This window comes from Rhineura floridana, chromosome 9, assembly GCF_030035675.1.
Source record: "Rhineura floridana isolate rRhiFlo1 chromosome 9, rRhiFlo1.hap2, whole genome shotgun sequence".
Classification (NCBI taxonomy): Eukaryota; Metazoa; Chordata; class Lepidosauria; order Squamata; family Rhineuridae; genus Rhineura; species Rhineura floridana.
In genome coordinates, this window is record NC_084488.1 from 93,341,381 (window position 1) to 93,463,276 (window position 121,896).

General features: G+C 41.5%; 3 protein-coding genes and 1 pseudogene across 6 annotated transcripts; 2 read left to right on the forward strand and 2 right to left on the reverse strand.

Moving 5' to 3' along the window:
• The first annotated feature begins 17,111 nt into the window (after window positions 1-17,111).
• LOC133363676 (CCAAT/enhancer-binding protein alpha-like) lies at window positions 17,112-25,759 on the forward strand (annotated as a pseudogene).
• Window positions 25,760-48,346: 22,587 nt separating this feature from the next.
• GIMD1 (GIMAP family P-loop NTPase domain containing 1) lies at window positions 48,347-81,277 on the forward strand. 4 transcript variants are annotated; one of them, XM_061584527.1, is made up of 4 exons: window positions 75,407-75,471; window positions 76,511-76,727; window positions 77,619-78,023; window positions 79,467-81,277. In XM_061584527.1, exons 3-4 carry the CDS (start codon window positions 77,631-77,633, stop codon window positions 79,725-79,727), a joined length of 654 nt encoding a protein of 217 aa, XP_061440511.1. In that variant the 5' UTR covers window positions 75,407-75,471; window positions 76,511-76,727; window positions 77,619-77,630; the 3' UTR covers window positions 79,728-81,277. The 4 variants fall into 4 exon arrangements, with proteins under 4 accessions (XP_061440512.1, XP_061440509.1, XP_061440511.1 ...); XM_061584526.1 differs by having other exon boundaries at window positions 77,610-78,023; window positions 79,467-81,275; XM_061584528.1 differs by lacking the exons at window positions 75,407-75,471; window positions 76,511-76,727 and adding an exon at window positions 48,347-48,432 and having other exon boundaries at window positions 77,610-78,023.
• Window positions 81,278-83,338: 2,061 nt separating this feature from the next.
• Window positions 83,339-114,736, reverse strand: AIMP1 (aminoacyl tRNA synthetase complex interacting multifunctional protein 1). Its single transcript, XM_061585469.1, is given in 8 exon segments — window positions 83,339-83,590; window positions 93,261-93,429; window positions 96,868-96,929; window positions 96,932-97,078; window positions 104,779-104,937; window positions 106,947-107,060; window positions 111,606-111,739; window positions 114,713-114,736. Coding segments are annotated over 7 exon segments (933 nt in total). The 5' UTR covers window positions 111,721-111,739; window positions 114,713-114,736; the 3' UTR covers window positions 83,339-83,423.
• Window positions 97,868-102,369, reverse strand: LOC133364570 (uncharacterized). Its single transcript, XM_061585462.1, has 2 exons — window positions 100,607-102,369; window positions 97,868-99,847 (listed from the first exon to the last, which is right to left on the reverse strand). Exons 1-2 carry the CDS (start codon window positions 102,171-102,173, stop codon window positions 97,869-97,871), a joined length of 3,546 nt encoding a protein of 1,181 aa, XP_061441446.1. The 5' UTR covers window positions 102,174-102,369; the 3' UTR covers window position 97,868.
• Window positions 114,737-121,896: the final 7,160 nt, after the last annotated feature.

Genomic DNA, 121,896 nt, shown 5'->3' on the forward strand with positions numbered 1-121,896 from the left:
TCCATCTTCCTGTCCTTACAGTTCCAGATATCCTCCATTTAAATTCACATGGTCACAAAAAAGGAAATTTTCCCTTTGCTCTCCAGGTGCCTGGAGCAGCTTCGGTTATTCCTAACAGATTTGTTACTTTGGTTATTCTATAAAATCAAAATATCAATTTTCCAATAGCATATCAGAAAGAGAATTAGAAGCTTAGGTGTTTGCTTGGTGTGGGGAGATTCCCCCCACTATCACCAATGGAGGATTCCCCCCTATGTAAATATTATCTAGCTTCAGAAGAAGGATTTTCATCTGAACTGCAGCCGGGGAGGAAATGGTTACATTTTCCCTCCAAACCTGCTCAAATCCCATTAATTATCACACACACACCACAGTTGATTTAATTTCCAATTTTAAAAATCAGCAGCATTAGATGCAAAGATGAACCATAGTATGTGGTAGGAGAACCAGTGTGGTGCAGTGGTTAAGGTGTTGGACTACAACCTGGGAGACCAGGGTTCAAATCCCCACACAACCATGAAGCTCACTGGGTGACCTTGGGCCAGTCACTGCCTCTCAGCCCCAGAGGGAGGCAATGGTAAACCCCCTCTGAATACCGCTTACCATGAAAACCCTATTCGTAGGGTTGCCATAAGTCGGAATCGACTTGAAGGCAGTACGTACAGTATGTGGTCTAAAGTTACAAGGCCATCACCTTGCTAAAGATAAGAAGTTCTGGTCAGTGCCTGGATGCAAGACTTCCTGGGAAACACATGTATACTGCTTTGGGTTTCTTGGTGGAAGAAAATAAGAAAAAGCTCAATCTTGTGTAGATTGGACGTCAGTCTTGTCCCTAAGCAGCTGTTGCCAGTCAGGGGACAAAAGAAAAAGCAAACAACAATTTATCAAGGAGTGAAAGAATCAGAATCTCCTGAGAAAAGTCCCATACTTAAATAAGGAAGCATCTTCACTGTAGGGAAAGAATTTTTACTTTCTGAAACAAAATGAAGATTAAAACACAGCCATCCTTTGAAAGTCACACTGTTCTGAATTTTGCAATGCAGTTTTCCAACCAACCAGTGTTTACAAAAAGGCATATATTAAGGGAAAGTGTGCATAAAAATGAATGTATTAGTGAAAATAACATAAAATGCATTATATTAGGAGAAATTGCTTACGAAAATGTTTATTATGGGAAATTCACACTAAAATGTTTTTCATGAATTTAGAAAAAATTGAACATTTCCGCAGAAATGTGGAGAGCTGTATTTCCGATTGGAAAAATTAGAAACAGACAGAACCAAATCAACACATCTTTCCATCCCTAGCTACAGCCCTCTCCATACCTGGGAGTAAGCCTCATTGATCAAAGTAGGAGTTATGGAAAGGGTAAACATGCAAAGGTTTGGGCTGCAGACTACTTAGTCCAGAAAAGACTAAAATCTCATCTCTGTCTTTCCAAAGTAGGCTATCAAAGGAACTGGGGAAGTTCCTCTAGAACAGGAGTCCTTAAGCATATTGGAAATATAAGAAACTACAATGGGAACCACAAAATACCCATTTCACAGAAGAAACAGTGGCAATGTTCTACCACTCCTCCAAAAATCACAGACACAAAAAAACTCCAGACAAAACACCTACACATGGCCCAAAATAAATCAAACATGGTTTAAGAAAAGCAGGCAACACTCCCCAGACAGGCAACCCCCCCAACTAAACACCCACCCCCAAAACACCAAATTTATTTATTTATTTTTAAAAAATTGGATGGATACAGAAATGAAGACCCCAGTTCTACAACTTTAATGAATATGTTTGCAAAACAATTGAGATTTGATGTAGAGCAGTAGTTTCCAAACGTTTTCCCCCCATGGACCAATTAAACGTTGCTGAGGGTCTTGGTAGACTACTTAATGGTTTTTTTTGGCCTGTTACACCAATTGTAATGTATTGTATGATTTTAATTGTTTTTTCTTTTATTTCTTATATTGTATTTGAATATATTGAATTCCATACAATTCAAATGAAATCAATAAGAATATGAATGTGATGGATGTTCTGTCTCCCTTCTTCAACCACAAATGCACAGACATGTCACAGACAACCTGAATGAACCTAATGGACCACTGGTGGTCTGTGGACCATAGTTTGGAAACCCCCTGATGTGGAGAAATGGAAAGGTAGGAGTGCTTTTCATTCCAGGTAACAGACAAAACATACATCTCTAGTAGGACTACTTAGCTCAGTCCTAACTATGTCAACTCAGAAGGAAGTCCTAATGAATTCAATGGGGTTTACTCCAAGGTAAGTAGAGTTATGGACTGTAGCCTTATTTTATGACTTCTTTCTTCTCACAAAATGGAGTTTGGTAATTTTGGAAGGGCAGATATATCAGATATTATTCATCAGTTATTACCAATCACAGCTAATGATAGGATCATCCACATCTTAACATTATTTGGTCATGTTTTAAATGATATTAAATAAGTGATATGAAATGATATTATATAAGTGAGTAGAATTATATTGACCAATAAGCCATCTCATTGATAATACTACATTGGAAAATCCCATCATTTCCCATGCAGGCAAGTACTCAGCTTTTCCGAAGATCTGTTTACTCTGAATAATCCATTAATGGAGCATTCATTGTCTCCACAACACTCTAAATCTAGTAAAAGGAATATGGGGTAATTCAAAGCATACTGAAAATGCAAGCTTGAGCATTAAAATGTTTCATTAGGATGTATGGTCAATGCACTTGGGTAACAAATCTTCATTATGATAAACAACAACCAGCTACTTTTAATTTAGACATGTCTAGGTGCCAAGAATACTTGGAGGGGGGAACCATTTCCGAGACGTATACTACCTCCCAGAAAGAAGTAAGATGACACTGGTAATTGATCCTGCAGTTATGTGGATTTTTTTTACAGTTTTACCATTCCATTATCCTCTGTTTGTTTATATCCTTGCCACATTTTAACTAAAGCCTCTGCGGTGTGGGAAAGCTATATGTTTGTTAATGGTGGCTGGATGACGATTGCAGGGATACCAGATGTCTCTCATTTTTAAGAACGCCCTTTACATTGTCCTTTACTTTAGAATTACACAGGAAAAAATGCACCTCCTCTTTCATAAATCCTCTGTATACATCAGGGATAGGAAACTCAGACCCAGGGGCCAAATGTGGCCCTCCAGCCCTTTCTGTCTTGCTGGAACTTATCCTTGAACTCTGATTATGCTCTTTTTGTAAGTCACTTTGAGTCTCTTTTGTGAAAAAAGCAACTAACAAATGCATTAAATACTACTGCTGCTGCCACTACTACTCATGCTTGCTTGTCTGCATGGGGCAGAGATAGTCGTATGAGAGGGTGTAGAAACTAGCCTACTGTACAAAGGTAAAATTCACATTTGTTGCTCTGTCCACTTTTGCCTCTGTCCCTGCCCACTAATGGCATGTGGCCACAGAAGGTTGCCCAAAAGGAGAAGTGGCCCTCAGACTGAAAAAGAATTCCCTCCCCCACAGCAAACATGATCAGAAAGTTGCATTCCATTCACAGCATCCTCTGTGTGCAAGAGATCTGAGGACAGCCCTCTTCAGTGCCACTTGGGACAACAAAATGCTCACATCAGTGCCGGGTTTCTTGGGCCACCAAAGAGGCCATTTTCTGTTTCTCATCTCCCTTGCCAATTTTATTTATACTAGCCACATCATTCCTATAAACATGCAGTACAAAGTTTATACAAAGCTATATTATGTCAAAATTTGAGCTGCTGGATCGTTTGTGCAGATTGCTTGCAAACAAAATCAAATAGGTTTCCTTAAAACCATAGTGTTAAAATAAAGTTGGCTTCTAAACCCGCATTTAACCACTGCAATGAGTGGCCTGATTTTCAGGCATTTTAAGTGCGCAGAAAACCCTACAAAAAAGCTGGGGATCTTTTCCAAAGAACCTTTAAGCCAAAATGATTGCGGTTAAAAAATGGAAATAATCCTCAAGGGGTGGGGGGAATGCTTTTGTGTTCCAGGGGGAATGGGTTTCAATATAAATGTGTCCAGCCGCCTTACACTTGGCTTATGTGTAACATCTCTTGTATGGATTTTTCACCAAGACGATGAAAGGACAGCTAAGAATACCCATGCTAAATATGTGTGTGATTAAATTGTCTTAATGAAAAATGATGGGAGGGGGGTTAAAGGCAGAATGTTGGCATAATTTCTACTTGCAGAGATGTCAACCCCTTATGATAATGCTGCCCAAAGCTCATTTCAGGAAAATGATGTTGGCAGTTTGCTGAAGTGGATCAAAATTAATGCCCTAATGAGTGGCTTATGCTAGCAAAAGAAGTGTTTTAGGAGGGATGAGACAGCTTTTGAGCCAGTGCAAGGCCATGGCCAACATCATCATCTCAGAAGCTGAGCTACAACAGTGTCCGACCAACAGTACTCCGTGGGTCAATGCTACCATGCTAGCAAAAGCTACTGGGTTTGGTCCAGAGTTGAGCACATTTGAGATGGGAGAGAAAGTAATTCTAATTGCATTTCAATGTCAACAAACCTAATTCACACTTCCTGAATGAATATGCATGCAAACCAAAACACAGCTATCCTTTGGAATTCGTACTTCTCTGAATTTTGTCAGGCACTTCTCCAATTCAAAAAACTGAGAACAAAAATGGATGTATTAGGGGAAAGTGCACACAAAATTGCACATATTGGTGAAAATAACACACAACAATGTATTGTATTAGGAGAAATAGTTTGCAAAAATGCATATGTTGGGCAGAACTGTCCAAAAATGCTTATGTTAGGAGAAATGTGCACAAAAAATGCATACAGATTTTTGTGTGGATTTTTACCAAGTAAATAAATCATAAACTAGTGCAGAAACGGGACGAACTAAACTTAATGGAATAATAGGAAACTGAGAGAAACCAAAATTAATAGATTTGTTCATCCTTAAGCACATGTAACAGGGCTGGCAGAAGCTGACTCCTTTGCCCCTTCATTGCCAATATGCAATATGAAACTGTGAAGTAAAAAGGAAAACCAAACCAGACAACACCAGGATTTAAGTTTCCCTTCCATGAACTTGAGCTGAGTTCACGTTCATGGAATGGGGCTTTCCCAGCTCTTGAACCTCTCCTGTTCCCGTGCCGCTCCAAATCTGCTCCAGGAGATTGAGAGATCCTTAAGATTGAGGTGGAATATGGGGAAGAGGATGGGAAATGGAGAGGGCTTTGGCAGAAACCACCCTCTCTTATATGAATGGAAGAGCAACTTATTAGGATCCAAACCTCTGTCTTCATAGCCACATTTTAGATCTGAGGATCCTAACCATGAAATCTCTGGATATTATGGCACCCCCAAACCTTTTTACTCTTTTTTTTTTAAAGTCCTTTCCCTTTCTTTTACCTTGAGCAGTGCTGGACTGGGTGGAAAACAAAGTGCAGGCCTCCAGCCACCACACAGCCCTGTGTGAGTCCAGAGAGATCTTTTTCAGTAAAGAAAAGCAGAAGGGTGAGCTAGAGACCTGTGCCCGGCCTTGCAGCTGCCTGCTAAAACGTTTTCTGTTAAGAAAAAAAGAAAGAGCCTGCTACTGGTTGGCAAACCCGGAAGTGTGGGGGGGAAGTGCCTACTTGTTTTTTGGTATGCTGGTGCCTGGTATTTGTATGTTTATTTCTGTGTGTGTGTGGTCACGTGTTGCCTGTTTTGGGGAGGTATATATGTAGTTTTTCTCTTGTGTGGGAGTGTGTTCCCTATTTTGAGCATGCATGTAAGGCTTTTTGGGGTTGTGTTTACCTATTATATGTGGCATTGGGTTAGATTTTGTCTGTGGATTTTTGTGGTGAATGGGTATTTTTTAGGATCTATGGGATGCATGTTGCCTCTGCAGGATTTAGAATTGTACAGGCATACCCCGCTTAACGTTGCTTCACTTAATGTTGCCTCGCTATAACGTACATGCTCCATACGTCCCCATACCCCGCTTAACGTTCGCTTGCTTCGCAATAACGTACATTTTATTGGCATGACGCCGCTGCCATCTAGTCATCTGGTGACTGCGTGCAGTACAAGTGAAGACAATTGCTTCACTTAAAGTAGATTTTCACTTAAAGTATACTCTCCAGTCCCATTGCGAACGTTAAAGCGGGGTATGCCTGTATAGAGGCAGATTCCCTCTGTTGTGTTAAACAATGTGTTTATTCACTAACAGGCAAAAGCCTTGCTGTTTAAGAACATACCTATAGCCCACAGATATTTCTATCAAACTTTAAAAAGCAGGGAGATTGGACAACTATAGTGAATGCACCAGGGGAGCAGGAGACCTGACCTCCTCTCTGAGATATTGTACTGCCCTACAAATTTGTCAAAATACAAATACAATTTGCGTTGGTCTTTCACTTGCTGTGTAGCTTGGAAGAATTTGGTAACATGTGCCTCTGAGCATATGGTGAGTGGTGGCAACACCTGCCATCTCCAAAGATAGAGAATTATATTTTTGTATGCTTGTTGGTGTTCTTCTTACTTTGCTTCTTTCCTGTGTTACTAATGTTTCTACAAAGAATCTAAACTAGAAAATTTTATTTCTCTCATTATTCATCCTAGAAATCTGTGTCAAATTTATTTTTATTAATTTCAAAGCCTTTTTATTGGTCAGTGTGATATGATGGTGAAGACAGCCTTTTGTGTATCAAATTGGAGGTTCTATTTCTATTTTGGGTGCATTAACAGTGGAATCTGGAACTGCAGTTTGATCTAAAATCAGACTGATCACAATAAGTTGCTACTTCAGCAATGACTCTTAGCTGTTGGAAAAAAGAGGATGCATGTTTTCAGCCTGCTATGTTTAAACCACTTCATTTAAGGCAAGGTGGGCATGGTCAATTAAAAACATAGAGCACACCTAGAATTTTGCTAGAACATATTTCAATTCCCACTGTTTTATCTTGTACAAACTGAGACACTCCTAATGTCCACTGGAGACTATACTGCAGAAGTCAGTGCCATTATTCCACAATTATGTTTGGAGTTTTTTTAGTGTAAATTTTGCAAAGTGTTGCTGTACTTCACATATTCACAGAAATAAAAACAAAAGAAATTGATTTCCTATAGGAAACTTCATTAAAATTGCAAAGTAAATCAGACATATTTAAAGTGATCATCTGAACTATATCAACTGTCTTAATAATGTTGCTTGCTCCCTGCTAAAACAAGATCAGCACAGCACGTCTTCTTTCTATTATTTGGGCTGATTGCAGGTGTTGTCACCACTCACCATATGCTCAGAGGCACATGTTACCAAATTCTTCCAAGCTACACAGCAAGTGGATTGGACTGTGAAAGACCAACCCAAATTGTGTTTGCATTTTGACAAATTTGTAGGGCAGTACAATATCTCAGAAAGGAGGTCAGGTCTCCTGCTCCTCTGGTGTATTCACTATAGCTGCCCAATTTCCCTGCTTTTTAAAGTTTGATAGAAATATCTGTGGGCTACAGGTACATTCCTAAACCGCAAGGTTTTTTTACCTGTTACTGAATTTCCCTGCTTTTTAATCTGGGAGGTAAGAAAAGGGATCCTGTCCAAGTTTGCTGAGAATGGATTGATCATTTGCATGCTTATTGAGTTCAGTGGGATTTACTCCCCTGCAATCATGCTTAGGATAGGTGAAACTGACCACAGGGGATGGGGAGGGCAGAAGGAGGAGGAGGGAGTGGAGGAAATGCAGAGGGGAGGACTGGAATGGGAGCAGGCAGGACGGGGAGGGGAGGAGAAGGACAGGTTTGATCATTTGCATGTTGATTGAATTCAGTGCGATTTACTCCCCTGCAATCATGCTTAGGATAGGTAAAACTGACCAGGGGGGAGGAAGGGAGGGCTGGAGTGGGCAGGGAAGGAGGAAGAAGGAAGAGGGGAAGAGGAAGGGAGAGGGGAGGGGAAGGGGGGGAAAGCAGGTCTGATCATTTGCATGCTTATTGAGTTCAATGGGATTTACTCCTATGCAATCAGGATAAGAAAAACTGGCCATGGGGGAAGAGGAGGGGGAAGGGAAAGGAGTGTATTGGAGGGAGGCAAAGGATCATTTGCATGCTTATAGAGTTCAATGGTATTTACCTCTGTGCAATCATGCTTAAAATAGGTAAAACTGACCATGGGGATGAGGACGGGGAGGGGGAGGAGGAAGGGGAGGGGGAGGAGGGTATTGGAAGGGGATGGGGATGGGGAGGGAGCAGCAAAGGAAGGGGGAGGGAAGGGGGAAGAGGGAGGGGATAGGAAGGAGGAGAAGGGAGGGTGGGTTTGATCATTTGCATACTTTTCGTGTTCAATGGGATTTATTTCTGTGCCATCATGTTTGAAAATGGAAATGGACTGACTTCAAGTCGATCCCGACTTATGTTGACCCTATGAATAGAGTCTTCATGGTAAATGTAGTCAGATGTGGTTTTACCATTGCCTTCCTCTGAGGCTGAGAGGCAGTGACTGGCCCAAGGTCACCCAGTGAGCTTCAGGGCTGTGTGGGGATTCAAACCCTGGTCTCCCAGGTCGTAGTCCAACACTGACCTGGAGGAGGGGCAGGGAGGGGAGGGGGAGGAGATTGGGTGGGTGGGCACTGGGCAGAAGGGAAGCCCCTTTCCTTTCCAAAAGGAAAACATTGTGAACAGTATCATTGCTTTTCAGTGTTTCCCCCACCTTTTTATTCTACAGCAGGCACATGTAGCCTCCCACCCAATTTAAACCAAAGCTGTCCCTGGCCACATGCACACCAGGCCTTTATTTCACTTTGGACAGTCATGGCTTCTCTCAAAGAATCCTGGGAAGTGTAGTTAGTGAAGGGTACTGAGAGTTGCTAGGAGACGCCCTGTTCCCCTCACAGACCTTCAATCAGAGTGGCTGACTGTTAAACTAGTCTGGCCACTGGAGCTCTCTCAGTAGAACAGGAATCTCCTCCCAGTACCCTTCACAAACTACACTTTCCAGGATTCTGAGGGAAGCCATGACTATCTAAAGTGAAATCAAAGTCTGGTGTGGGTGTGGCCCCCTGATTAGGCAAGCCCAGCATCTGTGAGTCTGGATTTTAGAACTCTGACAGTTGGTTCTTAATGAGCATGCCCCACGTTACCAGCCAAAATTTCTCAAATTAATTAAAAATCAGGCAGGCATTTTTAAACTTTTAAACTGCAGAAGATGACGGTCAGAGTATGGGGCAAGGTCAGTAACAGGATTAAAGGTACTCTGAACATGGCTGATTTTTAATGAATTTCAGCAGATTATGAGAACTCAGAGAAAAAGGTCCAAAAGGGCTCTGGGGTTTTTTCTCTCTTTTTAGACTTTGAACTCTCGATTCTCTCTGACTATTTTGTGTATCAACATTTCTGAGTTCAGGACTATACGTTTTGTAAGGTTTTGTTTTGAAATGAGCTTATGGGAAACATCAGAATGGCATGGGGTATTTTCAATTTAACATTGCGGAATATGAAAAATCCACGCTGGCTATAGTATACAGCCACTCTCATGGCTGTATAATTAAGCTAAAATTATGGTACTCGAAGGCCTAGCTCTATGCTCCATTAGCTATAATGTAACTTCCTATCAGGTGATATCACCCCTTTTTATTGGTCAGTCCTAACTAGTTTCCTGCAGTTAGTTTTTCCCTCCAAAATCTGCCTCAGTTTCATCCATCAACGAAGCTAGCATCAGGCTTAGTAGCTCCAGAAGACAACACTCCTTTTTTACCTCTCTCTCTCTTTCTGTTTCAGAAGCCATCAAATTTCTCCACCATCACCACCATCCTCAGTTCACTATCCCCAGAGACTGCAATCCTTCTTGGAGTTTCTGTATACTATTTGTTTATTTGGTTTAATAAAATAGTTCCTGATTAAAGAAAGAGATTGAGTTGATTGTCTGACAAAGCGTGTTTCAGAACCACGGGCTGAAAACAATAAAAACAATGAGTGTTTTATAGCTCCCTCTGAAGTCTTGGAAGCAAGAGAAGTGGCATTTAAGGCCCCTGCTAAAAAATCCACTCAACTTCTTTTGCAAGTTTCTAGCCTGCTTGTCTCACAAAGGAGCTGAAGCTCACTCTTAGTAATCAAGAGACTGCACTGGGCTGTACATTACACCAGAAGCAGCCTGGAAACTCATACACAGAGTTCTCCAACCCTCCAGGTGGCTCAGAACAAGCCAAACGGGAGACAGAACAAAGCACACAAGTATTCCAGCCACACTGAAGGCAGTAGCTCACCAGCTATTCACAAAGACTGACTGCTCAAGGCAAGCCGTCAGACCACCTTGTACTCAGCTCTACACTCAGGCTCTGGATGCGAAACACAGATGGGCCTACAAGGAGCCAGAACTGTTGCTTCCCCACACTGAGTGAGTACCACAATGCCACCTGCTGGACTCCACACATAATTGCAGTCCTGCTGCCCATATTAGAAACTGCAGCCATTTTAGAAAGGTTCTGCAGACTGCTTAAAGTGCGGTTTCCACAATGCCACTTCCCAGCAGAGTGAACTACAATGAAGACAGTCAGGACTGAGGTGAAAGCACTATATCCCAATCAAACAAAAGAACAGTAAAACTAACTTCTAAGATGATGGCGTCTTTAGAAGCTCAAGAGGCTGAACTCTCCATGAAGTGCAGCAGAACCTGGGAAAACGTAGGGTATGACCTGGAAGTATCCAGAACAGCTGCTATCCTGGAAGACATGTGGAAAGTCAGCACAGACCTGGTGAAGCATTGCTGTCCTGGCTTGGCCTGATGGCAAACTACTACAGCATCCTAGACAGACGGAACTGTCTGAGTGATAAAAGGTAACAGAAACAAGTAAACAGAGAGTGACATCAATTAATTGATGAGGTCCAGAAGGATCTGGAGCAGCGCATCCTACCTGCAAGGGAACCAGAAATGCAAGATAGGTCAACACCTGCATCATCCGATGACACAGTCAAAAAGAGTGAGCCTTGGAAAGAACCAAACCCTAAGGTCCTTCCTTCATCAAGGGCTTCCACACCATCAAGCTCCGAAGCGTCTTCCAAGTTTACCTGTAGGTCTGGAAAGTTGGCCATAACTGCCCTAACCCTTGCCACAGCAGAGAAAGATGGTGAAGTGCAGCAAAAGAGCTTGCAAAGTTTGCCAGGAGAGAGGCCATGCTATGTGTAGCAGACGCTCAGGAGAAAGCAAAGATGGAACTGGCTGTGCTTGAAGAAGGAAAAGCAGCCACCCGGGCCATCACATGAGCCAAGGCCCTAAAAACAGCAACGAAAGGGGAAGAGTCAGATTAACTCCCTGAGGAGCTGGAAGAGCTGGACAGTGCTCAGCACCTGTCAGGATACACATAAGACCACATAGCTTTACTGTTTGAGTCCATAAGGTGTGAGCCTCAATACACATAAGCTTCCTATTGGGCCTGTACAGCAGAGGCACACATTGGGAGCAATCCACTGGGCAAGAGAGAACTGGAGTCCAGGAGCCATTCACAGCCATGCTGCCTCAAGATAAATGACATCCGACTTTCCTCAATGAGGATCATCTGCTGACTGTTCCACTAGAGAGGCCCAATTTCCATGCATTCACAGGTAACCCCTCCAGAAACTTACACTGCCCACACGAAGGCCATTGGAAGCTATGGGACAGCCCAGGGCATGCCTGGCTTGGCCTGACGCAAAACCACTACCAACTTGGCTGCCCAGCTGTCTAGATGGGGCCTGTTATCCGAAGGGCTTACAAAGTTTAGCAACAGAGCAGAAGACTTCAGGCCCTGGAAAGACATTTTCCTAACCACCACCCAACCTCTGGAACTGTCATGACAGCCTGGCTGGGACCTGATTCTGTAGCCCAAGTGTGGCGTATCCGGGCAGCACGAATTAACTAGCCCAAGGAAGCACTGTGCTGGGTGTGGGGCAGACTGAAGACATGCCATGGTGCACCTGCAGAGATTGAAAGTGCACTTATGGCAAAACTGGAAAGCTTCCCCAAGGTAGTCAGTAAAGACTACTTCAGGCTGTGGGACCTAGCGGATCTCCTGGAGGAGCTTGCAGTTGCCAAGGCAGACCCACATCTCCCAGGACTCTCATGCCTTGACCACTATTTGTTCCAAAAGCCCATCATAATGAAGCTGCTGCACCCAATACAAGAGAAATGGAACTCTGCACTTACCAACTACAGGGAAAGATACCAAGGCATCTACCCTTACTTTTCCTTCCTTGTCAACTTTGTCCGAAGAGTTGCCAAACAGATGAACAACCCCACTGTGCCCACTCCATACTGAGTGTCAATGACCCTAGTCACAGAAAGACATCTATCCATGACACCAGACCTAGAGCAGTTGCAACTGTCCTCAAAACAGAGGTTGCAGATCTTACGTCTACACCCAAGAAAGTGGAAGACCTGGACCATGTCTGCCACTACACAAGAAGCCCCATCCTCTTAAGAGGCGCTGAGGCTTCAGAGAGAAGCCACTTGAAGAATGCAGGACCACAAGATTTGCTTCAGGCACTGCACCTCCACTGAGCACTCTGCTAAGGACTGTAAGGTCAGCATGAAGTGCACTGAGTGCAGCAGTGACAAACATGTTACTGCACTGCGTCCTGGCTCCAGCAAAGCAATCCAGTCCTCATCTGTTCCCCGTCACAAATCATGGCAGGGAGGAAACTAGCAAGAAGACTGAGCTTGATGTCTCCACAGTCCAGTACAACAAGGTGTGTGGTCCAGGGCACAAAAGAAGGTCTTGCCACAAAATATGCCTAGCCAGAGTGTTCCCTGGAGGGATCCAGAAAGAGCTGTAAATGTATGTTATGTTAGATGATCAGAGCAATCAGTCATTGGCAAGACCTGAATTCTTTGAATTGCTCAACCTCCATGGGAATGAGACCCCATACATCCTGGAGACGTGTACAGGTGTCACACAGATGATGGAGAAGGGCCATTGGCTTTCTGATTGAACACATACAAGGTGAGGTGCAGCACTCCTTACCTCTACTGCTAGAATGTGATACTCTACTGAATAGGCATGAGCAAATCCCCACATCAGACGTTGCCTTCAGCTAGCCACATCTCAAGCTGATCGCCAGCCACATCCCACCTCTAGATCCAGATGCCCAGATTCTGCTCCTGCTGGGGACAGACATCTCAGAAGTACACCTATCCCGTGAACAATTCACTGGAGCTTATGGCACCCCCTATGCCCAAATACTGGACCTCAGGTGGGTCATTCTGAGCAATGTCTGTAAAGACCATCTTCACAGGCAAGGCCACGTGAGTGTATTCACTACAAGTGTTCTAGAGAATGGACACCCTTCATTCTTAGAGCCTTGCACAGAACACCTTACCGTGAAGGAATATCCCTGAGAGGGCCTCTCCAATCTCCAAGAAAGAGAGACATCGCTTTAGGAGCCGCAGTGTTCCAGACAATCAAAGATGACAACAAGCCTGCCCTGTCTATAGAAGACAAGCAGTTCCTGAAAATAATGGACAAAGAATTCACTCAGAATGAGTTCAACAGCTGGGTTGCACCACTCCCATTCCACACACCCAGACACTGTCTGCCCAACAACCATGAGCAGTCCCTTTCATGGCTTATTACATTGTGCCATATCCTGGACAGAAAATCTGAAATGAAAGCCCTCTTTGTGGACTTCATGAACAACATATTGAAGAACAAGCATACAGAGCTTGCACCACTGCTAAGAGAAGGTGAAGAGTACTGATACCTCTCATCCTTCAGTGTGTACTACCCACAGAAGCTAGACCTCCTCACTGGACCGGATCTGTCCAACAGCTTGTTCGGCATTCTTATCTGCTTCAGGAAAGAAGTCATTGCAATCACCGCAGGTGTCCAACAGATGTTCTACTCCATCATCAGAGAGGATCACTGCAACTACTTGTGGTTTCTGTGGGACAGTGATGAGCATCACAGAAAAAAAAGTGATTGAGTACCACATGAGATTCCATGTCTTCGGAAATGGATCATCTCCTGAGATAGCCAACTATGGATTAGACCACATTTGTGCAACTAGGGGCTCATCTACACAGTGACTTACTGTGAGTTTGGTGCTATTCACATCTCTTTAATTTGCATGGCTCATATGACGTTACTGGCAAACAGAAGTTTCCCCCTGTAAATCTGTACTAACCCAATCCGCTGATAATATGAAAAGTTTAGAACAATACAGCTCCACTCTGCTCCACACATCTTTGAAAACGGTTTGCTAAGATGGTTTTTAGTGGGCAAGTGAATCATCACTTTTAGCTGTTCCCCTTTCTCTGCCCAATAACTCTCCCATGAATTCCATTTTGTTTCGGGTGGTTTATCTAGCAACTTCCAACTGCTCTGTCCTCCCCTCCTTCACAGTTTGGCACAGGCCTCCCTTCTTTACTCCCTTTCTCCCCAAGTAAACTTCCTTCACTCCTTGTAACAAGCGATGGGAATTCCCATTGGATTTTATCATTCTTTCTCACATTCTCTATCTTTGCAGAGAGAATTTTAAAGTAACCTCTCCGTGCCTGGTTTCCTAAGTGGATTTTTTAAAAGTTGCCTCAAAAATATCAGTATTAATATGAATATTTTAAAGAAAATATCAATATTGGTACAGGCGGGCCCCGCTTATATGGCAGGTTCCGTTCCGGACCCCCGCCATAAAGCAGAAATCGCCGTAAAGTGGAACCCCATTGAGTATAATGGGGCACGTCGTGTGAAAATGCCGCAAAATTGGCAAAATCGGCTTTAAAATGGGGAATGAAAGCCGCCTCATTAGCGGAATGCCGGGAAGCGAAGCACCGGGAAGCGGGGCCCTACTGTATTGATATTTTGAGGAAAATGTTGATATTGCTATTTTCTCAAAATATTGATATTTTCTTTTAAATATCAATATATTTGTTTTTCCAGTGGGGAAAAATTAACTCAGAAAAAGCAAGAGGCAGCAGAGAAAGGGGGGCAGATGACACCACTTCTTTTCAACCGCCAAACTTCAGGAAGCGGTGGGAGCAAGAAGGAGTGCAAATACTACGCAGGTCAAAAATATTTGCACATGCCCAGTAACTGAGCAACCAGAGGGAATAAAAATGTAAAATTAGAGGGCGGGGCCATGAGGAAACAGCAACACTAATCTTTCCCAGAGGAACGCCTACTTGTGTGAATGGAAAACAATGGATTTGAAGCTACCTGAGCATGAAGTGTGGACCTTGCAAATCTATTATGGATGAATCTAATCTAAGTGTAACTTACTCAGATACAACCCCTGGTTTACACCAATTCATGAAGATTCTTTGGTTTTTTCTCCTTATAATTAAGTGATATATACATCTGTACAAATATAATAAACACCTTTACTCAACAGTAAGTCCCCCTGAATTTAGTGCAAGCAATCTAGCAAGTATGCTTTATATTGTAGGATAAAACTGTCCCCGCATCCCCCCACAAAAAACCCAAAAAACTCATGATCCCAGGTAATGTTATGATATCCTAATGTACATATTATTGGACCCAAGTTGCCCATCCTGTCTTGGCATTTCCTGACATCTGAGTGCTTCATCATTCTACCTTACCCTGCTATTAATGCAGGATATTTTCTTTTGTTTGGCTTTGAAGTCATAATATGTGTGGATGTTATCTTACTTTATTATTCCTTTGGCAGCAGTCCTTGATCTTTTGCCTCTTCTCACTCATGAGTGCTTTCAGCAATAGATGCTTGGCTGGAACCACTGGATGGAAGTCTGAAGTGCTGACTTTATGAACACTAGAGCCCAAAGGGCGGAAATAAAGTTGTAAGCTGTGCTGGAAGAGGTAACAGACGATATCTTAATCTTTCACTAGAGGCAGATTATAAACCCGTTATGCTGCAACTGTAGAAATGGAGCTATGACATCATGCCTAAGACTTCAGTTTGATCACTGTATGCTCTCAGCATGTCACTCACTCTTTGAACAAAACTGATTGACAATGCCATTGAAATCAACAGATGGATGCCAGTTGACACGCTGTCTTTGTCAAGTACTATTTATTCACCAAAAGACAACCCTCATGTTATATTTACTATAATTCTGTGTCTAAGAAGAACCTTGATTTTTATACATTTTGTATTTTTTGGAATCAAAAGGACTTTCTGAATTCTTTCCTGTTCAAGTATGAGTAATAAACATTCTTCAGATCAAATCCACTACGTTTGTGAGCAGTCCAATTTTTAACTGAAGACAGAACATGGCACCATGATTAATTAGTTAATTCTTCATCCAGTGATGAATAATCCAGAATGCACTCTCTTTTATTAGTCACATCAGCTGCTCAAATACAGACATTCCTGGATTAAATGGATTATCTAGAATGATTTCAGTCTGGTTTACAAACCAGTTTTGGGGCTGAAACTACCTTGGTCACCTTGATGGAGGCTTTCATTGGGAAAGGGACGGGGGAAGTACAGCGCTCCCTGGACCTTTCTGCTACTTTCAAAACTATTGACCTATTCTTCTGAACCAGTTGTCATGGATGAGAACTGGAGGCACCATATTCTGGTGGCTAATTTAAGAAGTGCCCTGCTGGATCAGACCGAGAGCCCATCTGGTTGAGCATCGTGTTTTCAGTGGCCAACCAGATGCCCATAGGAAGCCTGCAAGTAGAATCTAAGTGCAACAACATTCTCTCCACCTACAATTCTCAGCAACTGGACATACTCCCTCAGACATGGGCAATAGATACATTCCTATCTGAGAGACTGGTTACAGAAGGTGCTACTAGAGGATTACTGATCAATTCCATATTTGTGTGGAATTCATTCTGTCCTCCACGCTATGGACAGAAAACTGATATTAAACTGTACTTCCCCAATTGGTTTAACCAGGATGCAAGTCCCAAGGAAGGAAAGAGGTGAAGGGGTAGAAGAAGATGAAATGCATGCTTTGGTCTCTCTGTTTTAGTTGCTAATCTATAGTTCAGCAAGCCAGGAATTGATTGTCTGAATTGGGCCAATGTGTCCTTTTGAAGATCTGTTTATGGATTATATAGATATACCGGTTCCACATTTAAGATGCCATTCTTAGAAATAGTGTGTGTGTGGGGGGGAGAGGAATTGATATCACAAGGCAAAAACTTCCTACCCTCACATACAGGTACATTGCTCATACACCAATGGCATGTCCGCACCTGCTCGCACGCCCAGCAGCGGCGCCTACAGCTACCTGGCCTTGGTGTTGGACCTTCCAGACATCTGCAAGCACAAGAACTCCATCTACCTGAGTGCCTACATCAACCAGACGCCTTCAATGACAAGTTCCTGGCCGACCTCTTCCAGCACAGCAAGCAGCAGGAGTGTGCAGCCAAGGCCAGCGGCAGTGTCGAGGCGGGGATGCCAGGTGGCAGGTTTCCGCAGGGCGACGGATTGCTCTACGGCTATGCTGTATGGCTACGCGGATAAGCTGGACTCCACCGCGGCCCACGAGCACCTAAGCTGGGGGCCTCCTTCCTGCCCGGCCTGCGCCCATTGCTCATCAAGCAGGAACCCCATGAGGATGATGAGGTGGCAGCATTGGCCGCCCTCTACCCACTGCCCCTGGGGGGCCCCAACTGCAGCCACCTCCAGTACCAGGTGGTACACTGTGCCCAGATGACGGTGCACCTGCAGCCCAGTGGGCGGCCCATGCTGCCACCCACACCGGCCCCAGCCCGCATGCCGTCGTTGCCCATCACCACCTCCACCAGCAGCACCACCACCAGCTCCACACCAGGGCTGCGCCGTTGTTGGGCAAGAGCAAGAAGGCTCTGGAATTTGTATTGTTTGTATGGTATTTTATGTTTTATTGTATATTTTATTGTATATTTTGTACATTACTGATATTTTATATGAATTGCCATCTACCTTAGTGTTTATTCATAAAAACAAGCTTTAAGTTGTTTTTATGATGATATAAGCAGTTTGTTATTGTTGTTTTGTTTTTTATAATGATATAAGCAGTTCCCAGGTCCCTTCTTTGTTGCAAGATTCTGGGGGTGAGCTGTGTTTGGGTCCTGAGTGAGAGCCAGGATGGATATATGGAGTCCTGGGTGAGAGCCAGGAGCACAAGAGGGTGTGTATGTTAGAAGCAGAAGGGACTGATATGGAGTTTATTTAATAGTAATCTGTTTTGGTGCAACACTTGTATATGTAATATTGAGTATTTTTGTAACATTTCTTGTTTAAGCTTCTTTTGTATTACTTTATATTTTGTATTATAGGATGATAGTATGATGTCTGTATATTTTTGTCATTTCTATGGTTGTAAACTACCTTGAGTGCAGTGATGTAGAAAAGTGGTATACAGATTAAAAATGAAATGAAATGTCACCAAAAATGACTACAGCAAATATGTAGCCATGTCGAAACTGTTATGAGCCTTTTTGTTCACATAACCATTCGCATAGCTCTGTGTTATTCAGCTCAGTTACAAGATTCTCAAACTGTGTTCAAGTTCTTGTGCATTTTTTTCTTGGTAGAAAATCCTTAATGGTTGCAAATCTATTCAGATGTACCTAGGAGTAGTAAGCCCCATTGAACAAGAGTTATTTCTGAGTAAGTATGCATAGGATGGAGCTGTTAAATGTTCTTAAATTAATATGTGACAACAGTAAGATCACTGTTGCTTCAACTTAATAGGTAGGTGCCTCTCGTTCCTCGCTATGTTGCCAGTCTTTTCTAGAGCTTCCTTGATGGCAAACATGAAGCCATTTGCATCAATGCCTGTCTCATGTTAATTTTCACATTTCTCAATTTTAAATTGAAAATGCCCCGCCATGCCGATCTGATGCTTCCCATAAGCTCATTTCAAAACAAAACCTTACAAAACGTATAGTCCTGAACTTAAAAAGGCTTGCTTAACAACCCTCTAAATTCTCATGGCAACACAAAAAAAAAGTCAGAGAGAATCAAGAGTTCAAAGTGTAAAAAGAAAGAGGAAAAAACAGCCCCCTTTTGGACTTTTTTCTGTCAGAGTTCTCATAATTTGTTGAAATTAATTAACAACCAGATATGTTCACAGAGTACCTGTAATCCTGTTACTAATCTTGCCCCATACTCTGACCTTCATCTTCTGCAGTTTAAAAGTTTAAAAAATGCCTGGCTGATTTTTAATTAATTTAATTAAATTTCCATTGAACTCAATGATAACTTTGGGCATGCGCAGTAAGAACCAACTGTCAGTGTTCTAAAAGCCAGACTCACAGCTGCTGGACTTGATTAATCAGGGGGCCACACCCACACTAGACTTTGATTTCACTTGACACAGTCATGTCTTCCCCCAAAGAATCCTAGGAAGTGTAGTTTATGAAGGGTGCTGAGAGGAGACTCCTATTCCCCTGACAGAGCTCCAGTGGCCAGATAGTTAACAGTCAGCCACTCTGATTGAAGCTCTGTGAGGTAACACGGTGTCTCCTAGCAACTCTTAGCACCCTTCACTAACTACACTTCCCAGGATTCTTTAGGAAAAGCCATAACTGTCTAAAGTGGAAAAAAGGTCTGGTGTGGATGTAGCCAGGAACAGATTTGATTTAAATTTGGGTGGGAGGCTATATGTGCCTCCCTTCCCATCCCCCTCCAATCCCCTTCTTCCACCTCCTCCTCCTCCTCCCCCATGGTCAGTTTTATCTATCCTAAGCATGATTCCACGAGAGTAAATCCTATTGAACTCTACAAGCATGCAAATGATCAAGTCTGCCCTCCCCTCTTCCTGCCTCCCATCACCTCCCTTTTGTCCCTTCCCTTCCCCTTCTATCACATCTCCCCTCCAATCCTGCTCCCCTTCTAACCCCCTCCTTCCCCCACTTCCTCCTTCTGCTCCCCTCTCCCCCCTTCCTCCTTCCTCTACTCTCCCCTCCTCCCCTCCCCCATGATCAGTTTTACCTATCCTAGCCATGATTGCACAGGAGTAAATCCCACTGAACTCAATAAGCATGCAAATTATCAATCCATTCTCAGCAAACTTGCACACGATCCCATTTCTTACCTCCCAGATTAAAAAGTAGAGAAATTCACTAATAGGCAAAAAAACCTTGCAGTTTAAGAGCTTTTTTTAGTGTTGCGAAGTGTTGCTGTACTTCACATATTCACAGAAACAAAAGCAAAAGAATATGATTTACTATAGGAAACTTCACTAAAATTGCAAAGTAAATCAAACATATTTAAAGTGACTATCTGAACTATATGAACTGTTTTAATATTGTTGCTTCCTCCCTGCTAAACAAGATCAGCACAGCACGTGTCTTGTTTCTGTTATTTGGGCTGATTGCAGGTGTGGCCACCACTCACCATATGCTCAGAGGCACATGTTACCAAATTCTTCCAAGCTACACAGGAAGTGGATTGGACTGTGAAAGACCAACCCAAATTGTGTTTGCATTTTTACCAATTTGTAGGGCAGTACAATATCTCAGAGAGGAGGTCAGGTCTCCTGCTCCCCTGGTGCATTCACTATAGCTGCCCAATTTTCCTGATTTTTAAATTTGATAGAAATATCTGTGGGCTATAGGTATGTTCTTAAACCGCAAGGTTTTTTCCTATTAGTGAATCATTTTGTTTTTGCTTTTTTCCCATTCTCTGAGCTTATCCTAGTTAACCGCATGCAGATCTTCTTTTTGTTTGCATTATGCTTATCAGTATGATATTTGATACAAATCCCCTGTCATTTGGTGCAATTTGTTCCACTCACTGAGAACACCTTTTTTTAAAGTACCAGCAGAATATTAACCATGTAATAATGCTGTGAAAATCCCTCTCTGCTATCTGAACTCCAGCCTAAACAGTCAAGTAATGTCAAATGTCTCCAGTATAGAAATGTGACATCACTGAGTCCAACTTAATGCAGGATGTAACTACAGCAACACTAGCAAGTGGTCATCCATCCTTTGCTTAAATATATTTATGTATAAATACATGCTAAGTCAACCCATTAGCATGAAGATCTTCATTGGTGCAATGGGACTTCCTCTCCTCTCTCTCTCTCTCTCTCTCTCTCTCTCTCTCACACACACACACACACACACACACACTCTCCATATCTATTCTTGGGGCTCCCCCAACCCTCTGGAAGAGATTTGGAGGGGCATGCAGGGAAAGCAGAGGAAGACATTCTGTTGTTCAGGCAGAAGTCCTTGCACTAATGGGGCAACTTCAGATATACCACCAATACAATCCATAATTCGCTAGCAACTATCCTTCCATATGAAATAGTCGAGCAGCTTTATGTTCTCTAGAAAAATGCTACTTTTTTCACTTTCCAGGATGGGTTGGCAGTTGTAATTTACATATAATGGTTTGAATAAATATAAAAATATCAAAGGAAATTAGTTGGTATTGCTGTCCAAGTCAGGCTCCACACTGAAGGTGTTGATGCCTTAACAGTGTGTGTGTGTGTGATTTTTTAAGCATGCCTATTGTAATATGTAATTTGGCTAGTGTCAATTGCCGAGTGGAGTTATTTCCCATTAGTATGGAAAATAATTCTGTAATCCAACTAAATCATATAACTGGCACTTGAATATGTTACTAATGCAACATGGACCTCAACTACACAGAAACTGTTTCCAGCAGCTACTTGTTGCCAAGGTTCTTTGTCTTCTCACTTAAAGTAGATAGCCTAATCTCAAAGCCCTTGCAAATCAAGTTTCTTGAAAATAATTATGTAACAGCAATAACCCGTTCTAGCTCAAACAATTTTCATAATTATTCAACAAGCTTATAAAATATTGTGCCAGCTTTTTCTTAATCAAATTGTCAGAAGAGTTATATCTCATGCAAATTATTTGCATTGTATCACTTACTGCACTGTGGAAGGTACAATGTTGCTTGCAGGCTTATAAAGTAGAGTAGTCTTATTTCAGAATGGAATGGAATGGAAGACAATTTTGTTTGGTCTGAATTTTTAAGCAAACTGACTATGAGGAAGAGGTTGCATTGCTGCCATTGGCCTCCATAGCCACTCCATCCATAGTCCCACTTTCAGCCCAACCAGACATAAACATGGACAGGCAAGAAGTCCAGGTCACTGCTTAAATCTAGCAGTGATCCAGACATGGAGTTGAAAACTGCAGGGGCACCAGATGGTGAGCCAGGTTAGGTTCAGGGCTCAGAGCTGACTGCTGAAGATAGGGAGACCATTGTACCCGAGGCTGTGGTACAGGAGCCCCCAGAAGAACTTCCCATGCCTGCAGGGCCAGTAGGGCTAGAGCTCAGACCCTCACTGAACCTTCACCCGAGGAACCAGATGCCACTCACAAGGCCAGCCCATATTGCAAGGAGCTCACCAGGAGTAGGGTTGACAGGTTCAAAGCCTGAGACTGATCCTGTATCTTTAAAAGGTAAAGGTGTCCCCCCACTTATAGTGCAAGTCGTTTCCGACTCTTAGGGTGACGTCTTGCGACGTTTACTAGGCAGACCATATATATGGGGTGGGATTGCCAGTTCCTTCCCCGTTCTTTACCCCCCAGCATATGCCAGGTACTCATTTTACCGACGACGGATGGATGGAAGGCAGAGTGGACCTCGACCCCTTTTACCGGAGATTCGACTTCCTCCTTCTGTTGAAATCGAACTCCGGCCGTGAGTAGAGCTTTGGTTGCGTTACTGCCGCTTACCACACTGCACCACGGAGGATCTTAGGAGATCTTTAGGAGAAGAGAAAGTCAGCCAAGTGATTGTAATGGGAAAAACCACAAGGTGGAATTCTCCCTTCTCCCTGCACAACTTTTAAAGATACCCAGGCCCAGTCTCCAAGAGGTCTTCTGTATCTTTAAAAGCTGTGCAGGGGGAAGGGAGAATTCTACCTTGTGGCTTTTCCCATTACAATGTTGCAACTTGGCTGACTTTCTCTTCTCCTAAAGATCAGGATCAGTCTCAGGCCTTGAACCTGGCAACCCCAGGGGCGTCACTACCGGGGTGCAGAGGGTGCGGCCCGCACCCGGGTGTCACCATGAGGGGGGTGACACCCAGAGCCGCCCCACCCCATGCCGTTGCCTGGCAAGGCTGCTCCAACTCCTCCTCGGAAGCGGGCGGGCGAGACCGGGAGCAGTGTCGGCGGGGCGAGGTAGGGGCGCCGGCATTCCCAGGCCTTCTCCAGCTAGGTGCCCCTCCAGCGCACACCCTCCCAGGGGCATGGACGGGGTGGCTGGCCTCGAGTTTACACGCATGCGCGTGCGCACACAAGCCAAGCCACCTCGTCCATGCCCCTGGGAGGACGAGCACCGGAGGTTCACACACACCCCGCACTCCCGCTAGTGATGCTGCTGGGCAACCCTAACCAGGAGGGAGGCTATGGAATGGAGTGACCTTATTCAGGCCAGAGGTTGGCCTTTTAAGGGAGCAGTGACCATAGTGCTATTAAATTAAACATACATGTAAATGGCCAATTGCCAAGAAAAGCCAACACGGTCACATTTGACTTCAAAAGAGGAAACTTCACAAAACTGAGGGGATTGGTAAAAAGAAAGCTGAAAAACAAAGTCCAGAGGGTCACATCACTCGAAAATGCTTGGAAGTTGTTTAAAAACACTATATTAGAAGCTCAACTGGAGTGTATACCGCAGATCAGAAAAAGTACAGCCAGGGCCAAGAAGATGCCAGCATGGTTAGCGAGCAAAGTCAAGGAAGCTCTTAGAGGCAAAAAGTCTTCCTTCAGAAAATGGAAGTCTTGTCCGAATGAAGAAAATAAAAAAGAACACAAACTCTGGCAAAAGAAATGCAAGAAGACAATAAGGGATGCTAAAAAAGAATTTGAGGAGCACATTGCTAAGAACGTAAAAACCAACAACAAAAAATTCTATAAATACATTCAAAGCAGGAGACCATCTAGGGAGGCGATTGAACCCTTGGATGATAAGGGAGTCAAAGGTGTACTAAAGAACGATAAGGAGATTGCAGAGAAGCTAAATGAATTCTTTGCATCTGTCTTCACAGTGGAAGATATAGGGCAGATCCCTGAACCTGAACTAACATTTGCAGGAAGGGATTCTGAGGAACTGAGACTTTCAAACGAGAGAGGAAGTTCTAGGCTTAATGGACAATATAAAAACTGACAAATCACCAGGCCCGGATGGCATCCACCCGAGAGTTCTCAAAGAACTCAAATGTGAAATTGCTGATCTGCTAACTAAAATATGTAACTTGTCCCTCGGGTCCTCCTCCGTGCCTGAGGACTGGAAAGTGGCAAATGTAACGCCAATCTTCAAAATGGGATCCAGAGGGGATCCTGGAAATTACAGGCCAGTTAGCTTAACTTCTGTCCCTGGAAAACTGGTAGAAAGTATGATTAAAGCTAGATTAACTAAGCACATAGAACAACAAGCCTTGCTGAAGCAGAGCCAGCATGGCTTCTGCAAGGGAAAGTCCTGTCTCAGTAACCTATTAGAATTCTTTGAGAGTGTCAACAAGCATATAGATAGAGGTGATCCAGTGGACATAGTGTACTTAGACTTTCAAAAAGCGTTTGACAAGGTACCTCACCAAAGACTTCTGAGGAAGCTTAGCAGTCATGGAATAAGAGGAGAGGTCCTCTTGTGGATAAGGAATTGGTTAAGAAGCAGAAAGCAGAGAGTAGGAATAAATGGACAGTTCTCCCAATGGAGGGCTGTAGAAAGTGGAGTCCCTCAAGGATCGGTATTGGGACCTGTACTTTTCAACTTGTTCATTAATGACCTAGAATTAGGAGTGAGCAGTGAAGTGGCCAAGTTTGCTGACGACACTAAATTGTTCAGGGTTGTTAAAACAAAAAGGGATTGCGAAGAGCTCCAAAAAGACCTCTCCAAACTGAGTGAATGGGTGGAAAAATGGCAAATGCAATTCAATATAAACAAGTGTAAAATTATGCATATTGGAGCAAAAAATCTGAATTTCACATATATGCTCATGCGGTCTGAACTGGCAGTGACCGACCAGGAGAGAGACCTCGGGGTTGTAGTGGACAGCACGATGAAAATGTCGACCCAGTGTGCAGCAGCTGTGAAAAAGGCAAATTCCATGCTAGCGATAATTAGGAAAGGTATTGAAAATAAAACAGCCGATATCATAATGCTGTTGTATAAATCTATGGTGTGGCCACATTTGGAATACTGTGTACAGTTCTGGTCGCCTCATCTCAAAAAGGATATTATAGAGTTGGAAAAGGTTCAGAAGAGGGCAACCAGAATGATCAAGGGGATGGAGCGACTCCCTTATGAGGAAAGGTTGCAGCATTTGGGGCTTTTTAGTTTAGAGAAAAGACGGGTCAGAGGAGACATGATAGAAGTGTATAAAATTATGCATGGCATTGAGAAAGTGGATAGAGAAAAGTTCTTCTCCCTCTCTCATAATACTAGAACTCGTGGACATTCAAAGAAGCTGAATGTTGGAAGATTCAGGACAGACAAAAGGAAGTACTTCTTTACTCAGCGCATAGTTGAACTATGGAATTTGCTCCCACAAGATACAGTAATGGCCACCAGCTTGGATGGCTTTAAAAGAAGATTAGACCAATTCATGAAGGACAGGGCTATCAATGGCTACTAGCTGTGATGGCTGTGCTCTGCCACCCTAGTCAGAGGCAGCATGCTTCTGAAAACCAGTTGCCGGAAGCCTCAGGAGGGGAGAGTGTTCTTGCACTCGGGTCCTGCTTGCAGGCTTCCCCCAGGCATCTGGTTGGCCACTGTGAGAACAGGATGCTGGACTAGATGGGCCACTGGCCTGATCCAGCAGGCTCTTCTTATGATCTTATGTTCTTATGTTCTTAAGGTTCTCTACAAGGGAGGCGAACCTGGAGGAGGTAGTCTGGAGACAGAGGCTTAAAAGACTTCCGTCTGCTCTCAACCTTTGTTGGAGTAAGATGCTCACTATCCATAGTCAGGCAAACAAAAGCACTAAAAACACTTTAAAACATCATAAAAACAGATTTTAAAATACATTAAAACAAAACATCTTGAAAAACATTTTTTAAAAGCTTTCAAAACAACTTTTTTTAAAAAAAGGTTAAAAACATATTAAAAAGCAATTCCAACACAGAAGAAGACTGGGACAAGGTCACAACTTAAAAGGCTTGTTTTGAGTGACTATTTGAGCTCACCTCTGATGCACAGGAAAACTATCACCAGATCTGCTACCAGTGTTATTTAATAGTTAAGCCAAGGGTGATTTGAAGTTTGCTTAGTTGAAATAAGAAATAATGTATTTACCCTTACAGGCTGCTGATAATGGATAAATATTTTAAACGCAAAACTCTTCCTGAACACTGGCTTGCTCAGCCTCTGTCAGCAATGGTTCAGATTCAAATGCTGACAGTGCAAGCTCAGCCATCCCACTGATACTTGCCAACATGGACTTATTGGGAATAAAACTATTAAAAATGCTCATATTTCATCGATCTAATGCTTTGGAACTGTATGTTTTTAGAATAATTTTTAAAGCTTATGAAGCAATATCCTGTAATCAGATTATTGGTGTTCTTACATTCTCATATAGTGAATAACTTAGTAAGTACTATGAATATTTCAGCAAATTCCACATAGGGGCTTTAAGTACATTTTTGCTTGGATGTCTCAAGTAAAGGTTATAAAACAGGCAAACTTGCAGTTAAAATGCATGAAACGGACGTCTGCCAAAGACCTAAGGTCCAAACTCCACGTAACAAAAAATCGATGGGTACCATGCCAAGTAAATCTGGACTTGTGGCTCGCCATTCCAAGAGGATTGGGAACCACCATATAGAAGACATATTTGATGGTTATGATTATTGCTTCTCCTCAAGCTATTCCTTCATTTGCTATAACATTTAGCTTCTCTTTCCCTGTTTCTAGGGGTGAGAGGGTGGGGGAAGAACTAGATGTTCCAAAGCAACTTGTTTCCATTGTTCAGACAGAGATCAGAATGTGGACAGGTCTGCATTCCCTTTCTGATCTCTGACGCTGCCCTTTTTCTGTCCTACACCAGGTTTCATACCACTTTCTCCTATTTCCTTCTCCCTGCTTTGATCCCCTTGCTGCCTCCCCTCCCTGTTTCTTAGCAACTGGCTGATCAGTGTCCCATCCAGGTCTGGCAATGAGAACAAACATTTCATGTATCTATTGGATGAGCTATCCCTGCTCGTCCTTTTATGGAGATGTCCAACATATCTTAAAGCAATTTGTCCATATCAAGCACAGGGTGTGTGTGTGTGTTTTGGCCAAATTTCCATTTGTGAATTCATCCTGTTTTAATTAAACAATGCAAACAAACACAACATCACTCAGGGCTTGAAATATGTTGTGGTACTGACATGTCTATCTGTACAACAGCCAAATGGATTAACATGAAAGAGTATTTAGAAAAGCTGTTCCTAACTGTGCCTGCACAAGAAGCTGAAATGATAATCTAAGTAGCCATTACTTACCAATGACACTTGATTTGTGTCCCACCTACACTTTTTTCTACCTGAAACAAACTTTCAATTTTGTGGTACAAAACATTCCACATCAATAAGGTGCATAGAATCATGGAGTTGGAAAGGGCCTATAAGGCCATCGAGTCCAACTCCCTGTTCAATACAGGAATCCAAATTAAAGCATACCCGACAGGTGACTGTCCAGCTGCCCCTTGAATGCCTCCAGTGTTGGAGAGCCCACCACCTCCCTAGTAATTGGTTCCATTGTCATACTGCTCTAACATGTTCAGTTGAAGTCTGGCTTCCTGTAACTTGAGCCCATTATTCCATGTCATGCTTTCTGGAGTGATTGAGGAGAGATCCTGGCCCTCCTCTGTGTGGCAACCTTTCAAGTACTTGAAGAGTGCTATCATATCTCCCCTCAGTCTTCTGAAGGCTAGAATTCCCTGTGGAATTCCCTCCCCTTAAATATTAGATAGGCACCATCTCTGTTATCTTTTTGGTGCCTATTGAAGACCTTCCTCTTTCAACAAGCCTTTTAAGTTGAGACCTTGTCCCGGTCTGCCTCTGTGTTGGAATTGCTTTTTAATGTGTTTTTAACCTTTTTTTAAAGTTTTGAAAGTTTTTAAAAAAAAATGTTTTTAAAGATGTTTTGTTTTAATGTATTTTAAAGTCTGTTTTTATGATGTTTTAAAGGGTTTTTGGTGCTTTTGTTTGCCGTCCTGGACTCCTGCTGGGAGGAAGGGCAGGACATAAATCAAATAATAAATAAACAAACATGCCCAGTTCTTCCAGTCTCTCCTCATAGGGCTTTGTTTCCAGTCCCCCGATCATCCTCGTTGCCCTCTGAATCCATTCCAGTTTGTCTGCATCCTTCCCAAAGTGCAGCATCCAGAGCGGGATGCTATACTCAAGATGAGGCCTAACCAGTGCTGAATAGAGGGGAACCAATACTTCACGCGATTTGGAAACCATACTTCTGTTAATGCAGCCTAAAATAGCATTTGCCTTTTTTTGCAGCAGCATCACGCTGTTGGCTCATGTTCATCTTGTGATCAACAACAATCCCAAGATCCTTCTCGAATGTAGTATTGCTGAACTAAGTATCTCCCATCTTATAACTGTGCATTTGGTTTCTTTTTCCTAGGTGTGGTACTTTGCACTTATCTCTGTTGAATTTCATTCTGTTGTTTTCAGCCCAATGCTCCAGCCTATCAAGATCATTTTGAATTTTGTTTCTGTCTTCCAAGGTATTAGATACTCCTCCCAATCTTGTATCATCTGCAAACTTGAATAAACCATAGGTTCCGTATTATCACATAACCAGTGCACATCTAAGAACATAAGAAGAGCTTGCTGGATCTAGTCCATCATTTTGTTATCACAGTGGCCAATCGGATACCTGTGGGAAGCCTGCAAGCAGGATCTGAATGGAAAGCAAGGACCATGGCTGAGTGGTAGAGGATCTGCTTTACATGCAGAAGGTCCCAGGTTTAGTCCTTAGCATCTCCAGGCCGGGCTGAGAAACAACGCTGCCTGAAACGCTGTCAGTCTGTATGGACAGTACTGAACTCAATGAACCAATGGTCTGACCCAGTATAAGGCAGCTTCCTCTGTTGCTAATGTGCAGCTCAGAATACATTTATCCTGAGGATGTTCTATTGTCCACCTGACCAAAATGCTGAGGGAGATCTTAAGATGAAAAATAAAATCAAGGATGCATCCAAACTAGGATATATTGTAGTAATGGGTGACTTCAGCTACCCTGACTTAGACTATAGCTCTATACAGCTTGGGACCAGGATACTTGAAAGATCGTCTTACCTCTTATATACCCAGCAGATCACTACGCTCTGCAGGTGGGGGGTTCCTGCAGATACCGTCTTATCAAGAGGTCCATTCCGTGCAACATAGGGAATGGACCTTTAGTGTAGTGGCACCTACCCTTTGGAATTCCCTCCCCTTAAATATTAGACAGGTGCCATCTCTGTTATCTTTTCGGCACCTACTGAAGACCTTCCTCTTTCAACAAGCCATTTAAGCAGAGACCATATCCTAGTCTGTGTCAGTGCTGGAATTGCTTTTTAATGTTTTTAAACCTTTTTTTAAAAGATGCTTTTAAAGCTTTTTTAAACAATGTTTTTAAAGATGGTTTAATATGTTTTTAAGGATGTTTTTGTTTTAATATATTTTAAAGTCTGTTTTTATGATGTTTTGGGGTATTTTTTGGTGCTTTTGTTTGCTGCCCTGTGCTCCTCCTAGGAGGAAGGGTGGGATATAAATTTAATAAATAAATAAATAATAAACTGGCTACATACGTGTTCCAGTCAGGAGAAAGAGGTAAAATCTCTAGATACCCTAAATGACTGTAACCTAGAACAGTTGCTCATTGAACCAATCAGAGGGGCAACAACCTTAATCTTAGCTGGCTTCAGGATCTGGTGCAAGGTGTGTTATTGAACCAAATGGGAGCAGAGACCATAGTGCTAATTAATTAAATAAACATACATGTAAATGGCCAATTGGCAAGAAAATCCAACAAGGTCACATTTGACTTCAAAAGAGGCAACTTCCTCAAAATGAAGGGATCCCCCTGATTATGCTTCTTGCCCTTTTCTGAACCTTTTCCAGCTCTACAATATCCTTTTTGAGGTGAGGTGATCAGAACTACACAGTATTCCAAATGCAGCCACACCATAGATTTATATAACACCATTATGATATCATTAGTTTTATTTTCAATATCCTTCCTAATGATCCAGCATGAATCATGTACCTTTTTCACAACTGCCACATACTGGGTCAACATCTTGCCATCCAGCTATCTACTATGATGACCTCAAGGTCTTGTTCATGGTCAACCACCAGTTCAGTACACTCTACAATACATATGCACTGAGCTGAGGGTCTGGGAGGAGGATGAACTTATGAAAGAACAAATTCTATGTGGTGCAACTTTGATTAAATGGCATCAAATAAGCAGTGAGGATCCAGGAAATTGCAGGCTTGAGATTTTATGATATCTGGCCCTCTCCTAAAACCACAAAAAATCGGCAACTGAACACAGTCTTTTATCTTTTCATTAGAATATGACCCTGGGGTATTATAGACAACTGTTCATGTCATAGGTACTGCTGCATTTGGAACATCTCTTGAGAAAAGGTAAAAACAAAAATACATTTTGAAAACAATCATAAAATGCCTTCCTGTAGCCCACATCAGCAGAGGAGAAAACTCATAAGCAGTTCACAGAATTGAGAGCAGAGGGGAGCATCTGGCAAAGAAAAATGCATTTTGGCATCCAGAATCTTTGATTCTTATTTCAAAGAGCAATTGAAACCATACTCCAATGGACTCATCTACTCACTGATCCAATGTAAGAAAATCACTGTAAATAAACAGGGACCATTTTCTCTTCCTTCTTCTCCATCTTAGTTAGGCCTCTGCCAGAGCAGATGGTCTGGAGTCAAACAAAAGCAGCTCACTCTGTGCTTGAGCAACTGCTCACACTGAAGGGCTCACCAGAGTCACTATCTTTATAGAACCAGGGGGAATCCTATTGGATCCTTGTGTCACCTGATCCCTGCTAGATGGATAGCTGCACTACCATCCTCTGGCCACCTCCAGTGATTGTGGCAGCACAGCAAAGAGCAAAGGCCACAGCAAAGGCCAGTAGCTCTTTCCTGGTTTCTGCTATTAGTTGAGGGAGATATTTAGCTCAGCCCTAACAAAAAATAAAAAAAGAAATAAAAGAGCAGTACTCTCACCTCACAATAGAACTGACCCTGTAAAAGACTGCTGCTGGAACTTCATATCACTTGGGAATGTGAAAAGAACAAAATAATATTTTAAATATCTACAGAAACACTGGAGAATTGCTTATTTCCTTGTGCTTTTTCCACTGGTTATCCAAGCACATGTAGCAAGCATGATCGGCCATATATATAATATATGCAGTATGTGATTTGTACCCACCAGCAGTGCTACCTGATCTTCATTCAGTTTAAATATGGGCCTGCATAGGGATTAATTGCTGTGAAATCATATGGAAAATGAACTAGATGCATTATCAAAAACATTCTCCAGATAAGGAGCAAAATGAAACAGCTGCAAATCTTGGCATTCATTACACAATTCACATCAATATTCAATGAGACCTGAGCGGATAAAGCAAGCTATATTAGAAATAAAAATATGTGCTTTAAATAAAAGGAAAGTTTGTTTTGATTTCAGTCAAGACTATTCAAGGATTCGGTTCATCATTGATTGGCTCTGATAGTGGTTTCCCATTCTCTAGATTTTTTGCTGCCCAACTAATATTTTTGGATTTATTACTGTTATCCATTCCTCATTATAAAGTAAAGAACAAGCTGGAATTAAATAGGGATTTTTCCCTTGATATGTTTCAGGAAATCATTAAGTTCCACCTTCTGCCAAACTTATAGCTCTGCATAATTAATGTATTGAAGGATTCTTAGAGTTGATCAGACTAACACAAGTTGACATTCACCCCTAAAAATACCTCTGGTGTTGAGTAAAGGAATTAAATGTGGACCATCACTACTGAAAACAAACTGGATGTGCTTTGTAGCCTTTGTTCTTTCTTCTTTATGGCCAGAACTACATATAGATAGTTGTAGCATGTCTTTGAAACTCAGTCACTTCTTATAAGGAAAATAGACACCTGCGGAATCAGAGCCAAAGCCCATCTAGTCCAGCATCCTGTTATCACAGTGGCCAGACAGATACCTATGGGAAGCCCAGGACTTGAGGGCAATAGTCCTCCCCTGCTGTTGTTCCCGAGCAAGTGGTATTCAGAGGTTTGCTGGCAGACCCATGAGAGAATTAGTCTTTGGAAAAGGTCCTGTTATTAGGAATGACTGGGGAGATCACATGTTCAGTCAAGATCCATCCAAGGATATAAACATATTCTCAGGAGAAGATAGGTCATTATATTATGTGCTGTTACAATAGCAAACTGTGTATGTAGTGCCAATATTGAATCATATATTATATCTATATTGACCACTGAAGAAGACCCACTCAAGGTAGAAACTCATTTGGTCTACTATCTAAGTATTTGTATGTTACATTTGGTTTGTCACAACATTGTTGGCTATATCAGTTGATATTTTGATATATTCCATATACTTGTCAATAACACAGAGCTTTTAATACATTTTATTTATTGGTATATTCCCTGTAGTGTCATATATATATTATTTATATTTTAAAGTTGGAAAATTTATTTTATTAACTTTAATATCGGTATATTTTAGACCCAGATACACAGACCCAATTTTGTATTGCTATTGCATGGTGCCTTTGATCCAGGAGATAGTATTAGCCTATCTTGACTAGTAACTATTGATAGCCTTATCATTCATAAATTTGTCTAATCCCCTTTTAACACCATCTAAGTGCATGGCCATCACCACAACTGATATTAAGATAGGCAAAATTATGTGTCATGTCGAATGAATAGTTCACATGATTAATTTTTCTAATTTAAACAGTTTAAATAGCAGCCATGGGGTGGGGGGGCTGATTAAGAGTGGGACCACCATGATACAATCCTCCACAGCACAAACTTGTTGAAAATTCGACCTATCCAGCCCCTGAAGTAGCTGTTTGTGGGGCGAGGAAAGCTGTCATCGTGTACTGTAGAGTCCTGGAACAGTCTGCCTACTTTATTTATTTACTGTTTTACATGCAAAAAATGGCTAATAAGTGGTTTACAAGTATAAAAACAATAATAAAACATCCATACATAAATACACAGTAAAACAATTCCATCAAAACATTTTTTAAATTTCCTAATTAAAGTATACAATAAAACACTAAAATATATTGGAACTGGGCCCCAAAACCCAGGGCCAGCCCTACCACACAGCAAGGTGTGCTTCCAGCAGCACCATGATGACAGGTAAAGGCAAGAATTGCTGTCTGGATGGTGCACCTTGAAAAGGTGTTTGATCCTAGCAGGGAGCAAAATGTCTTGGGCTGCCAGTGTCACACCGAAAGAAGATTCACACAATATGCTCTTAGGTATACAAGGCACTGGTCATATCCACATGTAAAGCACATTTATGCCACTGTAACAGTCATGGCTTCCTCCAGAGAATCTTGGGAACGGTAGTTTAACTCTCACAGAGCTACAATTTCTAACATACTACAGTTCCCAGGATTCTTTTGGGAAAGCCATGTCCTTTAAATTCATGGTGTGATTGTATCCACTGAATAACTTTAAAAGCCACAGCATTGTTCTATATCTTTCCTGCTTTCATTATGAAGAATCATTTGCCTGCACCAGCTCCATATGGCAACTGTAAGCTGTGATAAAATCCCAGCACAATAATGGAATCTGTTGCAGCCCGTCAAATTTGTCTACACATTAAAATCAATACTGGCATCTCTAAGTAGCTTTGAAAACATGAGTAATTCATTGAGAATATGAATGTGATATTTTTGCTGGGGAATTGTTGGATATCACAATTATTCAATATTATTATTGGGAACAAGCCTACAACATGTTTCTTTGGTTTATATATTCATTGTTTCACACCATGGCCTTCTCAATTACCACCAAGAAAATGTTGAAGCCAGAATACTGTTACTGAACAAAATATTATAGGTATATAGATATACTGCTGCTGTCTTTCAATCTCTGCATGCTGTCAAACTGGCTAAAACATGGTTACAAGAGAAATTGTTAGCTTCCAGTCATGCAGTGGCTGCTTCAGAAGTGCAGGGTCTCTTCATGATAATCATACCAAGTCGCCTCACAGCAACACCCTCTTTTCTATTTTGCCTTGTCTCCTTGCTCTCCACGTCGCTTCTGGGTCCACACTTTACTACAACAGGTGGCCCTAGGAGCCAATCAGCATGAAAGGGAGGCTGTGTGTGTTGGCTACTGTGAAGTCTTCTCTGTGGCTTACTTACCTCCCTTCACTCTGATTGGCTCCAATATGCATGAAAGGACAAAGAACCTTTTCAGTGGCTAATACATTCCACTTTCATGCTGATCGTTTTGTATATATGGATCTGGTTGGGACCCTGCTCCCAAAAAAGTAAAAGGTCCCTGCGACGCCAGATGACTATACTCCTGTTAGCTTCTACAGCCTAGAGAACCCTTCTTATACCACACTGTAGAAGAGAGGTGTTTAAAATTGATAGACCTTCCCATCCCTAGTTGAACATACTGTATAATGGGTGAGACAATCTTTTAGATATCCTAGTGCCAAGCTGTACAAGGCTTTGCACATTTGTACCGACACCTTGAACTTAGCCCAGTAGATAACCGGCAGCAGGTGCTTTTCTCAGCAGTAGCGTAACACGGTGATGATTCCGCCCCAGTGAAAAGTTGAGCTGCTGCATTTTGCACTAGCTGCAGCTTTCCGGGCAACTTCCCGGGCAACCCCACATATTGCTGTCCCACCCACAGTGAGATTATTCTCCAGTCGCATGCCTTTCCTGTTCCCTTTTATTACATAGGGTTAGGGAAATTGCTAAATGTGGCTAGGAATGACCTTTGGCTAGAAGGGCCCAAAAAGAAACATGTTTCCGTTTCTGAGCTTTTGTGCCAACAGGAATATTGTCTGGATAAAAATCTTATTAAAGGTGCCCTTGTGGAAGGCATAGGTGTCTTTCAGTTGTGAATTTCATCACAAGTTTTAATAACACCCACTAGAGAATGCAGATTCCACTGCCTTAAACAAAACTGATTGACCGATTGTTCGTGACTTAGTAAACATTTAGAAACTCACTCTACCACATTTTGCTTTTCTTTTTTTTTTTAATCTAGGCTTCTTTTGCTTTATATCCTCATGAATGCATGCCCTCTTTTAAGTCGGGAGAGACAGGGAGAGGGAGACAGATTGTTATATTTCCTGCAAGTCACGTTTTCATTTCTCCCACTCTCATGAGGGAATTTTTACCTCAGAAACACCAAATAGAAAACATGTGGTCAGGGCTAATGGTACTGCTGCTTGGGACCATCAGGTCCAAAGACTCTGTGTAAAAGCTTTGCTAATTTAAAGTGAAATAAAACCAGCTGGCATAAAGAATGTGAGGTATAAACTCTCAATGCATGTTGTGTTCTGTTTCACTTATATTTTTAATAGATCAAGTTGTGTGAGAAAACAATTATTGATAAAACTGAGTTTTCTTTTTCCTCATATAAACAAAACCCTCAGACTTTATCTAGTTTCCATGTTCTATCCAACATTAACCTTACTCAGTCCTCATATAAACAAAACCCTCAGACTTTATGTAGTTTTCATGTTCTATCCAACATTAGCTTTACTCAGAGCATATTCCCCAAAATTAATGGATCTCATTTAGTCAAGTCCATTAATTTCAATGGGTTGTATTCAACATCAGTCATACTCAGAATAGACTATTGCAATTAATGGGCATGACTAACTTCAGTGGGTCTCCTTTGAGTTGAACTTAGTTGGCTACAACCCAATGGGTCTACTTTGGGCAGGGCTAACATTGCATACAGCTCATACAGTTTAATGCAGAACTACTTATCAGGGGATGGCCAATATTTACTGTTTGGAGGCGCAGTAAACATCATGATCATCATCATGTTATGTTATTGTTATTTCTATATGAACTCAGTGCTCAAATGGCCCTACTTGCATGTATCTATATAAAGAATTATTAAGAATTCTAGCCCAGGCCAGCTGAAAGACTGACTTCCACTCCATTGCAAGAGAGAAGTAAGGGCATTAAGATCAACAAATGGAACCCTGTTAGTCTTGCCATGGCCTAATGATTATTGGTTTGGGGTGATGCAGTGGTGTGGCACCAGTGTTATGTAATGCACTCCCTAGTGAAATACAAGAAGTCCCATCTATATTGTCATTCTTCTGGCTTTTGAAGATACACCTGTTTACATAGGCTTTCACTTGAAGTGCATTGGATACCATGCCAGGAGTACAGTTAGCCTCAGATGAATGATCACATGAAATGAGTCTTATTGTGATACAGAAGAGATATGAACATGAACAAATGCTGCACTCTTCTTCCTAGGGCATGCATGGAGTGTCCATTCTTTTGAGGTCGAGGTGGGTGGCAGGCAAAAGAAAGTAGTACTCCATGCAGCACATAGTTAAACTATGGAATTCGCTCCCACAGGAGGCAGTGATGGCTACCAACTTGCATGGCTTTAAAAGAAGATCAGACAAATTCATGGATGACAATGGCTACTAGCTATGATGGCTGTGCTCTGGCTCTATGGTCAGAGGCAGCATGCTTCTGAGTACCAGTTGCTGTAAACCACAGGAGAGGAGAGTGCGCTTGCACTCAGGTCCTGCTTCTAGCCTTCCCATAAGCATCCAGTTGGCCAATGTGAGAACAGGATGCTGGACTAGATGGGCCACTGGCCAGATCCAGCAGGCTCTTCTTATGTCTTCATGTGTCTGGCAACAGGAGACAGGATTTCCCGTTGTGATACCTCATCTTGGGAATATCTGTGCTAGGCTCTGTACCAGTCAATCAGACTGCCTCATTAATTTATAGGAAATAACTAAAAGTGTTCCTTTCCTCCTACCCCTTTCAGCTTTGCATGGAGTTTTGCATGTGCGGCTGCATTTCTGGATTTGTTGGCTGCGTTTATCTGTTAATATTGCACTGATGGTTTCTTGTTATCATGAGTCGTGTTAACACATGTGTCTGTTGGGAATCTGAGTGTGTGAACCTGCCACCCACATGACCCATTCAACATATCTCCTTGAGAGGAGGGGGATCTTTTGCTAGGGATAAACTAGGCACTTTGTCTTGAAATATGCCTAAATAGTATTTATATAAACAAAGAAATGCAGGTCCAAACCAGGCTAAAGCAAAACTTTCTTTTATTGAACGAAAAGAAGAGATACAAATGTACTGGGTGCTTGCCAGCATTTATCATTAATATCTAACTCAAGTCCTGCACTGCATTCCTTGAGAGTGTAGTTACACATGCTGGAGCTCATATTGCCATCTTGGATCTCAAACCCTGCTCTTAAATACACTTTCTCTCTTACAAATCAACATGAAAAGGAGGGGTCTGGGTGTGAGGTGATCTCATGTTGTGTGTGCATTTCTTGCTGACACTGAGAAAAACTAGTTCTGTTTTCTAATGCTGCCTTTGAACAATAGGACTGTTCTGCTGGGCAGTAAGGAAATCTGCCAAGGAAGAAGATAACATTTAATTCAGGGTCTGCATGTTCCTCTGAAAGTGCCAAAAGATGGGTTTGCTGGTTGTCCTCATTTCACAGTACTCTAAGAAGGCACAACAAAACAGAAAACAGTGGATGTGGGATGGGAAATATAGCCCAGAATACTCCAGGGCTTTGTCATCCTATCACCAGAATACTCCAGGGCTTTGTCACAAAAATTGTCTAATTTTTCCAGGCTTAAGTTCAGTTCTCCACATTTCTGCATCAATCTCCTATTTTTTTTAAGTCCTCATGAAAATTCATCAGTATTTCTCCTAATATCCACATGTATAGAATTTTCCATAATATACACATAGTTACAAAACAATTTCTCCTGTTATAATGCATTTTGAATGCTATTTTCACTGATATATGCATTTTATGCACACTTGCCCCAGTATATGCTTTTTTGTACATATTACTTGATTGAATAACTGCATTGCAAAATTCAGAGACTCTTGAATCTCGAAGGATTGCTGTGTTTTAAATGTAAACTGAATCAAATGTCTTCCCTATCCCTAAATACCAGATCAGCCCCCTGAACTGGGGATTAGCCAGCTCTTCTTGTGACTGAAGAGACAGGATATCTAATTCTAGACAGAGAAACAAACAAATGTTTGGATTTGGGTACACAAGATAGACTACGATGCCTTAGGAAATATGTTATGTGAAGATTGTTTTCCATGAGTCCAACTGAGATCAGCTCAGTTAATGCAAAAGAAATGGATACTACCCCATGTTATGTATTTCGCCAACCCCTTTTTGGAGTCTCAATGGATATTAAGGAAAGCAAAATTTGCTGTTCCTAGTGAAATTCCTGTTTGTCAAAAATGATGAATACTGGCACTTCTCTGGCTGCATATCAAGCTGTTTCTCGCTTTTAAAAGCTGGTCATTATTTTCATAACACCTCTTTACTCGCCAGCTCCCCCCTCCTGATACACACCTCAGTTCCTATTAAAGCTACAAGAGCTGATGGATGTTGTCAGAAAAACTTCAGATTTTATATCCTTCAGGCCAGAGGGGATTTGCTTGTATATAAAAAATGTCACACCAGATATGAACTGGAGGAGGTGCTGGTCCAATACTAACAGCGGACACCCGTTACTGTCTGAAAACAAAAATATCTTCAGATTCATAAGTTTCACAGGGCATAAGTGGTTACCACAAGACAAAAGTAAAGTTGTCATCTCTTATTAATGGACTGGTATGTCAACTTAGAATTCACAATATTGTGATAATCCACAGGATTCTATAGTAAAGACTTTAAAAAATGCTAAGAAGCCCCCATACAGTTGAAGATATTAGACAATTAGAGAACATTCCCTTTGAAAATTTTTCTGCAAGTATGTGCTGTGTGGAAGCTAATGCTTAGAACAGGGGTTTCCAAACTGGTCCATGGACCACCCCTTGGTCCACAGGTTTCATTCAGGTGGGCCACAGTGTGTCTGTGAAGAACATTAACAATTTGAATTCAAGTTGTAATACAATAAAATACAATGAAAGAAATAAAAGGAGCAATAAAAATATAATTAAAAACATACAGCAGGAGACTTTAAGGGTCAGAATGAACTCTCGCCGCAGGATGACATACAGAAAGTCTGTTAGTGCAGTGAACTCTGGCTCTGACAATGAATATATGTGCCCAGGGGGAACTCGGGCCCCCGGGAGCAAGTCTGTGGCACAGTCGTAGGGCCTATGGGGTGCCAACTGGTCAACCTCCCTCTTGTCAAAGATATCCTGATAATCTTGGTACTTTGCAGGCAAGGAAGCCTCCTTGGGTGAGGGAAGGGTGGACACTGCCACTGATGCCGCAGTAGGCTGGCAGTGCTGTTTGCAATAGTCTGACTGAAACATCACAGTTGCACAGTTGGCTATCATAGTCTCGAAGGCCCTCTGACAGTCCCCCCACCGTCCCGCCACTCACTTCCATCTCAGTCATGGGGTCATTGGGTGGAGGTGGTGGTGGTTGAATCAAACTGTCCTGCCCGAACTCAAAGAACTCAGACTCAGACACGGCTGTGTGGTTTTTTTTTTCTTTTATTGTAGTAAGAGACAGTTTCACTTCAGTGCACATCATGAATCTACCTATGGCTTACTCAGAACTCAGCATCTCTCTAGGACTAACTAGGCACTACTTCGTGGCATTAAGACGTTGACTCAGAAACTACTCACCCCTTCACTCAGCTTAAATAATGCTGGGCAGGCACCCTGCTTGTGTGTGTCAACTGTCACTATTGGGCTCATGGGCACAAGCGAAGGCTCTGCCTCAACTGTTTCTGTTTAATCTCCTGCTGCATTTGCCTCCTGGCGTGAGGTGAAGGCGGAGCCTCTGTCACCATCCCTTCTCCCCCCCCCAAGGGAGAGGAGCTGTCCGCTGGCAACTTGGGTGCAGGGAAAGGGAAGCATCAGGCTGGGAAACAGTCAGCTTGTCAGGTTGAGTCTCGACAGGGGTATCTGGAGCTGCTGGGGTTGAACTGCTCAAGTCCAGAGCTGGGTGCCTTCTGGGTCCCACTCCCCACTCAGCCTTTCACTGGCTCTAACATCTCACTCTAAGTCCTCCTCCTCCACTGCGTTCTTGTCTGTCCACCCCCTGCCAGCAGGGCTCACGACACAGAGAGGTGAGAGAGGAAAGGAAATCCCTCTCTCCAACTTCCTGTTGCTGTATCTGCTGAAATTAGGGGTGGATGGGATGAAAATATGACCAGAATACTCTAGGCTCTCTAGGCTCATTTACAAAGAACACACATACAAGATGTCGCTATACAAGTATGAGCATTTGTGCACACTGACACTTGCTGAAAGTTACAGGTGAATAACTGTATGAAAGATACATTTGATGCACTAAAGGGGATTTATGGCTGCCAACTCTGAATGATTCTCCATTCAGATTCTGAAGAATTATGAAATGAGATACAATTCTGGAGATCTCATCAGTTCATAATTTGTATTGTTTGGAAAACTTATTTATTTGTAAAAAGTGGTTATGGTTTTGACAAGTTGGGTTTGCATTTTATAATCTTATATTCTATATACATATATGTGCTATGTCCATGTTCTTATAATGTTCATTTTTTATATTTATTTTCATTTGGGTTATTTTGTAACTTAAATTTGGGGACCCTCTCCTTTGCTTTTGTTAATTGTATGAATGTTCAACTCAGCTATTTGTGTACACAGGTAAACTGATTGTACGTGCATTGAATATACTGTGTTAACACATGTTATGTTTTCCCTGATTGGAAGGAGAATAGGAGAAAAACATAAAGAAGAATATCACCTTCCAGTACATTCTCTCACGCTCCTGCATGAGATCTGTTGACTGCTTTGGGAGCTGCCAGAGCACTGGTCAAGTCAGTATTGCCCAGAGCAACCTTGGATTCCAAAGAGACTTGTACCTCATAAGGAGACCTATAGGCAAATGAGAATGGTTGCACATCTGGCAACGCTGGTTTAACCGTTGAAGATTATTGGCAGTGATGTTGATTTCTAACAGGATGCTACTCCTCAGAGAATGCTATGATGTTGCTATGGCAACTAGTTGTTAAGGATGAATGTGATGGGGAAGCCAGTCAGACAAAGTGAGGAGACTTTTCAACTGCAGTGGGGGCCTTCAAGAGGAAACAAAGGTGGCTCCTCTCTCTATAAAAGAAGACACCTGCATTTCATTCTCTCAAAAATTTCATTGAAGGACAGCTCCCATGTCAAAGCCAAGAGCCTTCATAGGCTCCATCACCTTCCCCTCTGAGTGCAAGGTGAAATGTCTTTGGTCTCCCATGGCTCCTGTGAACTCTTAGCAGTATGTACATTCCTATCGAAAGCCAACCAAAACAAATAAACCCACACCTCCTAAACACAAGCCACTCCCCTGCTGTGCACACAAATTGTCTCCTGGAGTCAGAATGAGTCATACATGACAGATGTTAGTCACATCGCTCAAGGCACTATTGAAAGGTGCTCATGTGCTGCAGTGAAGAAGACCCGAGGGACCATAGATAGGATAGAACAGAATACAGCACAAACTGAAGAATGGAATTGGTTTGGATTTGCAAATAATACAGTTAACTATGGTTTTCAATTGCACTTTCTTGTTGGCAAAATCTAATTGCTATTTCGTATGAGTTCTCCACCCCCACCCTCCGAATGCTGTCTTGCGGGATGCTTTCTCTCAGAGTACCACATGAGCAAGGTTAACCCAAGGTTAAAGCCCTCAAATCCCGAAGATTCATCTGCAGATAATTTTTATTCAAGTGTGATTTTATGACCCAATATAAAACCTCCCTTTTAAGTGTCAGATTCTAACTGCATTGTATAAAGGCCACATCAGTTTTATAACACACATCTTGAGATGTTCTTAAAATGGAGATTGAAATTATTGGTGGACTGGAACTGAAGAACTGAACTCCAATCTCTTTTATAAGTCTTTCTGGATAATCTCTGGATAATTGTACTTTCTCTTGCTGTAGTCCTTTGAGACAAACAGAAAACCTTGTTAAAATCTGTCAAAACAGGAAAAAATGTGTTGTAATTAAGAAAACAACTCTATAGTCAATTCCTTTCCTACACATGCTCTGATCATATACAGTTGCTACTGATAGACAAAAGGCAATATCTGTCCCAGAAGAGATGCCAAAGACATTGTTTTACCTTATGAAGTCATTGTCCATAAATACTAAAACCTTAATTGACTTTGATTTGATCTTATAGTTTTGGCTGCTTTTTCCTTCTATCAAGGAAATTTATTTTTATTTATTTAAAACATTTCTATCCCACCCTTCTACCCTGTAATAGGGCACTCAGGGCAGCTTACAAAAATAAAATCAAACACGCACATAATAAAATTGTAAACAATAAAATCACAAACATTAAAATACATAAAATACAATTAAAATACATAAAATATTATATACACACACACACATATACATATACATATACATATATATAGGGAGTGGTACTAAAGGGGACTACAAGGGTAAAATTGAATGTAGAAGGCATAAAATCAGAATAGAGAATATGGAGAATAGAGAGGGCTGCATGTAGAAAGTAGTCTATTGTACAAAAGTAAAGGTTACATCCCATGTACTCATCCATCCCCCTGATGGTTAGCCAGAATGGAATATGGTCCTCGGGCTGAAAAAGATTCCCCATCCTTGGCTTAAAATTTATCAAAACGCATACGCAGAGTTGTATCCAACTTTAGTCATACTCAGAGCAGACCCACTGAAATTAATGTACATGTCTAACTTAAGTTCATTAAGTTCAGTGGGTCTACTCTGACTAGAACTTAGTTGGACACAACCCCCAGACTAGTAAATCTTAAACAGACATAATTTATTGCATTCTGGATAATGGTAATGAAAAAAACACTTAATAATGCCTTCAGTTTATTTCATTTATTTATTTATTTATAAGTGTATTTGTATGATGTTTTAAAACATCAAAGTGGTTTACAAGTTATAAACAAAACTAAACTAAAAAATGTACAGTAAAAACTTTAAACATACAATAAAAACAAAGGTCAACTATTGTGAAAGGACATCTTAATTGCCTGCATAAGCCTGGAGGAACAGTAAGGTTTTCGGCAGGCGTTTAAAAGTTAAAACAGAAGGCTCTTGCTGAATCTCTGTTGACAGAGCATTCCAGAGAACTGGGCTGATGACACTAAAGGCTCAATTTCATGTCAATGTTAAATGAGCCTCGCCAACTCAGGGGACAACCAAAGCTGTTCCTGCAGATTATCTCAGTGCTTGAGCTGCAATAGGAGGGTTCAGGCAATCCCTAAGATACCCTGGACCTAAGTTGTTCAGGGCTTTGTAAATTAATACCTGGCTCAGTAATGGATGGGCAGCCAGTGCAGATGTTTTAAGAATGGTATCACATGTTGTAGGCATTGTGCCTCCATCAGCAGTTTGGCTGCTGGATTTTGTACCAGCTGAAGCTTCTGAACCAGGACCAAGGGCAGCCCCACATAAAGAGCATTGCTATAATCCAGCCTTGAGGTTTATTAAAACAATTCTTCTAAGAAACTAAGTTTGGCAGTGATTTGGTATTCTGACCTGAATTCCACTCTGTTGACCTGTGTTCTCTACATTTAGGGCTGCATACACACCATACGAGAGCCAGTGCAGTGTAGTGGTTAAGGTGCTGGACTACAACCTGGTAGACCAGGGTTCGAATCCTCACACAGACATGAAGCTCACTGGGTGACCTTGGGCCAGTCACTGCGTCTCAGCCTCAGAGGAAGGCAATGGTAAACGCCCTCTGAATACCGCTTACCATGAAAACCCTATTCATAAGTCAGGATCGACTTGAAGGCAGTCCATTTCCATTTCAATGAAGATTTGAAAGGAACCATAAAACAAATTCTGATTTGTTTTACACATATGCACATTGCTGAGTGACTTAATTTGTGAACTGCTTCATACAAGTATATACTGTTTACTTGATTACAACACTTGTAACTCACAATGGAAGTGTGAAGCATTGATTTGAATGGAAGCCATAGGGACACAGAAAGCTGCCATATCTGAGTCAGACTGTTGATCCATCCAGCTCAGTATTGTCTACACTGGCTGACAGCAGCTCTCCAGGGTTTTCAGGCAGGGCTTCTCCCAGCCCTACCTAGAGATGTCAGGGATTGAACTGGGACTCTGTGGCATGCAAAGCAAATGCTCTACCATGAACCTCTGGCCCTTCTCCAAAACACTGAGTTTTAAATGTCCATCTATGGTGTCTAAGCTGTGGCAGTTCATTTACACAGTCAAGTGAACAACTGGTGCTGCAACCATTAAGTTTGTGTATGCAAGTAAGAAATCAGAAGTTGTTTTATGTCTGCTTTTTCTTCTGTTGTTTTAAATCGCATTGTTTTAATCATTTGATTTGTTTTTGCTGTAATTTTAATGCTTTCCAAGTTCCACCAGCCCCCTGTCTAATGGCACCAGGGTACAGTGACAACTGATGTTTTGGAGCAATCCACATATCTGAAGCCTCTGCTAGTCAGTGTTGTACAGCTGAGTTGTACTGAGTGTGCTGTAAGGTTTTACAGTGAAGCAGAAGTAACATGGAAATCTAGACTGGCTTTTTGAAAGTTGCCTTGTAGTTTGAGTCAGGGTTTATTCTAATGTGCAGCTAGACATATTTTGTGCAGTGTCAAAAAAAATGTGTGCTTTGTGAAATAGGCTTTTTGTTCAGTTGGCTTATAGGACTTAATAAGTTGCTAGGTAATTTCAAAAAAAGAAATAGAAAGGGAAAAATGAAATAATAATAATAATAATAAATTTTATTTTTCAGTCGCCTATCTGTCCGGGTTAGGGACACTCTAGGCGACATACAACAAAATAAAACAGTGCATATATATATCAACAACAATCAAATTAAGCTAAAAACCATCCTTCAGTTCATATAGCGTAGAATTAATCTATCCCAATCTTGTATGCCTGCCTGAATAGCCAGGTCTTCAAGGCTCAGCGAAAGCTTGACAAGGAGGGAGCATGTCGGAGATCAAGAGGGAGAGAGTTCCAGAGGGTGGGGGCCACAATTGAGAATGCCCTCTCTCTGGTCCGCACTAGCCTAGCTGTTTTCACCGGTGGGACCGAGAGAAGGTCTTGTGAGGCTGATCTCGTCAGGCAGCACAATTGGTGACTCTGGAGGCATTCCTTCAGATATACTGGGCCGAAACTGTAAGAAAATGAAGATGATGCTACCATTTTAAATTTCATTGTTTTTATGGTTTAATTTTTTTATTGTAATTCTAATTATTGGTAAATTGGCGTGGAAACTTGTTGACAGTTGAGATATCAATCCGTAAAACAGAATAAGTAAATCTTATCTTAGGGTAAATATGTTTGATTTTCCAAAGCCTAAGATGGACTCACTTCTTATAAAAATATTGAACTTCCCATACTGGCTTGTTAAAAGTTATCACATTTATTCATTCTTTCATACATACAAACATTTGTGTCTCACTTTTCCATTTAAAAAATCTAAGTGGCTAAAAACACAAAAATCAAATAAAAATATAAAAATCTACAACTTAAAAAAGCCTTCCCACCGTGGTGCTCTCCAGATGCTTTGGACTACAACTCTAGTCTAAAATATCTGTAGCACCAGACTGGAGAAGACCAACTTAAAACAACAATTGATCAATAGGAAACTCTTTAACAGCAGCAAGTAATATTTCAAGTCCATGCTGAGTATTATCCAATCCAAAAGGATGCCCAAACATCAAGATATTAATCACCAGTGAGGACAACTAGCCACACATTTTGGGCAGAGAGTTCTGCAGTATTGATGGCATCTCTTAAAAGGCCCTATTCTGTTTGTCCAGCTGTCAGAACAGTCACGTGGAATGGTCACATCCACACCATGGGCAGTATTCAATGCTAGTTCTACTCAGAGTGGACCCACTGAAGTTAATAGACATGACTAATTTTAATCAATCTACTCTGAGTAGGACATAGTTGAATACAACCCCATACATTTAAGCACTCTTTTATTACTTTAACAGTCATAGCTTCCCCCAAAGAATCCTGGCAACTGTAGTTTGTTAGGATGCTGAGAATTATAGCTCTGCGAGGGGTATACTACAATTCCCAGGATTCTTTCAGGGAATTTGTTACTGTTAAAGTGGTACTGAAATGTATGGTGTGGATGTGACCAGGACCTCTGAGAAAGATCTTAAAGTGCAGGTTGTGTGTCACAGGGGAACAGATGGAGTCTGCCCTGTGCCGTGGAGCCTTGCACATAACCATATCATTTCTGTTCTGTTAGGATCTTTTTGCAGTATAGACATTATTATTATCAGTATTAAAAAAGCTTCTACAGTTAAGAACAAGAGAACATGCTTCACTGTTGAGGCTGAAATGGCTACATTTAACTGAGTTATTGTGGTTTTCCTTGCCTAGAGGTTATGGGGAAACTAGCAGCAACGGGTAGCTAGGTGAAAAAGCAGGAAGTCAGGAGTAGCAGAAAACTGGATTCTGCATTGCAGTGGGTAGTTAGTTGATCTGCTAATCATGGGAGCTGATGTATATCATAACCCTTTTATGACTCTAAAGAGGGCTTTGAGGTGTTATGGGCTGTCCCCATGAATTTAATGTATTTAATGTTGACTTCCCCTCTAATGCATGTATTACTATGTATAAATCTTAATGTAAAGAATATTATATATTCAAGTATATGGACCTACAGTACACATCTCTGATTAAAAGTTCTTCTTTCCATGCTGCTTCCTCTCTCCTTTCAGAAGATCTGGGAAGTCAGCTAGCTCATGTGCTGTTCTATAAACAAGTTGATAAGACAGTCTAGGAACTATGCCACCAAAAGCTGGCAGTAGCTGCCTTATATGGAAACTCCAGATATGTAACACCTGCTTATAAGTAACTAATATACCAACTAGTAAATTAGTTATCAGCTGCCATCTGAGATGGAGCTTAAGAGATGGAAGTCATGCAGCTGTTAAGCAAGGTCATAGCCTTGAAATACTCCTATAAAAGGAGGAAACTTTAGATAGCAAGCTACCAGTGCTTCATAGCCTGGCGGCGGCGACGGCAGCAGCAACGACGGCGTCTACCTCCCACATGTATGAGATCATTTCATTTCTTATTGGATAAGAAATAAAAATGTATTGCTATGCAGATGTATTACTATAGAGATGTACCCATATGGATGTCATATATCTATACCCATTGTAACATACTTTGATTTGATTCTGACTCAAGGGCTAAAACCACTGTATGCGTTACTAGTAAAGATGTTTAATGTTTAAAGAATAATTATAAGAATCATAAAGATAATCTGCTGTAACTCCCATTAATTTTCCTGATATCTCCCAAGCCCCAACAACTCTTAGGTGGGATCTCTGAGCATTAGCCTGCCTATTCAGATGACTGCTCTTGGCGAAAGGTGAATGCAACATCTGACATATAAGAACTTTGAATAGCCATGGACGAAGGGGAGAACATAAGAGCCCTCGATCCTGTGTACTTACAAAAAAGATACCATCTTACCAGTTTCAGAGGCTCTGAAACTCATGTTGTGTGAGCACCTGGAGTCCAGGACTTGAGCTAATAATAGCATTCAAATACCCCTAAAAATATATGTATGTGTGTATGTTTGTGTGATTGAGATACTTTTTAATTAGTTGTAAAATGGACATCTTTGTTTCTATCTTTCTAAATCTTGGAAAGTGTGGTATCATCAAAGGATAATACTGAGCTTGACAACTACAAGATGGAAAGCAATAGCATTTATGAGTAGTGTAAAAACCCCTGGATAGCCCTTTGAAATCAATGAAAATGAAAGTAAATTGGAATAATGAAAGTGGGCAAAAAATCATGAAAAAGAATGCTACTCCAGTGAACCAACAAGGACATGAATTGCAGATTTAAGAATGAAAAAGGGGGAAAATTCATTATACATTCAATACTGTTCCAACAAATCAATGACGACACAAATAATTAGAATGAAAACAGACAAATGAGTCCAACAAAACTCTGCCTCCACACCCCTATTTGTAACAATGGTGGGTAAGCTTCCTTCAATGAGAAGCACTCAGATAATTTTGCTACTGTATGTCTCATCTGCCCAGGCATAGTCCTAAACTGTAGGGAAATGCTCTTGGTGGGTCTTCTAGTGAAATGCCTGGGACTATCTTGATTAAAGCATTCTGATACGGATTTAAAAAATGAATTGTGAGGTCTTTGAACCAGTGGGTCACATTCACTTTGGGAGGCAGGGAATCAGCTGGTAATAGTTAGTAGTCAAAATCTCTGCCTCCAGCTGGCTCACTGCCTGCCACACGCCTGTGCAGTAACAAAAGACAGACAAGGCTTAAGACACACAAAGCTCAGCTCAGAAGTATGTTGGCAAGACTGGAGATGAAACAAAGGCTTTTTTGAGGTAAGTGTAAATTACACAGGTATTTTCCATGTGTTTCCATCCAGGTTCTCATTCCATAAATAAGCAATTCCAGGAGATTATTATTTAAGTGATACTGTGTTATCTTGGAGTTGTTTTTTCCCTTTAATTTCTAGGCAAAAGATTAAGGCACAGTTAGTTTCCTAAGAACTGCTCTGCTAGCCAAAGTCTCATGCCTGCTCCAGGGATCTCTGAGTGGCACTCAGTTCCTCCAGCTTTGAAAAACAAATCAAGCAACTTTCTTTCCAGTTTTGAGAAATTGATTGAACCACATTTGTATGACCAGTTTCAGATAAAGAGCTACAAAATGTTTATTTTTGCATTAAATCCTCTTAATAATAATAATAATAATAATAATAATAATAATAAAATTCAATTTATATCCTGTTCTTCCTCCCAGGAGTCCAGGGTGGCAATATTATTGGTAATTGTCTTAGCTTCCCAAGAGCAGAACTATCTCTTGAAAGTTAATTAAAATAACCCATGCAGAATCCAAACTGATAGATCAGAGCAGGACAGCAGACGATCTCAGCATTTTTTGCAGTTTGATGAAACTCTGCTATACAGCTCAGATCTAAGGTCCTGCAAGCTGGTCTAGTAGATCAGAATTTTCATATATACTTCCATAACAGAATAGCAAAGATAACATCTTCTTGTCAGTGTTGGAAGCATGGCACCATGAAGCATTTTGCATTGAGCATACATTTAGGAGCATGAACTGAGAGAAGGCTCATATGAAAAATAGCAAAATAGTTTTCTTGGCTTTGTTTTTGTATTGTTGGAGAATGTCAAGACCATGGCAAGAAGCCAAAAGGCAAATCTGGACAGAAACTGGGTCTGCTACTTCAGTACTTCCTATTCCTTCCATGCACGTACATGGGGCAATTTAGCTTGCATTACTAACTGGCCAATTCATACAGCTGACACTGTGGTTTAGAACTTGCAGTCCAAATTCTCTGGTAAACTTCAGCAAATCTTGGAGGAAAGTATGTTCCCCATTCTTCTAGACCACTGTTCTTCAATCTTGGGTCCCTAGATGTTGGACTACAACTTCCATCAGCCTAGTAGTCCATCAGTATGTGGGGATCCAAGGTTGAAGTGTTCTAGACAGGTGCTACAAGCTTGCTCTTCCCTTCAGTCCAATGCTCCAGCAGATCAGTGTTCAGAACATTGATCAAACTTTCTCCAAGCAGCATTAGCTGCAGTTGCATTGCATTGAGAAGAGTGCAGAGGAACTCCAAAACTCTCCAAAAACAAGAGAGGGTGTCTAGAAATAGTAGATGTCCCTTGTCCTTTTAGAAAATAAGACTGGGTATTCAAAACTCTCTTATTTTTTGCAAGGACAAGGGACATCTACTATCTGTAAATACCCTCTCTCATTTTTCCTGATCATCCCTTCAGTTTCTGTCCTCAACAGTAGTGTAGTGGCAAATTCAAAAGTGCAAGGTCCCTTCAAAAAAGTCACAGCCATGCACTCTTCTAAGATTATATAATCTTCTAAGATTATAGAATAATCTAGCCAGGTTTATATACTGCCTTCTGTTTCTCTGTCACTGTCACCATTTGACTATGCTTTCTCACTGTCATAGATATTGTTTGAATTGCTGAATTTGGGACATATTCACATCAGACATTTACTCCACTATTATTCAACTTTAAACAGTTATTGCCAGAGTTCTCTGACAAGAGGGACTGATGGTTAAACCACTCTGAAAATTGTAGTTCTGTGAGGGGAATAGGGTTCTTCTAGCACCCTTCACAAACTACACTTCTCAGGATTTTGGGGGGGAAGCCACAACTGTTTAAAGTAGAATAATAGTGGAATAAATGTCTGGTGTGAATGTGGCCTCAGTGTCTACACACTGATCTGCTGATGCTGCCCAACTGCTTGATGATGTAGATGGGATGCTATCATCAGGATTCACTGTCTCTTCTGCAATTACAGAATTCTCACTCTCCATAACTTGCCTTGGCTTTTTGAAGTAGGAACTAATAAAAGCTTCCTTGCAAAAGGCAGTCACTGGGGCCTGCATAACTGACTCAGAAAGTCCTACAGCAATAAAGAAAAACACAAACGTCTTTAAAACTGCTGGGTTCATAGGTTTTGCTCCCTTCCACTCTTTCTCTCTTTTGCTGCTAGGTCAAGACAAAGCCTGTTTTTCTTAAACAAAGGAATTCACACTGCCTAAGCCTGCCAGACACTCATTTCACATAGAAATTTGTAACCTTTTGAACTTTGTCACCTTCTAGAAAGCAGGAAGGGATTTTCCCACCCCCTTCTCCTCTCCCTGTGTCACCCACTCCTCCTTCCGCACACATACCTAGAATGTTAGGGAAAGGGAGGTTTTAACCCATTTAGGGTGGGTTTTTTTCTTCATCATCATCTTGTAAGGTAAAGAACTTCATTTGATGAGTTTCCCTTCTTGGTTGCCATATTAAGACTCATTTGTGCAGAGCTTATGAGTTTTAGGGAAACTTAAGCATAGAACTTCCTGATCCTAACTTCTGGTGTTCACTGCACCACACACATATTCTTAGTCATATTCCTTTGCATTTCACCTTACCACGCATGACACATATATATACAAGATCATTAAAAGCTGAAACACCACCTCTCTCATGCACACACACTTTCTCTCCCTCCCTCCTTGGATATATTTTCCCCTCTTTCCCTCCTCCTCACCTTCTCCTGACTTTGGCCTGGAACAAAACTACACATCTTCTCCCTCCCCACTTTTTTTTTTTTTTTTTTTGCTGCTGGGTTGAGAATGAGATCCTTGTTAACACCTTCTCTCACAACAGACATCCCTAGGCAGAGCTTGGAAAAGTTACTTTTTTGAACTACAGCTCCCATCACCCCGATCCAGTGGCCATGCTGGCTGGGGCTGATGGGAGTTGTAGTTCAAAAAAGTAACTTTTCCAAGCTCTGTCCCTAGGAATCAATCAGCATGAAAGGAGACTTTGTGAGCTGCTGAGAAGAGTCTTCCCAGTGGCTGATTCATCTCCTTTCATTCTGATTGGCTCCAACCAGCAGGAAAAGACAAGGAAGCATGTTAGAAGATTTTTCTCCATGGCCAACACCCTCCCCTTTCATGTTGATTGGCTCATGGGATGCTGGGACCTGGATCTCAAATAAAGAAGGGGTCTAAGATCCTGCAAGCTCCAGATGTCTACACCCCGGTCCTCAATTATCTGCGTGGGATTTAAGCTAGTACCAAGATAAGCTGGAGATGAGAACTAGGAGTTGCACCAAAAGATCAGAGTCAAGGGAGAAAGACAAGTCAGGACTGAAGAGCAAATCAGAACTGGTGGACGAACTAGGAAGCAGGAGAAAACCAGGACAACCAAGAATCCAGGAACACAATAGAACTCAAGAAGACCTAGTTGTTCAAGGAAAGCTCAGTTGGAAGTGGAAGCTCTTTTATACTCCGCCCCATCCAGAAGGATGCCATGGCCAGCAGGGTCGGCTCCAGGTTTCTGGGGGCCAATGGGCAAAGGCTATCAGAGGGCCACTTGCCCTCTTGCTCTCCTCCTCAAACCACACTCCTCCTCCCTCTTGGCCTCACCTTTTAAAGTAAAACAAAACCTGAACAGAAAGACTGGGGTAACAGAGGAATCAGACAGGAGACACAGAGAGAAAGGGAATGCCAAACCTGCCTGTAAATGCATTGGGGGCATTCCTGCCATGGCTCCAGAGACCCCGCTACTGCCACCAAGTCCCTGCTGTTTGCCCTGCAGCAGAGCACGCCATGCAAGGAAGCCTCCTCTTCCTCCTCTGCTGCTCCATGATCCAGCCTGGCTCAGAGTTGCTACCACTACTCATTCCTTCTGCCCGTCTGCTGGGGGGCATTTAAGGAGTTAATATCACAGAGATTAGGAGGCAACTAGCCTAGATAATCTCCTTAACACTGGTACTGAGTGAGACAGTGGTCAAGTTGAGGAGATTCTCCAGGCTGAGCCTTTCATTTCTATGATATTGTTGAGCGCCTCCCCAATCTCTGAGAGATGAGATCTCAGGGGTCCCTGCCCTCATCCAGAGTTTGGTTTCCTTTGGGAAGAAGGTCAGTGGAGACTGAGGTGTCTTTATGAAATATGGTATGTTTATTTACGCACATTCCAACCTGAGTTTAAGATGGAGGGATTCAAGACATCAGCAGTCCAATATCCAGCTTTTCCATCTGGGTTGCAGGAGGCATCCTAAAGCCATGGTGCAGAGGGATAGCCTCTCTGCCTGCCTCCAGCTCCAGCCATTCTCTAGACACAACTAAAACTACAAGCCTCTCCTGGGCTCCAGGAAGGGGGGGGAATGCTCTCCAGAAGAGTTTCAATGACAAAAGGGTCTTCCTGGCCCATTCACCAGTTGCTGGGCAACCGATAATCCCATTATCCTACCTGGCCACTCTATCTGTTTAACACAGGAGAGACTCATCTGACCACCAGAGCGAGTTTCTTTCCCCCCAGGCACAAGTCTCCAAATCAGAGGCTGGAAGGGGACCCACAGGGACAATCCATTCCAACCCCCCCCAAACTCATAACAATATTAACTCATCAATTTTCCCTCCACCCTTGTGAATCAGATAAAAACAGAAATTAGCTGGGGAAAAACCACTTCCTGTCCACTGGAATAGGATAGGGTCAGCAACAAGCAGCAGATCTATTCTGCTGGGCCAGTGAGGGGCCCTCTGCATTTTTGGACTGTCGGCCAGTGCCCCACCTGGGCCACTGCTGGAGTTGGACCCGATGGCCAGCCTGGTGCATGGAGTCAATTCAGCACCTAAAGCTACTTCGCGATTAAGGTAGATGCTGTAACCTGCAGCTCAGCAGTTCACCACATGGGGCATCTGCACACAGATCCCAGAACTATATATTTGAGTCCCAGCAGCTCTTGACTCCTGGCTTGAAAATAAGAGGCAGTATAATGACATGGAGCTATATTAGGATCACAGGACCTTTGCCCTTCATACATTTTCAAATTATTCTGATTAATTAAATAAATTGGTGTGTAACCTACAGCAGGATACATGGATCAAATGGACAGGAGGGCTGAATTCTCTGCCTAGCCTATACCCAGGAGCCACTATGGCAACTGTTCAGACATGTCCCCAATAAGTTCCACCTGAATTAAATACCACTCTATCCATTTCACCCTGACTAGTCACTAAAATGGAAAAAAACAGAAACTGTTTTGGCAACTTTGGCAAGTATCTGCTCTTATACATAAGCATCAATAAAGGGCAAAGATTTATAGAGTTGGCCATCTAGACCTTAGTAATTCTCATGTTGGAATGTCCCTGTGTTATCACTGCCCTTTGCTAGAAAGCACCTCCTGCATATACCAACTCATCAGGAGGACTCTTCCTTGTGATGTATAGTGACACACCCTTTGGTATTCCCTCTATTTCCTTATCAGATCTTTTTGGTTCCTATTGAAGACCTACCTTTTTCAACAAGCCTTTGTAAGGTGGAGATGTTCATTCCAGCATGTACCTGCATTGGATCTGAAATTGTTTTTATATATGAAATTGTTTTAATTGTTTTTATACAGTAGGGCCCCACTCATACGGCAGGTTACGTTCCAGACCCCCGCTGAAAAGCGAAAAACACTGAAAAGCGGAACTCATTGAACAGAATGGTGTGCGACGCCTGAAAACTGCTGTAAAAGTGGAACAAGCGCCGTATGAGTGGGGCTTTAGTCTAATTGCGCCTCACTGAGACCGCCGCATTAGCGAAGCGCTGTAAATCGAAGTGCTGTAAAGTGGGGCCCTACTGTATATGATACTGTCTTTATTGTTGATGTTTTTATTGTTAAATCACTTTCAGAGAAAGTGATTCATAAATGAAAGGAAATAAATAAACAGCTGGTTTGTTTGTTTTAATTGTAGGAATTGGAGAGGGGGGAGAAAGGTGAGAAAAAAAGAACAAGCGAGAGAATAAAAAATACACTTACAATTAATCTGCATGCAAATGGCCCAGATAAGTGCATTGATGGACTTGGTGACATACCTCCTAATGTTACCCAGAAAAAGAAGAATGGGACCACTAGGGATAATGAGCAGATAAGGTTTTTGGGTTTTTTTTAAACACAAATACATAAAGTACATATTTCAAAAAAGCATAAAATAATCATGCAATACAATTGAAAGGATAAGAAAGTCAGCTTTGTGTACTTTTCATAAAAAGGCTGTCTGTTGCTTACTCACTTAAATTAATTAATTGCAGGAGCTCCTCACTTGACCTGTGTCAGGAAAGCTTTATCAAGTGTCAGTTGGGAAGCAAACTTTCAACAATCAGTAGAAGATGGGACAATACGGTTTCATTTCTACGTTAGCCAGGGCTCTTAGTGCACTGGCACCAGTAATGTGAAACACTGTTCCTACTGAAATCAGAACTACTAGGATCCTAGAATGTCATTGCTTGCAAAAAACGTTTTTTTCTGCTTTGCCAAGCATTTTTAGAGAATTAATTGGATTTCGTGTTGATAATTTGTTCTATATTTTACAGTTTTATCATTTAATGATGTTTTAGTGATTTGATTGTACACCACCACATTTTTAATGAGTTGGTGGTTTATAATTATTCTTATAAATCTGTAAAAAAAAAAAAGAACCCTCAGCTTCCCATTGATGTGGCTTCCCAACAATTCAGGTCTGCAAGAATCCTAATAAGGAGTTCCTCCATTTAGCTGAAATGTTGCTTCCTTGAAGAAGCAAGCTACCATGGCACTTAACACTTTGAAACATACAGGTTCATGTGTACCAGTGAGTATGTCCCTTGAGAGGCCCAGTCCCACCATTAGCCAGAAAGAGATAGTCGTCTTAGACAACTGATTTTGAGTGCTCTTTAATAAATTAATAATTTTAATTCATTTTCATTGTATTTTTACTCCCAGGGAAAAGAACTTGAGGATTTTCTACCTCAGGTGCCAAAATAACTTAACTGGCCTTAGCAACTATACACTGTCTTTGACTTGTGGGGGGGGCATGCTATTCTGCCTTAGGGAACAAAATGTCTCAGGCCACGAGGACTTCCTTGTGGCTGTCAGGGATTTTTTTTTAAGAAACCTTTTAATATTAGAAGGTGCTTCCAGACTGTCATTATTTTTGAGTGGGATTCAATCACATATTAGCAAATTCAGGTTGCTCAATTAAAGTTATTTGGGAGGTCTTGTGCAACAAATCCTCTTTGGGATAACATTTGCTTGACACAATGTCATCTAACCTCTTTGCATACAAATCAGAATAAACGCTCACTAAAGAGTCAATGTAAACTAGCACCCCTACAAACAAGAGAACATCCAATTAACAAGTCTGGAAGCCCCCACAGGATGTCGCTGATAGCACAATCCTATGTGTGCTTACTTTTACTTGTGTTTTAGAGTTGAAGCCTCAGTCCCCGAGAAGTAATTCATCTTAGCCAGTGCTGTGAAGTTTCAGGGTTTTTATTCTCTTGTAGAATCTTTCCTTTACTGTGCTGTCATCTCTGCCAAGGGTGATGTCTGAACTGGCTCACTCCACTGCAGAAAGTGGTCCATGGAATTTTGGATGGCATTGAAGGAACCTACTGTAAAGCATCAATTGAGGAAAAACTGTTATCCCACTCATCCTCATCAAGTAAAACATTAAATGAGGAAAACTGTCATTTCTAGTGAGTTCTATCCAGAAAATTACCAAAATCAGTCTGTCTCACTATTTCCATGACTGATGCCAAGACTAGATTGGCTGATGATTTATAAAACCTGTCTATAACATTTACTTGGTTTGGATTTCTTATGTCAGAAGCAGGTCAAAAATGTTAGCTTAAAAAAAGAAAAGCATTGGCTCAGAATTTCAATAAGATGAAGAAGCTGATGATTCTTTTCCAATGAAATTATCATCTGAAAGACAAAAAGGTGCCTTAAGTACTCAACACCTGCATTCATATCTGCTTATAGCTTTGCCATAGGTATAATCTTTATTACATGCTTTTGACTCCAATCTGATAGTGTCGGCTTAAGTTTTTTTTGGGGGGGATCATAGGGCAAGACAGCCTCCATGGGCCTCCCTCCCTTAGTGAGTCTATCTCCTCATTGCAGCAGGTTCAGGGGGCTCAGTGTCAGTGGGCTCCATGCCTAGGTGTGGGCCTTCAGCAGATGCCTAATCGTGTTGACCCCTGACACCATCCCTCTGTCTTGATGTGTTTGCAGAAGTAATTTTAGGATACACACACATATCATTTATCTTCTGTTATACAAAATAAAAACTTCAAAATATTGAGAAACAAGATTCCATGACCTTGGGAAAAGAAGGAATGTTACACACTGTTTCACATTTAGTGAAAGAGAAATAAAGTGGTCAACCGAAGCAAAAGAGGTCCACATAGTCGTCTTAGCTTTGGTAGCAAATGAGAATCATGCTCATCCAGCTTTTGGAAGTTGATCTAGCTTTGGACATCAAAAGATGTTTTTACAAATTCAATCCCATGTGGTAAAAATATTTGAAAATGCCATTGCATGGTGAAAACTGTTATTATCCTCACCTGAGTACTGCATATATAAAGTTTGGAATGATGATAAATGCCTTCTTCGTCTAAGTGATTTGAACAACTTATTTCTTCGCAAAACTGAATGGTAAGATCAGTTTCAGGCTTAGGTTACAGGAAGCCAGATTTTGTCTCAACATTAGGAAAAATTTCCTAACGGCTAGAGGTGGTGGGCTCTCCAACAATGGAGGCATTCAAGAGGCAGCTGGACAGCCGTCTGTCAGATATGCTTTAAGTTGGATTCCTGCATTAGCAGGGGGTTGGACTCGATGACCTTATAGGGCCCTCCGAACTCTACTATTCTATGACTCTATGACTATCCAGTACTGGCTGTACCATGTAACACATTAGGACTGTCCAAACTTCAGGTTCTGAAATGGAGTAAAAGAAATATCTTAAGATTTGACTCATTACCCCATGTGTTATTTTTATTTGTTTTGATTTCATAGTCCAAGAAGATAAGATAAATCACGATCTATTTTTATCTCTAGCCTAACGGCATTCCTTGAGCTCCATGGCTGAGCAGTGGTTAGATCCTGGCCAATAATACCTTGTCAACTGCACCATCATACTTTGGAATCAGCATTCAGCCAAGCAGCACAAAGTTTGCACAGCCCTGAATTGTAAGCTTGCCCATAGTTATATGTAGTTAAATCTAGGAATAAAACATGTTCTGCCTTCAGGGAAATGGCTATCTCAGCGAATAACTTGATGCTCAATTTATCAGCCTACCCAAACACAGAAGACTAGATTGAACATACTGGGATTTAGACATATGTTTGCAAGGAGTTTTGAACTCCAAGATTTGCAGTTGGACCAATCCACCCACTCCAATTTACATGCATTGTGCAACATTTTTACATTCCAGTTATAACAATTTCAGACCTTCCAAACAATTACATTGCCAAAGAAATCCACATTGGTTTGTAAAGTAATTTCCATATTGTATCCTTTTTTTTACATTGCATGTGCAATGCCTTGGAACTGTATAATGTATAGGGAAAACTTCCTTATACAGGGGTCATTAGAAAGTTTTAAATGTTGAAATATTTTTTACGTATCTGGGTCAAACATTATGTCCTAAATCTCCAGTGAGTATCAGAATATAAGGAACAAGAATTTATAGCAGATATTAGTGTTTACTCTTTGGTTGAATGTTCATAACAATATATCAGAATTGTTTTGTACGACAATTCAGTATGCACTCAGAAGGTAATGCTAGAGCTATAACACCCTTTGTAAAAAAAACCCATGAAATATATTTTGAAAATGGTCCGGAAGCTTCAATTAGTGCAGAATGTGGCTGCCCAATTGTTGATGGGTTCAAAGTGAACAGATCATATCACACCAATCCTGTTCCAGTTACCCCGGCTGTCTGTATGCTTCTGAGGCCAATACAAAGCACTGGTTTTTACCTATAAAGCTCTTTATGGCTCAGGACCCCAATGTCTTTTGGAATGTCTCTTCTGATATGAATCTACCCTTAGACCTTCTTCTGAGGCCCTTCTCCAGGTCCCCCCAATAAGGGAGGCTCAGAGGGTGGTGACAAGCAAAAGGGCCTTTTCAGCTATGGCGCCCCATCTGTGGAATATACTCCCTAGTGAGGTCCACCTGACACCTTCCTTGACATCTTTTCGGTGCCAGGTAAAGGCTTATCTTTTCCCCCAAGTATTTGATTGTCTGAGATGATGTCTTATTAGTATGCTGGCAAAGCATCCTGTGGCTGTATGGGGGCATTGTTGTTTTGTTGTTTTACTGTTTTGTCTTTATAGTATGATATATTTGTTTTTGTTTTTATTGGGGTTGTAAGTAACTTGGAGATCTTTGGGTAACAAGTGACTAATAAATCTAACAATAATAATAATAGTCTTTCAGTAGCAAAGAATGCTTATTCCACAGAGTGTAAGGCCAGTGGTCTCACACATAGGAAGCTGCCTTCCTATGGTCCATCTAGCTCAGTCGTGCCTATGTGACTGGCAGCAGCTCTGCAGGGTTTCAGACAGGTGTCTCTGCAAGCAGATCTTCCAAGCCCTATGTGGAGTTGCCAGGGGTTGAACTTGAGACCGACTGCATGCAAAGCAGCTGCTCTACAACTTGGCCATGGGCCTTTCCTGGTCAAATAGAACCTCATACCAGGGACAAAGGAAGCTGCCTTATGTCTTGTCAGGCCACTGGTCCATCTAACTCTGGAAGCTGCTGTGGAAGATAGGAGTCTTTCCCTTAGCCTCTCTGAAAATGCCAGGAATTGGACCTCCGTCGCAAAGCCGTGGCCTTCTCTGATTGTCTTTGACAGCACAAAATCTTATGAGTGAAGGTTAGACAGAATGACTGGGTAGAAAAAATCCACTATAGGTGTTTAAGTGGAATTCTTCCTTGAAGACAGAGATGGTTGATTTGGAGTCAGGCCAAAGGTGCTAATATAGCTTGATACCATTGTCTAGGCCACAGTTGTTCAACCTTGGGGCTGCAGATGCTGTTAGACTACAACTCCCATCATCCCCAGTCAGCTTATCCAATTCTCAAGGATTATGGGAATTGAGGTACAAAGTGGCACTCTTGGCTGGTAAACTTTGTGGTCAGCAAAGACCCTCCATTTGCAGGAGGGCTAGTTAACAGGAAGGAAAGGAAGACCAGCTCTTGTGCAGTGTTTGTACAATTGCCTACCATATTTGTGAACCAAGATGATGACTCAAATCCAGTATATTACTAACTGTATCACAAAGAATAATGTTTACAACGTATCTTGAACAAATCACATGGAATATGCATTGATTTCAATCGATCCTACTTGTACATAATGGCTGGGATCCAAGGTGCTATTTGAGTGGATCAAAGGCTTGGGTGTGCCCAGAAGAAAGTTTGATTTCTCTTCACCACAATCTCTTTAAATAGCAAATCACCATGCTATGCTACAGACTTTTTTTGGGAAACTCTCCTTGGTTTGAAAAGCAATTTACCATGTAGCATAGGAAAATACTCATACTTTGAGAAACACATGGGTCCAGCAAACTAGTTGTGCAGTTCTTTTGGATCCAGGCCAGTGTTTTTAGGATATTAGATTTCTGTTCCCTTCCTCCTAGAAAGCTTTGAACCACATAGTTTTCTATTGTATAGCAGAACTGAAACTGTGGTTTCAAAAGGGATGAATGCATAGTCTACATTCTGTTTCCAATATAGGATGCTATCAGAGTTTCCCATAATTTTAGGAAACGAAGGGGTAAGCATCTGCAAGTGGTATACATCAATTGATGTCACGATGTCCCATTGAGAGTGTGAAAAGCACAAGAACACATCTTAAATTGTTTATTGTGGCATTATCTCTGGCTAAATCAGAGTGTCTGTACACAATGAAGTTCTAAGGAGCTGGAATGCCTGGGAACCAAGAATAAAAAAAATGAGGATATGGGCGGCAACATGGCTTATCTAGAAGATGTATCTCAGAGTCAAAAGGGTACTGATCCTCTGGATGTGTTCCTTTTACCAATAACACATTAAATACAACCATCACTGCAATTTAATACTATAGATAAGTAGGGAAACACTTTCCAGACATTAACTGGGTATTACTATATTAACAAAAAATGAGATTACCACTGATATCTGAGGAATTTAGGGATTGATAGTACATTAAATTAAAACATGAACAGGATCCTTAACCTCCTTGAGCTGTTTTCAAAATGCCCAGCCTTACACATGTGGGTTGTTGCTATTTTTTTATATATAATACATTGTCAGGATTGGCTGGCATAGCAGCTCCCAACTCATGCTGTCAGCCTGATGGTCAGATGCAGAGGTGAGTCAAGCAGACCAGAAGAGGCTGGGTGGGGTGGTCCCACAGAAGAAAGCGAGATCCTTGACTAGCCAGAGGATAGAGGCATGGCAGGCAGTACATTTTGATGGGGTTCCAGCAACAGACCCAGCAAGGACAGAGAAGGAGTAATAGAAAACTAAGATAATATCGAGCTGGGCTATGGGCACAGCATGGGAGGAAGGAAAAGGCAGCACTTCTGGGGCTTGCCACCCCAGTGGTGAGTCAAGGGGGGGAAAGGTTAAGCGAGAGGCTACTTACATACCTGATTATAGAGGCATTAATGGGGAGGCTGTTGGAAGTGTTGGGATGAAGCTCAGTTTGGGTGGCTTTGCATGGGGATAAAATAGATAGAGAGGGGATGCTGCAAGCTTCCTTAGACTGTCTTTCTGACCTAACCTGTGCTGACCTTCCTTCAGGTGTAAACAGATATTCTTAGGGTTGCTGATCTCATTTCCTCCTACTCCTCCATCTGACCTTGGGAGAGGAGGCATCTTTCATTTGTGTCCCTCTCCAGCAGCAGAAAGCATGGCTTTTTGCAGCTCCAGCTTACTTAGCTAGAACTAGGAACTCTTTTCTTATGTATTTCCTGTAAACTAAGAGAGCCAGTGTGGTATAGTGGTTAAGGTGTTGGACTACGACCTGGGAGACCGGGTTCAAATCCCCACACAGACATGAAGCTCCCTGGGTGACCTTGGGCCAGTCACTGCCTCTCAGCCTCAGAGGAAGGCAATGGTAAAACCACCTCTGAATACCATTTACCATGAAAACCCTATTCAAAGGGTCACCACAAGTTGGAATCGACTTGAAGGCAGTCCATTTCCATTTCAAGCTCTTATTGTCTAAACCTAGAGTCACCGAGTATGATAACGTCCAGGGGAAAGGTGTGCTACTGCAGGTAAGAATAATACACACACAGCTCAGCTACTGCGGTGTTTTGCTGCTCTGCTAACAGAGGTAAGATTACTTAAACAGATCTCACAAGGATTCTGAGGATAAGAAGAGCTGTAAACTCAATTATGTGAAGAGCTCACCAGGAGTTTTCTGAAGGCAAGAGAACCCATGGGGCTCTGAAGACCCTTGGGATTCATAGTGGGAGGGTGGGAGCTCTCACACATGTATTATAGAGCACCTGTATTATATTATATTAGAACTATAGAGATGATAGATTAGTACATCTCTATCATTAGAAGCCCAAGTGACGTCTGTGGCTAGGAGTGCCTTTTACCAATTTTGTCTGGCACGCCAACTACAGCAATATCTGAATCGGGATAATGTAGCCACTGTAGCCTGTTCATTGCTAACTTTGAGACTGGATTACCACAATGCACTGTATTTGGGGCTACCCTTGTGCCTGATCCAGAAACTCCAGCTTAGTGCAGAACGCAGCAGCTAGACTGTTGATCGAAACAGATGGCCCTACAGCATGTGACACCTTTGCTAAAACATCTGCACTGGCTGCCCATATTCTACCAAGCCAGGTTCAAGGCTCTTGTGTTGATTAACAAAGCCCTGAATAACTTGGATCTAGGATACCTTAAGGAACACTTGAGTCCTTATATCCCAGCTTGATTGCTGACATTATCTGGAGGAGCACTGCTAGATGTCCCCATGTTACAGAAGCCCAACCAGAGTTCACTAGATGTTGGCCATTTAGTGTTGCTGGTCCCGTACTGTGGAATACTCTTCCAGCAGAGGTTTAGGAGGCATCCTCACTTTTGATTATCGGGTATCTCATGGAAGACCTTTTTATGCCAACAGGCCTATGCAGTTATTCAAAGCATTCTTAATTGGCCAGTCATTTTAATGATTATTTTGACTGTTTTAAATGGTGTTTTATGTTTGATTGTATACATTGTATTTAATGTATTGTTGTATTTATTTACCTTGTATCTTTTAATCAGCCACGTTATCCCAGTCTGCGTCTGTGCTGGAATTGCTTTCTAAGGTGTTTTTTAATTTTTTTTTTAAGATTTTTAAAGATATTTTGTTTTAATATGTTTTAAAGTCTTTTGTTTTTAAAATGCTTTAAAGTGCTTTTAATATTTTTGTTTGCCACTCTGGGCTCCTTCCGGGAGGAAGGGTGGGATATAAATTTAATTTAAAAATAAAATAATAAATATTGTGCACCGCCTGATATTTTATGATATGATGGTACATAAAAACTTACAAATAAACTGAAACAAAGAAATACAATGGAAGTAATAGCAGTGGAGGACAACAATCAAGAGGGTGACTCCACTTACTTAAGTATCAAAATAATCAAATCAGAAGTTCTGCGGAACAGGTTAAGAAATTTGGCAGGTTAGTCCTGTGCCAAAACCTGTCCTGCAGTTCCTCAGACGTTGTCTTCCACTGCAAAAGAAGCTTCCATTTTTCTCCCTTTCTCAGGATGCTTTAGAATGTCTTTAAATTTTCATGTGTGCAGGGTTGAGCTTACCTTATTGTTTTGAGATGGCCATGAGTGGTGCATGCATGTGTTTCTTTGCATTAAACATTTCTCAAGTGCTCTGCAGCCTACCTGGCTGCCTGCACTTCTCGATCTAGAAAAATGACCTCATGACATTTAAAGTAGGGGTGAGGAACCTGCAGTCTGTGGGCCAATCTTGGTTCGCCAGGTCATCAAATTTGGCCCATGAGGCTATTAAAAAAACCCAGCTGACATCACTCTGATGGGGCACTCAGTTTGGCTGCCCACACCAGTTCTCCTGCTGGGAATAGTCACACATAGCCAAAGCAGCAGGATTTAACCGCCACTCATAATTATTTATTTATTATATTTATTTATTAAACTTATATACCGCCCGACTAGCAATAGCTCTCTGGGCGGTGAATCCTGCTGGGAATAGGCATGCACAGCCAAAATGCAGTACTGGACTGTTTTAAAGGCCTTTTGCAAACAGCCCTGCACTGTCCTTTGAAGTCCTGCCAGTCTGAACATTGCCTGATGTCAGGTGATAGACAGATGTTCAGCCCTGGCAATCTGCCGTCCAGAGATGGGGTCTGACCCACCAGCTAGAAAAAGTTCCCCACTCCTTGTTTAAGGGAAGTCCTTTAAATAAAAAAAAAAATCTTCCTGCGCTGATATTTTTAAAAGTAAAAAAGATTTCACTTAAAAACAACAACAAACAGCTGTCAGGCATGCAGTAGGCAGCCTCCCTCATCTTTCCATGCTCACAGGAAAGCCTAGCTGAGGATGTCATTGGTTTTTCAGGAAATGCAGGCACCAAGGAAGCTGCAGAGTGCAGACCACCAGAGAGATGATTTGTTGAATGCAAGAAAAGAGCACTCACAAACACCTCAAAAAAGTTCACCTCAAAATAAGATAAGTGTAAGGACTTCCGGTTGGCTGCCTAAGGCGGAGGACATGTGCTTCTTCGCTCTCTCCCTGATCAAACATTAGCAACATTAGCAACATCAACAACATCAACAACAGACCCCCTCGGTGGCAATTTAATTTACCTCTTCATTTTATCTTATCCTACTTTCCCGTGAGGAGGGATGACTGTGAGTTCTTTTCTGTAACGGCTGGATATACTACCTCATTGGCCTTTCTGAAGCATTGGATGGAGAGTGCTCATTGATATGAGCTATTAACTGTAAGTCTGAAGCCTCTCTCCCCTCTCCAGGTGGCATTTAATTACTATCAATAACAGTAATTATTAAGACTGCTTACCTGTACAACAGAGATCAACTAAGGCACAAATAGTCCTGACAAGAAAGGCCAGGAAAGTGCTGGGAGTACTGCCGCTGTTTATGAGCTTGCCTCGTAAGGGAAGATAAGTGTAAGAAAAATCCTACACCCCACCCATGAGAATTTCACTGGCATTTTCTCTTCCTGTCAGTAATTTTGAAATGCAATTTCTTTTATTATTAGTTAACAGAGAATGGAAGGGGGGGGAAGAGATGAGAAATTTTGGGTACAGCACTCAGATTCACTACTTTGAGTAAACAGGCTCTGCTTTCCGGATTGTTTACCTAATTTTCCTCAATTGTTCAACCTGATAAAAAGCCTTCCCAACATTTTGTTGTCAGTTTTCTTGCACAGCCCTCTGCCCCCAATAATCAGTTGCATCTTAAGACATGTTGTTGTTATGTGCCTTCAAGTCAATTACGATTTATGGCGACCCTATGAATCAGTGACCTCCAAGAGCATCTGTCATGAACCACCCTGTTCTGATCTTGTAAGTTCAGGTCATAAGAACATAAGAACATAAGAACATAAGAACATAAGAACATAAGAACATAAGAACATAAGAACATAAGAACATAAGAACATAAGAAGAGCCTGCTGGATCAGGCCAGTGGCCCATCTAGTCCAGCATCCTGTTCTCACAGTGGCCAACCAGGTGCCTGGGGGAAGCCCGCAAGCAGGACCTGAGTGCAAGAACACTCTCCCCTCCTGAGGCTTCCAGCAACTGGTTTTCAGAAGCATGCTGCCTCTGACTAGGGTGGCAGAGCACAGCCATCACAGCTAGTAGCCATTGATAGCCCTGTTCTCCATGAATTTGTCTAATCTTCTTTTAAAGCCATCCAAGCTGGTGGCCATTACTGCATCTTGTGGGAGCAAATTCCATAGTTTAACTATGCGCTGAGTAAAGAAGTACTTCCTTTTGTCTGTCCTGAATCTTCCAACATTCAGCTTCTTTGAATGTCCACGAGTTCTAGTATTATGAGAGAGGGAGAAGAACTTTTCTCTATCCACTTTCTCAATGCCATGCATAATTTTATACACTTCTAATCAGGTCTGTGGCTTCCTTTACGGAATCAATCCATCTCTTGTTTGGCCTTCCTCTTTTTCTACTCCCTTCTGTTTTTCCCAACATTATTGTCTTTTCTAGTGAATCATGTCTTCTCATGATGTGTCTGAAGTATGATAGCCTCAGTTTCATCATTTTGGCTTCTAGTGACAGTTCTGGTTTAATTTGTTCTAACACCCAATTATTTGTCTTTTTCACAGTCCATGGTATGCGCAAAGCTCTCCTCCAACACCACATTTCAAATGAGTTTATTTTTTTCTTATCCGCTTTTTTCACTGTCCAACTTTCACATCCATACATAGAGATCGGGAATACCATGGTCTGAATGATCCTGACTTTGGTGTTCAGTGATGCATCTTTGCATTTGAGGACCTTTTCTAGGTCTCTCATACGTGCCCTCCCCAGTCCTAGCTTTCTTCTGATTTCTTGACTATTGTCTCCATTTTGGTTAATGACTGTGCCGAGGTATTGATAATCCTTGACAAGTTCAATGTCCTCGTTGTCAACTTTAAAGTTACATAAATCTTCTGTTGTCATTACTTTAGTCTTTTTGACATTCAGCTGTAGTCCTGCTTTTGTGCTTTCCTCTTTAACTTTCATCAGCATTCATTTCAAATCAGTACTGGTTTCTGCTAGTAGTATGCCTTCAAAGGAAGGAAGCCTGAGATAATCCTAAAGAGTTAAGCCCCAGCTGATAGTTGAGCCATCAGCCTCAAGTAACACATCATTGGCTGGCAGCAGTAGCTGGGAGGAACCAGCCACACATATAAAGTCAGAGCATCCTAGCGAGGGGGCCTGCTCCACGAGCCAGAGGGAGCCCCAGCTGACGAAGCGTCAAGGCCCCAGCTGACAAAGCGTCAAGGCCCCAGCTGACAAAGCGTCAAGGCCCCAGCTGACAAAGCGTCAAGGCCCCAGCTGACAAAGCGTCAAGGCGAGTTAAGCAGCAGAGCGAGTTCGGCAGCAGGGCAAGGAGGCCAGGGCCCCCCACTCTGCCCGTCCGTTCCGTAACCTCAACTAAACCGCAGTCTCCAACCCATTGACGTAATAAACCTTAAACAAAACTATGCAGGTAAGAAGCCAGCAGGGGTGTGGGGGCTTTCCAGTGTTTTGCACCGCCTGCAGCATGTACGACTATCTGCCTGTTGGACAGAAGTCATGGGTGTGCTCTTGGTGCAATGAGCTCCTGGCTCTCCGGGAACGACTTCATTTCCTTGAGGCCAAGGTGGCGGACCTGGAAAAGCTGAGAGAGGCAGAGAGGGGTGTGGAGGAGGCCTTCAGGGATGTTATAGCTGTGTCCCACTCCAACGATGATAGCTCTGATGCTATCATGGAGAACGATGGTCTCGGGGAAGGAGAGCATCCAGCTGAGGAAGAGGGAAACGATCCCTTAGAAGGGACCCATTCCTTGGGGGATGAGCAGCTATCCTCTCGTGCCGAGGATATATCTCCAGGGGGTGGAGGGATCCTTGTAGTGGGTGATTCGATCATTAGGAACATAGACAGTGGGGTGTGTGATGGGCGTGTAGACCGCAAGGTGTTTTGCCTGCCTGCTGCGAAGGTTGCGGATATCGCCCGTCATTTAGATAGTTTGGTAGACAGGGCTGGGGAAGAGTCAGTGGTCGTGGTGCACGTTGGCACCAACGACATGGGGAAATGCAGCCGTGAGGTCCTGGAAGCAAAATTTAGGTTGCTAGGTAGGATGCTGAAAGCCAGGACCTCCAAGGTGGCTTTCTCTGAAATGCTACCGGTTCCATGCGCAGGACCAGCCAGACAGGGCCAGCTTTGCAGTCTCAATGCGTGGATGAGACTATGGTGTCGGGTGGAAGGGTTTGGATTTGTTAGGCACTGGGGAACATTTTGGGACAAGCCGGGCCTGTACAAAAGGGACGGGCTCCACTTGAACCAAAATGGAACCAGACTGCTGGCACTTAAAATTAAAAAGGTAGCAGAGCAGCTTTTAAACTGACTGAGGGGGGATACCCGACAGGAGCTGAGGAAGGTCCGGTTCGGAATAAACCTCCCCCCTGGGATAAAAAACAAAGAAATGATGAAATTTTAAAAGGGGTTGGCCTAGAAGTAGGCATTGTGAGAGCAGGGGCACAGGATATAAATTCAGAAGAGCAAAATTACCACAGGCCAAACCACAAGTGCAAAAGTCACTTGAAGAGAGACACTGCTTACAAGTGCCTGTACGCTAATGCTAGGAGCCCCCGAACCAAGATGGGAGAACTGGAGTGCTTGGTCTTAGAGGAGAGCATTGATATAGTGAGCATAACGGAGTCCTGGTGGAATGGAGAAAACCAGTGGGATACGGTTATCCCTGGATATAAACTATATCGGAAGGACAGGGAAGGACGTATTGGTGGCGGAGTCACTCTATACGTGAAAGAAGGCATTGAATCCAGCAAGCTCGAAACCCCAAAAGAGACAAACTCCTCCACAGAATCGTTGTGGGTGGTGATACCATGCCCCAGGAGGGACTTAATACTGGGAACGATCTATCGTCCCCCTGATCAAAATGCTCAGGGAGACCTTGAGATGAGATGTGAAATTGAGGAAGCATCCAAACTAGGAAATGTGGTACTAATGGGTGACTTCAACTACCCGGACGTAGACTGGCCGCATATGTGTTCCAGTCATGACAAAGAAGCAAAGTTTCTAGATATTCTATTTTTTTTAACATTAATTTTTGTATTCAAATTTTCAAAAACAAAACAAAAGAAAAAGAACAAATTAATAACTAATACAATAAAAACTATTGACTTCCGATTTATCATAGATCAGCTATAGGTCTATAATATATAACAAACCTGTCTCTTAATAGATTATAAAATCACCTTCCTCCAGTGGTTATCTTAATTAGTATCAAATCTCATTAACATATCATTTTATTCTTTCCACAAAAAGTCAAAGAGAAGTTTCCAATCTTTGAGATATATATCCATCAATTTTTCTCCAAATAGACATGTCAATTGATCCCTCTCTTCAAGTCTACTAAGTCCAATAATTTTAATAGCTCTTATTACATTATCAGTGTTGATTCCATCTTCCATCTTTGCACACCCAATAATCTTGCTGTCATAGTCATATAATAAGAGTCTGATAGGAATTTCCTTCATCATAAATATTTCCTTGCCATCAATTCTGAATGTATTACTGAAATGTTGTTGTAAAGTTGTATCTCTGTTCCTCTTTTTTACAGAATGTACTAGCACATCTCTTGAGAGTTTTTCCATTGTCACATATCTGGAATTAATTCTGTAAACTTTCTCTATTTCAAGTTCCATCAAATCCTTCCAATCCAGGAATTTTTTCGAACCGTTGATATCTTTATCTCTAATCTCTTCACCAATTCCTTCAGGGACAGCGCTGAGTTCCAAACAGTAATATTTGTCTCTTGGATCCATCACAGCCATAATATCCAAATCTTTTTCCAAGTCCATATTTGATAAATCTATTCCAATCTCCAGGGCTTGAACCTTCCCTTTAATTTTTCTTTCATCTTCTTTTATTTGTCCAGTTATATCTTTGGTCTCATCTACCTCCTTTCTCATAGAATCCTGAATTTCTTTCAGCTCCTGTCTCATTTTACTAAATTCAATTTTCATTTCTTGTCTGTTCTGTTCCAGTTCTTGTTTCGTTAGCTTAATCTCATTCATTATTTTCTGAAACATATCTAGAGAGAGAACCCCTTCCAGGGTCTCAGCCACCTTCTTGATTGACATTCTTAAAACCAAAAGAACAAAATCTCTTCAATTTCCAATATAGCCACTATTCCCAAGCAAAGAACAGTTTATTTCTTTTTCCAGTCACAAAGGGGTTAATCTTCCAAGCCTGTTGACATCACCCTGTAGACAGCACAAACTGCCTTATCTCTTATGTGTCCAAAAGTGCAAAACAAATTTAGTTCACAGCATCCAAATAATTAGTGGCATAAAGAATAAGCAGATTCGTCAAAAAAAAAAGTAGACCAGAAAAAATAGTCCCAGACATATAATACTCAAATATCATATAAATCAAAATTTTCTCTTCAGATTAGATGCCCCTCATCCATTTGTAACTTTATAATGCTCAATTCCATGCCAGCTTTTTGCAATAAAAACAAAGATAGTCTATTTCGATTTTCTTCCTCCTTAACTCCGTGTATAAAAGAGAAAGTTATAACTCACCCAGGGTTTCTTTGTTGCTGAGTCTTTAACAAATCTCTTTTGCTGTAACAATAACAAAGTGATAAGAATAGACAGAAGAATGCTTGCCTGTTAAAATCCGTTTTTCTTTGAAGAAAAAAAAAGTCTCGCTTAGTCAGTTTGAGCTGATATTTAGATATTCTAAATGACTATTCCCTAGACCAGTTGGTCATGGAACCGACCAGAGGGACGGCAACCCTAGACTTAATCCTCAGTGGGGACCAGGACCTGGTGCAAGATGTAAGTGTTGTTGAACCGATTTGGAGCAGTGACCACAGTGCTATTAAATTAAACATACATGTAAATGGCCAATTGCCAAGAAAAGCCAACACGGTCACATTTGACTTCAAAAGAGGAAACTTCACAAAAATGAGGGGATTGGTAAAAAGAAAGCTGAAAAATAAAGTCCAGAGGGTCACATCACTCGAAAATGCTTGGAAGTTGTTTAAAAACACTATATTAGAAGCTCAACCGGAGTGCATATCGCAGATCAGAAAAGGTACCGCCAGGGCCAAGAAGATGCCAGCATGGTTAACGAGCAAAGTCAAGGAAGCTCTTAGAGGCAAAAAGTCTTCCTTCAGAAAATGGAAGTCTTGTCCGAATGAAGAAAATAAAAAAGAACACAAACTCTGGCAAAAGAAATGCAAGAAGACAATAAGGGATGCTAAAAAAGAATTTGAGGAGCACATTGCTAAGAACGTAAAAACCAACAACAAAAAATTCTATAAATACATTCAAAGCAGGAGACCATCTAGGGAGGCGATTGGACCCTTGGATGATAAGGGAGTCAAAGGTGTACTAAAGAACGATAAGGAGATTGCAGAGAAGCTAAATGAATTCTTTGCATCTGTCTTCACAGTGGAAGATATAGGGCAGATCCCTGAACCTGAACTAACATTTGCAGGAAGGGATTCTGAGGAACTGAGACAAATAGTGGTAACGAGAGAGGAAGTTCTAGGCTTAATGGACAATATAAAAACTGACAAATCACCGGGCCCGGATGGCATCCACCCGAGAGTTCTCAAAGAACTCAAATGTGAAATTGCTGATCTGCTAACTAAAATATGTAACTTGTCCCTCGGGTCCTCCTCCGTACCTGAGGACTGGAAAGTGGCAAATGTAACGCCAATATTCAAAAAGGGATCCAGAGGGGATCCCGGAAATTACAGGCCAGTTAGCTTAACTTCTGTCCCTGGAAAACTGGTAGAAAGTATGATTAAAGCTAGATTAACTAAGCACATAGAAGAACAAGCCTTGCTGAAGCAGAGCCAGCATGGCTTCTGCAAGGGAAAGTCCTGTCTCAGTAACCTATTAGAATTCTTTGAGAGTGTCAACAAGCATATAGATAGAGGTGATCCAGTGGACATAGTGTACTTAGACTTTCAAAAAGCTTTTGACAAGGTACCTCACCAAAGACTTCTGAGGAAGCTTAGCAGTCATGGAATAAGAGGAGAGGTCCTCTTGTGGATAAGGAATTGGTTAAGAAGCAGAAAGCAGAGAGTAGGAATAAATGGACAGTTCTCCCAATGGAGGGCTGTAGAAAGTGGAGTCCCTCAAGGATCGGTATTGGGACCTGTACTTTTCAACTTGTTCATTAATGACCTAGAATTAGGAGTGAGCAGTGTAGTGGCCAAGTTTGCTGATGACACTAAATTGTTCGGGTTGTTAAAACAAAAAGAGATTGCGAAGAGCTCCAAAAAGGCCTCTCCAAACTGAGTGAATGGGCGGAAAAATGGCAAATGCAATTCAATATAAACAAGTGTAAAATTATGCATATTGGAGCAAAAAACCTTAATTTCACATATACGCTCATGGGGTCTGAACTGGCGATGACCGACCAGGAGAGAGACCTCGGGGTTGTAGTGGACAGCACGATGAATATGTCGACCCAGTGTGCGGCAGCTGTGAAAAAGGCAAATTCCATGCTAGCGATAATTAGGAAAGGTATTGAAAATAAAACAACTGATATCATAATGCCGTTGTACAAATCAATGGTGCGGCCGCATTTGGAATACTGTGTACAGTTCTGGTCGCCTCATCTCAAAAAGGATATTATAGAGTTGGAAAAGGTTCAGAAGAGGGCAACCAGAATGATCAAGGGGATGGAGCGACTCCGTTACGAGGAAAGGTTGCAGCATTTGGGGCTTTTTAGTTTAGAGAAAAGATGGGTCAGAGAAGACATGATAGAAGTGTATAAAATTATGCATGGCATTGAGAAAGTGGATAGAGAAAAGTTCTTCTCCCTCTCTCATAATACTAGAACTCGTGGACATTCAAAGAAGCTGAATGTTGGAAGATTCAGGGCAGACAAAAGGAAGTACTTCTTTACTCAGCGCATAGTTAAACTATGGAATTTGCTCCCACAAGATGCAGTAATGGCCACCAGCTTGGATGCCTTTAAAAGAAGATTAGACAAATTCATGGAGGACAGGGCTATCAATGGCTACTAGCCATGATGGCTGTGCTGTGCCACCCTAGTCAGAGGCAGCATGCTTCTGAAAACCAGTTGCCGGAAGCCTCAGGAGGGGAGAGTGTTCTTGCACTCAGGTCCTGCTTGCAGGCTTCCCCCAGGCACCTGGTTGGCCACTGTGAGAACAGGATGCTGGACTAGATGGGCCACTGGCCTGATCCAGCAGGCTCTTCTTATTTTCTTATCTTATGTTCTTATGGTATCATCTGCATATCTTATTGATATTTCTCCCTCCAATTTTCACACCTCCTTCATCTTCAGTCCAATCTCACTTTCCGTATGATATGTTCTGCGTGTAGATTAAACAAATAGGGTGATAAAATACCCCTGTCTCACACCCTTTTCTCCAGATTCTGTCCTTACAGTAGCCTCTTGTCCAGAGTATAGGTTGCGCATCAGGACAATCAGATGCCGCGGCACCCCCATTTCTTTTAAAGCATTCCATAGGTTTTCATGATCTACACAGTCAAAGGCTTTCCTGTAATCTATAAAGCACAGGGTGATTTTCTTCTGAAATTCCCTGCTCCGTTCCATTATCTAACGTATGTTTGCGATATGCTCTCTGGTGCCTCTTCCCTTTCTAAATCTAGCTTGGACGTCTGGCATTTCTCACTACATATAGGGTAAGAGCCTTTGTTGTAGAATCTTGAGCATTACTTTGCATGTATGGGATATTAAGGCAATAGTTTGATAATTACTGCATTCTCTGGGATCCCCTTTCTTTGGAATTGGGATGTATATGGAATGCTTCCAGTCTGTGGGCCATTGTTTGGTTTTCCATATTTCTTCACAAATTTTTGTCAAAATTTAGACAGACTCAGTGTAGCTTGTAGCAACTCTATTGGTATACCATCTGTTTCTGGTGATTTGTTTCTTCCAAGTATTTTAAGAGCAGCTTTCACCTCACATTCTAAAATTTCTGGTTCTTCATCATACTGTTCCTCCGTGAATGAATTTCTCATCCTTGCATCTCTTTTACAGAGTTCTTCATTGTATTGCTTCCATCTTCCTTTTATTTCATCTTGGTCAGTCAGTGTGTTTCCCTGTTGATTATTCAACATCCCTACTCATGGTTTGAATTTCCCTTTCATTTATCTAATCTTTTGGAATAGGGCTCTTGTTCTACCCTTTTTGTTGTCCTCTTCTAATTCTATACAATAACTATTGTAATAGTTCTTTGTCCCTACGTACTAGTCACTGTATTGTTGCATTTAGGGTTCTGACTGTGTTTCTATCTCCTTTTGCTTTTGCTTTCCTTCTCTCTTTAACCATTTGAAGAGTTTCTTCAGTCATCTATTGAGGTCTTTCTCTCTTTTTAACTAAAGGTATTGTCTTTTTGCATTCTTCCCTGATAATGTCTCTGACTTCAGTCCATAGTTCTTCTGGCTCTCTGTCAACTAAGTTTAAAGCCTCAAATATGTTCCTTATTTGATCTTTATATTCTTCTGAGATGTTATTTAAATTGTATTTTGTCATTATGATTGCTTTGTTGTTCTTCTTTAGCTTTACTCTGATTTTCGATATGACCAGTTCATGATTGCACCGCAGTCTGCTCCTGGTTTTGTTTTTGCAGAAAGTATGGAACTTCTCCATCTTCTGTTGCCAATTATACAATCAATTTGATTCCTATATTGACCATTTGGTGATGTCCACATGTACAGTCATCTTTTTGGTTGCTCAAAAAATGTATTTGCAAGAAACAAATTATTGGCTTCACAGAATTCAAGAAGTCTTTCTCCTGCTTCATTTCTATCTATGAGATCATATGAGATCATATGTTTCTATGAGATGTTAAGGCATACTGTAACTCAATCATCCATAACTTATTATGAGTTGAAGAAATTTTCAGCTAGTTGCATTGGTACCTGTGAAACAGGCATATGCTGCCACCTTGGGGATGACTCTAGTTGAAAGAATCTTGAGCATGGTCACATAAATCAATTCCATGTTTTGCTGGTCATATCCCCACAGGAAGAAACGTTTCTTAAATCCTTCTACTGATGTGGTCACAAGATCCTCCAGCTGTCTCCAAGCATCATTTACATTGTGATCCTCATTGTGGAAAAGTGCCATTGTTGTGAGCTGGAGAAGTAAAGTTTAAGGTGTAATTCCATCATGCCTACGTTAACTGAATATTACCTGGCGTAGCAAGCCAGTAAAATGGAATGGGCCAAGGGTCTATGCAGTGGAGGCTGATCCATTAGGGCAAAGGGGGCACCGCCCCACCAACCTCAGTCTGCCCTGAGCCCGTCTCCACGTGCCTGCCTTCCTACTTACAACCAGTCCAAGGGGTAATCCTCAATGTGCGCTTTCTCCTCCTTAGTCTTAGCATTACTCTTGTAGAACTGAGCAGGGAGGAGAATGGGGGTCTGCCTGTCATTGGCTCTGGCTCCACTTACTCTCCCTGCCTTCCACACCACCAGTCCCAATGGGCACTACTGGGTCTATGTCAGCCTTCCCCAACCTGGTGCCCACTAGATGTTTTGGACTACAACTGCCATAATCTCTAACCATTGGCTATACAGCCTAAAGCTGATGTGAGTTGTAGTCCAAAGCATCTGGAGGGCACCAGGTTGGGGAAGGCTAGTCCATGCTGTGTTCTGTAAGAAAGATAACCAAATAATATGTGTCCAAAGATTTATGGGACATTCTCAGATACACAAGCAGAGCCTAACTTTTTATCTCTGTAGTAAGCTGTTCTTGAGGATTCCAGACCAAGTTCTTGCCATGAGCTCAGCTCAGCAGAGCGGTCCTGGAGTGAATCATAAGAAGAAGAAGGTACAGAATGGGATCCGGGGGAGGGTCCTAGTGGGTTGCAACCAGGGAATGCTGAGACAGTAGGATTCAGTACTTTTGACAGTGGCAGTGCCTCCCTTTAGCTCCAGTTACAACAGAAGTAATGCCATCTGGTCAGGAGCCTGTACACTTCTCCTCTCCTCCACCCACCCTCTTCTCTGAAGGCACTGCCCCTGTGCACACTTCCTCTAGAGGATCTCAATGAAGTGCCTCCACCCCCATCACCCCAGACACACAGACAGCTGCAACAGCAGGCTCAGCTGGCCCCCACTTTCCCACCTAGGAAGAGGGCTCCCATATGCATGCATTCCCATTCTGTGACTACCTTCCTTATGCAAGGAGAAAACCCCCACCTGAACCTGCTTAAGGGTTGTAAGGGGGTGTGTCTAATTGCTGCGACAACCTCTTAGCTTTGAGTAGTAATGCTTGATGATGCTGTGTAGAGATACAGAATCCTGTGTGACCTGTAAGCTGATCCATCAGGTATTCTAGACTGGTTTTTCGTTAAACATACTGGAGAAAAATACACCAGTGAGTCTGATTCCAATGGGCTTGCCCAGCACAGTTCTCTAGGAGGCCAACACTCTCTGTGACCAATATATTTATATCATGTACTTGTTATAATTAGCATGCAGAACATCCTAATTTTACAGAGATTGCTCAATTACAAATGCAACAAAAATTCAGAGATTAATATTAACTGGTAATCATTAATACACTATCAATGGCTGGGCTGTCTGGATGGAAGGCTTGACCAGTGCAAGTACCACAGCATGGAAGGGAAGGGGTGCACACCACTGTGGGATCCCTGAAAGTGAGGGAGAAGGGAGCCGGTTGCAACAATATCCCCAAGCACAGTGTTTTGTTTCTCTATATAGGAATTCATGGCAGCCATTCAGTTATCCCTGCCTATATATGGGGGTACACTTAGGGACCTAATTGGGGTAGGTGTTTCCTATCCGTGATGATTCCAGCAATCAAGCCAGCCCCTTCCTGGATTCCCTTTCTTGGTCAAAGAAGAGCCTGAAAGAATGTTAGAAAAGGAGGACAGGATCTTGGCAATTTACTTTGTTATATGTAGAAAAAGAACAAACAGGGGCCTGCAAAAACATGTTGCAGTGTGTAATGTTCATGTTCAGAGGTCCAGCAAGTCAGCCTTGGCCTTTTCCAGGATACCCCATTCCTCTCCTCCTTGGTTTTCTGTTGTTGTTTTACCATTGTTTGGTTTTTTTCCCCCTTTGTATTTCTGAAAATCTTGGTGTTACCACAAATCTGCTGCTGTGGCTACATAAGGATCCACCCTTGGTGACCAAGTTTATTAGATACCACCACTGCATGTTTGTTAAACTTAAAAATGGCCAAAGGGCAGAAAGAAAAAAGGGAAAGGGGAACAATAGAAGTTTGAAAGAAACTAAGAGTCTTAATGCAAAGCAGGAGCCATTCCAAACAATGAGGCATTGATGATAATCTTCATATGGGCTTCAGGTGAAAGCAAACTGAAAATTGCAATCCCACTGAACAGGTTCAAGGAAGCAGAGAGCTAAGGCAGATTATTGGGGCATTCTTATCAGCTATAAATGAGAATCGCTCTGTAACCGATTAACCTGAGTAAAGAGTCCGTGTCAGTCTCCCTGTGGTACATTAGCAGTATCTGCTTCAAAGTACAAGCCGGAACCCATCAAAGGCAAGGTTCTGAAAGACAGAAACTGAACCGAGGAAGGCCTTTACAGCACCGTACGGTAAGCAAAAACTGGAGCACCATCTTAGGCTCAGAATGCTGTTTGATGCAAGTTCTTATCATGGTAGAAATATTTAATGCTATATGTAAATTTTAATATGCAAGACTCAGCAACCATGGATGGTGGCAGCAGTCTCGGCTCACCAACAGCTCATACTATACAATATGCAGAATGATAGCAGAAGAAGGCTATTGTCTGTGTGTCCTGCTTGTTGGTTTCCCAGAGGCATCAAGTTGGCCACTGTGGGAAAGATAACACTGTACTAAATACTAGTGCACATACTTTTTAAAAAAACTGATCTGTTTCTAAGTTGTCCTGTGCTTTTTCTGCTTTGATCTGTTATTTGGATTCCAAGCCACTCTATAAAAAACAAATCTTTGTGTTCCCCATTTATTATAACGGAGGGATCTAAAAACAGATATACCTTTTCCCTCTTTTGGCCAAAGTGAATGAAGTTCACAGAAGAGGAGCTTGCTGAATCAGGTCAATAGCTCATCTAGTCCAGCATCCTGTTCTCACAGTAGCCAACCTATAAGCAGCCCAACAGCAGGACCTGAACACAACAGGACTCTTCCTACGTGCGATTCCCAGCAACTGGCATACTCCCAACCTGGTTTTGCCTGGCTGCCCAAGCTACACCTAGCCTGTACTTAAAGTAGTTATTTCAGTATGGTTTTATGTTGGGAAGGGCTGTAACTCGGTGAAAGAGTATCTGCCTTGCATGCAGAAGGTCCTGGGTTCAATCCCAGGTATCTCTGGTAGGACTGGAAATGTTCTCTGCTTGAAATCCTGGACAGTCACTGCCAGCATAGACAAATTCTGAGGGAGCTTCCTATGTTCCAATTTTTATCAAACATGATTACCATATTTCATTTTTTCAAGGGATTGCAGGATGAAAGCACAATGTCTGATGACAGCAAGATGACCCTCAATCTTCTCTTGCTTGGAAAGACACAGAATGGCAAAAGCGCTATGGGAAACACCCTCCTAGGCAGCACAGACTTTGCCAGCTGCCTTTCCCCATGCTCTGTGACCACATCCTGCAGTCTAGGCCGCAGCTGTCTCATTTCGGGCTTTGCACGTCGGCAAGGTGGTGAGCTCAATGTGCAGCTCTGTGTGCTGGACACTCCTGGATACCCTCACAGCAGCCTGAGCAGAGAGCAGGTACTGCAAGAGGTGAAAAGTGCTTTAGTCCAGCATTTTGGAGAAAAAGGCCTGCACTTGGCATTTTTGGTCCTGAGAGCTGATGTCCCATTGTGTGAGGAGGAAGAGGACCCCACAATCCAGCTACTCCAGGTAAACTTCTTGTCAGCTAGCATATCTGGCAACATGGCATATGAAGTGGTAGGAGTTAGGAGTTAGTTGAACATTGCACTCCAGTGCAATTCTAAGGTCTCTACCTTCAGAAAACATGAGGCTCAAAGTATTACCAAACCTTGCATGTCAAAATGCTGGAAAAGAACTTAAAATAGCAAAATCATGTGTTAAACAAGGTGGGATTGACTGCTCTCTTGTGCACACTGCTGTTTTGCTGATTCCCTGGGGGATGGAATTATAACTCAGTGACAAGCATGCACTTTCTGAGACCTGCTCCACCATCAAACAGTTCTTGCCCTCCATTTTTCTTAATCTTTTGCTGAAATCTGTTTCTCTGTAATTTGCACCCACTGGCTCTTCCCCTGCCCTTTGGAGCAAGGCTAGGCCACACTCGCTTTGCAGCCACACTTCAAAAGCTCTTTAGGTGAAGTCCTCCCTCCCTATTAGGGCCCACAGATCATCTTTATATCCAGTGGCAAAGCCCCATCAGTCACCAGAGAGCCAGCTGTCACCTGCTACACAGTTCATTTGAAGTTGCACATCAAAAATCATGGGTAAAATTCATACCACCAGGACATAGCTATTTAAAGGACCCTACTTGCTGTGCTTCAGTCCTGCCGCCATGTTTCTCCAAGTGAAACCAAATTAATGCCACAACAAAGAAATGACTTAAAACAGGGCTAGGAAACCTTTGTTGTTGTTGATGATGATGGTGCAGAGGGTGAAGGGAAAGTTCCATTGCACAAGCAGACGTCTGTTATGCAAGAGGAAGGACAGAGTTGGATACAACCCTAGTAAGTCTCAAAAGCAGATCAAGTTGTAATCCCTTGGACTTTTATGATTGGGTTATGGAAGCTAACTTTCAGGAAATCTCCAGGGACTGATAATTCTAACATGACATACGGTCCTAAAGCTGAAATGATTATGGCATTTGTTGAGAAGTGCACATTGCAACCTCCAATTTAACCACAAGATGGCAAATTCACTGCCACTTCTCAGCATATCCTGTTCTTTATTATGTCCAAAGGAGAACACAGATGCCGCTGTAACTAGTGAATTCCACAAACTTAATTACGTCCAAAGGAGAACACAGATGCTGTTATAACTAGTGACTTTCCACAAATTTAAATATGCACCATACTTATTTACCTTACCCTTGACCAAGGTGCTCAGGAAAGTGTATATGGTTTGCCCGTCCCAACATTTAATGTATTCCGACAACTGACAACCCACCATAAAATTCATCTTTTATCCAGACAAAAATGGGTTGACTTCACACTAATGAAAGACTGCTCATACGACAGGGCTTCAGGTTAGGAAAAGGAAGCACCATTGCAGATCCGAACCAATGTTTTGCTCATTTTTTGTAATTGATGAAATAGTATCTAAAAGAAACATAGTAAGGTTCTCTCTCTGTTTTAGGAACTCTTGGGTCCAAACTGGAAGAGTTATACTGTCATCTTATTTACTCATGCCGACCAGATTGAAGAGGCGGGATTCACTACAGAACAGTATTTGCATACTGCCTCGGACACGCTACTTAAACTCATGCAATCAGTACAGCAAAAGTACATTTTTGTAGACAATCATGCAACGTCACTAAAACAGGAAAACCTAAACATTTTAAGGAAAATTTTGGCATTTCTGAGGCAAAACAGTTACCAGACCCTTCTATTAAAATAAATGATGCGAATGTAAACAACTTATTTACTTTCAGCTTCTGACAGATGTTTGCTGCCTACTGTTGCACTTTCCCTTTTGTGTCTTGTCTTTCAGCTTTAAAAGTCTTTGGGCAGAGATTTACGTATTTTTATAGTGAGAAAACATCTAGTACAAATCTAAACACAACAAAAATAACCTGTATTAAGTCTTGAGTATTATTTTAAGTACTATAATGTACATTCTGCAATTAGTGCCATTAGAAATAGTGAATCAATGTCTCAGCTCACACATATTATACTATAAATTTAAAGCAAACTATGCTTTAATGTGAACAAGCACCATGCTCATACACACTACTCAAAAAATCCCATGCTGCTCCGCTTCTGCTGTGCTACCATCAAAACAAGCCAGATTGTGGCTTGACATACCATCTGCACCTTGGCTCATGGTTTTCCCCCCAAACAAACCAAAAGCAGCATTCCCAGAACAAACCATAGGAAATAAACCACAACCCCGTCCAGATGAAAGTTTTGAGCAGCGCACATCAGCATGCTGCTCAACCATTAAACCATAGCTTGCTTTAAACTATGGTTCAATATGTTAAATCAGGCCAATATCTTGATTTTTAGATTAAAAATATAGTTTGCAATGAATGAGACACACAAAAGAGAGGAACTAGTTAGCATGTCATCTAAAGGTCTTGCTTCTACTGCGTACCAGTTTCTCTTAACTCCGTTTCTAGACAGTCTGTTCACAGGGAAAGACCAGAGAGAAGATGCCTGCTAGACAATCTGGTCATCATTTGCTAACCTGTCAGCATTCACCTAAAATTGCATTATAAAGTAATTAGTAATGGTAGATAACCTCAGTGTGATGCCATCTAATCCAAATATATTACTGAACTCATTAAGGCTTCAGAAGGAGGAGGTACAATGTAAAGAAAGGTAGCTATACCTAAACAATCATACAATTGAATGCTTAAATCCTTTACATTCAAAGGAACTTTGGAGCACTTAATCTCTCTAAAGTTTGCCCAGCAACTTTAATACCAGACTACTTAGCTTATAACTAAGTTCTATGGAAAAAATGGGCCTTATTTCCACAACGTATGTCCAGGATCAAATCAAAGTCTCCTGCACTCAACCCTAGATCTTTGTCTCTTCCACCTCACTCATTGGCTGAACACTTCCAATCAATGCTGTACTTCTCTGAATCACAAAATTGATTCAACAAGGGGTAGTCATTGGCTTGGACATGTTAAACCATAGTTGAAAATAAACAATTGGTTAATGTGCATCGGAGGTTTTCTCTTACTCTGCTCCTGACTATGCTGCAGGGAAAACAAGCCGGAGTCCAGCTTGTTGACATGCGAACCCAGGGTTGCAGTTTGTTGCAGGGGAGAGACAAATCTCTGCTGCACATTAAACCAATATGTTTATTTTAAACTATGGTTTAATGTTACATGCAGCTCCAACCACTACGGCCATATTAGCTAAATGGACCAGGTTTTGCTTTTTCTCACATACATACCCTAACCTACTTTCTCCCAGACCATTTGTAATTAACCAAAGTTAGCCAGCCCTACTCTTGTTCAGTTAAATGGCAATGCAAAATTCTGTAATTTCCACATGTGTTCTTGTAACCTTGGCTTGGTAGATTTCCTCTCATCCAGTTATAGTTTATTAGGTATAAGAATGCTACATGAAGTCTCTTGTTCATAAACATATTTTATACTACTTCTGAGGAAACAGAACTGTTATCTTCAATAACATGTCCTTTAATTTTTGTCTGCTTTTTTAAAATTTGTTTTCAAAATGTTTTAAATTGTTTTTAACAGTTTTATTGATAATTTTGATGTCTTTTGCACATGGCTTAGGGGTTTTCTTTACAATCAAGTAGTATATAAATTTTAATTAAAAACCATGAAAGAATGCCAGAGACTTTTTAAATTTAGTTTTTGGTATGGGAAAAGCCACACATAACTATTTAAAATACATTTAAGAGGATACTTTCTTCCCTAAACTGCTTTCATTTTTGTATATTTAACATCTTTGTATATTCCTTTTTAAAGTTGCAAATTACACCATACAGAAATCTGTATTTATATTTAAAAGATAAACAAATTTGAAAGCATTACACTAGGTTTTTACAGCACATGGTATTTTATATACAAATCAAATTTTATTATTAATGTTTTGTTATGGTTTTAAATTGCTTATTGAACCCTGCCCTGAGATTGCTTGTGATAAAGGACAGGCTACAAATGTTTTTGAAATTAAATATGTAATGTGTGGCTTAAAATTTCATTACACCGTTAATAAAAAAAACCAAACTTTTATATTTGCAGGTATGGTGCCACAATCAAATTAGGAACAGCAATACTCTTATTACAGGTACTATTCTAATCTCCATCTTAGCCTAGTTCTCAAATTCAAAAGTATGCAGGATCTTATAGGCCTCAAACACAATGTACAAAGTTATGCATGGCATGGAGAAAATGGATAGAGAAATATTTTTCCACTCTCACAACACTAGAACATCCAATAAAGCTGAATATTGGAAGATTTAGGAAAAACTTAAGAAAGTACTTCTTCACACAGCGCATAGATAAAACTATGGAATTTGCTCCCACAAGAGACAGTGATGGCCACAGCTTGGATGGCTTTTAAACAGGGTAAGACAAATTCATGGATGATAAGGCTATCAGTGGCTGCTAAACCTGATGGCTATGTTCAACTTTAGCATGTGTTTTTAAATTGTTTTAAATGTTTAAATTGTGTTTTAAATTGTTTTTAAAAGATGTGTTTTAAATTTGTATATGTGTTTTTAGGTACTGTAAATTGCCCAGAGAGCTTCAGCTATGGGGCAGTATATAAATACAATAAATAAATAAACTTTCACTGTCAAGAGACGTATGCTTCTGAATACTAATTGCCAGAAACCAGAGATGGGGAAGAGTGCTTTTGCACTCAAGTCCTGCTTGCAGGCTTCCCATAAGCATCTGTCTGGCCACTGTGAGAACAGGGCTATTAGACTCTTCTTACGTTCTGATGGGATGTATCCAAGTGTACTCAAGAGTAGACCAGATGAAATCAATGTCTATTTTCAGTGGGTCTACTCTGAGGACTAACACTGGATGCAACAGTATTTCTTATTTCTAGTGGTCCCCTCTTTTTCCATTCCTTTGCCAAACAATTCAACTCAACTGGTAATTTGAGTTTAGAAGTGACTGACAACTACAATTGTAGTAGTATTCCAACCTGATGTAATGTGAGGAAATTCTAGTATGCTGTAGTAATCAGGAGTGGGCCACATTTGCTGAGGGCCACATTTCCTCAGCAAGTAGCTGATCCAACCATCTACACACCCCATCCATCCACACACTCCATTTATCTGTTACTTCTCCCCGCCTGCCCACCAAATCATTAATCATCCCAGGTCCTCTGCCTTAATTAATCTATCCCCCCCAACACACACAAAATGAGTATCTTTTTGTCCTTTTAAAAGCAAACACTCTACATAAAATGCTAATATTCAGATTCAAGAAAGCAGGAAACAATAAAAGATTTTGAAACTGTTAGCCATGAAAATTAAAGTTTGGCGAGAGATGTTAACAAAAATGAGTGAACATGTTTTTGGGTGAGGCAATTATTTGTTTTTAATTGTGTTCACATGGTTTCTTTCATTAAAAAGGAAAGCATCTGCACAACTGATAGTTTATTTGATCCCACTGTTGGCCATGGTAGGAGCCCTGCAGGTGCCTTTCCCTTTCACTTCAAAGGGCACTCCTTTGTATGTGGCAATGCACTGGCCGTTTGTATAAAGATCAGGCTGGATCTGCTCCCACATTTTCTTCTTGGGGTTAAGTTCTCGTTCAGGATCACCTATTTTAAAAAAACCAAACAGACATGAGAAGTGGGAGGGAGAATCTTCTTTCAAAATGCACTGAAGTGGCAGGAGCTGTTAAAAAAGCAACACATTAAATAACATTTTGGGTCAAGTTTTTTTTCTGATCCATGTAGGATACTGTGCCCAGAAATAAAAGAATTAAACTGTAACAGATACATCTAGCTGAAGGAAGAATGGACATCTCTGAACACCATTTTTTAAAGTTAACCTTAAGGTTAGCAATTATGTTTGCACCATTACTAATAACCACAGTTAACACTTGCCATGGTTTGCTTCTAACCAAAATCTGAAAACAGTTTTAAAACCATGAATTCTGGTTAGAAACAAACCCTAGTTAGTAGTAACACTTAACTAGCCAGGGTTTACATTGGAAGATTAGATATGAACCAGTTTCTGACAGTAAGTGGGATGGCAAAGACAAACAAAACATTTTAACTCTGCTTTTAAAAGAAAAGATCACCATCCACTTATGTTCAAATCAGGCAAACACACATGGATTACAAATTCTGTGGCTTCTGCTGTGAAACACAGAGGGCTAGGGGAAGTTAGCCTAATGCTCTTTTCCTACTACTTATCAAAACTGCTGTGAACGGTTAAGGGAGCCACAATAGTGGAATAATACAAAGCCCATGAGTATGATTACCAAAAGCATTTAAGTGAGCAAGGTGTTCTGCTTCCCATCACAAACATGACAAGGCATGCCGAGCAGAAGGGATACTTTATTCCTTTCTCCCTTAGTACAAAATCCATACAGCAATTAGTGTCTACATTAATACACTCACTATGTGCATGCTTGCTTAAATACTCCTTGGTTTCATAAAGCTCATGTATTGTAATATTAGGTATACAATATTAGGACTAATGCCAAGTGACATTAAAATATTCTTTATGTTACATTTACAGTCCATTTGAAAAACAATTGCAAGGAACAACTAAATAATCATTGCTATTGCTTCAAGATTATGGGATGGTTCTAGAGTTCAACCTGCCCTAAGCTAGCCTTCCCCAACCTGGTGCCCTTCAGACAACTCTCATCAGCACCAGCCTGTGTGGCCAATAGCAACGGATGGTGCAAGTTGCAATCCAAAACATCTGGAATTTGCCAGGTTGGGGAAGGGTTTGCCCATATGCTGGCGGAAGGAGGCAACTTGTGACAATCCCTTCTTTACAGCAATCCTCAGTGCCATTTCCACACAGTTTAGGTGAGCTGAGAGACCCTCCAAAAGAGTGTGATAGATTATGCTGGGGGCGGCAGGGGGAGGGAGAAATAGTTAAACAGTTCATGGAAGGTGAAGCCTGGATCTAACCCTCTAGGTTTTGAATAGCGTGTGCATCTGAACAATGTAAATACAAATAATGTTATTTATTCCTCCTTGTAAGAACAAGTAGGTTTTAGTTCATAACTCTAGTAATTTAATGCAGAAAGAACACAGATTTAAATTATCTAGCCACAATGGCCTGGGATATCTTATCTTTTGTACAATTCCTTCTTGTATGTATGCATGCATGTCCCACCCTTCCTCCCAGCAGGAGCCCAGCACGGCAAGTACAATGAACTGTAATAACAGAGTGTCAGCCATAATCCTTTTCACGAACAGCCTTTCTACCAACTAGGAGCCTCATTTATCATCATACAGGCTGGACATACTTTGTATTTCGACTGCTCATGAGTTTTGATGTAGTGTGTCAAAACCCGAGCACCTATGAAATCTACATATGAGAAAACACCCCAGGATCTTCAGTAGGCAGCAAAAGTAACTCACACAATTTACTGATGACTTCTCTGTTCTCAAATAGGAACTGGAGCATTCTCCATAGCAGTGGATTTCATCTTGAGCATTGTCATGTACTCGCTAGCCTCTACATTAACCAACCCCAAACAAAAGCTGAGCAGAAAATATCAATGACAGTGTAAATCCTGCCAGGAACATGCCTTAACCCAACAGTCCATTTACTCTGAATCTTGACCTTCATCTGTAAATCAGAAAAGCTATGTTAGGCAAGTCCAAAGGCTTAGGGCTTTGGGATTTTCTGCATTTTCCTTTTTTCCCCATTCACAAAGCTTTGAAACTCCCCCTCTTCTATTTTCAAATATAGTTTGTCACATGGCATTGCATGGGAGAGGGATGCTGTGCAAGAAACATAAGCCTAAAACTCCATGGGGAGTACAGATCAAGTTGCTCAGCTCTTTGGATCCCTACCCATGACTTTTTTTTATTAACACTTTCCCTTCCTCCCAGAAATCCCTGCTTTTATTTTATAGATCTCAAATTGAAGGAGAAATTATTATATATTAAATGCAACAGGATCAAAAACAGGCAACTCTCCATTTGTGATATTTTTGGGTGCTTGGAAACATCCAAACGTCTGTCTTACCATCATTTATTGACAACTGTATGCATATCAATTATAATCCTTTGGTGTGATGGGGGCTAAGATGACAGAGATGGTTTGCTTTCATTCAAACTCTGACAAGTAACTATTAATAGGCTAAGAAAAATGGTTGCTGTACTTGCCCACCCATTATTATAAGTGAACAACAACCAAACAATGTCAATGATTTCATCTTGAGCATACCAGATGTTTACAGGTGCAACTGTCTCCTAAATCTACTCCTGCTGTTCAGTGTTAGCCATAAATGTATAAATAGAACATCAGGTTTCCAAGTCAGAGAAGCTGAATAAAGAAATGGCCACAACATTTCCTCAAGAAACTTGATGGAGTCTGATGCAACACAATTATACTACCAGATGGCTAGGGATCAACTTTCTACTTCAGCAAGAGCAACGTAATTAATTATGATTAACCCTCTGTGCCTCCCTATGAAATAGTTCGGCTTGAGATAAAGAGAACCTTCAGTATATCAGCTGTAGACAAGGAGTACTATATAGAGCAACCATTTACCCTTTATAGAAGCAATAAGGCACCTAGAGTAGGGTGGCTAACCAGTGGTCCTATATATATTGTTTGGCTCCAAAACCCATCAGCCCCAGCCAGCATGGCCAATGGACTGGGATTATGGAAACTATAATTGAACAACATCTGGAGGGCTACAGGGTAGCCATCTCATACCTGGAGGATAGTTAAGATGATTAGCCCCTACAGTAAAAAGTCATTGACGGTTGCAGCTTTTGAAATAAGCTGGATACTTAAAAAGAGGAATATGAGCAAAGCAAGGATTATTATCACCGCAAAGGTGAAGGCAATCCTCTTAAAATGCAAACATTATAAAAGCAAATTTAGTTTTCAAAAATAAATTAAAATCTGGCTTTTATTACACAAACACCTTCTGGATCTTATTAAAACTTGCTTTGGAATACCCAGGCAAGCTCCCCTGGGATCTGTGGTGGGCTTGTATTAGATTAGCACAGGCACCACTTTTAAACATTACCAGAGCACTATGATGTGCGTTCCACAGTAACCTCCCCTTTGCATCCTTTCCTTGCGAGAGAAACAACCATTGTGAAGGACATCTAAAAATAAAATGGGAGAGAACTTGTGATTCTTACTCTTTGGGGACAGCAGTTATATTTAACTAAAATGTAGATTTAAAAAGCTGATGGACAAGCATCACTGGTTAGCCCATGCACTGAAAACATACTAGAATTCAGCATAGAACAGGCAATGAATGCTTGTGAGAAAGGACCAAAAGGGACTCCCCCCCCAGAATGTGGGAAACTCGAGACCCAGAGAACCCCATTTCACCACTGTTAAGTTACATTAAGGCACAAACTTCCAATGGAAGGAGTCTAAACCAGGGATGGGGAACCTGCAGCACTCAAGATGAGATGTGAACTCCCGTCAGTGCCAGCAAGTAAGGTCAATGTTCAGGAATGATGGAAGATGCAGTCCACGCGTTCCCCATCCCTGGTCTACACTGAATATCCAGGTATTAAATGTAGCTATAATAAGTTCTTTGTGTACTATAAAATATGAATTTACTCTGCTGAATACACTGTCCTGTTTACATTAAAGGAAGACTAAAAGGCTTATCCTTAAATGTACATTTCCAGGGTCTAGGTGGGTCTAGTCGATCAGGACTGTGGACGTCTCGAGGACTCATGACTGCCTCCAAGAGGCATCCACACATTTATCTCTTGGGGCAAATAATTTTGAAGGACAATGAACTCGCAAACTTGTTTCAGAGATTATGGTGCACAACTCCCCCTCTCTCTATAAATGTAAGCAAATTGCTTCATTAATATTGACAAGTATGTCAGGGCAAATGTCATGCCAGAACACCCTCTAAGCTGCTGCATGGCACAGCTGAGCGCTAGACTAAAGTCCTTCTGCTGCTCTAGTAAAAGCAAGTTGTCCTTCCCTCTCGGGGACCCACATGAAGAGTGGTTGGGAACGTTCCAACATCACTGGGAATTAACTACAAGGCTTCACAGGGATCACATTTACGTTTTAGCAGTGTGAGCCACTAATGGCTAAACCAAGCAGGTCGTGGTTTTAGGAAGAATTTTATAGCATGCACTGTGTCCTTACTCAAACTTTTCCAGATGCAGTGGGCTCTTATGTAAATAAAAGTATGTTCTAACTGCCAGTGAAGAATCACAGAAAAACCAATCGTTAAAAAGAACAAGTGATCTAATATGCAGTTCAATACATAGTATCAACATTTTCTGAAACCACAATTCCTTGTTTTGGATGACAGAGTTGCTCCTGCCGCAATGTCCCCTTTCCCAGACATCTAAGACCAATTGCTATGTTGGAAAAAAACAAGAGAGAAAGAGAAGAAGGCAAAGATAACTTCAGGCACCTGTTCCAGCTGGGCTGGTTTTGCTTTACTTTAAGTATCTGGCTTTTAATGGATCCCTTGCATTTTATTCATGTTGTGGGCTGCTCTAAGGAACTTAAGGCAAAAAGCAGGATACCAATCTACTAAATAAATGGATGAAGAAATAAAGTTGGACATTATCTTTACCTGGATTGGTTCAATAAAAAAACCAACAGACAGTCCTCTCAGTGCTACATCATTCATCTTGTCTCCTTCAGCTTTTCATGAATTAGTGTCAATTCCCTAGAGAGACCTTCCTGACATTTATATAATTCTGCAACTTCTGGAGAACTAAATACAAAATAAACCTTGATTGTGATGTCGAATGAGCTTCTTGTACTATTAACTAGTGTACAATATATTCTCAGATAATATACTGCCTTTATTTCACAGCTACCAGATCTGTGAGCCATTCCTTCCCTTTGGTGCTTTAGGGAGCACTGACTTATTCTGAAGCCAAGATATATAGTCTCAGAAGACCCAACTTATTTAAAATGGGATATAAATCCTTCATTTGGAACCATTAAAACTCCTGAGTTATCTCTGATTTCCTATCAGAAAGGAAGCAGTAGTAAAGTTCATGACGCCTCCTCTCACAAAACACTAGTTAATTCCTCAGTGTAACCTTTGTATGTAAAACAGATGGGCGGGGGAAGAGTTGTCTCTCTCACTCATAATCCATTTACATCAATGGGGAAACGATTTTTTTTTTACTCTCTCTCCTTTGCTTGAGGCGGCATATAAATCAATAAGATGCAACAATAAAATCCAATAAAAAAATGAAACTACAATCCATCACACAAAAACCACAATAAAAACATACCCAGTTACAACATGGACTATATATTCCCAAAAGAAAGCTCATGAACAACCAAGCAGGAGCTTCAAACTCCTTCCTTAAAGGGTGGTAGTGTTGTCTGCTTTTTAAAAAGAACAAAAGCACATTAAAATAAAGCCAGCGTAACAATGTTTTTACAATACTTGTGGGCACTGCTGATTTTTTAGCTGGTACATTTTGGGGGGGGGGAGGGATGTGATGACAATTGAACTTTCCTAAAACTTGGTTTCCTAATAGAAATATCAAAACGGAAACAGATGAGCAGCAAGCTTTTAAAAGAATCACCTGTGAGCATTTAGGTATGGGTGAGAGGAAAAAATGAATGTAGAAGTAATAAATGTTAGGTAACCCTCAAGGATACAAACTGTGGTGCTCTCAGAGACTATCAATGAAGTGCTGTTATGGTTTATACTAGTGGTTCCCAAACCTTTTTCGCCACAGAACACTTGAAAATTCCCGAGGATCTTGACAGACAATTCAATGATTTTCCTTCCTGTTAACAATTGCATTGTGCTGGGCTAGGTGCTATATTATTAACTGAGTTTTCACACATAACCTGCAGACTACCTGAGTGACGCTTGTGGTCCATCGGCCACAGTTTGGGAAGCCCTGTTTTATGCTGCTATGGTTTATGTTACAGTTTAATGTGTAGGTCAAAGTAGATAAATATTTACACTGAAGCTTTAAAAGTATGTATTTATAGATAATTTTCCTGTTTTGTTTTGGGGTTCTTTAGAAATGACAGATAAGGACAATTAATTTGTCCAGAACTAGTTAGAAAATAAAGGCAGATGACAGTTCTCTCTTTGAAAAAAAGAAGTATCATCTTGGAAAGTTTAAGAAAGGAACAAAATGCAAACGGACAGTTCCACAATCTAATGTGGTTAACAGATATGAACACTCAACTTTTAAAAGGAAATCTTAACAGCTTAAATTGCGAGGGTGAAGGCCCAAGAAAGTATAGTATGATGGATCATAATGTAATTTCCTCACATAAATCTAAATGAACGTATGCAAACCAAAAAGGTGTCTGTAGAACTTTAGAATTTAACTTCTGGGAACAAAAATATTTGTTTGGTTGAAGTTTAGGCATAATAGGCTCTGGGGAAAAGAAACATTAACTGCAGCTTTGCTTGCCCCAGACATCTTTATTTTCATGCCACTGATGTGATTTGGTATAATCTATCATTCTTTTTAACCATGATAGTTAACTGGGCAGTGTGCACACTCTGCAATTATACATAAGCAACATTTTAGTGGGGTTGTTAACCATTCTAGTAGCCTCTATAGCCCTTGCTAATAAATATTTATTACATTCCTGAACCTGCAATGTTAAGCAGTTTGACAACATTTAATGGTATATGTTCTCAACATTTCAATAAATGTCATGGAAAATGAATCCACAGAATCCCTACATTTAGAGGCAGTGCACCTCTAATTGTCCTCTAATGTGGACAAACAGTGGACTCTTAAATCCATTAAACCAATTATTCCTGGGAGGTCCCAGAGGCATGTGGCTGGCCACTGCAGGGATATAGAATGTTGGAGAAGATATGCTTTTAGCCGATACGGCAAAGCAATTTCAACTTCCACTGAAAAGTTGATTTGTTTATTTACTGTGCTGCTTGTTGGGTAATAGAGAGAAAGTGTGGTGTAGTGATTAAGGTGTTGGACTACGACCTGGGAGACCAGGGTTCGAATCCCCACCCAGCCATGAAACTCACTGGGTGATCTTGGGCCAGTCACTGCCTCTCAGCCTCAGAGGGCCATGGTAAACCTCTTCTGAATAACGCTTACCATGAAAACCCTATTCATAGGGTCGCCATAAGTTGGAATCGACTTGAAGGCAGTCCATTTTATTTTGTTGTTGGGTAACGGCTGTTTTGTTGATTCTGTGCTCAGGATATTAAGCCTATTATATTCTATTGCCAGATCAATGCAAAGAAGCTAATTTGATTGCCTTGTTCACTCTCTTTACTTCACATCTCTATGGCAAAAAATAAAAATGTTGTCTTTCCTAGAAAAAGAGTACCTTCTAGAAGAGTGGTCCCCAAACTTTTCCCTCCTCAGACTACTTGAAAACTGCTGAGGTCTTGGCAGACCATGTAATGATTTTTCTGCCAGTTGTGGCAACTGTAATGTGTAACTGTGTTAGGTGCTGTATGATTTTTAATTCTATTTTCACAGATATGCCATGGACCACCCAAATGAAGATTGGAGACAACTGGTAGTCCACAGACCACAGTTTGAGAACCCCATTCTAGAATATAAAATAGCTACACAATTTTTGTTTCTGTTTGTAAAAATGTAACAGATTGCTCTATGTGGAGCTTTCCTCAAGGTTGGTCCAGAAGCTGCAGATAGTGCAGAATGCTTGCGGCAAGCCTGCTGAGGGGGGTGCCCTATCAACCATGCATGACACCTAGGCTGAAAGAACTTCACTGGCTGTCAGTATTGTATTGGGTTTGCTATTGGCATATAAAGCCCTGCGTAAAATGGCACCTAGTTACTCCTGAGGACTCCGTACTTGTATCCCCTTGGCCAGGATAGACACTTAGAAATGTCATATGCTCTGGAGGTTCATCTTATGCCTTTAGTGTGGTGGCACCTGCCCTTTGGAACGCACTTCCAATAAACATCAGGCAGAAACCAATGGCATTAGCATCTGTTCACCCAGGTTTTTCTTTGGGGAGGGGTGGGAGTGATCCCGCTATGTTGATGCAATAATCCGATCTACTGATTTGCAATGTATTTTGTACATGTTTCATAAATGCAATTTTATTGCTGATTTTATGTTGTTCACCACCATGGTATTTTTCCCCTTTCATGATGGCAGCATAGACTATTTTGCAAATAAATATCCAAGCTGCGAGTTCCCAATCAATTTAACCAAATTAAAAACAGAATTTAACATTGTGCAAGTGGACTTCTCCTCCCACTTACAGCCCTCAGCACACAACACGCCCCAAATCTGCTCCAGATAGTCCCCAACACCTTGGAGCAGAGTTTGAATGGGCATAGGTGCCGCGGAGGGGGAGAAGGAACGTGAAACTCTGCTGGGTGAGCAGAAGTCTGTTCTTGTTCATGCACAGACCACATGGGATACAACTGAGAGTTTTTCAGTAAAAAGACCAAGTCTACAACTAATGGTACAGTAAGTGATGTTGAAAGTTACGAGAAATCAAAACATGTTAGCACTAGGTTGTATCCAATCATGCTCTTGCACAAGTGGAACATATGTCTGCCACAGTAACAGAACTTCCCCTTCCTCTCTGTGCCCCCCCAATCTGGTCTTTAAGGTTGGGGGATCCCCTGGAGCAGATTAGGAGGGGCACAGGGGGAGGAGAGCAAAGGAAGGTCCAGTCACATGATATGAATACAACCCTCTATTTTTAATTTTAGTTACAATTTTGTCTGAACTAAGACAGAGGATTTCATTTTTTTCCCTATGCACCAGCTTTTTCCCCCTGTGATATCTCAGTAAAAGCATATCACTGGTACTCTGTGCCTTTTCACTGATAGCCCATAGCTGATGCTGCCCTTTCATGCTTTCTTCATATGAAAGTTTATACTTCACCAAAGCACTAACTTCCAAGCATCACCCAGGGAAAGTATGTCAAGTGTTTCCAAGCCTGGCAGTACCTATTTCTTTCCATTATAGGAGCTTTATCCTTTTAAAAAGGAATCAATGCTTATTTTGTGCAAATCCACCTATTTGTCAGACACCGTTTGCCAAGTTCTGCAGTCTCTGCAGGTTGGTAGTGACATACTCCTCCTCTTGGCAGGTCCCACCATTTTCACACACAGTCCACAAATACATCTCAATGTCCCTTCATGCTGGTAGGTGCAAAGAAAAGGCAGATACTTGCACTGGACTATACCAAGACTACAATGAAGAACTATTTGTTTTCCTCTCTATATTTTAACTACTGGATAATTTCATTCCTGTACATGTTTTTGCTCATATATTGTTATATTTCCTTGCAAATTTCTTCTTGCCGATGTCCACGATGCTTTTGCTTACCAGAAAAACCTTCAAATGTGATTCTGTCTCCAGGAACAACCCCACTGGGAGGAATTAGAATCTCCACCTTCTCTGGTGTGCTAGCACACATCAGCATGGCTTGAGATACCACCCCTCTCATTTTGACTGGCTTCAGGTTACAGAGAAATATTGCCATCCGGTTTTGCATCTGTACATGGGCATATAAGTTTAAAAAAGTAGAATTTAGTTAGGTTTTTATAAATTTCATTCACGATGAGGAAGCAAGAAAACCGGAATGCATGCAGCACATACAGGAAAAACGACAACACATTCACAAAAACACCAAGTATGCTGATACCAATATGTTAGCAACAATTAACATTCTTTCAATGCTAATTCAATAGTAAAAGCCAGGAAACAGCCAATTAAGGCTAACTGTCTTCTAATATAGAGACACAACAAGGGTGCAATAAAGACATTAATATTGTGTCCTGATGTGCAGGTATAATGGCTGAAACAATGTTTTACTGGCTTTCTATTCTTTGTGTTCCTGGGTTCCTATTTTTAAGGAATTTTCATAAAAACATCCTTCTAAACTAGTCAGAGAAAGTATAACAAGTATGCCCAGGTGGTTTACCATTCAGAATGTAATTATGTTATGTACACTTACTGATTCCAAATGCCAAAGACAGGATGAAGTTCTTGGAGCATATTAAATTAAAATGGTTGCACATAATGTGCATTGCAACTCATTCATTTAAAACTACAAATGCTTCTTTGCCCCACCTGCACTAGGGAAGAATATCATGAACAAACAGAACAATGAGACTCTATTAGGGAACATTGCATCTAACAACTTAGTCCAAGGAAATGAATTATTCTTTTTTGAGAAAGAGGAATTAAAATCAAAACATCTTTAACAAAATCAGATTTCTTAACAGATATTCTCAAATCTGCCAGGTATAAAAAACAACACTACTGTTTCCACACACATAAGCTAAGCAAGTAGAAGAAAAATATACTAATTAATGTTTAGGTTTGAAACCTATTTCTAACTACCTGAAGTACAGAGTTATGAAACAATCGCCTCAAAAACTGTTGGAAGCAAACAGCTTCAGTTATTTCAATAAACTTAGATAAATTTAAGGTGGCCCCATCTGGATCCAGCTGAAGTACTAAAGGGGTATTTCTCCTCTTTTGGAACACCAGGAACTGTCAGAACGAGACAGAATGCTAAGCAGATCCTCCTCCTTCCCTGAATATTATCTTGGATAACTTTTGCTTAAAATTCAGGATCTGACTTATTTCAATATGTTCAGCCAGAAAAAATGTTTTCCTTAAGTGGGTGTCCTTCAAGCTGCCTGGCTGTGGAGGTTCCACTATATTTAATGTAACAGGCGAAACAATGCTAGATGCTTCAAACCATATTAGGATACAGAAGAAACCTACCAAAAGAGCCTCTCATATTTTTATGCAATTGCTGGCATAATAAGGCTGCCAAAACACAAAGACACAGGACTATTTAAAAAGTGTCCTTTTTATTTCCCAGGTCAGAGAAAAAATGAACAGAAGGCCCTAATATGTACCCCTGTAGTATAGCGCCTTAAACACAAGAGAGTGGACCCAAAGAACCATGGGACTAATGATGCCTGTCCAGGGGAATTCTATGCTTGTGTTCATTGAGAGCAATCCTCTCTTGTGGCAAACTTTTTTTGAAGCTTAGGCGAGTGTTTCAAAAGTGCGTGACCTCTGGGGGATGGAGAAGGAGGACAACGGCACTAAAAGGAGGAAAAGAGCAGTAATTCAACACCCCAAGTCTTTGGGCATGCCTAATGTAGCTACCGGGTTCCCAGCTAATGAAAATTAAAGAGGATAGGGTTTGACCTAGCTTGTAAAACATCATGCTCTACTGAATTCTGCTCTCATTAAGGCTCAAGTGACAGTGTGCAACAATGTTGACTTTCGTCAAGATATATCTGCATCCTTCACATTGGACAAAGGACAGAACAGATGCATGGGTGAACGTTAAGTATTTAATAAAAGTAAGTTAAGAACCAATAGAAGTTTACTTCCACAACATTTTTTGATCCACAAGTATTAGAATAATTAGAAATTATGTGTTTGCTCAAAATTACTTAGAGCATTAGGTAAGCTTTGTTACCAAATAGCAGAATTAGGATATCATTTTGTATTTCAAACATAGGAAGCTGCCTTTTACCAAGTTCATACCTAGCTCAGTACTGTCCTAACCAGGGGTGAGGAACCTGTTTGGCTCCACAGGCCAGATTCTTATCAGGATTGGCATCGCAGGCCAAATATCACAGGTGGATGGGGCTGCCCACCTATCAATCACACAATGTTACAATGGTGTCATCAGCAAGGTGCCGCTAAACAGGAAACTTTTCACCATCATTTTAGCAGGGGATTCCAAGCAGGTTCGCATGGAATCCCCTGCTTTAAACAATGCAAAAAACACATATTTTAGCAGAAGATTCTGATGCACACACCTTCCTGATTCAGGGAGGGGATTGCCTGGTATCCCCTAGAATGATGGAAAGAACATCTGTTTTAGCAGGAGGTTGCAATGCAAACCCCCTCCCGAATCAGGAAATGGTTTGCATGGAATTCTGCTCAGTTTGACTGTGCTCCCCATTTCCCTAGCAGGAACAGGGACTTGCAGCCAACGTAAGATTTAACACCAGACTTGCACGCATCAGATGACATCATCAGTAATATCAGCTAATGGGTGGGTAGGCATGGTTTGGGGAAAATGGCCCCACAAGCCAAGTTGGACCACCTGGCAGGCTAAGACTGTCCCACAGGCTGGAGATTCTCCACCTCTGGCCTACATTGACTGGCAGTGGCTCTTCAGTGTTTCAGACCAGGAATCTTTGCCATTCCTGCCTGGAGATGCCAGGGATTGAACTTGGAACCTTCTGCACGCAACACACATGCTCTACCACCACAGTATAGCCCTTCCATCCTGCTAGCAGCCTCTCCAATTACCAAGAGAAAAACCCACACATACTTTTATCCTTAAGTGACAAACATGGCTTTGCTTTACATAGGGAAGAAAGCAGTTAACAGGAACATATCAACTGCTTGATGTGACAGCTAAAGTGGCTAATGAGGAAGAGATATCCTACCCTACCACCGCCATAACATTTAATGCATTGCAACGAGGACTGTAGGGCAAGCTCCACTGATAAATGCTTAGAGCAGGGGTGGGAAAACTGTAGCCCTCCAGATGTTGAGCTCACACTCCCCCAGCCACAGCCAGCATGGACAATGGACAGGAGCGTTAGGAATTGCAGTTTAGCAACATATGGAGGGTCACCCTGGCCTAGAAAATGCAGACTAAGGAGTCATTACTGGCTATTCCAGGTGCACTGCATACAGGAAGAGGACCAGCAAAGTTCCTTGGGTGATGGAGTCACATTGTAGTCCTGGAGGAAGCTAGATTTGTTTTGGCATGTCTCTAATTTGTTTCTTAAATAACAAGCTCCTAATAAGGAGATTATTTCAATATCTATCTGCTACATACCTATTAAGTATCAGAAGTAAATGCTGAATTATTATAAAAATGAATTTAAAATGTTAAAAATAAACCTTATTTAGCAAAAAAAAAATGAAATTCTATCTGTACCTCTTCTAAAGGAACATGCTTCACTAGCCCACTGACAACAGTTCTAGGATTTGTTTCTCCACATCAACCTCCTCAATGTACAGAGCATCGGCATCTGGGTGTTTCTTCGCTGCTGTGATGCAACCAATTCGAAGATCAAGCCGGGAAATATCTAAAGGCTTTGAGTCATCATTCACAGGTGACTGCTGCTTTTTCTCCTTCTTTTCTCCTACTGAACCAAATCAGAAGCCATTTAATGACACAGGCATGCAATTCAAGCAGTTGTACCATTGGTCTCACCTGAAAGGTGATTTTCATAGGAGTGGGCCATCACTGTGGGAAATAGTTCCACCTATCGTGTGAAGGCAAGAATGTTTTTGAAGTCAAGACTAGGGACGTCATGCCCCTCCCACTCTCCAGTTCATTCGTAGCGAGTCTAAAAAGAGATATCTAAAAATACAAGAACAAGGCCAACAGCCCGCCAGAAAATAACATAATAGTTACATGCATAACAACATGACTCTAACATAACTACATAACATAACAGACTAAAAGTCTTGACTTCACTCTTACATTTAAATATAATAGCGTAACAATAACATGTAACCCACTGATAAAATCTCTAGTCATCCTCCAACTGGAGGGTCGTGATGGCCCACTCCTATGAAAATCACCTTTCAGGTGAGACCAATGGTACATTTTCCATAGGAGGTGGGCCATCACTGTGGGATGTACCAAAGCAACCCATATAGGGAGGGACTACCCACATGTTAATCCTCATTAAGAACCTGTTGCAACACTCGTCTGCCAAAAGATGCGTCAGCAGAAGCATAGCGATCAATTTTATAATGCCTTATAAACGAGTGTGGGGTAGACCAGACTGCGGCCCTACAAATCTCGGCAACAGGAGCATTAGTGGCAAAAGCAGCCAAAGTGGCAGCTGACCTGGTAGAATGAGCCGTTATACTAGCTGGAACTGACAGCTTCAGAGACTCATATGCTAAAGTAACACATGCCCTTAACTAACGGGATAAAGTAGGATTGGAAACTTTATGCCCCATAGACCTTGGATGAAAGGATACAAACAGAGACTCCGTTCGTCGAATCTCTTGGGTCCTAGACAGGTAGGTCTTGAGAGCCCTCCGGACATCTAACGAATGCCAAGCCTTTTCAAGAGGATGGGTAGGATTCGGGCAAAAGGAAGGCAAAACAATGTCCTGGTTGCAATGAAAAACTGAATCGACCTTGGGACGAAAGGAAGGGTCAGTCTCCAGCACAACAGAGTCCTTATGGAAGACGCAGAGGTGTCGGGCAGAAGACAGTGCGCCCAACTCCGAAACGCGTCTGGCAGATGTGATTGCGATCAGAAACAGGACCTTGAAGGACAGTATACGTAGGGGCACAGTCCTGATGGGTTCAAATGGAGGGCATTGCAAAGCCTGCAGAACTTTGGGCAAACTCCATGAGGGGAACCGATGGACAACAGCCGGAGAGCGTAGGGCGACTCCCCTCAAAAAACGTTTGATGAACGGATGTGAGGAAATATGATCTCCAGGAGAGGACACTGAGAGAATGGATGACAGAGTAGACGCATGTCGACGTAGAGTGTTGGGTCGAAGTCCCATCATAAAGCCACTATGGAGAAATTGGAGCACCTGGTGCACACTGGCCTGGGATGGATCGTGGTGGTGGGACTGACACCACTTGGAGAAAGCCACCCAGGTATGTTGATAAATGCGAGTGGTAGATGGTCTTCTCGAGGCCAAAATAATATCAATCACAGCGTCAGGCAGTCCAGCTGACCTCAAATGTCCCCGTTCAAACGCCACGCTGTTAGCTTGAGCCAAGTAGGGTCCTGGTGCAGTACTGGACCCTGGGATAGGAGGTCTGGCGTTACTGGAAGTGTTCAAGGATCCATCATTGACATTGCCAGAAGATCTGAAAACCACGGTCGGCGTGGCCAAAATGGTGCTATCAGAACCAGCTGTGCCCTTTCGGTTCGCGCCTTCCTCAAGGTTTTGGCTAACAATGGTATGGGAGGAAAGGCGTACAATAGACCGTCTGGCCATGGTGTTGTCAGAGCATCCACTGCTTCTGCTGTTGAGTCCAGGTATCGGGCAAAGTACCTTGGAAGCTGGCAATTGTGACTGGAAGCAAACAGGTCGACTGAGAGGGTGCCGAACCGACACTGGAGACGATGGAAAATAGCTGGATGAAGTTTCCATTCTCCCGGAAAGACCTGTTGTCTGCTGAGCCAGTCTGCTGTTACATTCCAAATCCCTCTGAGGTGCTCTGCTTTCAGGGATTGTAGATGTTGTTCTGCCCAGACAAAGATGAGGGAGGCTAAGTCTTGCAGAGGACGAGACCTGGTGCCCCCCTGTCTGTTCAAATGTGATTTTACACACGTGTTGTCTGTTCGAATGAGCACATGATGCAAAGGGAACAGAGACTGAAAATGACATAGAGCCAAGCGGACAGCCTTTAGTTCCAGCCAGTTGATGCTTTGAGATTGCTCTGCGTTGGGCCAAACCCCCTGAACGTACTGGGAGTTGCAGTGGACTCCCCAACCTGTGAGGCTGGCGTCTGTGGTCACGACGGTTCTGCGGGGTTCTCTGAACGACGTGCCCTTGGAGAGGTGTTGAACCTTGGTCCACCAGCGGAAGGAGAGGCGCAGAGCAGGGCTCAAACGAACTTTGCGATGGTTGGAGCTGGCAATGTCTTTTTGAAAAGGCAACAGAGTCCACTGAAGGGGCCGAGTGTGGGCTCGAGCCCAGGGCACAATGTGGATTGTGGAGATAAACATCCCGAGCGCTCTGGCGAGAAGCATGACGTCTGCGGATGTTTGTTGCATCAGGGACCTTGCGATGCTTGTGATGGCAGTGATGCGATCTGGAGCCAGGAAGACCATTGCCTGCAGGGTGTCCAACATTGCCCCAAGATGTAGTAGGTGTTGGGTTGGTTGGAGATGGCTTTTGTCGAAGTTGACAAGCCAGCCGTAGGTCTGCAAAACATTGAGGGTGATCATTAAATGATGATGAGCCAGCTCTTCAGACTTGGACCGTATTAGCAGATCATCCAAATATGGGTAGATATGAACCCCTTGGGTCCGAAGGTAAGCCACTAGGATGAGTAGCACCTTGGAAAATACTCTTGGAGCAGAGGAGAGGCCAAATGGCATCGCTCTATATTGAAAATGTTGGTGGCCAAAGGCAAACCGAAGAAACTTTCTGTGGGCTATGCAAATGGGCACATGGAGATACGCTTCCTTAAGGTCGATAGAAGCCAGGAAGTCTCCTTCATGCAGACTCTCGGTAATGGAATGGAGAGATTCCATTTTGAACCTGCGGTATGTTACAAAACGGTTGACAAACTTGAGGTCCAATACCGCCCTCCAAGATAAATCTCGTTTTGGCACAGCAAATAGGAGGGAGTACACCCCTTCCGATCTCTCAGTTGTGGGAACTGGCTCTATTGCCGCTATGTCCAAGAGGTGATGTATAGCTGTCTGCATGATGTTGTGCCTGGCTGGTGCCCTTGGGCAAGGAGACGGATGGAATCTGTCTGATGGGGTTGCCCAGAACTCTATGGTATAGCCATAAGTGAAAAGGTCCCTGATCCAGGAGACCGTAGTAAGGCGCAGCCATCGATCTCCAAAATTAAGTAATCTGCCACCTATGGGGAGGGCGTTAATACTACTTGTGTAGGCGAGGACCTCCCCTATATGAGGACGATGAGTTGCCCCTACGCCCTTGGTACTGACCTCTGCCCTGGAAGCGTCGGTTCCAGGAGCCCCTGAATGCGTTGGAGTCATAGGGTCTGAAGTCGCGGCCTCGTCCTCCTGGCCGCGTTCCTCGAAAGGGCTGGTTAGAACGAAAGGAGGGAAATCGCCTGAAGGGCCTGTGGTCGATGTTCTTGACTGTGGCTAGAACCGGTTTGTGGGCGTCTTTTGGATCAACCAGAACTGCCTTTAGAGCTTCCTCGCCGAAGAGTAGAGATCCGGAGTAAGGAGCCTTGGACAGGTTCAGTCTGGCCGCTGAATCAGCTTGCCAGTGGCGAAGCCAGAGGGTGCGACGAGCGACTATTTGAGTCGTCATGGCTCGTGCCCCTAATTGAGTGGCATCCAAAGTGGCATCGGCCACAAAAGCTGCTGTCTTATGTAATTTCAATAGTGCTCTTTTGAAGGCGACAGGATCAGGGTTAGCATCCTCTAGAAGGTCATCCATCCACATCATAGATGCTCTGGAGAAGATGGAGGCTGAAGCGGAGGCACGCATGGCTAGGGCAGTGGCCTCGTGATTCTTGCGGAGGGCGAAGTCTATTCGATGCTCAGTAGTATCTTTTAGGTGGGATTCCCCTTCCCTGGGCAAGAGAGATCGTGAAACGAGGCGAGCGATTGGTTCATCTATGCCAGGGACATCTAACTTGGTGGCAAAGTCTGGGGCTAGGGCGTAAAGTCTGTCAGCCAGGTTCTTGAAGCGTCGAGCTTTGAGTGGGTGGGCCCATTCTTCGGAGGCTAATTTGGCAATTGGGTCCGGCACCGGGATGTAGTGTTCAGTAGGTGCAGGGGATTTGAGGACCTTGGCCCCTTTGATAGCTGGGGCGGACGAAGTTGAAGGCGCAGTCTGGAGACCAAGGGTATGAAGTACCCTACGTGCTAGCGGTTGATAATCTGAGGTATTGAACAAGCGATACGATGTATCCTCCTCATGATCTGAATAGTCGCTCCAGTCGTCTCCTTCAACATGGTCAGTGAAAGTTGACTCCTCCGCATACGAGGCTTCGTCCGTACATCTGCCTCTGGCTACATCAAAGGGATCTGGTGAGCAGGAAGGATGAGCAGCATGGAACGCACGTTGGTCCATGTTGAGTGGGGGTATGGCAGGAACTTGTGGTAGTGACTGCATTCGTGTGAAAAAAGCCAGCATGGCTTGGAGTTGGGAGAGGAAATCAGGAGACAGCTGCAGACCAGATGTGGGAGATGTATGTGCCTGATGAACTATTGGAACAGATGTCTGAGGCGGTAAGCCAGAGGTAGGTTCGTTAGGCGAACAGTGAGGGGGAAAGCCAACAAACTCTTCCTCGTCAGAGGCAGTAGCAGGAGAATGGAAAATATCACTTATGTGTGTCTGTGCTGTGGTGGTGGTTGGCACAGAGACATAACGAGGGCGCTTTGGTTTACTATGGCTGGAAAGATGTTTTGTCTTAGCCAGTGCTTTGGCATGTCTGGTCTTAGACGTGTTAGGATGTTGTGGCTTGGCTGATTGTGGCATGTCTGGCTGATCTGGCACCATGTGTGTTGATGGTGACATGCCTGGCTGTTCTGCCATCTTATATAAACCTGGGTGCAGTACACTGCCACGGAGGGGGCAGGATGTAAAGACCCGAACTGGCACAGCGTACTACCACGGAGGGGGTAGGATACACTGGCAGATGGCGAAATGCACTGCCACAGAGGGGGCAGAATGCACTGAGGTATCAGCGTTAATATAATATAGGCTGTTTTAGAGTTGGCACACTCAGATTAGTGCTGTAGGCTGGGTTTTTGGTTTGTTCACGGCCCCAGAGGGGGCAGGATATATAATGTAAATCAGATTTAATACAAGTCAGCCACTGATATTAAAGCTCCAGCCTTGATAATGTAATCCAGCCACTAGGATTAAAGCTCCAGCCTTGATAATGTAATCCAGCCACTAGGATTAAAGCTCCAGCCTTGATAATACAATCCAGCCCACTAGGACTGGAGCTCCAGCCTTGATAATATAATTCAGCCACTATGATTACAGCCACAGTAATGTGTGTAAATCAGCCGTGTGTAAATTTGTCAGCAGCACATATACACAAACATACGGATAGATAGCCTGCAAGGGAGGTATCCGATAATAAGGGGAACAAAAAAGGCGGGAAATTCAAAATCAAAAAGAAAAAATGGCTCCCGGAAAAAAAGAGCGGGAAAAAATGGCAGAGAGGGAAGAAGCAATGGCGGCCGTCGGAGGCGAACTGGGGGAAGGGCTGCCCAGCACGGTCTCGCCGAAAACCGCAGTAGCGGCTCTAGAAAATCCCCGGAGAAAACAGGTAGGGGAAAAACGGCAGCTGCTGCAGAGAGAGCCGCCGTCGCGGTCTGTAAAGCCTTTCGCAGTGGGATTTAAGCCACGTAGCGAGGGCGATCTGAGGCAGAGGGTTAACGGCGGGAGCCGCAGCTGCAAGCTCCCGCTGAGATCGGATAAGCCGCAGCCGCGGCAACAGATCGGGGGGGGAGGTCAAAAGCGATCAGAAGCGATCAAAAAGGGAGAACTGCAGCCGCGGTCACTGAGGGAGCCCCCAGGCTAAGGATACAACAGAGCGGGGGGGGGGCTAGAAACTGCCAAAACGAAGAGAGCCGCAGCCGCGGTCTCAGAGGGAGCCCCCAGTCAAGGAAATAAAATAGATTGAATAGCTCTGAGGGAAGGGTGAGAAAGCCGCAGCCGCGGTCTCTGAGGGAACCCTCAGAGGCTAAACACAAAACAGAAAAAAAAAAGGCTTTAAAGACAAGTACACAAACAAATACGAGACTTAGCTAAATGCTATGTGAAATTCCAATCTTGTTCGTACGAAGGCAAGAATGAACTGGAGAGTGGGAGGGGCATGACGTCCCTAGTCTTGACTTCAAAAACATTCTTGCCTTCGCACGATAGGTGGAACTATTTCCCACAGTGATGGCCCACCTCCTATGGAAAATTGTAAACACACACATTTCTTTTTCCCTGTCTGAAATCTCCCCACTATGCATTTTAACACTCTTTGATTTCAAATCAGAGACCAGCAATATTATAACTCTGCAAAAATAAAATTTCTTAAACATCGTTAACTAGACAGTATTACAGTATAATTTCCTCTGATGACAAAGTTTTGCTTCAAAGCAAAATGGGTCCACCCCCAAATGTGTTTCTGAATTCTTGGGGGAATCCCTAGGGCCACAGAAGTATATTAGCGTGAAAATATAGTTTAAAAGAAAAAAACTATTAGACCCACTGAAATTGATGGACATAACTAACTTTGGTAGAACTTCATTTAATACAAACCTCAGAAATGGCCTGGTAAGGACATATTCTCAGCAACATCAAGAACTATGGAATGCTGAGGACCACGGAACCATATATTTTTAAGGATAGTTGTGAAAAAAGGAAAAGGTGTGGCAGTGAAAGGGAACTGGCCTGCTTGAACTAGTTCAGGGCCAGTATTAGGGTTATGGATGCTTTAATATTTTAATATTAGGGTCATTTGTTTTAACCTTTTTAGTTTACTTCTGTTCTAATTGTCTCTCAAATATTTTAATTGTTTTATTGATAATTTTATATTTCTTGTAAATCACTTAGAGGTTTTCTTACAAACAAGCAGCATATAATTTTTTAAAATAAAATAAAAAAGTGGAGGAAGGGAAAAGAAACTTCTTCCTTTCCCATTCTCCATTAATTCTTCACATCACTCCATCAATATAGCTACAAATCACTTGGGCCCAGGGCCCTCAGTCACCAATACACGTTTCATAAGATAGGGAAAAGATTGCTTTGTTTCACCCTCCTAACCCTCCCCCCCCCCGCAAATCCTACACTACAAGGCTCCTGTTCCAAGCTGGTTGGAGCCCTGAACAGGGACTGGGGATCTGCCTGTAAGGAACTGGAATACCCTGCAACAGGTTTGTTGTGGGTCCCTGTTCGTTTTCACTAATTCTAACAGAATTCTATTTTAATGTCTAAAGAAAATGTACTGAATTAATTATGGAGCAGGTTTAAACTGAAAATGCTTAGTTTATTCAGAGCATTAATTCCACATAAGTTACACAGCTGTTTATCAGTCTGCCAATCCTATTTCTTCTACACTTCTGCATGAATAAGATTCTTTTGTCGTGTTTATTAACAAAATTTGAACATTTCCAAGTAACTTTTGCAGCATTACCTTTCTTTTCTTTGTCCTTGTTCTTCTTTTCTTTGTTTGCTTCTTTGGGTTGGCCTGTGGGATCAGGTGGGATGACTGCAGCAGGGGCTGGCTGAGAGAAGCCTTCCGAACAGGATGCTGCAGAAGGTGTTTCGATGGGTGGTAGAGAGACTTGCTTCACTATGTTAAAGACAAAATAAGATTCTTTCGGGTTGTTTTTTTTAAACCAAAAAAATGCCATAGTATAATATTTAACACAGGAATAGTATAGATTTAGCTAACAAGGTATGCATTACTGCTTAAATCCAATCCATAGATCTAAAATGTGGGTTCTGCTAGCTACAACTATCTTGTGCAATATTATTTGTAATATAATGAAAATTATAATGCAGGCTGTTGTCATTTTCAAGTTTGCACACATTAAACATGACCCCTCTGGCTTTTATTGGTGAGCATTGTGAGCATAGGCAATCATGAAGTTGATAGCAGCAACAAATATCTGTATTTCTAGCAATCCAATCATATTAATCAGAATCATGCCTGATTTAAATGAGAATTGCTTCCAAGAATCTGTGCTTGAGATTGTAGCCTTAGCAAGATGTAGTATTTTAGTCAGCGGACTAAAATAGATTATAAGTAATATAGCTGAAATAACTTTCCAATATATAAACATCAATAGGTTAAAGTTATTGCGCTGGACAACTGCTTAATACCAAACCAGAGGAGCTGTACATATTTCATAAAATCAGTATGGCATTACTCACATATGCATTTGGCCTATCTACAATTGAATGTTGCCCTGTGTGTAAATTCCCTGCAAGTAGAAAACTAGCACAAGGACGAGACAGGGCTAGAACATCTCTTTCTTCCTCACCCCCTCCAAATAGGCTAGTTTTTCTTTTGATTTTTACTTCCAGAGGGTTTTCCCCCCCCGCAGGGAAGTATTCAAAAATAGTACCCACCATGTACATTTGTAAGTGATGCCACCACCTCATTTGTCTGTATTTGTAGGTTAGCTAATGATCCTGAGTATGAGACCACAACCATAAGATTCAGGCTGTGTACACACCATAATTAAAAGCACATTTCTCCCAAAAGAATCCTGGGAACTGTAGTTTGCTTGGGGTGCTGGAAATTGTAGCTCTGTGGGAGGTAAACTAAATATCCCAGGATTTTTGGGGTGTGTGTGTGCTTTAAATGTATGGTGTGCATGCAGCCTCTGTTTATAAGTCAAATTGTAGGCAATTTCTATGTACTTATACTCTGCATTTTTATATGCATGATTTTGAAGGAAGCGAAATATAAGAGACTAAGGGCAACGTACAATGTCATAAAATCAGATTTCTGCTTGCACATCAGGATTCCCCTTTCTCTCCTCCCCATTAACCCTCCAACACCCCAAAAATCTGCTCCGTAGAGTGCCAAAAGCTGTTCATGTTCAAGTCCCAATGAAACACATTAGTCAATACTTAAAGCCTCATGGCTTCCAGTAGGTCTTTGGAATGACTAACTTTAGAGGGCTGGGGCCATGGTCTTATATATCCTCTTGTCATTTGCAATACTCCCCCTCACTCTCCAGTTAGAAAAAATAAAATTTAAAATTAAAACCCAAACTATCAATTTGGGGAGGCAAAGCTGCTTGGGTACATAAGGTTTCAAAGCACTTTTAGAATTAAACAAAGTAACTGGTAAGGGTTTCATGTATTTTGCATGCATACACACAAATACAATTTCAGCTAAGCCCTTGATTCCACCACCACTCTGCTGCCAACTTTCAACCAAAATGGCTGGAAATTTACTTCTTTAACAAAAAAACACCCCATGGCTACGATTCTCAGGATGCTCAAGTGTGCCTGCTGGCTCAATTTCAGCTGTCACAAACAGCAAGACCCTAAAGACAGACAAGAAGTATGTACTTTCTGAAATTTTACTGTGGTTTGCTATGTGATGCTATGGCAAAGCACAAGTGGAGCATAAGTGGCATCAGAGGGGCAGCAAGTGCTCCCCAGATTAAATCTAACAAATGAGGCAAATCTCCCCCCATACCCCAAAGTACACTTTATCCCTTCAGTGCCTCCCAAATATATATCCCCCCCTCGGTGTTGTCACTGAAAAGGGTTACTGAAGGCTGAATGAGGAAGCTGTGCTTGCCTAAGACAACACTGCTCTCCCACCCCAATTTCAGTCACCTCCATTCCGAATTTCTGCTTGGATCAATTCCTGTTTCAGCACCTCAATTTCTTTCTTCAGTTTAGCATTTTCTACACGAAGTTTCTTCTCTTCCCTCAGAGATGCCTGCAAGACTACAGGAGACAAACTTCCATTAGGAATCTTATATATTATATTGCCATAAATGGAACACTGGATTTCATAGTTTTAAACAAATTTGAGCTCTATTACTAGGTTTACAATTGACATAAGAACCATTTGTTCCAAAACCTTTTTTAAAAAAACCCAGAAAATCACAGTTCATATAAGTTAGCAACTGCTCCTTGTGCTTTTTGCCTTAGCCTTTTTTTATAAAAACAATCCAGGGGTAATAATCCAGTTAACATAGAAAAAATAATATGTACAGAAAATCACTTATGCAACCAGAGCACATTATGAGTTTCTTGCAATGCTCAAATTCCAGACTTATTCTGTTATGAGGGGGGGAAAGGGAAAGTATCAGTTTTTAAAAAAAAAAATGAGGGGAACAGTCATGACAACAGAGAGAGCCTCAACATAGCAACTAAAAGGAAAGATGTTCTTTCCATTATGGTTCTGGAAAGGGGAGCAGGAGATTTAAGCTCTGTCCCTTGCTCTTCCACATAATCCCCATATATAGCTTCTCAGCACCTCAGTTTTCCCAGTTATTGAAGACATTTTACCAACCTACACTACTGTCAAAATGACATAGTAATATCAGTTATTACCACTGAATCTTCAGTATTTTTCAATTAATTCCACAGAATTGGACTTCTTAATCACATTTGCCTTCCCCTTTCACTTGGCACCTGTTCTAAGAAATGAACTGTTGCTCTGAGGTTCTTAAGGGAATACAATCTGGAACTGTATCGTATGCCTGTTACAATGGAATGCACAGTCAAACTGTTTATTCTTTAAGTTTACAGTCTTCTTTCTAACTACATCAGGAAAACAGGGATGGAAGACGTCAGAACATTTCACTGTAAACTATAGTGAAAAGCACTCTACAGGCACTACCTTAGGGCTCCGTAGAAAATGTTGAAAAGTTTGATCTCTTATATTTATAAGCAGAATGTCTGTCTGTCGATTCTAGGCCAAAAAGCCTTCTTTGGAATTGAAAAAAAGGTGAGGGTGTGGTTCATACACACTGAACAATATACAAAAAAATCCTAGAGCTGCAGACAATGTAATAAAAAAGGTGGCAAGAGCACTATTTTGGCTTTATGCTGGAGTTCCAAAGACTTAAGCTAACCTTCACCAACCTGGTGCCCTCCAGATGTTTTGCACTACAAATCCAGTAAGTCTCAGTCAGCACTGATGGAAGTTGTAGTACAAATCTGGAAGTGAAGGCTACGTTAGACCAAGGGAACTTATGACTACTTTGTATACAAGCACATAAGTGTAATTGATAAAGAAACAAAAGGTAAAGAATATGTTTAAACAGTTCTAATTGTAGCTCTGGATCATTATAAAATACAGATTAGGGTTTTATCTTTACCTAGTCAAAGACAGAATTTGATAGCTATGAACAAATTCTTGGATAAATCAGTGCTGAAAGCAAGAGATTGTGAATCAGTGCAGACAAGTTATTGAAGGATCACAAAAGTCTTAATAAAAAGCCCAAGTTATTAGCATTAGCACAACATCATCAATGTGATGGTACACAAGATTGCATGGGACTACAGCTTAGTTAAATATTTGCATGTATAAAGTCATAGCTTCAATCTCCAGCATCTCTAGTTAAAGGACCTCAGGTTATCAGGGTGGGAAAATCTATGCCCAAAACCTTAGGGAGACGCTTCTAGTCAGAGTAGACAATTCTGGGTTAGATGGAACAATGATTTGGCTTCGGTAAGGTAGTTTCATTTGATGGGCTTTAACAGTGCTAGAGAAGTACCGTATATTCCGGCGTATAAGACGACTGGGCGTATAAGACGACCCCCAACTTTTCCAGTTAAAATATAGAGTTTGGGATATACTCGCCGTATAAGACTACCCCTGCTTATGACATGCAAGCGATGTACCTTACCGGCGATTGGCTGGTTGTTGTATACAAAGCCTATCGTGCGAAGGCAAGAATGTCTTTGAAGTCAAGACTGGGGCGTCAGGCCCCTCCCACTCTCCAGTTCATTCTTGCCTTCGTACGAACAAGATTGAGATCCTATAGTGTAGCTTAGCTAAGTTTTCTGTGTTTTTTGTTGCTGTATTTGTTTGACAGAGTGTGGAGGTTTTGTGACTGTGTGTTTACCAAGTGTTCCCTTCCCTCTGTCTTGTATCTAACGTCGTGTTTTCCATTCCTGGGGAGTTCCCTTGGGGGGGTTCCCTGTTGCCCGGGCCGTTGATTTTCCCAGCCTTTCATCCAACGGCCATCAGAGGGACTGCGGCTGCGGTTTTCTCTATTCCCAGCGGGAGCTTGCGGCTGCAGCTCCCGTCGTTATTTCCCTCCCGTTCCTGGCCGTTTGAGTCTCCCCCGTCCCGGGAATATTTCATTGAGAGTCTGTGGCTGCGGCTCTATCTCTCCCTTTGCGGCTTTTATCTCGGACTGCCTTGAGCCTCGCTGCCTGACAGTTTCGCGCCGCAACGGTCCCTGCATACGGCGGCTGCGGCTGCCTCCTCCTGCTTCCTTAGCGGCGGCGGCTTTTTTGCCTTTTTTACCTAGCCGTTCCTTTACTGATTTTCTGCGCCGCGACCTTGCTTATCGGCCCCGCGGCTGCAGCACAAGCGGCTCTACCCCTGCCCGCCATTGCCGCTTCGTTATTGTCCGCCATTTTTTGACTTAATTTTCCCGCTCTTTTTCAGCACCCGGCATATAAGACGACCCCCGACTTTTGAGAAGATTTTCCTGGGTTAAAAAGTCATCTTATACGCCGGAATATACGGTATACTGTATGTTATTCAGAGATAGGTGGCTGTAATGTTATTCAGAGATACATGCAGCACTCACACAAGCTCTCTTCTTCATGAGGAGGATGCCATTCAGTAAAGTCAACTCAAGTTATTTTATTTATTTATTTATTATTCAATTTGTATCCCGCCCTTCCTCCCAGCAGGAGCCCAGGGCGGCAAACAAAGCGCTAAAAACACTTTAAAACATCATAAAAACAGATCTTAAAATACATTAAAACAAAACAGTGTTAAAAACATTAAAAAACAACTTTTAAAAAGGGTTAAAAACATTATTAAAAAACATATTAAGCAATTCTAACACAGATGCAGACTGTGTTATAGCAGAATTCTCTCTGCAGCCTGAGAAGATGTGAAAGAGCTCTCTTCTGTTATTACGCTTATGAACAGGCTGTTCAGGAGGAGTTTGATATGTTGCTCTTTAAAGAGGTGTTTTTATCTCTGCACCCTGCTTATCTTAACTCTGCTCCTGCCATGAACAAGAGTTACATTTTTATTCATTTAATACAGGGATGTGAACATGGGGACCCTCCAGATGTTGTTAGATTTCAACTCCTACCAGCCCCGGCTAGCATGGTCAATGGTCAAGAATGGTGGGAGTTATAGTCCAACAACATCCAAAGGGCAACACATCTGATTTAATAGGTCTGATCCAGACTCTCAAGACAGTATACACACTAATATACAAAAATACAGACTAACAGCATAACTATAAAACACTAATTAAAATAACTAGGAAACAGCAGAATAAATAAGAACTACCCAAACACATTTAGCAACAAGAGTGCTTTAATCACATGCCTTCACCATATTACTATGTATGAACATAGTTAATGAACAAGTGTTCTCAAGATATATTTTGGAAGATATTATATATGTTGTACTCAGAACCAGCTGTGTGGCTAGTAGGGACAAATGTACACAGAATCTCCAAATGTTCTGCATGGAGATGTGCCTACTATTTAAATTAGTAAATAAGCTAAATTGCTCATAATTCGGAAATTACCTTAAGCCAGTTTGGTAGAAATAGAAAAAAATCATTTCCTCTATGCCACAATGCACAGGAATGTAAAGATTCTTCAGTTTTAGTCTTCAGGGTTGTTATTTTCAAAATCAAATTTCAAAAACAACTGGAATGCTTTTGGCCTCTATATTCTACTTGGAGCCCGGATGATAACAGTGCCAGGGGATTTTTAACAACTGTATCTTACACCAGTTCCTACCCCTTCTTAATCACAGAGGAACTTGGCCAGTCATTCATGCACTGGTTTATAACCTCCCAGGTTAAAGTATTGTATGCACTCGGTATAGGATGTCCTTCAACATTTCCACTGGCTGCCAATTATTTTCTACATACAATTCAAGATGCCAGTTACTGTCTATAAAACCCTAATACCCTCTCTCATATGCACCTTCCCTGAGAGGAAAAAGCCTTTCTCCATCTATCACAGGAGTTAAACCAGCAGCTGCCCAATGTACAGCCTTAGGAATAATTATGGCCGGGGGGGGGGGGGAGGCTGCCAAGTATTACCATGGTACAATTTTCTGTCACCTGGCCATTCTAGTGTCTTTTCAAAAAAAAAAGTGAGAAAACTTTGCATTTTATTGCTTGCTGTACAGGAGGTATAACCTAAACAATATAGTTTTTACACAGGACCAGGGTCACGATAAGACTTTCTCAACTCTACTCGCTGATTTTGCATGGCCAGTTTTACAATAAAGCACATTTTAAATAAGGTTAAAGAACGATGCCTTACTGGCTTTTTCCTTTAGAAGAGCAACTTGCTGCTTAAGATATTCAATCACTTGATCTGCTTCTGCGCCCTTCTGCTCCAGTCTGTTCAAAACTGCATTGTTGGCTGCCATTTTCATCCAGGAACGGATTAAAAACCTAAATAAAAGGAAACAGGATCATGTGAATGTTTTATTAATGCAATTATCTGCAGCTCTGTTTTGAATAGACTAAAAACCAACCACTACCAGCAGCAAACAGCACCTAATAATATAATACACCGGAGTCACCCTGTCTAACTTAAAGCTCACATTAAAAGCAATTGTCAAGCTGATTTTGCTGTGTGACATATTTTGCCGTATGCTGGAAGAAAAGTGATTTTTGCCTACCATCTGTAACAAAGATGCTTCTTCTAAGCAATTCAGAATCAATTCCACTTTTCTAGGATACAAGGCAGAGACATAAGAGGTTGCCAAATGGAGTTATTTTAAGATCTATTGATTCCAACAAGAGCACTAAGATATAAGGCAGGGATGGGGCACCTGTGGTCCCGCAGAAGTTGCTGGACACCAGCTCTCAACATCCTTGAGCACTGGCCATGCTGGCTGGAACAAGCAGATTTTTGAGGACTGTAAGGGGAAGGAAGATCCCCTCCACTAGGCACACAGACACCTGCTCATGCTAGTTTGGATTTCACTCAACATATTTATTCAAATGCCTTAATTTAAGATATGCAGACAATACCACACTACTAGCAGAAACAAGTATTGATTTGAAACAAATGCTGATGAAAGTTAAAGAGGAAAGCACAAAAGCAGAACTACAGCTGAACGTCAAAAAGACTAAAGTAATGACAACAGAAGATTTATGTACCTTCAGAGTTGACAAAGAGGACATTGAACTTGTCAAGGATTATCAATACCTTGGCACAGTCATTAACTGAAATGGAAACAATAGTCAAGAAATCAGAAGAAGGCTAGGACTGGGGAGGGCAGCTGTGAGAGAACTAGAAAAGGTCCTCTCATGCAAAGATGTATCGCTGAATGCTAAAGTAAGGTCATTCAGACCATGGTATTCCCGATCTCTATGTATGGATGTGAAAGTTGGACAGTGAAAAAAGAGGATAAGAGAAAAATCAACTCATTTGAAATGTGGTGTTGGAGGAGAGCTTTGCGCATACCATGAACTGCAAAAAAGGCAAATAATTGGGTGTTAGAACAAATTAAACCGGAACTATCATTCAAAGCTAAAATGATGACACTGAGGTTATCATACTTTGGACACATAATGAGAAGACGAATCACTAGAAAAGACAATAATGCTGGGAAAAACAGAAGGGAGTAGAAAAAGAGCAAGGCCAAACATGAGATGGATCGATTCTATAAAGGAAGTCACCGACCTGAACTTACAAGATCTGAACAGGGCGGTTCATGACAGATGCTACTAAAGATTCATAGGGCTGCCATGAGCCGTAATTGACTTGAAGGCACATAAAAAAAAAAATTTTTTTTTTCTTATACAAAGGAAACCCAAGGCACCTAAAAATAAATCAATTCAAGAGCAATATTTTTTTTAAAAAAAGTATATAAATAAAAAAGTCTAGTTCTGAGCCTCAAGTGTAAGGAAACCTACAGCAGCAGCAGCAAGTATCAGTGACAGGGCTCCGTATGACTGAAATTGCCATATTAAAACTGACTGAAATTGCCATACATGGGAGGAAAAACATCAAGGCAGTAAATTGTAGTTCATTTCTATGAATTTGAATAGCTGGAGCAAGAAGACTAAGATTAATCTTCTGTATTCTGTACAGCAAAGCTATCCATCCTGCGCACTATTCGATTTCTGCCTTTATTTTTGTATCAAAACAGGCTAGCAACTTAAGCTTAAGGGCTGCTGTTCAGAGTAAAAAGCTTTGGGGCACACCTCAAGTAGCTTTTAGATCCCAGCCATTGGATGTAGGGAGATTTTTAAATTAATGCAACATTAAACATATGCTGGATGTTGCTGGACAACCACTGCAATGCATTGTCTACTATTTGCTATGGTGGCACTAGACATAAGCAAGGACATTGTCCCCGAGTTCTCTACAAAGTCTAGAATGCTGTAGATCCACCAAAAATTGTTAGACTGGTGAAACACGGATCTTGTCTGATTTGTCCGAGACAACCAGAAGCAACAAATCCTAAATTGTGTCCTTTGCTGTTGGCCCCACTCACGTGATCAGTCCAATTATACAACTAATATCTGACATTTTATTATTTGAATGAAAGATATAGAAAAGTATTTTCTAAGATGTAGAATTGCCATACATTACTAAAGCAATAAAATCTCCAGTTTTCATTGGGATACCGACGACTCAATTTCTCATCATTTAGGAAAGATGAAATATACATTATCTTATTATAACATTATTCTAATACATTGTAATTGCAGAAGAAATATAGCTCTAAATTAATTTAATTTCTGGTGGTGGATTGGTACAAAAGTCACTTGTTTCAGTGACTTAACAAATATTATCTGGTTAATTCTTTGCTGTGGAGGAACACTGGCTTCTTTCTGCTAATCTGAGAACAATTTTAACTGGTAAAACATTTGTGACCCAAGAGATATCATACCAAAACAGACATTGGGCTAGTCACACATTGTGCTTTTGGTCATATCTATGAATATATCTTTTAAAAAAAATGTTTTTGAAGCATCTGTTCTTGAAATACATTGTTAACACGTAAGACAGCATTTAAACAAAGAAACAGGATTCTTACTAGTGAACTATATTTAAACTTCCAAGAATATACCCAGACAATTTAACAAAGCATGCAACCAGCAAGTAGTTATTCACATAAAATCAATGTTAAAACACAGTATTTTTATAGGCCAAAATTATTATTAAGTTAACAGCACTCCAAAAGGGAATTTTCCAAATTACTGCAGTAACAATTTGTTGAAGAAGCGGAATGTCAGCCTGCTAGAAACCATTATCATTTTACCCAATGCCATTTTTAACAGTTCACTGCACCATGTACTTCCAAATCAACTAGAAATAAAAAAAATCCATCTTCTCAGCTCTGTAAGATAACTGGAACGGTAAAAAAACAGTGGAGAGCCCTAATATCCAGCCAGCTTCTATATTACCTGGATATTAATCTTTGATCCAGTGCTAAAACTGAAAGTGTACACCAGTTTCTAAAGCACCCTGCCACACTGTTCAGGAGCAACTGGTCCTTGTCAGCTATTTATATATACACACACCACTTTAACAAGATATCAGAGTGGTATTTCAGTCTTATATACTTGGAATAGCACTTGAGTTTAGAATATATTCTGCAGTTGAAATATATGTTTTAAATGTCCTAGTTTCAAAGATTTCATATAGAAAAACTGGAAATATTATTTTAATCTGGCTGCAATAATTCACGGATTAATGCATTTCATGGCCACATGGGAGAAATATTGAAGCAAACACCTTCCCCTTTTCATACATGAACAGAAAAACATTTGCCCCATTCTTCACTTAGGGGATCTCTCTGGTCATTCAGCAGACAACAGAGTTGCAATTTGCTACTCAAATATTAATGCAAAGGTCCAACTACAAGTAATGAATGTTTCAAAGCTGCAATGATTGAAATGTAACCCATCCATGCTTTAAAAATATTGTACTATTATTTATATAATGTGAGTGCAGAAACACTGAGAGCCTGTCAGTGTAGACTGACATTGTATGTTTCAGAGTAAAACTAGTACTAGACAGTGGGATGGTGCAGACATAATTAACCATGGTTTAATGATCAAGAGGGAATGGCTCAGTTTGCACATACCACTAAGCCAAACCAAATACATGGTTTAGCTTAGGGTTTCATCCAAAACAAGGCTCATGGTTTGTCCATTATAGACAAACTTCATGCCGTCAGATGACACACTAAGCCAGACCATGGATTAGTTCATAGCAGGGAAACATCAAGAGGAATGGGGGAGGAGCGCTGTGGCCACAATCTCCTCTCCGGAGCCCCCACACTCATGCTTTCACGGTAAGCCATGGTTTGGCTTAATTATATGAGAACCAGATGTCACAGCCTGCTCCCTAAACCATCTGCATAAATCACAAATGCTAAAAAAGCAAACACAAAAAGAATCTTTAGACTTCTGTTACATTGACACAAGGCAGATCAAGCATTTCCTCTTTTGTTTGGATTAAGCAAGGGAAACCAACATATGCATTTAAACAAACATAAAGAAGTATAAACTGTGTGTTATAAACTGGTTCTAAAAGCCTAGCATAACTGTTTTGGCAGGACACAGGAACTTTAATATGGTAAAATTCAGCTTGAATGAGTAAAATTACTCTATCCCACTCAAGTCACACTGCAGAAGCTTAGTTGAGATCTCTTTAGTAGTATTTAACACTTGAATTACTTGATAAACTTTTCACGTGTGGCCATGACGCCACCCCCAAAATTTACTCCATAAACTTACCGATAGTGTCAACCCGCTAGTGCAGATTTCTGTTCATGCAAATAGGACTTCCCCTTCCACTCCTTGCACCCACACAAAAAACCCAGATCTGTCCTGTAGGGTTGCAGGATTCTCCAGAACAGATTGTAGGGGTGCAGGAGGCTGAAGGACAAAGGAGGGGAAATGTCACTGTGTCCAGATCTCACCCAAAACCGATGTTAGTATTTCTAATACATGTCACTTGTCTCCAGGGAGTTTTTTTTTTTAATGTGCAAACTGCAAGCTACTTATCAAGGTACTTCTGCTTAAACTTGCTTAAATTAGGCTGCACTTACTAGGAGTAAGCTTCCATTGAACTCTGTGAAATTTATTTCTGAATACTACACGTACAGGATTGTGTTGCTACTCAAAAAAAGCAATGAGCCTAACCTGAGAGTAGAAGGTTAAGTGTCCTTTAGAAGCACTATATGCAAGGTAACAGCTGAAAATAGATCACCAGAGAAATTTTAAAAGGTCATGTTACAACACAGAACTGCTAAGATTTCAAACTCTGTTATCTCATACAGCAGTGCACTGATATCCTACATTTAGCAACATTTCTGCACAAAGCATAATATATCCATACAAGAACCCAGAGCAAAACTGTTCAACATTTTCAATTCTAAGACAATCACTGCACAACTGGGGAATAGCACATTCAGAGAGAAGCGCAGTGAAGGGTTTTACTGCTGCCAAACAGGCAAGACTCTTTTCTATTTAAAACCAGCATGCCTCATCAGCTGCAGTAAAAAAAAAATCCAAGATATCTGTGGATGCACTCTTCTCCCCTATCTGTGCTATGGCTGTTTAAGATGGTGGCCCTAGGTTCTAACTCTCAGGGTCCTGTACCACTTTGTCATCTCCGAACATTTTATTATATGCTAATTGGCGTAATCATGACATCGCAAATAAATTTTGAAGCTCCTTATAGCACTCCTAACAGGAATACAACCTCATTCAGTCCCTGAACTGCTTCTCCTAAATATGGCATGAGAAGTATGCTGAGCTATGTTGGAATGAACCACGCTTGCGGCTCTAGCAAACCTTCAAGACTAGGGAAATGATCCAGCTACTCATCTTCAGAGATAAGAATAGGATGACCATGACAAACCTGTGTGCAATTACTTTACCTTCTCACTACCTACAACAGTGCATTTGCCAGCTAGTTAATATTATAAAGCTCGAACTGCAAAAATAAATCAAACAACTTTTTATTTCATTTTCAATTCTAAGCTGCTTTACACCATATCACATACCTTTACAAAGTCTATTTATGTGGAAAACTTTAATGCTTCACAGAAAACCCTGAATATGAGATTATATAGAAGTGGAAGAAAAATGCAAGTTTTTTTTTTAAAAAAAAAACAAACTTAATGTAGCAATTTAATAACCACTGTGGAGTTGCTGTCACATAATCATTTACAGTAGGGCCCCGGTTATATGGCGGGTTCTGTTCCGGACCCCCGCTGCAAAGCGGAAAACGCTGTAAAGCAGAACCCCATTGACTTTAATGGGCCACGTCACACGAAAATGATGCAAAAACAGTGCAAAACATCGCAAAAGGGGGAAAAACCCTTTAAAATTGAAAATGAAAGGCACCACATCAGCAGAACGCCTTAAAGCGGAACGCTGTAAAGCGGGGCCCTACTGTAGTTAATCCTACAGTTCTAAATGGGAAAGTCATTACAGCTTGCCTGTTTTTTATTTATATAATCTTTTTAGTGGGACATAGCATTCTATCCAAGGAGTTGTTTTCTTAAAATTAAAGTCACACATGAAAACAATTTGAACTGCAAATTGGCCCTGCTTTAGCAAGTAGGTGCTGAATGCAGATGATCTCAAGCAGTCTTAGCTTAAAGAAAGCCTCAACCAGCACTTCTCCCTCCCTCCTTAAGCTTACTACAACTGTTCTTACTCTAGGTTGGGCTCAAGATGTGAAGTCTATTTGCTTCTCTCCTACCCTAAACAAATGTTAAAAGATGGTGGGGTGGAATACTCACTTGGATGAGCCCAAATGATGGCTACACTGACAAGATGGTTTAATGGTTTGTATTTGTTGTATAGCACAGTGGGGAGGAGAGCCTGGCTTGGAGTACAGAGTCTGTGAGTTCAAATCCCCGCTCATGTCTCCTGGGTGTCAAGGGCCAGCTAAAGATCACCCCACAGTTAGTGGATCAAGGGTTACGTGCCCTGCCACCTGTGCAGCCGTGGGCAAGCTGCATAGTCCCAAGGAGCCCAGTTGCCCCCCCAGCTGGCAGTTGGGGACAAGGAAGGGGCTGGCTTGTGCAGCTGTGGCAAGCTGAGCAGGTCCTAGCCAGCTGGGGAGGACTAGCCTCAGAGGGAGGCAATGGTAAACGCCCTCTGAACACCACTTACCATGATATTGCCATTAAATAAATAGATAAATATTGTGTTTTAAATTGTTTTTAAAAGATGTGTTTTAAATTTGTATGTTTGTTTTTTATGTTTTTAGTTGCTGTAAACCGCCCAGAGAGCTTTGGCTATGGGGCGGTATACAAATACAATAAATACAATAAATAAATCCCTATTCATAGGGTTGTCACAAATCGGGATTGACTTGAAGGCAGTCCATCCATTCATTCATTGTAAACTGCTTTGATGTTTTTTGAAATGAAATAGCAGTATACAAATATGGTTATAAACAAATAAAGATAGAAATCACACTGCTTGATCCTATGCATTTTTGTTAGAATTAAGTTTCCCTAATTTCAGTTAAATTTAATCCCCTCCTCCCAAAAAAATGCCCAGGTTTGCAGGCTAAATGTCTTCAGTGGGTCAGAAAAAATATTTGAGAAATATTTCCAAGTAAAGCCAGACCACTATCTGCAAGGATTTTAATGCAGTTCACTTTAATCCAGTCAAGGCAATATTTTTGCAAAAAGTCAGTAAGCAGTGGAGCTTGGACAATTAAAAATAAAATTTGCAATTAACTGTAGCAAATATTGAAAAATAGATATTTGGTATATTCTGGCTTGGATCCTCGATGTTTGCTAAAAGAGAGTTCTTCACATGGAAGGGGTCCTCCCATGAAAGAATTCTTTCTTTGTGAACAGAAGCTCCTTCTGATTGCGAAAAAAAACTTAGGATCTAAGCCACTAACTTCTTTCTAGAACATATTATGCCTGAATGGCATGATCCTCTTTCTACAATTAATGGTAATCTTCCTGCTTCATAAGACTTAGTTTGAGGTCCCATATACAGTACAGCTGGTTGTACATGAAAGTGTCTGTTCCACCTAGAAACAAAACTTACACAATACACATATTTAATAGCCTGCATATGGCTCTGGTATAGCTACAGATTTCTGATCCATTACCTGGATGTTGCTTCTGGCCTTTGAAATTCCAGACCAGTGCTACAACTAGCAAATTATCAATCACTGATCAGAGGGTTGGCTGTATGCATGAAAGCCAGTTTATACCCCTATTTAGCCAAAGCTCACTGGAGGGCCATGGAGTCACCCTCTCTCATTCTTCAGGCCAAGACCGCTTTGAGATCATCTGCATTTGGCACCTGGAAGGAGACGAGACCTGCTTGCCAAGCAGAGCCAAATTGCAGTTTAAATTGTTTTCATGTGTGACTTGAATTTTAAAGAACGCATTCCATCCAAGAAGTTGCTAAGTCCCACTAAAACGTTTATACAAATAAAATCTTAAGACAGTGTAGCACATTGGAATGCTTTTGGAAAAGCAATGCTTAAAACATGTGACTAATTAACTGAAGAAAGCGTCATTACATGTGGAAATCTCAGTAAGGGCTCAAACAAGAAGAGCAGTGGGGACTCAAAAAGGGAGATGAAACAACCTTCACGTTCAGGAGAAAGGGGCAGGAGCAGAAAAGGTTCCTATGGATAGCCACCTCCTTCCTCAGAACCCAGTCATCTTCAAGTTGACTGCTCCTGAGGAAGTTATCACTGTTACAATGCCATCATGAGCAGGGTAACAGTTAACAAAACCAAGCCTTTACAAAACAAAAGTAATTAAAATTTGCAAGCTGAGCTTGGGAATCCCCCCGATCTTGTGTGCGCTCTGTCACTCTTCTTTGCTGTTTGACTCCCAAGTGGCAACGCTGCTTAGAAGCACATTTTACCAGATTTACAGTAGATGGTCAGCCAGCAACAACATCTTACTTAGATTACAAAAAACACACACTGCATTGGGCTCTCCTTGAAAACAGTTAGAAAATCTAAGCTGGTTAAAAATACAGCAGCCCATTTGTTGGGAAAGTGTGGTCAGGAAATAACACCAAGCCAGACTCCATTTTCACTGGCTGCCATCTTCTGGACCACACTCTTCCTAGACAGCTTCAGATGGCCTCTTCCCTATGTATCTGCCATCATCAGCTTAAGATACTTCCCCCCTCTCCACCCCCACACAAACATTTATGTTGGATAAATTTGCTGCTGATCTGGTATTTTTCTTGTTTTAAGCAGCTGTTTTAGTTGTTTTCTGATGTTTTGATGGGCTTTAAAATTTTATTTTTATTTTAAAAATTGCTTGTTGGTTTGAGTGCTCATTGTCTGGAAAGGTGAATTAGTACTAGAATAAATAATATACTTGCACCAAAGGCCGTATTACAATGGCATAAAACATACAATTCCATCTATGCCCCTACCTACAATTAAATTCACATTCCCCCACACTCCTCAGTTACCTAAGTGTCTAGTCCCCAGACAGGACTCTTCTTGCACAGTCACCTGAGCTTCATGCTACCACATACAAAAGGGTGCTTTACTGCTGTTAGGGGAGAAAAGATATGTTTCCACAGAAAATTGTACTTTATATTTTAAGTTATTCCGTGACTATTTTTTAAACTGCCTTGAGGGGGCTTTTTGATGGAGATAAGATATAAAGCTACTTAAGGACTATCCGGAATTAAGTCTCATTGAGTTTAATGGACCTACTTGCTAGAGTGTGGGTATATAAACACATGAACAAGGCAATAAACTCCTCTGAACACAGTAGGACTTACTTTCAAGTAAACATGAAGAGAAATGAGCTGCAAAGGACATTAATTCTAAGCAATATATTTAATGAAGAAAATATTTTTGAAGGATTATATTTGGCAATAGTACAAAATGCATTTGGAAGATCTAAGTTTAATTGCATAGAGTTATTTCCAGTTAAAACACATGCAAGCAGGGAACAAATCTTAGCAGAGGTTTTCAATTGCGATCTTAATGCTTATACATTTTATCTTTCCCATCCAAGAGGCATTTTAACCAGATTATATGGAAACATTCATTGTTGATATACTTCTGAAATCATATTTTCATGCTAATCATTGTGTTATGTTTCAAAGAGAGTTTTCATTAAAACTGTAACCTGTGCTATATATGTAAACGCTGAGTAAATATATTATAATGCATGAAGCAGTGTAGAAGCTGCCAAGGCTGAAAATAACTTCAATGCTAAAAGAAAAAACCCTCTTAAATATATATTGGAAGACCATGATGAAATATGGAAACAGATGTTCAAGTTTATTTAAGATATTTATATCCCACCTTTTACATACGCCTCAAGACACCTAACAAAAACAATAAAACAGCTAAATAAATAAAGCCACAGATAAAAGACAACACTAAGCCCGCACAAAGATAGTTTTAAAAAAAAGCCTATACAATTTTAAAAGGAGGGACCAGTTTATATATAAAAATACTTCAATTGCCATTAAATACCTGATCAAAATGAATTTTACAGTAATACCTCAGTTAACAAAGTAGATGCATTCCTGGATATTTCTTTAACAGGAACTTTGGTACCAGAGGTAGGAATAACATGGAAAGAATAGGGATAGGTTCCTCTACC

Bases quoted from the DNA above. Each gene is read 5' to 3' on its own strand.
- GIMD1 (XM_061584525.1), top strand. From the start codon at position 75,418: ATGATGCTGTGTAGAGATACAGAATCCTGTGTGACCTGTAAGCTGATC. The intron at 75,472-77,609 runs GTATTCTAGACT...CATTTTTTCAAG, and splicing joins CCTGTAAGCTGATCCATCAG to GGATTGCAGGATGAAAGCAC. The intron at 78,024-79,466 runs GTAAACTTCTTG...TCTCTGTTTTAG, and splicing joins CCACAATCCAGCTACTCCAG to GAACTCTTGGGTCCAAACTG.
- LOC133364570 (XM_061585462.1), bottom strand. From the start codon at position 102,173: ATGGCAGAACAGCCAGGCATGTCACCATCAACACACATGGTGCCAGAT. The intron at 99,848-100,606 runs GTCAGTACCAAG...AATGTTTTGCAG, and splicing joins CCGACGCTTCCAGGGCAGAG to ACCTACGGCTGGCTTGTCAA.